Genomic DNA, 144,179 nt, shown 5'->3' with positions numbered 1-144,179 from the left:
TATGAAATATAGTTACAATTTAAAATAACTATTTTAAAATGTAATGTATTCTTCTGATGGCAAAGTTACATTTTTTATTTTAAGTTACAAAGCCATTATTACAATGTTTACTGCCACAAGATCCTTCAGAAATCATTCTAAAATCCTGATTTGGTGCTTAAGAAATATTTATTACACTTAGCGCAATTGAAAATGCTTAATATTTTGGTGGAAATTATGCATTTTTTTCAAGACTTTTTGTAATATTTAGAAGCAAGTGGGTTTTTTTTAGCAAGGATCAGGATACCTTAAATTGGTAAAAATTGAGTCATTTTTGATCAATTTAATGTGTCCTTGCTGAAGAAAAGAGCACACTAAAAAAAGAAAATGTCCCTTATTTTTTGTCAATATGATAATTTGATTAATATTAATGATATTATAGACAGCGCAAGGTCTATAAGATTGCATTTACATGGCAAGGACAAATGCAAATTGACATCGTATGAGCAGGAATATGCATGTGAATATTTGAAAGTAGCTGCCCCTCAGTGAGCCAGTCATAATATTACCAAAAGGCAGCATGTTGTAATGGAGTCTATTAAGTAAAAAAAAAAATCTATTATGCGGTAAAGCCGCAATTTGCATTTTCTTAAATATAATATAAAATGTGCCATTTAATTGGAAATATTCTTTGATTATACTGTCCATGACAAAGCCAAGACCTGAGTCTAGCTGGAGACTTTTACTTTAACCATATAGAAGTACAACATATTTGATGTCCTCCTCACTACAGGCGCCTTCAGATGAAGCGATTTAATTCAACCACTCATCCTACGGTGAACATGAGGGAGGGTAAGGTGAACGTTTCTCGCATCTGAATCAGATGGTTTCGACTCAGTGGATCTCCCTTTAGACTCTGCAGGTCAAGACGTGTTTAGATGTCAAGATCCCTGCAGGCATGTGAAAGGACTTTCCTGAGATGAATGAATGCAAAAGAAAACTGTGCTGAAGAAGAAATCTAATTTCAACCAGTTAATGACCACAATTGTCTTTAAAGTGGCTTTAGTCAATTCAAGAAGCTGAACAAACTGAGACTACTGTTTGGCTTTATGAAATATTAGCATAATGAGATCACAAATCCACTCCACATTCATCACCTCACAGCTTGGGCAGAAGGTACTTTTTAACGAATTGTTGTGTCCCATTACTTATAACACATTAGAAGAATAGGTATAAATAAAATATTTCTTTGTCGTTAGAGCTTTCAGATATGCATGTGTGTGATAATTAAAATCATTCAACATGTCACACTATTGGCTTAATATGTTAAAGTGATGTTCAAATGGGTTTGTTTTTTTAAATCTAACAAGAAAAAATACTTCGAAAAGGAAATGTTTATATTAGGGGTGGAACGGTACATGTATTCGTATTGAACCGAAACGGTACGGGCGTCACGGTTTGGTGCACAAATTTAAACGTAGAATACATGTAATGCGGAACTACTGTTAGATGCGCAAGTTCTTTAGGGACACATAATCTGTACCATCGGCTAGCTCTGAAGGCGCGTCGGCTTTCAAACGTTGGCTTTATTTCAAACGTTGACTTTATACGCGCATCTTCGCTTTGGACTAGCGTCGAACTAGACGCGATAGACGCGAATTTGGCGCTCTATTCGCGTTTGCTGTGACCGCATAATGAACAGGCTGCAATGTCAAGAAATCAATTATTTATAATTCAGACGAGAATAATGTTACATTGTTAATTAGCCTAATAATGTTAATTAAAATTAAGGGAAACAAATATAATGATCTGAAATAGCAAAATAATTTTAAATTAATTCAGGAACAATTACCAAACATATTGCAGGTCTTTTTGTCTTTTTATTCATTTAATTAATAAGCTAATTATATAAAACTATTGTCAGTGCACTACAAATTAACTGGTTATATGCCTTTATTAATAAAACTTATTTAAAAAATACAATCCCTTTTCCCTCCATTGTACCGAACCGTGAGGTCTGAACCGAGGAATGAACCGAACCGTGACTTCTGTGTACCGTTCCACCCCTAGTTTATATATGGGAAATATAAATTTAACAACAATTTGATCCCAAATTAGGAATCCCCTACTGAGTAAGTGTAAAACGTCTATTTAATTGTGTTCATTTTAGTTTGAGACAAATCAAGTTCCAAACTATTTCAATATATCCCAAATTTTTGGTAATAGGGTTGCAAATATCGCAAACTTAAATTGAAGATGAATAGTAAATAAAAGAGGTTATTTAATATTTAGTTTGACCTGACTTTTTTTTTTATATATATATAAGAGTCAAGCATCGCCCTCAGGTATTTATTTGTAACCGATTCGTCAGAAATTTTCCAACGGCTGTTTCCCAAGGTTTTGCAGTTCAATAGACATCCATCAGTCAGTATCGGTGATTGATGCTCTTGTCTCTGCAATCAAGTCCATATGCAGAAGCTTGTTTTTCTGCTGATATCTCGACTTACATAACAGAACCATTACTGACACCCCCAACCAGTCTGTAAAATGGCCAACCATTGCAATCAATTAAGATGTTTAGTGACAAGCCTTCAATTTAGTTCCTTTTCTTTATAATTTTTTAACTTGCATTTTATGAGAAGGTCTAAGTCATCTTGGCAACTTTTAGAAGGGCTAAAGTCTAAGTTGTACAAGCTGTTAAAATGATTCTCCATCTACTTTGGTATGATTCACAATGCTATTCTTCTGTTTACTTGACACGGCTTCACTTCCTGAGGTGCTGACGTGCTGCTCGCTGATAAAGTCATGGTTAACACGCTTTAGACCCTGCGACTTTTCAGCTGGTAGACCGCTCAAAGACCGTCAAACGCATGTAGGTGCAGAAACCTGCTGTAACTGTTTTATCCTGTTTGCTCTACACAGTGAGACCACAGTGAAAATCTTTTTCAAATGAACCTTACAAAGAGGTAAGTTTAGTTTTCATGGACAGCTTCCTTTGTCATGGATATTCTACTATATCAATAGTCTATAAATACAAAGGTTATTGTATCTATATTATATGGATTAAATATATTGTAACATCATTTAATTTTGTTATTTTACCTGATCCTGTAATCTGTAATATCCTACCAATTATGAAATCAAATTTACACTGTTTTAAGGCTATTTTTCTCTTTAACCCTTTGAGCAGAAACACTAGCGAAATGAAACTCTTAAGATTGATCTCAAATGAATTGTTAAGATTAAAGAAAACATCTACAATTTCCCAAAATGTATACAATTATACATTTCTGATATCATTCTTACAAAGTAATTGTTACCAGTTAACAAAAATAACATTATTTGATCATTATACATCAATACCTGATATACATTACTCTTCACACAACTTCACACATACTTTTCAATTTTCCAGTAGCCTATTTTATTGTCAAATAAAAACTCAGTTAGCACGCAATTTCTCTTCTTGTTATGTTTTGACACGTATGGAGGCATATGACTGGAATAAAAACTTTTACTCAATAGTAACTGCCTCTGGGCAAACTAAATTCATGTGTGACATCTTACAAAAAAAATAGGTGGTCTTGTCATGAAGTCCAAATTAACATTAACTGGCAGAACACTATGCAGAACAACATGTTCTATTCTAAAGGGAAACTCCACTTGCAATGTTCAGTGATGGCCACACAAAGATTTTGACATTTTTCATTGCCCTCAGATTATGACTAAACCCACCTCACTATCTGTTTGTTTTTCTTTTCGTTTGGCAGTTCTGTATAAAGGCCAGTAATACATTAAAAGGATCTTCTCAAGACTATTTAACACATCAGGATGAGAACTTCAGATAGACCAGAGTGGTCAATACTTGACTTAAAATGAATCTTACCTTTTGTTTTATCAATTTATTTGTATGAAACTGTAATTAGGGCTTTGTGATTAACCTAATCATAATGAACGCGATTTCTAAACTGCAGAAAGCACAATTTTTTTTCCATCAGCCCCCATAGTGTGCAATCTAAATGCAGTGGCCTAAATCTAACATGAGAACAGAACAGAGCAGACCGTTACCACATGGAAGAAAGCACAGCAACAGGCAAGGTGAATTCAGGGCAGGATAAGGCCATGACCAAAAGAAAAAAAAAAAATAATTCAACATCCATGGTTGGGAATATTTTGGACACAGGAGAGATTCGCTGTGTCAAATATTGCGTACTGTCTGCACAGGTACACTCTATATCAGGGGTGCCCAATCCTGCTCCTGCCGATCGACTGTCCTGCACAGTTCATCTCCAACCCTAATCGAATACACCTGAAGCAACCAATTAAAGTCTTCAGGATCACTTGAAAATTAAAGAGTTTGACTAAGGTTAGAGATGAACTGTGCAGGACAGTCGATCGGCAGGAGCCGGATTGGGCACCCCATATAGTATGAATATTAGTACTGTGAATGAAATTCAGATGGAATACATCACCATACTGTCACTAGGACTGGACCCGAATATCCAAATATTCGTTTGGTGGGTTGGTATTCGATTTGAAAATGGGACATTCGAATATTCGCCTTTTTTTCTTCTTTTTTTTTTCACACCTGAATCCCCTTCGAAACTGTTCTCATTCGCGCTTGAATATATTTTACACTATAGACCATTTCACAAGATGTAAACAACACTGGTCCAGAAGCACTTCCTGTTTCAGTTTTTTTAACACTACATAAAAGCTGGGATAAAATACAACCAACAGAACATTTAAAACTGAATCAAAAAGTTAAACAAACATCTTTAAGATGTTTTCTTTACATGTGAAATAAAGAAAACAGTTACAAACTGAAACAGGAAGTGCTTCTGGACCAGTGTTGTTTACATCTTGTGAAATGGTCTATATAAACTAGTGAAATATAATACTTAACAAATAACTTTGTTATAGCTACTTAATAAATAGGACTTCTACAAGGACTATAAAAAGTGTTCCTGCAACGGGAGTATTCTCTGGACAGAAGTGCATGCCTGAGCTTGTATTTTGGGTTAAGCTGCGTTGTTTTGACATTGTGGAAAATAGAAAAATACAAACAAAATGTATTATCCACTTTACCCATTATTATCAATCTAAACGAATCTACTGCGAAATATAGGAGACTTCGAGATTTTACTGGGATGTCATGTCACAATTTCGTTTTTCTTTACTTAAATTTCGTTTCTCTATATTTAAATTTCATTTTTATTTATTAAAATTTCGTTTTTTTATTTATTTAAATTTCGTTTTTACTTATTTAAATCTACCTTACTTTGTCAGTGTGAAAAATATTATAGGACTATACCTCATTAAAAATATTGCTTAAGTTTAAGTTGCTTAAGACCTGTGTGTGTGCGTTGTTTTATATCACTAGAGCAGTGTCTGTTCTCGGAGCATAATCCCTGCTCGCGTGAGATTTCTTTATTTAAATCTACCCTACATTGCAAGTTATTTGTTAGTGAGAATAATATATTAGACTACCTTAAAAACACTGCTTAAGTTAACAGACCCTTAAGTAAGCACTCTTTCTGTTCTGTACTTTATCAAAAAGTTTAGTCATTCTTAACAAGTTGCGTCTCACCTGTCTATCTATATTGCACTAAATATGTGCACCTTGTAAAATCGTTTGGATGAACAGTTCTCGAAATAATCAAAATGCAAAAGGACAGACATAGGCAATAGAGATTTCGAAGCTTCGAATATTCGATGTTCAATAGTACCGAAGCTTTGAAGCTAAAAAAATGGTATTCGGACCAGCCCTAACTGTCACGTGAGCTAACCATGTCAGTTGTGTCGCTTCACTGACATTCATAAATCCTGTGGCCTCATGAGATCGTAAAGTGTCTGAATGCGCACTTCAGAATCTCAGAGGACGTAGGCCTAGTAGGTCATCCGTGGACATCACTGTTTATTGATTACTATGCATTTAGGACATAGACTACTACTCTTTTGGCGTATTGTTTTTCACCTACTAAAACATTTGATTTCAGACACAGCGATGATGCGTCACAGAGCCAGGTAATTTGACCTGTCAAACTATCATTACGGCAGAAGTAGGGGGGCCATTCACACAGAACTTGTTTTTGTGGTTAAAACATGAGACGCAGGTCCAGAGATGTGTTTTTTGAAACTTATTTTACCTTGAGCATCCCTGAATTCCATGTCATTCACACAACATGCTGCAAACGACGCAAGAGCAACGGTTAAAGACGTCCACCTAGCGTATTTAAATAGAAAAGTAATGGCATATTCCCAACCAGATGAACAAAAATCATCAATACAGGCAATTGTGAACTGCAAAACAAGGAAAATGTTCAAAGGGGCATAAAGAAATAGCCTAACGACACCGTTACATATAATTTATGTAAAGATATGGTCCATGCAAATATTGTCAAAGCTGGTGTCGTGACAAAAAACACTACAAGACAAGTTAAGGAAATATTGTTTCAAACTTGTGATTAAAATAGAAAATCACACTATTTATTAAAAAATCGTGGCAGTATTTTCTGTCCATATCGCACAGCCTTAGCTGTAACTCATATTTGTAAGTGGCTAGTACTGCAATTTAATGGGAATTAAAGGTCTTAATTTTGACATTTTTTAGCAAATTATAAAAATTTACAAAAATTAAAAAGAAAACAAGAAAGAAACATACGGCAAATGTTTTTCTTTATGAGAGAGAAGGATTAGTACTCTTATTTAAAAGGGATTCCCCACTAACACCTCTGAACTGAATATCTTCCAAAGAGTCACTTTTGTCCATACCGCATCAGATTACTAGCATGAAATTGTCCGGATGACATAATCAAACTGTAGCAGAAGAATAGCATACTGTTGTGGTCACTGTTACTTGGAAACATTCAGTTGATGTATTTTTTAGAGACAAGGGGAAATTTTAAGTTACTCTTAGAAATCATCAAATATGTCAAGACAACCACAATTCAACAGCTTTGGGTTAACAGACAGATTGAAAAATGATTTTATAAGAGTAGCCATTACTAAATTCCATGATCGTTTAAATGAATTAAACAGAATGTGATCTGATCGAACTGATGCTGACGGCCAATAAGACTTGATAGAGTGCGTTACATGAAGAGATAACCATTTTTAACCAATATTCACACGTTAAAGCGTAATTAGTGATCCATTTTTAAATGTTACCATGGTTTTCCAAGACAAAGCCCCAAAACAAATATGAAAACTAATATTTTTAAATTAAATATTATTAATGTGCCTTATGTGTTCATAACAGCATACTACGATATAGGTTGTTTATTTATTATTGTTTTTAAGACAATCTTTTGCATTTCAATTCACAAAAATAATCAGCCACGGCCGATCATCAATATAGCTTAACAGTTACTTCAACCCTACGCACTTTTGTTCAGCAAACATACAGTTCGTGATAACTGTGTACAAGTGTTCAGATTTATATCGACAGAACTGCAGTCACAAGAAGAACAAGTTTAACCATTTAACTACTGTACAGCAACAATAATATCAATGTTTAACAAGTTTCTACAATAGAACAAAAAACTAAGGTTCTTTTTTACAACTTCAATTTCGCGCATGTCTGGCTAGGCTTTTTATTTATTATTATTATTATTATTATTATTCAACAAACTATTTTACAGCCGTTCACCATCAAGCAGTCTCTAAAATCATTCCTTATCGACCACAAATAGATTATTACCCATAGTTTCAAGTTGACAGCATTATTATCATCTACAATTTGTCCAATGATTGCAGATTATGTTCATTAGACTCAAATGCCTAACGTTACTCCTTGAATACTATGCTCGACATGTTTACCAGTAAGTTAACCATACACAAACTAATAAAAGAGCGTCTCGCAACAACTTAGAAACATCGCACATGAAATGAAAACACATATAAACAACCCCCAGAGATCAGCCAGGATGTGAAGAGTTACGGCCCTCGTCCTTACCTCGTCAGGCGAAGCTAACGTTACTTCCGTTAAATTTCGATCATTACAGACGTTTGAACACTTCCTCTTGGTATTTTGTTGATGTAAAGCACACGTTATTTAACTCCAAAATGTTCTCCGATGATATAGGATTTATCCCGCGAGGTTAATTTTCAAAACAAACTTCACTTTAAAATGGAACAAACCGTGGTTAAGTCTTCATGATCAACTAACCTTTCCAGTCAAGCCTCGACCACATTCCCGAAAATAGGGTAACGACGAGCCCTGTCACGCGTTGCCTATTGGCTCATACTGCTGTCAATCAAAACCTAACCAATGACATTAACCCCTGGGCGGAGATTAAGCTGGTGGATTTTTTTTTATTTTTTTTTGTTATAGACAGCCTCCGTATACAGTTAAGACCATTTACTATGATACATGCGATTAAACTCACAGTTAGTGTTAATCCTGTGAGTATTGACGTGATGTAAAAATAATTTCAACTAAATAATAATATTATTATTAAACTAATAATAAACTAATATTAAACTAATTAATTTTAAATATTAAATAAAACTTTAGGTAAGCTAAATGTGCCATAGCCTACGATTAAAATACATTTTGCATGTTACGTACCTATTTAAAAGGCCATAATCGATTAATAATGGGCTAAATTAAATGTAATGGTTAGACATTGCTATCGTTATATTTTATCTAGCTAGATATAATAGCACAACACTGAAAGTTTCACAGATGAATAAATAATAAATAATTTAGACAGCAGCAATACAAATGGTCTATTATTAAAAAAAAACATTTAATGTTAATTAAATGATACATTTGTAACCAGTAGATAACAATCTTCAACTTCTTTTATTTATTTATTTTTCTACATTAAGTCCTAATATTTCATCAAGCATGTACGTGCCACTGTTTCCGCATTAAACAATGTCTGTGTTTTTAAAATAGAGATCAGCAACAAACAAAGTCCTCTCTGATTACACGGCTATTCATGAAGGTCTTTAAGACCAAGAGGTTTAAGCCTGCCATGGAGGGGAGGGAGGGACTTCCCGTCCACACCATCAGATGAGTTGCCAGAAACTGTGGGCTGTGCACTGCAGAAAGCACACTGGGAGAATGTGGCTGATCAATAAGTTCTAAAGAGGTTCGGACAGACAATATCAGACTGTGTAGGCTATATTTGATCTTGAAATGTTTTAAATGTAAAATGACTATATGCACCTATTAAATAATATTTTAATTGTCTATATGCAGTATCACCATTTAGCCTACATATAATATGCTGACAGAAAATGCAATTATAAGACAATCATCTTATGCTGTGTTTTAAGATGTGTTGATAATGATACTTAAACACTGAGGGGGAGTGAAGGTCCAGTTGGAAACTCCTATCGTTGGATGAGTCATACACCATAATTGGTAGGTGACGATGAGTCTACGTGCAATACTGCCATAAGCACTCAACTAAAATCTATGCATTGCATTTTTCATAGATCTGAAGAAAAACTTTATGGGGTCAGAAAAAACAAATATTTAGATAACAGATCATATGTAAACATCAGATATGTAAGCATCCAATTGAAAAAGACCCAGAAATTCGTATATTTTTTAGTTGCATTTTCATGCATCACATTAACCGATTACTAACCTTATCAACCTTTGTATCATTACAAAATGAGTAGATGAATTAGTTTAAAGTGTCAGAGAATAGTGCATGGGGCTAAATTACTAACATCATATTGACATTCTGTGATTATATTAAAAGTGATACACTGTAATCGTACTATATATTTTAAAACTTTATGGTTTGCATTGCATTCAAAATGTTATGAACATAATACAGTTTTCAGAAACTAATTCTTAAAAATGGTAAATAAATGTATATACACAATCAAAACACACACAAACTATTCCAAAGTTTCATATCTGTAAGATTTTTTTAATGTTTTAAAATAACTCTCTTATAACAGGGCTGCATATATTTGATACAATATACAGTAAAAATTTAATATTATAATAATGTAATATTGTGACATTATTGCAATTTAAAATAACTGTTTTCTATTTTAATATATTTTATATTAAAGTTAAAATATTTGATGGTGAAAGCTGAATTTTCAGCAATCATTATTCCAGTATTCAGTGTCATATGAATTATTGCTGATTTGCTGCTAAACAATTTGCTGCTAAACAATTTTGATTATCAATGTTGAAAAACGTTTTGTACATTTTTAAAGGATTATTTGATGAACAGCTTTTTAATTAGAAAGAAATAAATATAATGTTGTTCAGCAAGAATCCAATCAATTGATCAAAAGTGACAGTAAAGACATTTATAAGGTTACAAAAGCTAACAATTTTGAGAAAAGGCAGCATTATTTAACTTCTGTTTAATTTTAAACTGTTTCATGCAAGTAAACATCTCTTTTTGTATACAGTTCGCCTTATTCGTATGAATTCCCATTTCTGACAATATTTACACAAGTTTGCATAAGACATAAGGAAGTATATACTTAACTAATTTTGTAACATATAGATTTTGTAATATCTTAATATACAACTAATATGTGCAAGGTTTGATTGCAAATGTTTATTGTAAGAGTACATTTAGATTAAATAGCTATTAAATAATTCATATGTATAGTGTGCATAAAAATATAAATCCTTAACTTTCAACATTTCATTATATCACATTACAGAGGATACATTAATTAATTAATTAATTAATTTTTTTAAATGCAAACAGAAAAGCAAAGTGTTTTAGCAAAAAAGCTTTATTTACTTTATGGTTTCTGATGTCTACAGGAAATACAAGGAAATGTGAATAAAATATTTTAATTTTTTTTCTTATTTCTCAAAGCATCTGTAATATTAAAGTGAATGTCAAAAAGTTTTACTAGGAGGATATACTTTAACAATAGACTGATGACATATGCTACCATAATATGTGCAGAATTTAATATATGAAATTAGAAAGCAATCAGTTTGACACATTTTTTTAAAATGAATACAGGATTGCAATTCTCTTTATTAGATTGTATTGTTTTGTTCATTCTCTTGTCATTTATCTCTTACTCACCTGTTAAAAATAAAAAATAAAACTTTTTATGAGGCCAGATGTCAAGATGGCAGCCATCCTTCAGTTATCACAGTACTGTACCTTTAAGATGGACAGCATCAGCACTGTGATAACTGAACCAGGGCAGCCTGTCACATCAAGCAGATCCAGGGCGGTAGTGCTTCAGGCATCTTCTCATCCACCACGTTCAATCAGGGATAACAAATTTGACTTTGGAAATTCCCGATTTATCTCTGATATTTAGATTTTCGCTGTATTCAAAATATACCAAATGATATATAACATAGGCTAATTAAACCTTCAATTTCCAACTGTATACATTATAGAAATGAGTAGGCTAGATGAAGCAATGTATTATTAAACATAACTTATTATGTGTAGCTATAGCAGAAATTGTAACTTCATGCCATATTTTCACTGGATACACTGCATTAAATGACAACTCCCTATCTGACAGCAAGAGGTTAAATACCTTCCTTTTAATTATTCATACACAGCGCCCCTGTGACGCCAGACTTGTTATGGTAACTCTGACTCCACCTTCTATGCTTTGCTCTAGTATTTGGGGGCTCCTCCCTCAAACTCCGCCCACATCATCCCCGCCCTCCGTGCGAATCTCTTCTTGTAAACAACTCCATCAGCGCGTCGTGTTTGCCATCTCAGGACAGTGGAAACGCCTGCCAAATAATTGAAAAAAAAAATCTGCCTAACATTCCTATAGCGGCTGTTTTGGTGAAAAAGGAAAGAAAAACATTTCAATGGGTTAAAACGGGAGTATTTTCACTGTTATAGTGTGTTGCGACTTCTCATGGGAAAATGTTTGCTGTATGAAACTACAGTTTTAAATAAAAGTAATTCATCCGAGGCATATCTTTTATAAGCTATACATGAATACAGGATGAGTTTGACCAAAAAGCCCGTTAAAACGTCATAAAGTGAGTCTGCAATAATTAAACACAAGTTATCACACGAAAAGGTATTACATGGTCGTGTCATAATAATATCACAACAAGTATCTTACATAGTCTGCGTGTACATAGCTGTTCTACTTGCAATGTCGATTCGTTTTATAGTCTTATATCTTGCGAGTCGTCTTATTTTAGAGTAACTGGTGCGCGCTAACGCCCAACAGCGCGCGCACACACCCCTCTCATGGCAAAAACAAACACCACGTACTTCTAAGGTAAAAAAAAAAAAACATTCATGTAATATAACCATCACAGTTAGACAGATGTATTATTCTACCGACTGCAAAAGTACTTACTTGCATTTTCAACGCTGAACTCCCGTGTTTACGTGAATATTTTTAATGACGCAGCAAGCGCCTTACAGCGAACAACGTGATTGTCGCCATTTTTTGTTGTTATTGAAATCTTCAAGCCATGTGACAATAAAATAACACGCTTCCGGGTGCTGACGCTCAAAGTTCACCACTTTAGTGCAGAATGACTGTTGTCATATAGAAGGTTTGAAAAGTCGACTGATTTTGACAGCTTATTGCATACCCGAAGTGAACTGCGTAATATATCTTATGTTCTGACGCCACCGTAAGGCACCTCGGAAATGTTTGGCAATGTGTTTATTTAGCTGACTCTATTTCAGTGGTTTTCAATATTTTTTAACTTTTTGTATTGACAGAAATATAGTGTCAAGATATTAGGCTATGATTTATGTTATATGATTGAGTTAGAACTGTTATTCAATAAAACAATAATTTATTATACTAAGGTAAGAAATTAAAATATGAAATGTGTCAGTTTACATATTTGCAAAGCCTTGTGTTTTTTTTTTTTAAGGAAAACAAAATATTTGTAAAAAAATATTTATTTTAATAATTACCATCTTCAACTTGCATCCTAACTGACCCTTTGGTTCTCACTGCTCCGTGGCTTAAAAACAATGTGGTAGTGTGTCAATGGCACATGTGCGAAAACTTTAAAGCAAACAATGCTGTGGCATCTGGGGAATATTTTGCACCAACATAGCAGTCAACAAGTGTGCCCTGTCCTAAATCAGACAGGGGGCAATATCACACCACCAGTTATACCCATATGTTGAGTTAGTTGCATGTGGTGAGAACATAAGTTGAGTCCCAAAATGACGTATAGGCTACACTGTGCTCTTACTGCAGATATTCTACTGTGTATGGATATTATAAGCCCCTACTTAAAGTAGCCTAGTTCATCCAAAAATGAAAATTATATCATCATTTAGCCTACTCAAGTTCCAACCCTACATGAGTTTCATTCTTCTGTTGAACATAAAACAATATAATTTAAAGAATGCTGGTAATCAAATTGACTTTTGACTTCCGTAGTAGGAAAAAATTCTATGGAAGTCAATGGCGACCGAAAACTGTTTGATTACCAATAGTCTTTAAATTATCTCTTTCGTATTCGGCAGAAACTAGCCTACGGGTTTGGAACAAGACTGAGACGGTGAGAGTAGGCTTTTTTTAAATAGGCTTCCTTCAAGGAAAACTGTTGCAGTTGGGTGCATAAACTGTACAATTCCCGAATGTTCCACGTCTTTCTGGGTAAATACGTGCATCAACCGGCATTTGAAATGCAGTTTGGCATTTTGAAATTTTTTGGACACACACTAAAACAATGGCTCGTATAGAATAGTGTGTTGTTCTGTAAAGATCCTCTTTCAACATAACACTCATGTGCGCCTCGGATGTCAATCTCTCCAAATAACCATATTAAAGTCGGATTATTTTTCAACGAACTAGTGGCAAGTAAACACGCTCGCAAACAGAAATCGCGTTTGCCTTAAGGTAACCATAGCAACAGTACAGCTGTCGTTCGTTCATTGTCGCTTATAGATTTGCACATCCTATATCACAATAACGTTTTGCTTAATTCGCTGTGTATGTTTCGCACTTTGTTTTAAAGAGATTGTACTGTGCAACTGAATACTCAAACGACCAGGCTCCAATGCGGTGCAGTTTAATATTTTTCAGTGCGACACCGTTCCAGAGGCGTTTTAAAATAGGGCGTTTATGTTTCTCCTCCATTCATTTGCAGAGAGGAGACGCTCGCGTCTACATAAAGAGTAGTAGGCGGTGCGTCAGCGAAGCTAGGACTAACGTTACCAGAGTTTAATGAACATTGTGACAACGGGCTCTGTTTTCACCGTGCAAATAACAGTTTAATAGCACAGTACTCGGGTGGGTAAGTTTGTTTGTTGTTTTTGACCTATAACTTTTTAAGTCGCTCCTTGTTGTGTGATTTTGTGGTTTTATTCGATGTTACAGGTCCCAATCCCTCATTCTGCACTGAAGATATTTAACATAACTGTAATCTCTGAATTGTAAGTAATGCAAAGCGCACTACTCGCAAACGACGTGGAAAAAGTGCATAATGATTTGCATGGTTTCAATGCTGGACTGTTTTTTATTGCATGATACAGGGCAGCTTTGTGAGGATATGTCCAAGTTATTCCGGGCTGTTATCATGGGTCCCCCAGGCTCGGGGAAAGGGACCATCTCGGAGAGGATTGCGCACAATTTCGGCCTTAAACATTTGTCCAGTGGAGACTTTGTTCGAGAAAACATCTCTGCGAAAACTGGTTCGTGATTTGCAAAAAAATACAAACTTTCGATTGTTTTCCTTGAAGCTGTTTATCTATAAAAACCCGTCGATGCTAACAAAATTGCTAGATGCACTGTGAAACAGAAGGGATTTCTTGATCATATAAAGGGGCGTAACCAACTTCTGCGGTTTATACAATATGAATGGCGTTTCAAATGACCGATTCTTCAACATTTGGTCCTGCTAGTTTGGAATGCATGTGATAAGTTAGTACCGTCGTGATTCAGGATGTTTAGAGTTCATGTGAGGTAGCCCATATGCTTCTAGAAGTTGCCATGCTGGCAAGAAGCCACTCCACATTTGTTTTATTTTGCTGTTGCCATGCAAACTTCCTTAAGACTTCAGCTTGCATTCATGCAAGTAGATAAAGACACAATAAGCAACAAATTGTATATTAAACGCAACGTATTCGGTTTCCTCATTATAAATTAGCTTGAATGGACTTCTTACTCATGCTCAGTTAAGTTGTATGGGTGGTAGATCTACGTTTAACATAAAGCTTAGGTTAACCATAAATTAACCTGAATATATATTTGTGCATCAGTGTTTGAAGCCTGAAAAATACACCATAACCTTTAGCTGTGGCATAGTTAGAAATTTGTGCTATGACATTAAGATTTGTATTATTTTTCATATTTTGTTTGTTGTATTCACAACGTAGATACAAATCTATATGAAATCATTGTGCATTGATGTCCCAAGACTCTCATGATGTGACTGCCCAGTCTATTATATGATTAACAATCTAGTTTCTGGTTAAAATCCAATAATTAATAATTGATTTGTCTCCGTTAAAGGTTATTTGTACATTTAAAGTATGAATGTAAGCAGAATTTTGTCGAAAGCATGTCTAAAAATTCTCAGCTGCTTCCATTCTTGGTGAAATATTATAGAAAGACAGTATATTGAAGAAATATAGCCATATAGGTTTGAAGATTGTTTTGAAAGATATGTGTTCAGTTCACTATTTTTTTCTTCTTCTTTTTTTGCAGAAGCTGGTGTTCTAGCCAAGACGTATATAAAAAAAGGATTGCTGGTGCCAGACCATGTCATGACACGTCTTCTTTTGCCTAGATTGGTGGAGATGACCAAATACAGCTGGCTGTTGGATGGTATGGTGGTGAATCCCATTTTAAAGTCACCATAAAATCAACATGGTTGATTCTTATTATTTTTTGCACTGTTAGTTATACATTATTTATCCATGCACATCATTATTTTTTTTAATCCATGTGCTCTAGTAATACTATTAATAATAATAAAATAACTTCCCCTCCCTTTTGCAATGACATCTCTTCTCTGATGATGTGTTTACTGGCACGAGGGCAAGACAACCTGTCACTCACATGAGATCCCAGCAATCGCAAACCATAATGATCCAACCATCCAATCTATTCCTGATGGACCAAATTAAGCTCCACCCTACATTTTTTCTTGTTCAAGATGCTGTTTCACTTGGATGTTTCACAATAGGGAAGAAAAGACTTGCCACTTTTGTTTCTTGGGATTTTAATGTTTATTCCTTTTGCTATATTATTATTATTATTATTATTATATATTTATGACCAAGCTAAATCTCTTTAGAGGAAGCAAAACTTTCATTTCTTCATTCAACAGAAACTCAAAGCAGTCTATTCTTAGTCATTTCAGGAAGTAAGTTAGGAGCCTTTGGTAATATGTTGCCTTATATTGCCTATTTTCATTAAGAATTGATTACTGATTTCTGATATCAAAAAAGTTGAGGTGTAACAGCCGCTAGCTTAGAAAGTCAAAGTCACAAGCTCTTATTATTGGATGATAGGATATCAGACATGTACTGAAACGGTGTGCAGTGTGACCTACAAACATTCTTGCTACATGGATTAAAACTAGTGTTCCTTTATTTCAGGACTGTACAATATTAAAATTCAAACTGCAAAAACTAATCCCAACGAAAGGTTCAAATTAATATAGACTCACGAAAACGTATCTACACTCAGTCACAAGTGATGAAAGCAGATCTCCCCACTGGCAAGGACATAATGAATAAAAATACACAATATGCTGGGTATTGTGTTTTGGTTTTGTTTTTTCATTTTTTTTTTTTTTCATTATAGCATTGCCAGCAGGGAACTCTTGACATTTTTGCATAGTTACAAAACAACACAGTGCAACAAAAGTGTGACTTTTTAAAGAAGTATTTTTTTTTATAACCTTCAAATGGCATCATGCAAGTTTATAATGAAATGAAGAAAATGCTATCAGTCATGTGTGTGTGAACATTTTGGCCTGTATTAAGTGCTAGAAGTCATTTTTATGAACTTACCTTCCAGGTTTCCCTCGAACACTTGCTCAGGCTGAAGCCCTAAACAGTGCATGTGATCTGGATATAGCCATCAACCTCAACATCCCTCTGGAAACACTGAAGGAAAGGCTGCGACATCGCTGGATACATCCAGCCAGTGGGAGAGTGTATAATATGTGCTTCAATCCCCCCCGTGTCCAGGTGAAAATACTAGTCTTTGTCCTTTATTTCAGATTGAGATAGGATATCACAGTGCAGTATACAGTATGTAGGCACATTAAATTAGATAAAAGTTAGGTTATGAAGGAATAATAAAAATGAAAGAAAATCTCTATTTCCCTTTATCATTGTTTCTGCATTGAAACCTCACAGTAAGTCTCCTTGGCTCCATAAGCAGGTTGAGTAACAACACGTTATCCTCCAGTTAAATAGGGTAAATATAGTATTGTCCCATTAAATATGTGCTGCAGTTTTAAGAAAAAACAGATTCAGGTGCATTCTGGGAATTTTTAGGGAGCAAACATTTGTGTACTGGACAAATAGTTTTATTGGTATGAATTAATGCATTTAGGCTGATTGACTGATATTAATATTTTTGAATTGAATAAAAGCAGTTCATTTAGATGTTACAAGTGTGGCTGTGTACTACTGAACTAGGAAGTGCATTGAGACAAGATTTCGCAATATTTTTAAAGTTTTCGTTAGTGTGTTCACACTTCACACTGCGGCTGAATCTTCATTTTCTTCAAATGGAAAACACCAAATGCTTCTGTGAAGTAAAATTTTCCATTTTAAATGACACTACCCCTTTGTACACTCCTGGTGTACAGGGTTTTGTTTTTCAAAAACCTTGTGGAAGAACCTTGAATGATCTATGGTTGATTCTTTTGTCAACTCCAGCCACAGAATTAGCTGGAACCTTTGATTAATTTGCATACCAACTGAGCTTTAGACCTTAAAGGGTTAGTTCACCCAAAAATGAAAATTAAGTCATTAATTACTCACCCCCATGCTGTACCAACCCCGTAAGACCTTCGTTCGTCTTCGGAACACAAATGAAGATATTTTTGATTAAATTTGAGAGCTGTATAACTACCACATTGGCTCCTAAGGGACTGCCTCTTGACGGCCCAGAAAGTCAATGAAGAAAATGTTTAAATATCCCAAGTGACTACCGTGGCTCAACTATATGTTTATCAAGCGACGCGAATACTTTTTGTGCGAAAAAACAAACAAAAATAACAAGTTTATTCGACTATTCCTTTTCTTCCTTGTAGGCCAGAAACGAGATTTCCTTAGATTTCCACGACGCATGCGCGAGAATTGCGATCTGAAGCAGATTTGCAAACTTTGTTTGTTTTTTCGCACAAAAAGTATTCGCGTCGCTTGATAAACATATAGTTGAGCCACGGTAGTCACTTGGGATATTTAAACATTTTCTTCATTGACTTTCTGGGCCGTCAAGAGGCAGTCCCTTAGGAGCCAATGTGGTAGTTATACAGCTCTCAAATTTAATCAAAAATATCTTCATTTGTGTTCCGAAGACGAACGAAGGTCTTACGGGGTTGGTACAGCATGGGGGTGAGTAATTAATGACTTAATTTTCATTTTTGGGTGAACTAACCCTTTAATATTGGAATAGATCAAGAAATATGAGGCTGTTATGGACAGGGTTCACAGGGTCCTTCGCTGCCCATAAACTATATAAATGTTGTTGCTTTTCTAAGATTACTTGCTATCTTCTTAATTTTACTGATCTGGAAGAGCCCTCACCCTCCATATCATGCTCGTTGGATAAAAGATACCCAATATTTTATGAACTTAGAGAAAATTTGAAATTCATTTCACAGGCCTACAATATTTTATTCAAATTTGGCAGCCCTTGCACTTTTTAAAACTCCAGCTTGACCTACACACACATATGTATGCATGTATATTTTTTTATGTTTCTCTATTGTTCTTATTATTGAAATTATTTTGTTTTATTTAGTTAAGTTTTTTTTTTCTTTCACTCAAAACATTTTTCTTTTGTAACTATTTTGTGTTTAAAATGTTTAAATAAATAAAAACAGTTATTTTATTTTACTTTTTTGTTTACTCTTTAAGTAAAATATAGATATTTAATTTAAAGAGGTTTTTTATTTTTTATTTTTCTAGCTGTGTTACACAATCTTTGGTCCCACTTTATATAGGGTATCTTTAATGTACTTCAAAAAAATAGTTTGGTACAAGTACAATATACTTAATGTGTTCTTGTCATATTGCAGAACACTGTCGCTGCTATTGAGTTGGGATAGGGTAGGGACAGTAGTCTACTCTATGGTCTATGGTAGAGACTTTAATGGCTCGTTTCGACTGAGGGGTACGGTACAGCACGGTAAGGTACGGTACGGGTCGGGTCGGGTACACCATGATCAGGCTTGCGTTTCCGCCGTCAACGGTACCTTTACTTGATAGGCGTGGTATGCTGGAAAGAAGCGATCGACGTCATTTTCGCGCGAAGAAAGTGACATAGTAAACAACAATGGATGACAGACAGCAGATCTTGTTCTTGCTTCTCGGCATGTTTGTCACTAGAAACAAGCGCTGCCTGGCATTAGGCGTTTCCAAGAAGCCAACGCAAAGTCCAACTCAGGAGAATGATCCCGAGGACGCGAGTCATTATTTCTGTTAATGGAACAGCGCGTTCTTGAACGCGGCACTCTGCTCGCTCTGCCATTTATAACAAAACTAAATATAAAACAACCCTGCCTCTTTTCGTTTAAATTTAAAAATATTAAACATATTCCAGGCAATATGTAATGCAATGTATTGCATATCGCATTGGTACAAATGTTGCAATAAACAACAGATCTTGATCTGTTGATCTTGTAATAAAATAAAAAAAAATGACAAAACTATCTCTTTTTGTTGAATTTCAGTTTTATACTTTTAGCCATTATAAAAGTATAAGTAAAGGGTACAAAAAGATATACAGTAAAGCTTTAATAACATCAAGAAACAATTCAGTCAGTCAAATCACTGTAAAACCTGATGAGTTAGTTCAACTCAAACTATTTTAAGGAAACCGATTGCCTTAAATCATTTAAGTTTATTAACTCAAACAATTGAAGCATAAGAAAATAATTGATTTGTTTCCAAGTAACTCAATAACTTATTGTCAAGATAACTTGGGTAAACAAAGTTAATAGTACTAATTAGTTACTATAACTTAAATGTATGAAGTACACTGTAAACCTGTATAAGTTGGCAGAACTCAAATCACTTTTAATAGTATAAACTTAGTTAGCTTTAAAAGCTGATCTGCCGACATAGTAATTTAGAATCAGTATGTTATAAGCACTTACTGCATGAGCATAATGAGGGATAATTTGCTCTCAAATCAAGCTGAATGCACCACTCGTCACCATGATGGTAACTACCCGAAAGCCAACATTAACAGAAATTCTTCTAATTTAGCATAACTAAACATTAATCACTACTAAATCTCACACTTAACATTCATTTTACACAAAAAATTATATTGCACTTAATTTTAGCATTTACACTCTCTTTCGAGTGCCATCGGCAAAGCATGCTGGGAAATAGATATCCCAGCCGTTTCAGTTAAACTTAAGTTCGTCTAAATTAAAATGAATAATTTCATAAAACTCAAAACAATGAAACAGTTCAGTTTACATAAAATATATCAGTTCTGTGAACTTGAAAGAAAAAAAGTGCTAAATACTCATAAAAATTAATTTGACTGAACTAATAAGTTGAATTTAAGTTTGTCCTACTCAAACCAATTAATTATTTTGACCGTTAGGGTTTACAGTGAGGCTATACAAATTCAGCGCTCAAAGATATGAAACTTCATGTAGCCTTCTGCCAAAACTATTGGCCAGGGAACGAGTTATAGATTCACGAGACCAAAGATCACCTGTTGGGTTTATACAAGACGATGTTTAACCACTACAGAGACGTCAGAGTCAGCGGCAAACATCAGAACGACTAGCCGAGGAAAGGCTGTTCCAGGCGGGGGACACGAGCGCGAGCGTCCGGTGATCGCTTGGAATGGATCTCAGTCAAATTATCATAAATCTTTAAATAAACCACAGATTTGAGCTTTAAAAAACTACTTTCTCGCCTGAAAAACTCTTAAAACTACATTTCGTGATAAAATAACAGTAGAATTATATTTCAACCGTATGCTTCTAATGCCCTTGTAGCACGCGCGAGTGACGATACTCTGTCCACCAATCACCGTTCTGCAGTGAGTCTAGCTCCACCTTTTAGTACCCTTTCACTGTGCTAGGTACCCCAACGGAAGGGTACCCAAAAAGTGGTACGGTACGGTTCGGCTTTTTGGTACCATTCACAACTTTTGACAGTGGAAACGCAAATAATTGCGTACCGAACCGAACTGTACCGTACCGTACCACTCAGTGGAAACGAGCCATTAGACTGGGCTTAAGGGGTAGGGGAAGGGCCAGCAGTGTAATTATAGATGCAATTACAGAAAAGAATTATGTTAATAATAGTAATAAAAGTGGGACCAGGGGCTCGTTCTTCGTACGTCGCTAACTCAGTTAGCTGGATTTGATTGTTGGCGATTTGCCATGATCTTGGATCGTTTGGTTCTTCGACGCTCATCCTGGACTTGCTGTCATAGCAACAGGTCCGTCAGCTTGAACCTGCTCGCGAGCAGGCTTATTTCATGTAAACAGGATTAGATCGCGGCTGATACGGGAAGTCCTTCAGCGCAGCGCGATAGTGTAGCTTAATTTCTGAGATTTATTTTTGTTTTCTCGTGAAACGATCGTCGAGGGTGTCGTTTAAATACATTATTATTTTGTTGGAAATGCACATTAATGTTCGATTCGATATCGGGCTTCAACAACAGCACAAAATGTTTGCATTGCCCTAAAATTATTTGCGAGTGGCTTCCTTTACACTATTGGAGATGCGGAGAACTTGATAAGCTTTCTGTCGTGCCATTCACAAAGTAGTGCTCTTAGTTTTTTTTTTTTTTTTTTGCCAACTTAGGGTATATTATAATTTTTAATGAAGATAATGCAATCATGATGACCATGCCGATTATGACTTACAGTCCCTCAGGCTTAACTTACGTGATTGGTGCCATACACTGTAGACTGCACACATGTTCCCATCAAGGCCTCAATAAAGGGATTTTGTGAGCAGAAAGGGGGCTTATACAGTGCAGCCAAATTACTATTACAATTTTTAATATTCCAGATTTGGAATATTATATCACTTTTTTTTAAAAGGCATTTGACTGAGTAAAATCTTTTAGATGGTGTGTGACCATGTTCTATATCACAAATCAGTGTGAAAGCAAAATGGCCAGGATCTGTGCATGACTCAAGAATTTTAAGAGATTCACATTTATGAACATTATTTGAACATGGTAAGGAAAATTATAAATATCAAACTCACGGTATTACATACACTTATGCTGAGAACTGCATTTTTCCATTAAACAGGTGATTACAACAGGATCCTGCATGGAGACAGGTGTTTTATGACCCCATTCCCTGACCCAAACCCCAGACCAGTTACAATGCAGCTCTAGGACAAGGGCACACAATGACATGAGCTTTGGCCAACTAAAGGGAAGATTTCAATGTCTAAAAACCCTGAGGGTTGCACCTGACAGGGCCTGTGACATTGCATGTGCCATATTACACAACACTGCCAACATCAGAAAAAGAAAAAAAAATGTTTAATTAAGCCTAAAATAAAAGACAAGACAAATTTGCAAAACTCTGTTTGCTTAGAGTTTTATTTCAATAGTTCTTTGTAAAGAAAATCCAGTTATTCAGTCATCTTTTTAAAAGATATTAAGGTCAGTAATAGTACTCTGTGTGATTTTACTCTGAAGTTTATTTTGAAGCAACTCTATTTCTAGTGCAATTTTTTATTAGTCAAGTTCTGTTTCTCCCCCTGATTTTTGTTTTTTCAAAATACTCTATTTTCTGTTGAAGACTCATATAGGGAACAAATGCAACAAATAACAAGAAAAAGTTGTCTACACTGCCCACCCCTGTATCACTGCTGTGTGCAGACTCTTCTGTAGGCCTTTCTGTACATGTGGACTCCTGTCAGAAATAATAGGCATAGGCACAAGTAGAAATCAATTAAAGCCATCAATTAAATTAAAGTACTTCCTCCAAAGGACAGTCATCTGAGAAGTTTTCTTCACTCTCCAGTGCAATGTGATTGATAACTCATGGCAAAATATTTTTTACATTAACATAAGTTTATCAGTTTTTACTTTCACAAGACAAAGCAATTTATCATTACTCAAGATTTAACAGTTGAAATGACTAAACCAGCCAATTTGGATTATAGGTCTACTTCATATAATGCAGCAACAAATTATTTCACAGTGTACAAAGATAATTTAAATCTCATTTCCCAGTGATGTAGGTGTTGCTGCTACTGGTCCCTGATGTGAGTCTGGAAGAGCTGAACCCAGGGATGCCCTTCACAGGGCAATTCACATTCAACCCAAGGGTCAGCTCTTCTGCCAGGGTCAGGAGCATCATTATTATTTTTTTCTCAGCATTTTTCCTGTTTGCTTTTATAAACAGACAATCATTTATTTAACAGTGCCTTTTTAAAAGAGACTAGTAGGCCTATAAGGCCTAAAATTACCATTAAGTAGAATATTTTTGTACTTCACTTTCACCATGTTTATTATTGTGTGGTGACTCGACATTACAATGAACAAAGTAATTATGAAATTATGAAAATAAAAAAATAAAAATAATAAGTTATTAAAACATCTATGGCCACCATAAACGCATTTAATTTGTCTTCTACTTTTGCCAGCACTCTCTACTGGCTTTTACACACTTTGAGGTGTTCCCTGGCGTTTTAATTAAAGACTGAAATTCGGCATAACCTTGCATTAAAAGCGCTTGCTCTGCTTGGGAGAAAAACTGGGCGTGTTCTTTGGCCATGCTGAACAGCCAATAGCAGCGCTGCTGATCACTGGTTCTGCTATCGATACATGTCCCCTTTTAAACCAACGCGAGAACGCACAGTTATCTCAGATAACTCAATCCAGCGATACTAATCATAAACAACAGGTGTGTTCGAAGAACCCAATTAGCCGGATCATGATTAGCACGATGATATCATCTTAGATGTCTCATTTGATCTCGGATGTTTTAAGCAACGTACGAAGAACGAGCCCCAGATCTTTCTAACAGCCTTGCTAATTTTTGTATGTGTTAACAGGGGTCAGATGACATCACAGGAGAGCCATTGATTCAACAGGAAGATGACAGACCAGAAGCCCTGGTGGCCAGACTAAGACACTACAAAGATGTTGCCAAACCTGTCATCGATTTCTATAAGTACGCTCATAAAACATTCATAGGAATTACCTCACTTTTGGAATGCAATCCAAAACATAACCAGTGTGCTTGTGACTGTACTTCTATGACTCTGAGTCAAATGAATGAATGACTTTTTTACTAACAGCATTGTAATTCTTTGAAGGGCTAAAGGCATCCTGTACACATATTCAGACACAGAGACTGATCAGATCTGGCCGAATATCTGCACACTTCTCAGCACAAGGATCCCCACCATCCAATCAGATGCACGGTGTGCTTCAACTCCCTGAGGAAATCCTCTCCTAATCTCATATCCAAGAGAACAACGTGGCCTCATCTCAGAGGAATTTCTGATTGACCACGTCGATTTCCAAAGATTCCATGCTAATCATTTTTATGATGGCAGCATGTTCGTTCGTGGTATAGTATTATTCTTCATAGTGATGTTTTTGATTATTTCACTTGCTGAAAGAATGTCCTACATTTCTAGAACTTGCTGTCTTCTTTTATAGTGTTATTGTTCCTATTTTTCAATTCAGAGTCCACAGATTTCATGTAGATGAGGTAAATCACATATGAATAATAAGTGAAGGGTAGATGCACATGACTTTGTCTGATTGGATGAGACTGAACTGTTCAAGCATTCCTGTGAGATTCTAACCAGATTCAATTATTTCTGACATGGCTTTACTTTATATCATCTCTGTCTGTGGTGTTTAGCTTTCTCACATATTTCATTGTAGTGTTGTCATGCTATACGTCATAAAGAATGCTTTAATTACGTTTGTTTTACAAGCTTTATAATCCAAAAATGGCACAAATACCTTGGTAAAGTACAATTTCTTAATCTGCTGAAATTGCTATCGAGGACACCAGGCCTTATTATTCGAAATACAGTGATGGAATGTTTAACTGTTAAAAATCAAACCAATGTATTGGTAACACTATAGCAAATGGCTGTATTTAAGTAATGTAATGAAATAATCCTATTTCATTACAAATGTTCATTAAACACTGCCTCCTTTTTGGTAAATTCTGTTCTGCATTGCATTTTTCAGACCCATATCTGTGAGAACTTTCAATAAGAAAGAATCTAGTGATGTTTTATGATTTTATATTTTGTAACTATTTGTAAATTAATAACTGACTGTGTTCAGCCATTACAACGTGCAGATTTACCAGAAACCAAAGATGCAATTACAATTACCAAATTATTCAAATTAGTCCCCAAAACAAAAGATAAGCTGAAGGATCTCAGAGTGTTATGCACACATGACTTTGTGATCAACCTATCTTTATTTGTTTCCGTTTACTTTTATTCTTAATTGCTTCCCATTCTATCTCTTTCATTTCTTGTTTCAGTCCTGTCCTATACAGTACATCACCAGTCAATAAGGGTTGGAGAAAATGCTTAAAATAATTCCACACCATCTTGATGTGCAATACCATATACAAGAATTGACATGTCTGAGCTTTCCTTTTTTTTCCCCCAAAGAAAATAAATGTATTTTCTCAGAAATTTGAAGTCTATACATTTATCTTTCTCACGGAAATCTGTCTTTGACCACCCACAATACACATAAAACTTAATAAACATAAAACTCACAAAACATAATATTCAGTTAACAAACTGACTTAGGTATTTTTTACACATTGATGGTGGCCACACGAAACGAGCCAAACGAACAGTATTTATATCGTTTTTACCTCTTGTAACCACAGCCACGTCCAAGTCATCTGAGGGCGCGTGCGCTTCGGTCTGCGCAAAAACGAACACAAACCGCTCGTTTCGTGTCTTAGGCCATCAATGTGTACTTACATTTACGAGTCATTAAATCATGTTTAATTTAGACTTGTCTGTGCATGCTCTTTGAGGTGGTGACCATAGACCTCCATTAAATGACTGACAGATGAGAACGGTTTGACCTAAAAATATCAAAATTGAAACTACTGTGGTAGCTAAAACATACCAACAGTAAATTTCAAAGTGAACTATCCCTTTAAAGAGAGTGTGAAAGATCATGAAGATTAATTTATTTCAGCCACTGTTCTTTCTGACAAGGACTTTTGTGGGTGAAAAGGAAGACATTTTGATGAATGATTGGAATCAAACAGTTGTTTGGCACCATCGACTTCCATAGTAGAAAAAAATATGGAAGTCAATGGTGCCAAACAACAGTTTGGTTCCAATCGTTCTTCAAAATATCTTCCTTTGTGTTTAGCAGAAGAAAGAAACTCATACAGGTTTGCAACAACTTGAGGGTAAGTAAATGATAACAGAATTTTAGTTTTTGGGTGGAGTATCCCTTTAAGGTGGACAAAAAAAGAAAACTGTTTACTAACAGAAATTATTTCTAGTATCTTATTGAAAACATAGAATTTTAATAATTCAGTCCTTGCCAAACATGTTACTTCCTTTTTTTACTTTAAATGAGAAAAAAAAAATCTTTATAGATTTTTTTTCTTTATAGATCTATAAAGATAAAAAAATCTTTATAGATTTTTTTATAGTATTATTTGTCAACTGTCAATTTTGTTACATACTGTCAACATTGTTAAAGTCCTTGATCCGAGTTTGATGGAAACAGAATTGAACATTTTAAACTTTTTAGCCAAAAACTCCACCTGCTAGCATAAATGCTAAGAGCACATGGCACTAATGAAATAATGATTAATGGAATTTTAAACAACCAACTGTGATCAGTGATAAATTCTATTTTCATTTTGATATTGTGGTAACAATTTTAGTTTTACAAAATAAAGTTGTGAGAACTTTTTAGGATAGACCTAAAACATTTTTTCAGGGAAAGCACACATTCCTTTCAGTGCTTAAGATCCTATCAGTGAGGAAAAGTGGCATCATTTCCTGTATCTTACATAGTTAAAAGCAAAGTATGGTTTGGTGACAGAATTGATGCAAATTTTTTTTCAGTTTGTTCAGTCTCAATTTTAAAGATTATTTTTTATAAGATTAAAAGTTATTGTTAAACAATTGAATGTTGTGGAATTAGGAAAATAACTTTTTTTTTTTTAAATAAGATATGAAGAGTTCAGATGCAAAAGCCTCTAAGTGCCATTTGAAATTTTCTTCTAGAATGATCATTTTTATCAAGCTTGTATATTTAAGTTCAGTGATTTAACTTAAATGGCAATGATAATTACCTATTAATTGTTATTTAAGTGAAATTACTGAACTTAAATATACAAGTTTGATAAAAATCATCATTAAAGAAGAAAATTTCAAATGGCATTTAGAGGCTTTTGCATCTGAACTCTTCATATATATATATATATATATATATATATATATAATAAAATATTTTGATTACACAATGATATATTGGACAACAATTAATCATGATTTTCACCTACCGGTATATAAGATAAGATAAAATATTATATTGTTATGACCTGTAACATTCTGTCATCCATGACAATAAGTGACAAATTCTTAAAATATGTAATTAAAAATATAACCATTTGAAAAAAGCAGATTTAAAATGACTTTGGAGACTAAATAAACCTGTAATTATAGAATCACTCATAGGCTAATACATAGGTCATTGAGAGAGGCATCAGGCAAGGCTGTCCTATTTCTCCTTTTTTGTTTCTGTTGGTTGCAGAGCTTCTTAACCTTTATATAGTGAATTGTTTGAATATCGAGGGCGCATCCAAATTGCAGACCGCTCTATTCGAACCAGTCAACTGGCAGATGATACATGCATTTTCCTGAAGGATAAAAGACAAGTCCCCATTATATTAGAGTCATTAAAAAAAATGTCAAATGCTTCTGGCCTTTTTGTTAATCGGAGAAAAGGTTAGATATCTTGGCATTATAATTAGGCCTAATAAATCTCCACATGAAAGAGTTGAAAATAACTTTACTACGTGTTTACATAAAGCAAAAAAAAAAAAAATTGAATTGCTGGTCTCAGAGAAACCCGTCTATCCATGCATGTGTTCTGCTTTCCAAAGCTGAGGGAATTTCGAGGGTGGTATATCCTGCTCTCTCCTTGTATGTTAACTCTAAAATGTGCACAGATATTGTCAAGTTCATTTGAAAAAACAGGACTGAATATATAAAACGAAAAACGATTATTAGAACTGTTAAGGCAAAAATTCAATAAACAGACATCACTTCGTAAGAGACACTCTGAGTCAAATTAATAAAGGAAAAGGTTTATTATTCTTGCAAGAACAATAAGGCTCAGTCACCAACACAAATTACTGCGAAGTGGAGTGACGCCCAGAACACAGGCCGGGGTGAAGACTAAATAGCCCTCCCCAAGGTTATTTACTGCAAGCCGAGCCTTCTCTGTAAATTTCCATAAAGTTATAGGATTCATGATGCCAGGTTAGATTTACTAACCCCCTCCCAATCTAAGATGACCCCTGACCCGGCCGGTCCTCTGGTGCCTAGCTGCACTCCTGATAAGGGAGAACAAATCACTTCCCCCATCCCATAAGACATTCCTCTGTGGTTACATATAGAAAGTGAACATAATAAGGAAATAATGAGACATAAGATCCAATAATATATGTGAGATTAAAATTTCCACAACAGAACTCTTTCGGAGGGTGGGCTCAACGTTCTTGATTTCAGTACTCTTAACACCATTTTTAAAATTAACTGGATAAAACACTGCTTGGCCCAGTATAACTCTATATGGTTTTATATCCCCAATTTGTTTTTTGAAAAGTGTGGAGGGTTAAAATTTGTATTATCATGTGACTTTAAATGTAGTAAACTTTCCATAAAATTATCTAATTTTCACAAGCAAGCACTAGATGCATTGAAACTTGCCTTTAAACATAATTTCTCCCCATGTTGGAGTTGTTAATATTTTGGATATGAAGTTTAATATTCTTATATCAGAAAGTGTCTTAATCAAGATGTAAGTTGCTACCCTAAAGCAATTCTGAAATGGAAACAATAGCTATGTTCTTCTATCCCCTCTTCTGAGACAATCTGGTCTGCAAGTAATACATTTTTACTGCCAAACAAGGTCAAATAAACTCATTTCAAAATACTATATACAGGTATTATCCCTGTAATCCTTTTCTTAATAAGTTTAAACAAGACTTCTCTCCACTATGTTGTTTTTATAATCTTGACTCTGAAACTCACATACATTTATTTTGTGATTGTAAATATTCTGAAGACTTTTGGAAGCAAGTATCTATGATGTTTTTTTGATACATTTATACAAAATAACCAGAATAGATGAGGCAATGATCATCTTCTTGGATTGTAATATTGGTTCATATATAATTGATAACACTAATAATTCTTCTGGGGAAATTTCATATCCTACATAAAGCCAAAGTAATGTCTACTCAAAAAATAAATAAATAAATAAATAAATAAATAAATAAATAAATAAATAAATAAATAAATAAATAAATAAATAAATAAATAAATAAATAAATAAATAAATAAATAAATAAATAAATAAATAAATAAATAAATAAATAAATAAATAAATAAATAAAATAAAATGCAGGGTTGTTTCTGTAAAGAAAAATTGCTGGGTTGATTGGGGCACTGTAAACACATTATTGGGTTGTTCATGCTGGGTCAAATGGGTTGTAAGGGGGTAATTCCCAAATAAACAGCTGGTAGGGTTATTTTGACCCAGCGACCGGCTTATTCTTTGCGGAACTTTCTGGATTCTTCACTTCTGACTCGCCTCGAGGAGGACTTCACTCGGTGTGGGCAGTGTTTTAAGGTAAGTTAATATGACTGTTTACCAATATTTTTAACATTAATAATTTCACCCTCCTAAAACCCTCCTTTAATTTCTTTTGTAAAGATGTTAAAATATTCCATGACTCTTTGAATTCAATCAAATAAGAAGTGCATAAAAACATCTCAAATTTTGTCTTGTGTTTGATGTAAAATGTCATTATAAGCTTTTATGAAAGTTGAATATATAGGCCTATATATATATATATATATATATATGAAGAGTTCAGATGCAAAAGCCTCTAAGTGCCATTTGAAATTTTCTTGTAGAATGATAATTTTTATCAAGCTTGTATATTTAAGTTCAGTGATTTCACTTAAATGGCAATGATAATTACCTATTAATTGTTGTTTAAGTGAAATTACTGAACTTAAATATACAAGTTTGATAAAAATCATCATTAAAGAAGAAAATTTCAAATGGCATTTAGAGGCTTTTGCGTCTGAACTCTTCATATATATATATATATATATATATATATATATATATATATATATATAGGCTATATATATATATATCGCCATTATTATTATTGTTATTATTATTAGCTTATGCATAGGCCTATAACTACTTCTTACGTATAAGCGACGTCAGGGCAGGGTTGTCCTCTGGGATGGAGTGTGCAAAACGTACGAATCCTACTACGGCGAAGGCCAAGCTTATGAATATTAATTAGATAAGATGACAGGATTCTCCCAGAGCCACGGCTCTGGATTCTCCCAGATCCGTTTCGAGGAAGTTTATCGAGCAACGTCATCATAAAGTAATTAATATTCACGATCTAAGCCTTAGCCATAGTAGCGCACACCATCTGCGGCTACAATTTGGACGCGCCCATCACGGAAGTCCGGAAACGTACAAAACAGATGTCATTGCTGAACGGAATCTCAGTTTGATACCTAAAATTATCATCATCTTACCTAGCATAAAAAAATAGATAAGTCAGACGGCTTATCGCAAAACATCAACAACAACAAAACAAGAAACAACAAAAATCAGTGACAGATTTTGACTCCATTTAAAAAATAAACATTCCACGATTTCCTAAAATATTCACGGTTCAGTGCATATTTTGTACAGTTATTGAACATTTTAAAAATAAAAAACAATAACAGTTTATATTTCCTAATCTCGATCAAATTGACGGTCCTTGTGAATTTGTCTTGTGGTTTGTTGTGATTCGATGATGCTGAAGTAGCTCGTCGTTGCTTCAAGTGTTCGTGCGCTTATTCGAAACGCAGCAGGATTCGCTGGGACATGCGCCAATCTGACCTTTGACAGCTAGCGAATGACAAATGAAAGGTCAGCGTTTCTGAAAGCAGCTGGGGCATCGGAGAATGAGAGACAGTGCATCGAAAGGTAGGAATAAATGCTGTTTAGATAACTGAATGTAGCCTAATTATTATTAGTAGCGCGGTAGTCATACCGCACAGAATACCACACTTCGATTTACGTAGTGAATGAAATGTTATTAATAGCATAAACCGTTGTGGCTGTCGTGATGTCATAATGCACCGAAGGGTTTGATTTTATCCATATCTGCATTGCTAAATAAGTATTACGTTATATATAGTGCCATATGTGGCTTGTTTTGATGTGCTTTTCATCGTGTTAACATCTTTGCAGCATAATATCATCGGGTTTGGGCATTTATATGCTGAAAGGCCTGTTTTAAGAAAGAATAAGCTACATGAGTCACGACAAGCAATGCAGATCAGCTGATCGGACGCGTTTCTAGACTGATGCTGGAGGTGGTGATGGTTTAGTATTCGTTATTGCTTAGGCTATTAATATTATTTATTATGATAAACCGAGATTTCGACAAAAGATGCTCGACGACCATGCTGAAAAATCCAATCTAAGATATTAATATCTGGTGGATGAATTTTAGCTAGTTTAAGATTGTTAGCCGGTGCTAGCCAGTCCTTTAGCTGTTTGAACAGTCCAGAACACAGCTTGACCATCCGAAGATTTATCTTATGATTTATCTTAATCTTATTTTTTATTTGGTTTGTATGTTTTATTTTGTTTTTATAAAAAGTTATATTTTGTTTTTATAAAAAATCTCAATTGAAAATAAATAGTCTGTTAATTTGCCTGTTGTTTCCTTTTTGTCCTTTATATATTTAATTTTCAAATATTTATTTTTTCAATATGTTGTTAGTTTGATCCACTGATAAGCAATCGTTTAATTCCCTCTTCATTCACACTGGAAAATGGAAGTAAATAGCACAAAATCATTTGTCCTCATCTGATCATTTTTTCTCTCTAGAGCTGTTGTGTTTGATTAAAAAAAATATCACAGAAATCTCAATTTGATCAACGGCAAGAAAAAAGTTCTGTACTTTAGTTTTATGGTTTTTCATGTTTCGTCTATGATAAGCACGAGGTCAGTTTTATGATGGTGTAAAAGATGAAGGGAAATCCCTTACATCATCATTCAAGAAGCTGCTAAAGGGTGAGCTCCCTGTTGCCATAGAAGCAATGTTGCACACACAATGTTGCACACAGGTCCTCAAAGTCCTAAATGTTGACCTCACAGACACAGTCTTACCTTTACATTAGAATGTTTCTCGTGTGTGATTATATTATATTATATATTACCTATTATATATTAACAACTGCAAAACCTAGTCAGTTTAACTCTATAAGGTGTCTAAAAGGATTAAAGTAACTTATTTTAAGCAAGCCACTACAATTTAGGCTTTTATTATGTTAAAAATTAATCCAATCCAGTCCCAGCCGTGAATCCAAGTCCACTTCATTATATGCTTTGTTAATAGTTTTATCATATGCGTTGCAGTTTGTGAATATGAAGACTTGTCTATAAAACATATTAAAATAAAAAGAGACAAGAACTTAAAAAGGGAAAGAGTGTTTTTTGTTTGTTTGTTTATTGCCTCCAGGCCAGTCTTGCTTTTTATAAAAGTTTTGAACTACTAGAATTTATTATAGAGTAGTGATATTTTTTGATAAAGACTCTTGTGACATTGTTGATGACTGATAATCAGACATTTACAAGTTAAAGGTCTTGAAAATGATCACAAGATTTGTTAAAAAACAACCTGTGTGGTTGTAACATTAACTCCACAAGCCCTTTAGCTTTTGAGTTGAACAAAATAACTTTTTTACTAGTGTATTTAAATCGCCAGTTACAACAATGCTTCTGTTGTTCGTGTTTTCTCCCAGAAAATTGTATGTGCATGCGCTTGCTTAACAATTTCTCAGCTGCTGATTTTCATTTGATGAAATAATGATATTGACATGCTCTTACCCTTCAAATTGTACTATGGGATTCGAGCAGTACCATCATATATTTCTGTTTGTATAAAAGTTTGTGTCCAATGATGTCCTCCAGCTGACTCAAGATTGCTTTTATCGATCATTTAACTTTTTATAATGGTAAAGGTAAACAAATGAATTGGAGTTGGTGTTAAATGGGTAATTAATGGCAGGCAGCAACTAGAGCCTTTCTCTCAGTGACACTTCCTACATGCTGTGCTCTCAGTCTCACTCTTCTCAAAGGGTTGCCCAGGCTCCAGCTCTCTTATGAGAAAGCATGTAGCCCCAGTGGCTGCCAAGCAAGGGGGCTGCATGAAGGGAAGTAGCTCAATTAAAGATAAATCATCCTTCCTGAGAGGAAGTCTTGGATTGCCACTGGCAAAGCACTCAACGCTATATCAGGGTTACTCATAGACTATATTTTTGTGCACAGAGAAAAAAGCAAAGCCCACCCAAAAACAGCAACATTTGGCACTTCGTACAGCTGATAAAAAATTAGGTTGCAACTAAACAGCCATACAAACTGTACAGTTGGCCTTTACTGGAAAATAGTGATTTAACCTTTTACAGACTAATCATGTATGGAACATCTCACAGCCTTCTTCCATGTTTAGAAATGAATTGTTCTGAAATGGTTATTTGTACATGCAAAGAAAGAAAAAGCTAATTTGAATAAGAACAAGCTTGTGTGTGTTAAAGGTTTTCAGGCAAATTGTGAAAATCAAGGGTAGCTGCAGTTCTGGCAGGTCACGGTAGTCAAGCTCGCATCAGCTGACTCTCAACTGATCCACGTCCACCTATAGGAATACGACGCCTATCACTTTATACATATATAAGCTCCTTCATTATTATCAACAGCTATCGCGTTTCTTAGGAGATAATTACTCTCCTCCATCCCCAGCTCCTCCTGTCACTAGCAACATGACATCATGACTTTTGCGTAAACATATACGCCACCAGAGCCCGTCTAACCTTGTCACTTCCTATTAGCCCCATTGTGTATCATCTTGGTTGCAGTTCCATTAGAATTCCACTGGAGGTGGTCGCGGGCGAGTGCAGGATGAATGGGAGTCTATGGGGCTAAACGGCTAAAAGTGTCTCTTTCACCTCCTTGTCGTTAAATTAACATAGATTTTATTGTTGATTCCGCAAGTTCAATATATATTATAGGCCAAAAGTCGAATGAACGAGTACTTATGTCCTTTTGATTTCTTACAGGTTAGGCCGTTGTTGGCCGGAACACGCTAGCATTCTGCTATTGTGTGACGTCATCACATTTTTGAACGGATTTTTAGAACAGATAAGTGAACTTAAAAATGCAATTTTCAGCTGAGTGTATTATCTTAGCCCTCCCTTTTGAATGCAACTTTCAAATTGCTTGACAAAAAATTACATCCTGAGAAAAGTGGATTTATGGGGGTGAAACCCCATTGACTCCCATTCATTCTGCACTCGACCGCGAGCGCACCCGCATGGACAGAGACGTGTTACTGCAGCCAGTCCAGAACCCGGAAGTAACCAGCCAGTGTCAATTCTCTTCAATTAGACATTCTCTGACGCCACTTTCGAGTCAGGTGGCGTGTTATCTCTACGCATTTTGAGCTATCCGCGTGTATGCGTATATGTCTCTACGCCATTAACGTCCGCGTCATTCCACGTGTCTGTACACGCAGTCAAATCTCCAGTCATAAATGCCTTAAACCCTAGTGACGTTTAAGTTTAGGGATGGGGTTGAGGTAAGTCATATTTTTTTTTTACCTAGGATGGTAAGGGAACAGTCATAAATGCCATTAACCCAAGTGACGGTTAGGTTTAGGGACGGGGTTGAGGTAAGTCATATATTAATATAATGTTAAAGGGTTAGTTCACCCAAAAATGAAAATTAAGTCATTAATTACTCACCCCCATGCTGTTCCAACCCCGTAAGACCTTCGTTCATCTTCGGAACACAAATAAAGATATTTTTGATTGAATCTGAGAGCTAGATCAGTCCTAGATAGACTGCCTAAGGGACTGGCTCTTGACGGCCCATAAAGTCATTAAAGAAAAGGTTTAAATATTCCATGTGCCTACAGCGGCTCAATTATAAGTTTATCAAGTGACGAGACTACTTTTTGTGCGAAAAAAACATAAATAACGACTTTATTCCACTATTCCATTACTTCCTTATGGGCGCATGCGGGAGAACTGAGACGAGGACGTTCTCATTCGTCTACTTCTTGTTACCGGCTGCTCACCGCTTAGGAGTTTTACCGCCCCCTACCGTATAAAATAATGATCCATATATAAGGCGCTCCGGATTATAAGGAACACTGTCGTTTTTTGAGAAGATTAAAGGCTTTTAAGTGCACCTTATAGTGCGGAAAATACGCTAATTAAAAAGCGTATGTACAGCGCGCATCTTCCTCTGCTTGTTAACAGAAAGTTTTGCGCTTCCAGCTATATCAGCACATCATCTTATACGGTAGGGGGCGGTAAAACTCCTAAGCGGTGAGCAGCCGGTAACAAGAAGTAGACGAATGAGAACGTCCTCGTCTCAGTTCTCGCGCATGCGCCCATAAGGAAGTAATGGAATAGTGGAATAAAGTCGTTATTTATGTTTTTTTCGCACAAAAAGTATTCTCGTCGCTTGATAAACTTATAATTGAGCCGCTGTAGGCACATGGAATATTTAAACCTTTTCTTTAATGACTTTATGGGCCGTCAAGAGGCAGTCCCTCAGGCTGTCTATGGAAGAGTGATCCAGCCCTCAGATTCAATCAAAATTATCTTTATATGTGTTCCGAAGATGAACAAAGGTCTTACGGGGTTGGTACAGCATGGGGGTGAGTAATAAATGACTTAATTTTCATTTTTGGGTGAACTAACCCTTTAAGTCAACGGCGTTCATAAACACGCTGAAAGGCGATTATGCGTCTTGATAGCACGCCAAAAATGGAAATATGAATTGGCGTGTCATACACACGCTACTTCATGAGATCAGTCTGCACCTAGTCAGCATTTGGCATTCTGATTCCCCTTGTATCAGAATAAATTCTCAAATTATTTTGTATTTTAAAATCTTGAATTAATGAAATCTGCAATGCATTCATTTTGGTTCTGTTCTGTTACCCAAAGGGGGTCATTGCTGCTCTCCCTGCTCGTATCCATGCTAGGCTCAGAATGAAACCATACTGACAATCCAAGATAATTGTCAATTGTATTTGACGAAGTGGTCCCGACAGAAATATTTTTCCCCAAAAATTGAATGTGCTGATTTTGATGGGAATTCAGCAGATTGTTGTGGATTGGAAGTATGAAAACATGATCAAGTTAACAAATTAATAATAACAAGTTATACTATAGTTAAAGGCACACTATGTAAGATTAAAAAAAAAATATCCAGAAACCACTAGAACAATGTTATATATTTTGTTGATTTGTGTACTTAAATCATGTACTTCTATTATCTCAAATGTTTCTAAGAATGTTTAAATCCAAAGGATTAAGTAGTTTTAACTAGGTCACGGATGTCGCCTTTCAATGACATCTGTCCCACGTTACCCTTGATTTCCATGGAAGCACCAAAGACGCTTTAATATATTATGTGTTTTATTAGACAGCTGAACATTGTCTGAACATTGTCCAAGGAACATATATCTATTTGGATATATTCATTGACAGAAATTGCTTGCATGCTTGTTTTCATGAAATACTATATTTACCATGCCTGATATTGATCTAGCTCACTGCAGTGTGTAACAAATTTATCATAGTAGCTGCATGCTAGGAATGGGTCATTTTTCAAAAATATTGGATTCGAATATTCAGGCTCATAAAAATCGATTATTCGTTTGTTTAAATGACATTTAATGAAAAAGACGATTTTTATTTATTTATTTAAGTTTTCTTTTAGTTGAAAACATTAAACAGTAAGCCTATGTGTAAGTTAAACAAAAAATATAAAAAAAAGGATTAATAAAAGCATGCTCATGCAGTGCAAATGAAAAAAAAAAAAAACGCCTAATAAAGCAGACCAGATATCGTACAGAACGTACACACACTCGAGTGAGCGATTATCGTGTTTATATTTTTTGACGTTTATGTTGAGAAAAACAATAATATCCACAAGCAGAGTACTGCTAGCACTTTATGCTCAAATGAAAAAAGACGCTGCACTGAGAGACATTTCAGAAACACAAAGATATCAATGTTCTAAGTTTCTAATGGCACTTTACATTTTCTCGACAAGATAAACTGTAATGAAGTGCGCGCTCTCCCTGTAATAAGTAACGTTAGACCTATCGCTCCGGAAACTATAACCTGGATCACAAACAGTTGGAAGATGATGACTGTTGAGTAAATGAAGGACTGCTATGCTCATTCTTACATCTTATGACAAAACACCTCAATCGCTTAGGAGATATTCTTGTCTACAGCTGCTCTGGTGTCGAAACACTGGTGGACTATGCACAGCTCACTCAGGGCGGGTATGCTAATACTGCGGTGTCAGTCAACAGTCGTGAGAGGGGCCTGTGCAAATCTACATCACTTTGCCTCAAATCTGAGAAATTGTTCTGAGACAGTGCTTATAAATTATGGGGATTTAAAAAAAAACAAACAAAAAAAAAAACAACAACAACCACTGGGTATATTTCCATCATTATAGGGTGGTTGTGTACACACTCTGACAACACACATTTATGTTCAAACCATGTAAAAGTGAATTTTGCATAAAAGGTGCCCTTTAATACATTACTGGTCCTCCATGAATATGATTTCTGTCTGAGTCCCGTCATATTCCCGACAGGCTGTAGAGGCAAAGACAACAACTCCCATGATTGTGCAAAATCATGGCTTCGCCTTTGTTTTGAATAAACAACCTCTAGGGGCAAAAAATTACATAGTGTGCCTTTAACAATAGTTAATAAACAAACAAGCGAGGTGGGATTTATTGACATTTCTGCAGAACTTTCAGATTCCATGTGACCTGGGCCTGGTTAGAAATACTACAGTATGGGGGAGTCACTTGGATAGGCAAATGGTGTTTGTGTCTTTGAGCCCCTTTATTTGTTTATTTCAGTTTTGATCTGATTTTACTGAAGAAAATGGTATAATTTTGTTTAAATATGAACACTAATTGACTAACAAAGCAGGAAGGAAATACTACAGTATTAAATTAAATATTGTGTCATTTTCATGACTTTAATATAATTATTTTCATGACAATTAAGCACATTTCCCCTCCTTAGTCTTTAATGTGTCTGGATATTTTAAATGTATGTATGCATGTTTTTGTCCTCAATTTCAATACAGTAATATTTAACTCATTTTATAACAATGTTATAATGTAATAATGTTTTTTTTTTTTAATTATTATTAAAATCAGCATAAATTGAAATGCCATTTGAACTATTTCAATGAACTAATGGTCTGTTGAACATGCACAGCCCATCGTAATGTTTGAAAATATTATCAATCAAGTTATAGGTATATTTATTATAAATGTCTTTGACATAATGAGTTATAAAGCAGGCACTGGATGTGGATTGAGGGTGCAGAGTGGGCTGCTGACTGGCTGCATTGATTGGCTGCTGGCTCTGTGTGTGTGCAGCGTAGTAAATGCGGCGCTTGATGACACACCGCCCTCTTCTCTCCTGCAGCTAGCGGCCGTATGTAGCGGGACAGCCTGCTGGAAAGCACATTATTCCCTCCCTCCGAGCTGCCATACAGAACATGTGCATTCCCCTAGTCTCTTGAAATCGTCGTTGTCGTACGTCTATGTGATTCCCAATTGTTCTCATGAGCCTGCTAGGTGGCTACAAGAAAAAGAGCAGTTATGATGGCTACGAATCTTTGCAGCTGGTCGATAGCGGCGGAGACTTGTGCACCGGGGGACGAAGCGGCGGCGGCAGCGGTTTGACGGCAGTGACCCTCGGCAACGTTAAGACAGGCCCCGCGCGGCAGGACGACTACAGCACCATGGACAGCTCAGGTAAGAAAACCGCGTCTACCGTATGGCGATTGCAGGCCAGCCGCTCCTTCGTTTGATAGACGCCAACCTGTTTTGTGTTGTGTTTTTAGTCATGCTGATTTCCTGTAAGAATTCTCGGTGGTAGATTAAATATTAGTTGTCAATATCCGCCGGAAGCATGTGCTTCGTGTCGTCTGTTCATGTGCTGTGTCATGACAATTGATCAAAGCCACAGAGCTGGCGGATAGGAAGCTACATTGAAACTACTTTGATTGTTAGTTGACAGATCAGCAAATTCGAGTTTGTGAACTAGATATATGTGCATAAATGACGTTTGTTGCTACCTCATATAGTGATGTGCCATGCAGTTATGCAATTTTGTTTGGACGTGTATGTAGTTGGGCTTGTTGCATGAAGTTTTATATGGATTATAGGATAGTAATATCTAAAACAGAGTTTGGATGTCTGTATTATAATACTACTGGGATTGCTCCTGATTTACTGCAGTGATCTGGGATGAAAGGTGGCCTTCCAGACTGAGTCATGAGGAAGAGCTAGTGTCAGGTTCTTGTAGTCCCAGCTGGTGTCTGCTTCAGTCTGGTGTTTTTGCACGTGTGTGAGAGAAAACTAAACTATATAGCCTATATGCTCAAATTGTTTTTGTTAAATTTACAGCAAAAAGAGAGAGAGTAGTGCTTATGAAGAAGAAAACACAGTACAAGCATTACATGATGGCACTTTAGGTCATTATTTTACCGTTCCTAACTTTATATGTCATAAAATTACATAATGTCAATGTTAAAATCTGTTAATTTCTGTAAAATAACAACACATTGCATTATGATTTAAACAAGTTAATCAAAAGAAGCCTTTCTAATTAAAATACTGTATAGAAATAGCACCAAATTAACATTTCAGATAATAATTAATTGATTATAATTTACATCAAAGATCTACTCTCACAATATAACTGATAACATTACTGAAGAAACACAACTTTGTAAATAATATCTAAACAAATGTGATGGATTGTGAAGGAAAGCAATTTCCCCACTTCTAATATAAGCTAATTTTAGAAAAAAATGCTGACCTTAATCAAACCTCTGTTCATTTAGTTCCATAATTATTCACTTTGAATTTTATGAGGAAATTTTGGATGTTTTAAATTGCTGCTTGAAAAGACAGTAGCTTTTGTATGAGCCTGTAGGTGATCTATAATTGAAAAGCCAACCGGGTCTTGTAACAAGACACACAAGCACACAATTATACACACAAACACACACAGGGGGCTGTACATCACAGAGTCGCTCTCTGTGACTCAATTCTGCTGAATTAAAGGAGCAAAAGAAAGGAGGATTGTGAGAGGGATAGAGAATAAAAGAGCAAATGTGTTAGAAAACACATTCTTTTATATTACGAATCCACTGATCTGATCTTTGTGGTCAGGACGGCCCCCTCTCTCATGACACATACATACAAGCGCTCTCGGGCTCTTTGTGTGATTAAAAGGAACATTAGTAGGAGTTCAGAGACTCTGTGAGAAGGGCAGCCTTGGACTTTGAAGTCAACTACACTCCTGCATATTTGCTCACTCAGAATAGAGCTCCTCTGTACCTTAATGGCAAGTCTGACAGGAAGCCCACACTCTTGCCGGGACACTACTAAAACAGTGCCAGGCCACCCTGCTTTTCTAGCTACAACAAGAAGTTGGAGTGCAACAAGTTGCACTGTTTACTCGTCAAAAAATATATTGAGTTTTATTTCTTAAAGCGTTTTTTTTTTTTTTTTTGGAGGTCCTTTTTCCTAGTCTGCTACCTATAATTTCACATCTAAGCATGAGGCATAATATAAAAAAAACACTGGTACATACAGAAAACGTGTATATTCTAATCATGTTTCTTATCCTTGTGAGAACTATTTCCACCACAGAATGTTTCATCTCAGCACATTTGAACACTGAACACTACTCACTTGCCACTGCAGCTCTTTAGAATGAAATACATTTATTCTGAGTGCATGTGTGTTCGGCTGCAGGGAAGTGATCTTAAATGAACATAGAAATGTCTGTAAATTACTGTTTGAGTGTCAAGGCAGGATATGGCGATGGGAGAGGGGATTGCAGAGAATACAACTAGAAATGGAAAACAGCAGCAGGAGAATGCAATTAAACACAGGAAAGCTAAAAAAAATACAAATTAAAAGTCCAAGGAACAGAAACTAAAAAACCAAAACCAAATGTTACAATGGGTTACAATTAGGGGTGTAACAATATATCGTGCCACAATATATCGCAATACAAAAATGCAACAATACGTATCGTGGATGTGACAATATGTATCGTGGATAGTTCCCCCAAAATAAAAATTACTGTGTGAGAAAATTTTTTTAAAAAAATTTAAAATTTAAAGGAAACGATTTTTCTCCAGTGCTGTGACGTATTTCCAAGTGAAACGGAATATTGAACAGAGGGCAGGGTTTTACTCTAGCGCTCCTCCTCTCCATCGCTCGCTCATAGCAAACTAACGGTTTGAGGGGAGTGGTTAAGCGTTTCCCCACCCAAACTGTAAAACCTACGTCATCAGAAAAAGAAAACGTTCCAGACCGGAAGTAACTTTTCAGATTTTGATTAAAGATTACCAAGGTAAAACATTTTTTTAATATATTTTTACTTGCACGGATTAATTGTTCACCACAAGACTAGTAATATGCGCTAACAAAGTAAATAGGTTCAATTTTGATTTCACAGAGACGTAAGTTTTCAGAGTTTTAGTGTCAATACTACATTAAACTAGCCTGGATGCCAGCCCGAACTCCGGCCACAACATTTTTTGGTCGGGAAGTTCGGTCTGGACTCGATCCATTGAGGAGTAATTATGATAAGACAAGAAATGTTCGGGCCAATCAAATTGCCAGGGCGGGCTTTATATGATGATGGACAGATGATCGATCTACAAGGACGTAATCATCACGTTATGAAAGAGCGCTTAACTGATTTCCCTCAGAGATGACTGCAGCTGGAGAATTGAGATGTATAGATTCCGCTGTCGTGTCTGTTGTAAAATAAATCGACAGCGCATTCATTTTAATAGACGAACAGAGAACTGCAATGAAGGCATTTGTCGATCGGAAAGATATTTTTGGCGTCCTTCCTACATGATTCGGGAAAAGTGTAACTTTATCAGCTGGCTCTGATGGTCGCTGTTTTTTTGATCCGTAATCATTTTGAAAATCGTGACAAAAACTTAAAAACTCAACTTCTCAGTTTTAAGCATATCGATATTGTGTATATATGTACCCTCTGAGACATGGTACTGTCACAATATAACTCTGTTTCGACTCAGTTGCACCATTTCCCGCCATTAGTTTGTCATCACGGTTTCTAATTTCTAATCACTGTCAGCTGTGTTCTCGTTAATCACTTCGTTTGTCTGTGTATATAAGTCCTGTGTTTTCTTTTCAGTTCACCTTTGTCCGGTCTAGTTTGTGAATGGTTGTGGTTTGCTTGCTCTTCTTCATTTGAATTACCCTGTGGAAATAATTAAATACTATGTGAACTAGAGCCCGACCGATTAAGGATTTTGAAGGCCGATACCGATACAAATATTTGTTGGTTTTAAAATCCAATATTCCGATATATCGGCCGATATTGTTTGTAGGAGCCTAAATTCAGTTATTTGAAAAATAGTTTAATTATGTGTTAAACAGTAATTTGTATGATTTATTTCATGTGGAGAAAATTTAAGTGAATATTTACAGATATTTACAGAGTTAATTGTTTAATTATCCAAAATGTGTGTGGATAATATAGAGTGTATTTTATATTACATTAGTGGATTCACCTATACGCGCTGGGAATACTCTCGCGCGAATTCATGATGACGTTAGTCAGGAGGAAGTATTCGACGGAAACAGTCGGGCATACATAGAGTGGAGCCTCACAGTTTTTTGACCTTTATCTTTATTTCTTTTTAAGTAATCGTTTTATTATTTTGTAATTTTCCTATTCTGATGTTTTTTGTTGATTACCAAGTAAACGAAGATACTCATCCCGAGTTGTTCTGTGGATTTATTGAAGTGGATGTGGAAATGAAGGGAGTGGATAAAGCGTCAAACTAAGGCTGCATTCAGTGGAATCTACATTGTTATTATTTTTTTTTTTCAGAAACGCACAACAAAACAATAACAGATTTCCCTAACATTACTTTTTTTGTAGTTATTTATGAGTTTTAACTAAAATAATATGATAATGCATTTTAATAAGAAACTTGTTTCTTTTATTGTCACAAAAGAACAGACTGATGACAGTGGCATTAGATAGCTATGGGGTTAGCTAGTCTATGACGAGCCATAATTTAGCAATGGATAACGTCATACTGCAAACTGGAAAACATACATTTTCAACATAACAGGCCAAGAAGAGATTTAATTGTTATTCAAGCAATGTATGTCTCGTGTCGTGACCAACTCGATGAGTGTTGCCAACAGGGACGGTGTAGAGTGCCCTCTGGTGGACAAACTATACAATTCCAACACTCATGACATGGTTCAAGCGCGTTTCGTCCGTTTTTATTTTATTTTCGAAATATTCATTTATCGGCCATTATAACTGCCGATACGATAGTTTGGAAAATGCCTAATATCGGGCCGATAATATCGGCCTGCCGATATATCGGTCTGGCTCTAATGTGAACCTTCTTCATCGTCGTCTTTGTGCCTTCATATGCAGCATAATCGTGACAGAAGACTGGACCAGTAAAGTGATATAGATTACGGGGTTTTTTTTGTATTAGTGTTTTTGTTTTGTAGTTTTTTTCCTCTATCACCACCACTCTCCCTCATGCCTTGACCAGGGAAATCGCTCCCTCAAGGCACATGTGGCAGAATTTCTTGACCTTACACATCAATCGAAATTCCCGGAATTTCACCAGCCCCAGTCCCAATCCAGTGCCCAGCCAGGACCCTCCAGACAGGAATCGTATGCAATATCAACTATGATTTTGATTTTGGAGAGGAGGATCCCCTACTCCCTTTAATCCCTCCCAAGCCTGTCTACTCTATTTTGGATGAGATGTTCTGACTCCTTCACATTCCTCCCTTGAATCCAACAGTAACCATCAAGCTTTCGGTTCCACTGGACTACTTTGGACCATCGGCTCCACCTGGTTCAGATATCACCATCATTTCACTACAGACTTGTGGGCCGTTCGCTGCCCTCAGTTCCCTCCACCACTACGGCTTTATTTAGCTCCTCCTTTGCTCAAGCTACGCCTTAGCCCTCAGTTGCTGTTTCCATTTTCGGGGGTCATCACTGCAGCTCCGTTGCAAACTCAGGGACCATCAGCATCACTTTGCTGCTCCTTCGGCTCTCTGTCTGTGCCTAGGGTCCGACCTCCATCAGCTCTGTTACCTTCACTCATCCCCAGGTTGGTGTGGAGACCCTTAACACCTTGGCTTCTCCCTCCAGCAATATTAGCTGTGGCCTGGAGTGCCATCCAGCTGTTCCTGCTCAAGGCCATCCCCTGCTGGATCACACCACCATCTGCATCTCCCTGGACTGCCCTCTGTTTCAAGGAGAGTAATGTCACAATGTCACCCTGTTTGGGCTCAGTTCCACTATGTCCTGCCAATAGTTTGTCTACAGAAATAAAACCAGAAATAGAGGGTAACAGGCTTCATGAGGCAAACAGAGTTAACAGAGTTCGGCTGAATGATTCATTGACTCTATTTTTCTATTTATTTCTTACACTATCACTACAGTATCAGTGTTTAGATTCAAACAGCAGCAGCGCAAAGATTTTAATTTTGAAAACACATTAGTGTGATCGTATCTGCCACGTGTAGACGAGAGACATGACGCATAATTTTTAACAAAGAAATTTTAAGAAACACAGAGAGTTTAACCGGGAGAATGCACACAGAATAATCACATTTACCACACTAAATCACAACGAGTACTGACAGAGGATTGAACAAATTAGGAAGATCTTATACATAGAGAACGCAACTACCCTGCTTAAAAAAACAATAGAAACCATTACAGAAATGGTAATGGTTTCCACTACAAAACCATTACAAACCATCAGCCGTTAACCATTAAAACCATTACAAAATGGTGTCCATTATGTAGTGTGTTTTGGGCCATATTCTATTAGGATGTATTGGTTTGTATTGGTTTCCATTACAAATTTGTATTGGTAATGATATATTTAATGGTTTCCATCACAGTTTGTATTGGTTCTGATTTGTAATGGTTTCCATTACAAACATGTATTGGTCATGATTTGTAAATATTTAATTTCCATTACAAATTTATTGGTCAAGATTTGAAAATATTTAATGGTTCGGACAACCTATGTGTGTGGGTCAGGTTTTGACCTGATCACTCCCGACAAGAGCTGTTAAACCTGAAATCACATGGGACCAACGTTTGACCAATGGCTATGACCAGTTTTTAAAAACTGTATCTAGCCTATTAATCATGTGTAGCCTACATTAAATCATTATTAACAAACCAAAGGAAACACAAAATTTATTGGAGTCCTCCTAATGGTTCATATTGGTGTCCAGTAGATACCAACATGTAACCTATAATTTTCAAAGGTGTTCTATTGGTCCTTAATGAGTCAAAGTCCAAATTACAGCCTTTGCGGTCCAAACTTAACTAATAAGCATAGTGTGGAACATTATATAGAAACTGTGTCTATTCCTCGTTTAGTGAAGCCAAACAATAAATCTAGTGTAGGATCTAGCAAAAATCTTATTGTAATTAAACCAGAAAATCTAAATATCAGTCAACAAAAACAATTTCTAAAGCTAGGTCTCCTAAACATTAGATCGCTCACACCTAAGGCGGTTATTGTAAATGAAATGGTCACAGACAATAACTTCGATGTTCTGTGCCTTACTGAAACCTGGCTTAAACCAAATGAGTATTTCGGTCTAAACGAATCTACTCCGCCAGGATACTGTTATAAACATGAGCCTCGTCTGATCGGTCGTGGCGGCGGTGTTGCAACAATCTATAAAGATATTTTTAATATTACTCAGAAAACAGGTCACAGGTTTAATTCATTTGAAGTACTTGTGCTAAATGTTACGCTCTTAGATGTAAAAAGGAAATCTATATTATCTCTAGCCCTGGCTACTGTATATAGACCTCCAGGGCCATATGCTGAATTCCTAAAAGAGTTCGCAGACTTTCTCTCGGATCTATTGGTAAATGTCGATAAAGCAATAATTGCTGGAGATTTTAACATACACGTAGATAATACAAATGATGCTTTAGGGGCTGCGTTTACAGATTTATTAAACTCCTTTGGGGTCAAACAAAACGTCAGTGGTCCCACTCATCGTCTAAATCATACACTAGATTTAATTATATCATATGGAACCGATCCAACTGATATAGATATTATACCGCAAAGCGATGATGTCACTGATCATTACATGGTGACTTGCATAATACGTACTGATGAAATATGTCATGTTGCGCCACGTTATAGACCAGGCAGAACAATCCTTCCAACCACTATAGATGGATTTTCAAATAGCTTACCTGATCTATCTAAGCTGCTAAGTGAACCCAAACAAACAGATGAATTAGAGGAAATGACTAGCAGTTTAAGCACCATTCTTACTAGTACATTAGATATTGTTGCGCCAATTAGATTAAAAAAGGTTCGAGAGAAAATTAAAGCACCGTGGTACAACAGTGCTACGCATGCTATCAAGAGAGAAACTCGCAACTTAGAGCGTAAATGGAAACAAACTAATTTAGAGGTCTTTAGAATCGCGTGGAAAGACAGTATGTCACGTTATAAAAAGACACTAAAAACAGCCAGGGCTGAGCATCTCCGCAAACTAATCGAAAATAACCAAAATAATCCAAGGTTTTTATTTAACACCGTGGCTAGACTAACAAATAAACAGACATCACCAGAGCAAAATATACCTTTACAGTTTAGTAGTAATGATTTTATGAATTACTTCAATGCGAAAATAGAAAGCATCCGAAACAAAATTATAAATGTACAATCCGCTATGGTGTCTTATGATTCAGCTTCAATTATGGACCCTCTAGAACAACTAAACCGCTTTACAACGATAGGACAGGAGGAGCTAAATAAACTTATCATTGCATCTAAACCAACAACTTGTTTATTAGATCCAATACCCACTAAACTACTGAAAGAACTATTACCTGTAGTGGAAGAGCCTCTCCTCAATATTATTAACTCGTCTTTATCTTTAGGTCATGTCCCAAAAATATACAAGCTGGCTGTAATAAAACCGCTCATTAAGAAACCGCAATTAGATCCAAATAACTTGGCAAATTACAGACCCATTTCAAATCTTCCATTTATGTCCAAAATACTTGAAAAAGTAGTGTCCGCTCAATTGTGCTCTTTTTTGCAAGAAAATGATATCTATGAAAAATTCCAGTCAGGATTCAGACCGCATCATAGTACAGAAACTGCGCTAGTTAAAATTACAAATGATGTACTTTTAGCTTCTGACCAAGGCTGTATCTCAATACTAGTCCTACTTGATCTTAGCGCTGCGTTCGACACTATAGATCATATAATACTCTTGGATCGACTACAAAACTTCACCGGTGTCCAGGGACAGGCATTAAGCTGGTTTAGATCGTACTTATCGGACCGTTCTCATTTTGTCTGTTTAAATGGGAAAAAATCAAAGATAACGTCAGTAGACTATGGAGTACCGCAAGGATCAGTTTTAGGCCCTCTGCTATTCTCAATATATATGCTGCCACTTGGTAATATTATAAGAAAACATGGAATTAATTTCCACTGTTACGCTGACGACACTCAATTATATATTTCATCACGACCAGATGAAAACACTAACTCATCTAAAATGACAGAGTGTCTCAAAGATATAAAATGCTGGATGACGCGTAATTTCCTGCTATTAAATTCAGATAAAACGGAGGTATTACTTATTGGTCCAAAAAACTACTCACAAAACCTCTCACAATACAACTTTAATATAGACGGATGTCCTGTTACTTTATCCACAACAGTAAAAGACCTGGGTGTTATACTAGACCGCAACTTGTCGTTCGAAAATCATATTTCATATGTTACAAGAACAGCCTTTTTCCACCTTAGAAACATTGCTAAGCTACGTAACATGCTATCTATTTCTGATGCAGAAAAATTAGTTCACGCATTCATGACCTCGAGACTAGATTACTGTAATGCTTTATTAGCTGGTTGTCCTGCATCCTCAATAAACAAGCTACAGTTAGTACAAAATGCAGCTGCTAGAGTTCTTACTAGGTCAAGAAAATATGATCATATAACACCGATTTTATCATCTCTACACTGGTTACCTATTAAGTTCCGCATCAACTACAAAATACTACTACTGACCTATAAAGCCCTAAATAGTTTAGCACCTATGTACTTAACGGACCTTCTTTCGCCCTACAATCCACCGCGTTCCTTAAGATCACTAAATTCAAGGCTTCTGGTCATTCCTAGGATATCGAAGTCCAGTAAAGGAGGGAGGGCGTTCTCGCATTTAGCTCCAAAACTCTGGAATGGCCTTCCCGATACGGTCCGAGCCTCTGACTCGCTGACACAGTTCAAAACTAGATTAAAGACGCATCTCTTTAGTCAAGCATTCACATAATGCTTACCTTCTAGTCCTCTGTTATGCCATACGGAACCGTTTGCCACTGAAACTGCTTAACGCACCAGTGGGGCTCGACAGCCTTTTAGACAAACGGGTCGGCGCGTATGGTTGGGTTGCGGAGAGTTCGGGTTACGGAGAGTTTGTGAGTTATAACGGAAATTATTATGAACATCAGCTATGCTAATTATTTCCCATCTGCCTTTCTGCTGTTATCTTGGGACGCTTGTCCCGAGAAAAAATGGCGTTCGTCAGGTCCAGTTTTGTGTCCAGCCTCCCACGGGGATTTCGGATGCCCCAACGCCTGTGATGAGACGACTCAACGCCTGTGATGAGACGACTCAACGCCTGCGATATGTTATGGCGCCGTTTGATTCATAAACAATATTTATATTTAATATTTATATTTAAACAATATGAATGTAAGCCAGAGGAGAACTGGCCCCCGACTGAGCCTGGGTTCTCCCAAGGTTTTTTCTCCATCCAATCTGATGGAGTTTTGGTTCCTTGCCACTGTCGCCTTGCTTTTGGCTTGCTTTGAGCTTGCTCAGTTGGGGTTATTTATTTAGTGTTTAGCAATGTTGTTGATCTGTGTTGTGCTACTTACATGTTATCACTGTGAAGCTGCTTTGATACAATCTGTATTGTGAAAAGCGCTATATAAATAAATGTGACTTGACTTGACTTGACTTAATGGTATCCAATAGAAAACATATGCCACCAATAGAAGAAAGCAAATTACCAATAGAGACTTAGAGACAATAGGACCATCACAGTTCCAATTAAAACCAATACAGAGAAAAAGACAAAACATGCCACCAATAGAAGAAAGCAAATTACCGATCTAGGTACTAGGACCATTACAGTTTCCATTAAAACCAATATATTTCCCTTTATAACCATTTAAACCATTAGGAATTCTGTAATGGTTTCTATTGTTTTTGTCAGCAGGGTAGATACAGCTGGGATTATTAAAGTGTTATCAGATAGTGATTTGAAATAAAGATTGCTTTCTTTTAAGGAATTAAACAGTGGCAGCTCTACTATGTACGAACAGGTTTTATTGTTACGCCAGTAGGCAGCGACAATAAACTTGAGTGTTTCATGGAATTATTCGCTCAAGCAATTAGTTCAAAAACAATGATTCATTCAGGAACAAAGCAAGTAAGTCATTAATTCAAATAAATGATTCAAAGTGTTGTTCTACATTATTTGGAATCTTCATTGGCAAATTAAAAATAGACCCATATTATTTTTGTAGGCCATAGTTGTAGAACCCCAGTGAACATTTGAACTCAGTCATCCTCATGTCTAAATGGGAACAAAAACCAGCTGACCTTCCAACATATAGCAGAAAGTTCGTAGAGGATGCCGTATAGCAAAAAAGGGAGGACCACATACTTGTCCATCAATTGTATGAGTACGCAAACTGGCTAGCTGAGGGACTGTGGGTTGTGTGGCTCTCACAGTGGTAGGATCTGTATGTATTAGAATTCATTAGAATGTGGATGCAGGACATTGTTTGACCACCCAATATTGTATCCTGTCTATACACTAATGAGTATTGCCAGACGTGTGTGTGTGTGTGTGTGTGCATGAGGAGGTGAAATCTGTAGCTGAGTGGGAGTTAGAAATCTGTAGCTCACTTGCACACAGCTTCATACCGTCGTCACCATTATTTATATAGCTCTTTATACAATAAAGATTATTTCAAAGCAGCTTTACAGTGATAACAGGAGAATGATGCATTTCTGCTGTTGTTCAGCTATAGTCAGTTCAGTGTTGATTCAGTTTTGTTATAAATACCATCATGATGATACCATCATCATCTAAAGCACTCTTGGCTCTTAGTATACAGTTGCATTTATTATAGATTAGCCTATTTATGACGACTCCTATATTTTATATAATGGGTTTGTGAAAGTAAAGAGAAGGTGGTTGACCGGCTTTGGTTTTGAGTGTACAGTAACTATATTTACAAGGGACACTAAACCATTAGATAAACACAATCAGCACATGCTTTGATGTTGAGTTTCCTTGGTGATCAGTGCCACTGCAGCATTAGACATCTGCATAATTGATGCTGCATGTTTGATAGAGAATTGTGTTTTCATGGTAGTCTGCATGCTACTCATTGTATAAAAATGTACTGTACTGTATAATGTGTTGTCATGACTAATGTGTATACACTACCATTCAAAAGTGGGGTCATTAAGATTTTTTCTTAAAATAATATTTTTATTCAGCAAGGATGGATTAAATCATTTAGATTTTTATGTTATCACAACAGATTTTTATTTCAGATGAAGTATGTTCTTTTGGACTGTACTCATCAAAGAATCCTGTAAAAAAAAAAAAGTTTCCACAAAAAAATCACAGTTTCCACTAAAATATTAAGCGGCACAACTGTTTTCGACATTTGATAATAATAAATGGCAACTTTTGAATAGTGTATATATTATCAATATACTATCACAAGTCATGACATGTAAAATGCGTGTTTGTGGTGTCCCGTCTGCATGTATGTTGTAAGATATGAAATTCTGCTCATTTGAAGGCCCTCCGTCTCCAGATATGGACGGAAATTATGGAGGGGGACTTCTGGATATGGTCAAAGGAGGTGCTGGAAAGTTCTTCAGCAACATCAAGGACAACCTCAAAGACACCATCAAAGACACCTCTACCAAGGTTATGAACCAGGTGGCCACGTAAGTCCTCATGGTTAATTTGTGTGTAGGTTAGGTTTTGTGTACCCACAAGGAATCACCGGCATTGTCCTCGGAAAACAGTTTGTTAAATATATACCAAATAGTGTTGCTCAGTATAAAAACATTAAAAGTCTAAACACATTTGAGTTTTGTGCATGTTTGCACTGTTATGTATGTGTAAGACTTCAAAGAAAACAGAGCCAAGGTTATCTTTCATTAGAGTGACCTACTTTTGTGTAACGAATGTTACTATTTATAGATCAAAATTTCTCAATCGACTCTGTTTAGATATGTTTGTGTTTGGATTGGCATAAGAATAGAAATGGGCACTCACACAGTGATGGTGTTGGTTTTTTTTTTTTTTTTACAACACAGCATCTGGTCTCTCTGAGAATTGAATTAAGTATTTAAGTGTTTTACCTTATATACCTTCATCATAACCATTATCAGTATCATCAACTGCATAACAGACCTGAGACAGAAAGCTGCTTGTTCAGCAGGAAACCCCTGTTTACTCTTTGTCATGGTTGTGTGTTTTGTGACCCAGCTGGTGTGCAGTTATCCAGAGGATACTCTGGTGATGCATGGGATAGCTGAGCTTCCAGAACTTCTGAACTATTCATGTGCGTTTATCACTCAGCTGAAAGGAAAGCATTCAACACTAATGGGTAGACAAAGTTCTTATGTAATGTAGCATTTTATCCCTGACTGACCCAGAAGCAGATCAGATCCAACTTAGGGTGCTCTTAAGTCAGAGAGCATGATTAAACTCAGTGAAAATTAAATGTAGGTAACCAATAATATTTGTCTAATATTAAATCAAAGGAAAAGGATCCAAGGAGCTAGGACCAAGGAGCAGGACCGGAGTACAGAACGTTTGAATTATTTTTATTTGTACAGCATGACTAATGTTTTGATGCCCATGCGTCTTCTTCAGAGTCAAATGCAGGGGCATCGAAACATTAGTCATTCTGTACTACTAATAATAATTAAGACGTTCTGTGCTCCGGCCCTGCTCCTTGGTCCTAGCTCCTTGGGTCCTTTTCCTTAGATTTCTGTGTCCTGTTCTGTAAGCACCAACTACGCTGAAGTACAAGTTACCCCTTTCTAATATATTAAATCATGATTGGGACATGAAAATGTACTGCTTATAAAACCTGAATGAAAACCTACTTTCATTAAGTAAAAATTAATGAAAGAAAAACAAGTCTCCCTCCAACACTGTGTGCTTTTCTCTTACACACACACTTATATTGATAATAATTAAACAAGCTGCTATTTCCACCACTGTGCAAAGGGTGAATGACACCCACACACACATACAGACCACTGCACAAACACTCACACACAGACACACTGTAACTAGTGTATTTCCTTCACCTCTTGCACAGAGGCTTAGAATAGTAGCTTGTTTACATATGATCCCATTAGAAGGATTTCATGCCACAGCAGATTACACAGGTGATTTAGGTGTTGTGTAATGTGGTCCTATGTCTAGAATACAGTTAGATAATTTAAAAACATGAATATACACTTCTGTTCAAAAGTTTGGGGTTAGTAAGTTTTTTTTTATGCTACAGGTAACTACAGGTTACAAATGTAACCTAGGTTCCCTAAGAAGGGGAATGACATACTGTGTCTGATTATGGGAAACATTAGGGAAACGCCTCCACATGACCGGTGTCTGAAGCATGTGTCTAAACAAGACAATTTTATTGGCTGGTGACAGCCTATGACGCCACTACCAGTGCGACCGTGAGTATAAAAGGGTGTATGAGGAACACATCATCATTCGTCTGTAGGAGACGTGGCAGTCATCACGGAAGCATGGCAATCAGACAGTGTGTCGTGCATTTGTAACCTGAGACATTTTCTTTCGAATGCAACTTGTACTGTGTCTGGCAAGATGCTTTGGGGAACATATACCCACTCCACCATGCTGAGGGGAATGCATGCCCTTTTAGCGTTGATTAAGTACTAAAAAAGCTCTAAAAGCACTAACTCAGAACCAGATTCCCCAAAGGTACGCATCAGCAAGCTGTCAGTGCCTTTGTTTACTGTACATGCACAACTTTTGTTTCAATCGGAGTGAATTTATTCCAATTGATGAATCCGAATGTAGAGTTTACATGAGAGCTAAATAAATTGTTTTGATTGTGGTCGATATGCGCATGCACACTCGCAGTCCTCTCCAGTTTCAGTTTTCAATCCTATCAATTGTTCTCTCGATTGGACTACAAAAGGTATAAACCACCCAAGCCGATCGAAATTTCATTCAGATCGAGCTCAGTCGAATCGATCAAGCTGTTTGAGGGTAATCCGATTACTAATGGATTATTTGGTTGCATGTAAACGTAGCAAGTAACATTATCCCCTTCGGCCACTGCCCAAGCTACATACCTTGTACTAGGAAAGTCCTCACAGGGCCAAGCGGTAGGGCTCGGCCCAAGGCTTGGAATTATTTACTTACTGAAAAATTCCTTTAAGGGAATATGGCCAGGCTTGCAACGAGATGGTCTGTCACTTCAGGGGGATTTAAAAGCATCCCTAGGATCGCCAGGGAGGCTGACCCCTGCCATTCTAGCCTGGTCAGCCTACAACCTGTCTGCCTACACAGAATCTCTAGATTCAGCACTTTCACAAAGGCCTCCAATGAGAGGGTATTTAAACATGCAGTAACCTCTTCACACCAGATTCCAGAGATGAAAGTCCTAGAAAGCAGAGACTCAGCATATCGAGTAACTCTTCTCAGCCCGAAAAGGGGTTCTTCAGGACTTGTAGAGCACTTAAGTAGCTTTGGGGGAGAAGAGTACTCTACAGGATGACCCTCTAGAATTAGAGGAGTACTGACCTACTCACTGACTGTATGCTTATCAAGCAGACCCACTTAAAGCAAGGCACTCTGCATGCTGACCCTCTAAACAAGGGGAGTACCAAGGGAGTACCAAACTTAGCCTACAGATTTATCTCAAGGAGGCTCACAGAGAGCCTAACAACTTAATACCTCAGATTGTCCTAGGGAGGAAAGAACTCTACATGAAGAGTTCAGATGCAAAAGCCTCTAAGTGCCATTTGAAATTTTCTTCTAGAATGATCATTTTTATCAAGCTTGTATATTTAAGTTCAGTGATTTCACTTAAATGGCAATGATAATTACCTATTAATTGTTATTTAAGTGAAATGACTGAAATTAAATATACAAGTTTGATCAAAATCTTCATTAAAGAAGAAAATTTCAAATGGCATTTAGAGGCTTTTGCATCTGAACTCTTCACATAATGATCCTCTAAGTGGGTGGAATACTAATACATACATTACAATACATAGCTAATACAGTAGACTTGACATATTGGGGAGGCTTACCTTACAACCAAGCTCAACCTAAAAGAGGTCACTTGAAAAACGTTGGCTCTGATGGGTGGAGGCCTCAACATGATGACTCTCTAGAACAAGGAGGCTTAACTTCGTACTATACTAGGGACAGCCTTACCAAGGGGGCTCCTAGAGAATCATCCCACTGGACATTGTTATCCAGGTGGAGCTCAGGGATTACAAACCTCTGCAGGAAGACTCTCTAAATGAGAGGAGGTAATACTAACTCACACTAAGGCTGATTAACGAGGAGGCTCACAGGGAGCCATGTCACTCGATATAGCCAATATTAGGAGAACAGGCCTTCAGCAAAGACAGCCAGGCCATTTGAATTCACTATCCCAGTGGTTAGCTCAAGGGAGTGGAGGCTTCAACCGAATGACTCTCAATAGACGAGTGAAAGCATAACAACACTCTGTCTAAAAGCAGCCAATGCTAGTTTAAGAAAGAGCTCTAGATAGTGGAGTCCTCAACTGGATAATTCTCTTGAATGAAAGAAGGCATGACTACACTACTCTAAGGAAGACGTCCTATCAGGGGGCTCAATGAAAGCCGTTCCACTTGTAACATGATCTAGCAGTAGTGCTGAAAAGTGACAAAAAAAACAACTCATAGAATGACTCTCCAGAGTTAGAGGAGGTCTAATCTCTCAATATCCTTAAAATACGTTCATCAAGGGGGCTCACAGAAAGCCTTGCCACTATAAACCGCTAACCTGTAGGGCCCAGAGGAGACAACCTCAGCAGGGTCGATCCACAGTCATGGTGGCTTATAAAAAGTAGCTCTAATGAGCGGGGGCCTCGCCAAGACAATTCTCTAAAATGAGAGGAGGACAGACTAGTTCATTTCAGTGCCTAATCATGCGGAGCACTAGAGAGCAGAGGTCTCAGTTGGAAGCTCTCAACAAAACGAGAGGAGACCTCCCAGATAGCAAACTGACATTGAATCAACGTAGAAACATGACATCGAAACAACGTTGATCTGACATTGTTTTGCTCATCGAATTAACGTTGAACCAACGTCAGACGCGTCATTCTTTCAAAACTAACGGAAAATCAACTTGAAATCAACGCGTTGTTTCAACGTTATGAAAGCAAACCAATTTTCGATTTTCATTTAGCTTTGAAGAATGCCGGGTCTGACGTTGGTTCAATGTTAATTCGATGAGCAAAATCAACGTTGTTTCAATGTCATGAGAGACGTCGTTTCCACGTTGATTCAATGTCAGTTTGCTGTCTGGGCTAGCAACACTCTTTGTCAAGGAGGTTTGCTTAGAGCCAGTCAACCTGACATTTACAGTAACAGTCCATAACAATAAAAATATAGGTTTGTCAAGAAGGTTCGACGAGCGTCATACAACTCGACTAGTTTAATAATAAAAACAGCTTGACACAGAACCGAAAGGGTGAGGGCTGATGTTATTCCCCTCAAAGGGAAGGAGGGTTGGAATTATTTACCCTCATCATCTCTAGAGCACTGTGAGTATCTTGATCGCAGATGTATTTCTGTGGCCACTATTGCCGCTATCGTTGGCTATCACGGTAGCAGTCTGTTTAGTTGACTGGAGAGCAAGATTTGTGGTGTGGCGCAGCTCACCCACCTCATCAGGGTAAAGATGACCCGACACTGGTTTAGGTCCCTCAGCTGATTGGCTTGGTACGCTTGCAGCACCGCCATAGTGTGCACAGCCTGACCTGCTGCTGTGTATGCCCTGCCTTTTAAGTGAGATGTCATTCTAAGATGGCAGGGTCAGAGCCTTCAGTGTTGATGTTTCCCTCGTTTGAGAGATAGCTCATGAGCATGAGTACTGTATGTATCCACGTTCACACATCCCCTTGGCATTGGCATAGTTAGAATGCTGAAATTAATGGATGTGGACTGAATACGGCTTCTTCCATGCTCTCTTGATATGAATACGCCTTCTTCCATGCTCTCATGAAATCCATATGGAGATCGGAAAGAAAGGGATGGTTCACGGGTCTTTGAAATGGCTCATTAGGTCCAGATGGAAATCTCTGTCTAATCTGCCTTGAGGAACTCCCTCCTTCTCGTGTTCCATAACTACTCCTCATATAAGGGGTAGGCAGGCTGAGAAGGCTCCATTATTTCTACCTCTTTGCCTTCATTTGCCATTTCCTGCTTATCCGGCTTGAAGCTGGCAGAGCACTGCCCGCTGGAGAGATACTACATCCTTCTCCAGCAGATTACTCTCATCAGCCACAGAGGAGCGTTAAAGGGCCATACACCTTTCAAACTCCTTAGTAAGCTCCACCTGAGACCCCCACGATCTCAGTTTCCTTCTCACCTCAGCGACAGCAGGTCATGAGCCAGGGGGTACAAGTGCATGTCTTGGTTCCCTTAAGGACTGAGCGTGAGTGCTCTAGCCAAAACAAACACAAAGGTCTTGTGTATCATCTGGTGTCAGATAACAAGGACACACATAAAAAAATTTCCTGAATGCTTTGCAACCGCCAATTTCCAAAGTGATGCAAACACTTACCAACATTCTACAAAACAAATGGCTCCTTAAGATTAAGAAGAGAATGACGTTTTCCTCAGGCGTCCTTTTTTTCCCTTACTAATGATCACACTGGTAGTGACGTCATAGGCGGTTGCCAATGCCGGCCAATACAATTGTCGCGTTTAGACACATGCTTTCAGACTCAAGTCACACTGAGGTATTCCCCATTCGCTTGCCAGACACAGTGCGAGTACCCATTCAAAAGGAAACAGTAATATTGGGAAATATTCAGATAATTTAAGCTGAATAAGGATTGGTAAATTTCCTACCATAAATATATAAATAAAATATTTTTGTGCGTGGATGCAGCAAAATCGTGAACATAAATGGACAATTTTAAAGGTGATTTTCTCAATGTTTCAATTTTTTTGCACCCCTCAGATTCCAGATTTTCAAATAGTTGAATCTCGGCCAATTATTGTCCAATCCTAACAAACCATACATCAATGTAAAGCTTATTTCTTTCAGATGTATAAATCTAAATTTAAGAAAATTGACTCTTATGACTGGTTTTGCATATATTTTTAAATGTATTCCTGTGATGCAAAGCTGAATTTTTAGTATATGTAAGCACGGATGCATTTATTATTAACACAATTCTACTTTTTTAATTGAACGTTTTAAATAAAATTGGTTATAACTTTACCAAATTGTATTGATACATTCTTATTTTACCATTGTATTGATGATACCATTTTTATTAAGGAAATTTGAAAAATTTAATGAAAGCAAAAAAAGGAAAAAAAAAAGTCAAAATTGTTGCTGTCGATATTGAGTTTATATGTGCTCTTGTGTACAATTTAGATATACAAAAGGAGAGTTGGACATTGCTTACATCACCACACGTATTATAGGTGAGTAATGAACAATTATGTGACAGTGAATGTTGACCATGTACGTGTACCATGGTATTTGCATTTACTCCAAGGTATTTTTGTTCCGTTTTTAACTGTGGACATATGTGTCTTTGGTTTTAACTGTTATTATATAATCATTCAGTCAGTTTAAGGTATTTGCTTATTTCTCACTCACATGACTTTGGCCTACACGGACAGAAGGGATGTCCAGAGGAGATATTTGTTTTTAATGACCATACAATTTGGATTATTAAACCATAAAATTTAAAGAAATTAATTTATACATTTTTAAATATTTTAAGAATGAAGCAATAACAAAACACTTAACAATGATTAGGTATGTAAATTATACAATGTCAGAAAAAATTCAAAATACAGCTACAGGTTTTATTTTACTATGCAAAATAGAAAAACAAACAGCTCACATAGAAAAGAAAAGCATAAATCAAAAAACATAGTTATTAATATTTCGTTGGTTATCTCGTGTTTTTGCATGTGTAATTTTTTTTTTTTTTTTAAATTTTGTCCACACAATTTGGCATGTTTCATTGCATTATCACAAATTAAACAATTGACTCCAAGTTCAATTATGAAACGTGCTATTACATTTTTTTTAACAAATGTTTATTATTATTTGAATAACGGGTGAATATGTCAATTTCCCAGGCTGGACATCAATTTTGGCCACTATTGTAAGAGAGTTAGTCTGGTTTAAAAGCATATGAAAGTGTAGGACTGTATATCAGATGCTAATAATATCATGTTTGTGTTTCAGCTATATGCACTAAATGCATTGTCTGTATTGGCCACACTAAACTTCCTGGAAAGAATCGTTATATAATCCTTTCCTAATTGTCCTTTTACTCTGTCAGTGATGTCATATCCTGCTGAGACGGTGGAGATGGGCTACAGGAACCACACAGAGGATATCCGTTCCTTTCTGGACTCAAGGCATGCCGACCACTACACTGTTTTCAACCTGTCACAGAGGAACTACCGAGGGGCCAAGTTCTCCAACAGAGTGAGTGCAATCAGCTGCATTTCCTGAATTACATTCTTTCATTTCACATTCCAGATCACTTTACAAATTAAAGTGCCTGTGGGCTAAGTAGTAAGTAAGTACTTGGAAACATTTCAGTCTTGTCTTCGTTGCAGAAGAAGTCATAACTACTTATTAAAATTTGTACGAAATGATATGCTGATGAGGGAAATTTCAAACATAATTAAATTGCAACATACAAAGACTAAAAATAACTTTTCCGTTGTTAAACATTCCATCTAGATTTCATTTAGAAATAAATTTGCCTTTAGGTCTGAGAAAGTTTCTCTCTCATTGCACGCCAACTGTCAAAATGTGATCACAAACAACATATAATGCTTTCACCTTAAAAGTAAATAAATTTTTTAACATGCATAGGCTCATCTGTATATAATTTCCACATGCATATTTTCATCAAAATATGTGATACTGCAGCACATTTAATAGTACAAGAAACTAGGAAAATATGTTAAATGCAAATGTTGTCTGTTCCAATAACAGAGATCACTGAAAAACATATTTTCCTATTTGTTATTTTCCTCTAAGTCGATGTCCATTAAAAAATGGAAAACATACATAAAACAAGATATATTAAACAGAAGCAAAATTATATAAGATGTTAGTAGCTGTTGAACGACCTGAGATTTTTTGAAGTCGATAGTTATGTGATTAAAATCGAGTTGACTAGTCTCTGATGTTGACATTAATAATAAGAGATGGGAATGCTTTGCAGAATGCTCATAACCCGAGACATTCCCTTTTGAGGGAACCCGCATTATGTCATAGTATTGACACTTTGCTTACAAGTGGCTGTCTGTATGAAAACTGCAACCACAACTAAGACAGGAGCACCTGCAATTTGCAAACCACAGTCCAAGTCCAAATCGTAAAACCTGGCGAAAGTGAGGGGAGAAGACCAGCCTGCCTCATCACATAGATCTTACAGGGACACCCCTGTCAATAAGGCCTTAGAGATATACATTTTTGGTCAAACCGCCCAGCACTAATTTGTGGCCATATTATCTTAGTCACGCAGGATGTTAGGTGAAGCCGCCAATTGACTGCTGTCAAGATGATTTGCATCATTCCTCACTGTTAGCGGATTCCTATTCAGATGTGTGCATAATCAAAGCTTAGAACATGATTTAAAGCAGAATTCAATAGTGGGAATTTTTGTCATTAAAAAGCATGCTCTCTGTTAACCTATTTAGGCCTAAAACGCCTGCTAAAAAAGGCCTGCTTTTCTGAAAACCCCCTCCCCAAACCTTAAGGTTTCCAGAAATATTTGTCAAAATTTGTCAAAGCCTACTAAAATCTTTATTTCTCAGGCTCAATATCAGATAAAAACATGGAATAAAAAGCCAACACTGCTGCCGAGGTCACTACGCACAGATGCGCGACCCGGTCTTAAAAGTAATGTGTGATCCGGTTTTAATGGGTTAAATGTCCTTGGAAGTGTCAAAAAATGGACATGTGAACTCATAGTCATGTAAAATGTTTCTGTGGTAGGTCCCAAATGTCTCATTAAACAGAGAGAAAGATACATGATGATTCTGTTTATCACCCATAGCACTGATTGTTGTTAAAAGTAAATCATCATCATACTGGCCACTTCAATAATATAATGCTACAAGATTAAGGAATGCATTTCCGTTTTTTTGTCAATAAAGGGGTACTTGAGCTTCATTGATGGGGCAATTGGGAACATATACGATTTGGAAAACACTGGTGTAGTGCAAGTTACTTATTCTATGAGACTCATTTCTGTCTAGAAATGATACTAGTGGCTGGAGTGACTCGTATGGCCTTGTTTCATTAAATATTAAACAGTGCTTCTCCTGTGTAATTTAATAATTCCTAAGATAAACTGCATGACTTAACTAGTATTTCTAGCTCATGACTTATTTGCTGTTAGAGTTATAATTATATATATATATATTATATATATATATATATATATATATAATTTTGGGATCACTTGTTACATTCATTGATATTCTTTGACATTCATTGATATTTATACTGAAGGTTTGGCTTAAATATAAATATTATATGTGATTCTGATGTTTCCTTCTTACTCAATTTCCTTGTTGTTGTAAGATTTTTTTTAATGTTATTTTATTTTTTCCCTGATTATCCAAATCTTTATTTATTTGAATATTGTACTCTCTTTTTAATCGTCATCTCTCTAACTACTTCCTCTCATAATTGTCTTGTTTATCTGTAGGTTTCTGAATGCAATTGGTCTTCCAGGCAGGCCCCTAGTCTTCACAACTTATTTGCCGTTTGTAAGAATATGTACAACTGGCTCAAGCAAAACCCCAAGAATGTGTGTGTGATTACCTGTTCGGTAAGGAGGTATTTTAATGTCCATATCTATTGCCTGTTGTGCTTACTAAGCAGTAACTGCCATGGCTGTTAAACCAGATTCATTGTTTAAATTTGAGTTGTGAACATTTCACATTGTGCAGAAAGGCCCAGAGGAAAGAGTTAAGAATTTAATTCCAGCTTTATTCACACAAAAGAAATTCCATGACAGGTCATGAAAAACAGCTTTGCATAAACAAAATTGTACAGTGAAGATTAAAACACATCTGTATTTTCCAAGGCTGACCTAATGCATGTTTGCTCTTTTTAGGATGGCAGAGCTTCTTCGGGCGTGCTGGTTTGTGCCATGTTCTGTTTCTGCCATCTTTTTGCCAACCCGGTGCCAGCCATGCATCTTCTCAGCGCCAAGAGGCCTGGATCAGGCCTGTGGCCCTCCCATAGGAGGTATGATCGCAGCTCTCTGATAGAAACTACTGAGTAGTATAAATACTCAACAATAACTTTACAGTAGATGACGAACTAATAATATTGATATTTATGGCATACATTATCTTTGTCTTGAAATATTTTCATAACGTTCCCATTAAGTTATAAAAATGTTATTTCTGAATATTCTAGGAACATTTAAAACGTCCATTTTTTTAGACGTCGTATTAACGTTCTTGCTTGGTCATAAGAATGTTATTGGAACATTAATAAATAACAATTTTATGTTATACTGGGTTATTCTATTCTACAATATTCACTAATGACAATAAAATAGACCATCCTAAGTTAATTTATATATGTAATCTGAGAGAATTTAATGTTTTACCAGAACATTTGCCCTAGATTAAACAAGGTATGACAGACTTATGTGTGTATGTGTGTATTTATTCAGGTACATAGGTTATGTATGCAGTTTAGTCTCAGAGAAGCCCACCGTACCCCACTCCAAATCGTTAGTCATTAAAGCCGTCACAATGAGTCCTGTTCCTTGCTTCAACAAACAGCGCAGTGGCTGTCGGCCATTTTGTGATGTACTTATTGGTGAGACCAAGATCTTTTCTACAGCTCAGGAGTATGAGAGAATGAGGTAAGCATGTTCTTACATTAATGGCTCATTTAACATTGCTGAAATTACTTGTAATGGGACGTAATATATTGTCCTATCAAATATTTGAATCTTATCGTGACTTATCACAAAATCGTTTCAGATATGATATGCAATTTGTCAAGGGAACTGGGTTGATCAAAATCCACAATTTAAGAATTCAAAAACACAAATTCAAGAGTGTGAATTTAAATTGAATTGGCCACACCCCTAGGGAGATTGAATTAAGGAAAAATAATTTACTGAGTTGAAATTAAATGAAATCCCCATTTGTTGCTTGTATGATGAACAATGTTTATGAAAAATAAAATGTATTATTAAAAAGTACACTAACAACATAAATTTATGTAATCCAATTTTAATTGTACTTACTGAAAATCTACTTTGAATTACTATTTTTGTATCCTGTTTGCCACCTCGAATTTTCTTTATTTTATTTTAAAGCATTTCTGAATTGTGTTTATCATTTATGTAGGACTTAGAAATAATGATATTGTTTGTGTAATGCTGAAGTATAGCTTCATGTATGCTGCTCTCAGGGAACACAGGATTCAAGAGGGCAAAGTGGTCTTTCCTGTGGGAGTGAGTGCCCAAGGAGACGTGGTGATTTCAGTTTTTCACATGCGTTCCCATGCACTTCAGGCCAAGGTATGAGACCAATAACTAACTGTTACCCCTTTTAAATCTAAAGCTGCAGCAGAGAAAAAAACTATAGAATGAGTACAGTACAGTGTATATATAGGCCTACATGTAACAGGGTTCCTACGCACAAAATATGGAATTTGATTTGAACTATTTCCTAGTCTGGATAAGTATGGGGGAAAAAAGGAAACCGAGTATGGAAAAATAATAGTGTTTCCAGACTATTCCACCTGTTCAGTTTTCGGAAATATAAAATTAAGAATTTGTAAAAATGTATCAAATAAGCAGAGTGTCTTCATGGCAAAGGTTTAGTGAATGTTCAGTGATAGTTGAACACGACTAAATGAATTCAAGGTGCACATTTTCATTACACATTTTCACTGTCTTTGCTATAAGCAAATTTCAATAAACGAATTTGCACGTGTCACTCAAACTAGCAAAATATAAAGGATGAAAACAATAATCTAAATCAGACTGCACTTTGCTCCTTGGTGATCATGCAACATCAAACCACATTTACAGTATCAAACTGATCTGTCAGGTGAATACTGTATGTGTAGTTTATAAAGCATTTTAGGTTACTTCTGATCATGTAAGCACATTTTATCAACAAAAAATAAAATAAATTAAAATATTTGATGTATGAACCTTTTATGTTAAATACTGTATGGTCTGAAAATTCTATTGAGAGGTTTGGAAATTTGTGTCTGGACACAAATTTCTGTTCTTGCTCGTTATCAGTGACTGTTAGGTTGCAACATCTTACGCATTTGTCAACGTTTAAATTTTGGGGTGTTTGCAGGTAACGAACACCCAGATATTCCAGATTCAGTTCCATACTGGTTTCATCGCCCCCGGCACAACAGTCTTAAAGTTTATGAAGTAAGTGTTTCTTCACTCTTCTTTCATAAGCATCACACTGTAACGCTGGAAAACCTGAAGCAGTTAATCTAGATTTAAGCAAAATCTAGATTTTAAATTGATTCAATTTCTTGCTCCACATAATGACTGATAAAATGACCAGCAACTCTTTGCCTGTCGCGATTACAGCATGTTAAGACAAAAACTCGGATTTGCATGGAGGAGTTTGCTTTTTGCTTTGTCGTGTTATATACAATTCTATGACATCATTAATTTACTGGCTACATGTCATATTTGTGCTTTTAAAAACCCGTTCTCATCCCAAGGCGTCATATACTGACGCTTTTGACATTTCGTCTACATCCAACGCGCATGGCACCCTTTAGCGTCAATATGAGACACAGATATATATGGGCCAGAGGGCGCCTCCTAGTGGTCTAACCCTAACACTACCCCAGAACTAAACCTACCCATAACCGAACAAAGCTCTATGTGTGTTATATTGACACTAAAGGGTGTCGTGTGCTTTGGATTTAGACGAAATTTCAAAAGCGTCACTAAATGACCCCCTAGGATGAGAATGCGTTGCAGCTGTCACACCGAAGGATGATTTAAGTACACTGGGGGAAAAAAAGTTCAATTGCAATTGAAAAATTATTCAAATCATGAAACCAATCAACAACCGATACATAAAATCAAGTCCTCGCCCTCAATTCTTTTATTTTTCAATAATACGTTACACCTACAGATGTACGTCACATTATGGAAGAAAAGATCTGTCATTTCTTTAAATATAAACTAACTTTAAATAAATGGGGTGACCAGTGACGGCACCCCAGCAAATATGTTTTCCCTTTTACGTCATAGAAATTTAACTCTAAAATCTTTGCCTGTTGCGATTACAGCATGTTAAGACAAAAACTCGGATTTACATGGAGGAGATCGCTTTTTGCTTTGTCGTGTTATATACAATTCTATGACAACATTAATTTATTGGCTACATGGCATATTTGTGCTTTTAAAAACTGATTTGTCCAGCCCGTTCTCATCCCAAGGCGTCATATACTGATGCTTTTGACATTTCGTCTACATCCAACGCGCATGGCACCCTAGAAATTTAACTCTAAAATCTAAAAAATAAATAAAGAAAGAAAGAAATAAATACAAAACTTGCTGATTAACTATTTGTAGCTCTGCTGTGAAGTATCTGTGTGTGTTTGTGCAGGACAGAGCTGGATGCCTGTGATTCTCCAGAGAAATACCCACAGCTGTTTCAGGTGCTGTTAGACATTGAGGTTGAAAGCACTGATAAACAGAAAGATCTCACCCCACCGTGGGAGCAGTTCCCCACCAAAGACCTGAGCCCCAACGTGCTTTTCTCCTGTCATCAGGAACACCAGGATGCACTTGCTGTTGCAGGTAATACACACTAAACCTATATATTACTAGAATGTATAATACTACACAACACAAAAAAGCTAAACAAATGGTTCTTAATATTTTAATGAGCGCATTAAAAGCAGGTTTGGGTAATATTTTATTCACAATATATGTTATAATGAATTTTCTGATGATATAAATGTAAAGCACCATTGTGAATGTCATAATGGTTTTAATGAAATTCTTCTGGCCATTATTTGGCCATGTACCTTGTGACTCAAAACTATGAAGTTAAAAAGGGCAGCGTCTGATGATTGAAAAAGATGCATAAAAAGTTCATAAAAATGTAGATATATTTTGAAAATCATATATATACTGAAGTTTCTTATGCTCTCTCCAAGGCTGCATTTATTTGATCAATAATGCAGTGAAAATAGTAATAATGTGAAAAATTGTTACAGTTTAAAATAACCTTTTTTCTGTTTTATTATTATGTCTTCTTGTGATGGCAAAGTTGAATTTTCAGCAGCTATTACTCTATCTCTGAAGGATCATGTGACTTTGGAGACTAATTTCAATAATCTTATTTGGTGCTCAAGAAACATTTCTTATTATTAACTGTTGAAAACTGTTTTGCTGCTTTTATGGAAACACTGCCACATGTTTTTCAGGATTCTTTCATGAGTAGAAAGTTCAACAGAACAGCATTTTGTCCACCATTTGCATTTACTTATTTTATTAGCTATATCACACAGTGCTAATTTTCTTTATTTTGAAGTAAAGATGCGACTTTCGGTGTCAAGAGATGACTCCACGGTGTCCCTGTGGAGTTTAATCACCATTAAGTGTTCATTAGTTTGTCCCTCAGTGAGCCTTTTAAACAAGTCAACTCATCAGTCTCTCCCTGGCAATCTGTGAGTGTCTGTGCACCATTAAACTAAACACCATCTGTTTAACATACTTTATTTTCTGCTGAAAAGATGAAATGGAGGGCTTGGACTTGGAAGGTAAGATGTAGTGTAGGAGGCTTGTGGGAGTCAACAGTAAATAGTTAATTGATAGATTTGTTCTTGATTATTGAATTTAGACAATTTGATGGGTAGTTGAAAACTAGGTGATTTTAGTGGCTTTGAGAAGTACAATGAAATGTTATGCTTCTCACATAAAACTGGGCTGAGACACACCAAACCGACGTCATAGAAGAACTAGTGCCGATGAAAGCCGACTGTGTTGTCGCCTCGCGCCGGGGCAAAAAAGCTGCACATGAACATACCGAGAGAACTACTGTCGACTGTCAGCTAGTAGGCTATGCGCGTTCTCCGCCTGCATGTAAATGAGTCAACTGTCTATTTCTGCAGATATATTCGTCTATATTCATCATTCAAAAAGGGAAACCGATGATGCAGGCTGCAGATACACAAACTGAACAAAGCAGCGCGTACTTACCGTTTTGAATATCAATCCTGCTAATCACTTTGTATTCCACTCCGCTCATGTTAATATTAAAATAGTCAACCAGGAACATTCAGGTTAGATGACGTAAAATTAGAACAGCCTTCTATCTGTAACGTTTTGACTTCTTTGCTCGCTGTTTTTCTGTTATTCTCGTGCACCGACCCATTCACCAAGCTGAACGGGCAATCAGAGTTTCAGAGAATCAGAACCCTTCCGAAAAACTAAGTCGGCTGAAGCTCAAAAACGGCCCGACGGCTGATCGTCGGCATGGTGTGTCCTGGGGTAAACACACAAATCATATGGGCAAAGTTTTGTTTTTTTGCATCTAACCATTTCTCCGGTCTGTCCCTTAGATCCTGCCCAGGGCCATGGGACTTGCGGAGGCAGAGTGGGTCCAAATGAGGAGAGTGAACCCTCAGATGATGAGATGCTCTCCCTTTCTAGCCAGCAGAGCAACACGAGCAATGAGAAATTAAAAGCGCTTAAGAAGCCGGAGCCCCAGCCAGCGGCGGCCCCTTCTCCAGCAGCTGAGGAAGTAGATCTGCTGGGGCTGGACTGTGACGCAGCTAAGCTTCCTCCATCCTCCCCACAACCTCCGACCACCAGCACCACCACAGACCTGCTGGGGGACCTTTTTGGAGCTCCGCCCACACCACAGCCAGCCAGCGGCCCCACTTCTGCGCAGTCCACCCCGCGGAGATCCGCAACCTCCTCCTCACCCTGTCCATCACCTCGATCTGGTGGCAGTAAGTATGTTTTATGGCGTTTTAAAAAAGACCGTTGAACTGATTTAGCTGAGATGTTTGTCAGGAGTCAGTGAAGTGACGCAGCATCTTGGTTGATAGTGTGGAATTTAAAGGACTAAATTATTCATTTGAATGACATTAATTCAGTAACAATATAAGACATAGTGTTTAAGAGAACGTTCATTTATTTAAAATGGCTGGAACATGGTACATTGCTTTTATAAAATGGCAGAAATGTAGTAAAAACTAATTCAATTAAAAGCTATTTTATTCATATTATTATTTATTCATATTATTACACAATACTACTACTACTACTAATAATACATTATTAAGTTAATAGCAGTCCCCCCCCCCCCTCAAAAAAAAAAAAAAATTTTATTAAGGGAGGATGCATTAAATTGATCAAAAGTGTCAGGAAAGACATTTATAGTGGTTCAAAAGAATTTTATTTTAAATAAATTAAATGTTCTTTTCTATTCATCAAAGAGAGCTATAGTAATGGCTGCTAAAAATTCAGCTTTGCCTGCTCAGGAATAAGAATATATATATATATATATATATATTGTGAAATATTATTAAAATTTAAAATAACGGTTTCTTTCAATATATTAGTTGTAATTTATATATATATATATAAATTACAACTAATATATTGAAAAAAAAAACGTTATTTTAAATTTTAATAATGTTTCACAATATTACTGTTTTTGTTGTATTTTTTTTTATCAAATAAATCTCACTGACCCCAAACTTTTGAATTGTAACATATTTATGTTATTTTTATTTATTTATTAAAATTTGCAATAATTTCTTAACTATACGTTGTTTATGGTTTCAAAGCATCATGACCATTTCTTTCAATAATATACCATTTTACTGATGTAAGGTGTGCATATTTTGCCTATTTTTAAATTTTAAATTTTAAATTTTGCCTTTAACTTGTTGTATCCAATCAGATGTGAGAGTCAGAACTATCTGTCTCTATAAATGTCCATTTCATCCAAAAATACTGAATCCTTTCTTTAATTCTTCAGCTTTTGACCCGTTCGGGTCTGGGCCCGCACCTGCCTCTAAGCCGCAGGACTTCATGGGGGCGTTCCTGGGTCCAGGTAATATGGGGCAGCCAGACCCCTTCCTGCATGCTGCACGATCTCCGTCTCCTACAATGCAGAACATGTGCATGGGTAAGGCATGCGCCTTTGCCTCTGAGAACTGCCAGTGTGTGGGCAACGTCACCATAACAACCAGCCAAGCTCTTTTGTGTTAAGTCCTCATTTCCTTATTTAAAGTGCATGTTTGATGTTTTGGAGAGAGAGGAATTATTATTGGCCCTTGAACTTGAATATTTGTTTTAAGTATAATGTGTGTGGTCGATAGCAGCATGTGCTCAATGAAGGACAATTGAAACCCTGTATTATGTTTCTTGGAATATGCAAAGCAGATTTACACCAATACGAATACAGCCACAAAATTTAACACCGTTTCCAATCAAAACCGCATTACCGTAGCATAAAAAAGCTGATATTTATTTGGAACATCTATGTTACTTATGTAACCCCCGTTCCCTGAAGTTACGTCAAAAGTGACTGATAGAGAGCTGGAAAAAGTAGCACTGTATGATGTCACTTTACTGTTGATTGCTAAATTCTGTTGCTCAGAGCCTTGCGTTTACTCAAAATGAGAGAAATATACTGCATTATAATGTTGAAAATGTTTATTTAATCAAGCATCCATGGAAGATCATATCCCAGAATCCCATCCCATAACTTGTTTTAACTAATCTAAGAGCTTTTCTTAATCAGTTAGTTTAATGCTAAGCTAGCAGGCTAAGCTATTAGGTTGCTTGAAAACATATTTTTAGCTCCAGTATTAATTCACATATTTTCATAATTTAGAATAAAGAAACCAAATATTTTTTGCCTTTTCTAATCAGGAAACAAATTGAGTACCCATATAAATGATAGCTATTGAAATGTCTTTTTTATTGTATTAAATTAGTCATTTTAACAGTGACAGGTATTCGCTGCATTTCACTTCATTACAGTCAGACATCTTTCAAAAACATCAATCTTATTAATCATTTGAATGGTATTAATTTATATTATGTATTATTTAACCTTAATTATTTAACCTGTGTTTGTTTAAGATGTTGTTGTAACTTGTTAACTGTAGGTTGTCATTTTCCTGTAATTAGTCAAAAATAGAAGGTTTACATTCACATTTGTATTTTCCGTATGTCTTTCTAGTATTTTGTATTGTAAATTAATATGTAAGTGATACATGGAGAGCCATCAAGTTAAATATGATCCCTTCACAGGTCGCAGTTCACCTGTGCCACCCGCTACTCCCTCTGTCAACATCCAACAGCCGAACTCTACGGGAGCATGGGAATGGAGCAAACCAGCACCTGAAGGTAAGTTGTTTTTTTAGCACACAAGATGTGCCGTAGGGACATCTGGTGGCCTCTTCTGAAATTACACCTAAATAAACAAAATGACTCACTACTGACTGACCTGCCATCTGGACTGGTTTGATGAGCTCATATAGCTCATAAATGTTAATCTCTTGTGAAACATAATATGACTGACCTTTTTAAATCAGTAGAGCTGGATGCAGCTTGCCTGATCTGGCCAGTAGTTCAGATTTGTATACTGTATATTCATTTGTTTTGGAACAGTGAAAATAGTGTGGGTGCAAGTACACATCTAACCTACTGTAATTTTACATGCACCCTAACCCAATTTTCAAAATATTACAAAAAAGTAGTTTGCCTGGATGCCAGCCCGAACCCCGCCCACAACATTTTTTGTCCGGGAAGTTCGTTCTGGACTCAATCCATTGTGAAGTAATTCTGATCTGTTCAGAAATCGTCGGGCCAATCAAATTGCCAGGGTGGGCTTTATACGATGATGGACAGATGATCTCCATTTGTTAAAATCTGTCAAGTCGCGCTGCAACCGTGTTATAGACCATTTCACAAGATGTAAACAACACTGGTCCAGAAGCACTTCCTGTTTCAGTTTTTTAACACTACATAAAAGCTGGGATAAAATACAACCAACAGAACATTTAAAACTTAATCAAAAAGTTAAACAAACATCTTTAAGATTTTTTCTTTACATGTGAAATAAAGAAAACAGTTACAAACCAGTTTCTGGACCAGTGTTGTTTACAGTACATCTTGTGAAAAGACGGGACGGACAAATGCGAGCAGAATTGTTTGCTTTATTGTCAAGATTTAATCCTAAACGGACCGCTAGTTCGTATATACATTCATCTTTACTATTTCTCTCAAAAATGTTTTTCGTGTTACACGAAAAGCCTGCGTGAGTTCTGTTGACAACTATGCGTCGCTCAACACAAGTCACTGCGTTGCTCTGATTGGTTGTAGGTCTATCCAATTGAGTGCAGTTGTTTTTTCCTGGTTCGGTTAAGACACGCCTCATAATCAAAGCCCTATGGAGCAGTATCAGACTCGGATTTTGACTAGAATATGAGTATGACTAAGTCAGTCTAAAAAACTGTTGTTATTATACTTTACTCACACAAATACATTTTATTTAAAATCAAATATTGTGTTTTGTTTATATATATAAAAATGGAAGTTTATTTACCTAGCTTAAACTAGTTTAAAATGTTAGCAAAATTTACAACTAAATGTTTCTTGAAACCAGATAATTTAAATAATCCTTTCAGTGAAGAACACTAAATTATAAATTCTGATGTGTCATAGCAGGTAAAGGTTTTGGGATGGGAAGTAAGTCCGCCAGCACTAGTCCAACCAGCTCAGTTCATGGTACTCCCACCCACCAGGCCAAACCCAACACTCTGGACCCTTTTGCAGATCTAGGTAACCTAGGAGCCAGTCTGGGAGGAGGTACATGTAATAAAGTTATTTTGAATGAACCCTCTATGTTAATAAATTCATCATGGATTAAATTTCTAAATCTGTGTTCGTTCCAAGGTGGTTCGGGATTCTCCAGCAAACCCACCACACCTACTGGTACAGGAGGAGCATTTCCGCCCATGGGTTCCCCTCAGCGTCCTGCTCCCTCTCCTCAGCACACTGCCTCTGGAGGCTGGCATCCCAGCACAGGCTTCCCTTCATGGCAGCCTGGAGGTGGAGCTCAATGGCAGCCGCCAGCCCAGGGTGCACAACACCAGACCCCACCTAAAGCACCAGGACCCTCTATGCCCCACACTTCACCACAGAACAGACCCAACTACAACGTCAGCTTCTCCAGCATGGGTGGAGCATCGCCAGGAGCCACTGGACCAAAAGCACAGCCTAACATGGGTGAGTAACTGGACACAAACTGCCTTGTGATTCGTCATAGAATCTGCTCCAGTAGTTGTGCTTCATGCGGATGTGTTCCTTGTAAAATTATAATATTTCAAGCATGCATCATTATTATTGTCACGACTATTCACTCAGTATATATGCCTGTGGTTTAGTTCTCATTTGTTGGTTCTCTTTAAGGCTTATGTTCAGTTTGGTGTAGTTTTCTTTTTGTTAATAAAGTCTGTTCACTTTTATCTTCGTCTTTGTACGCCACATTCAGCCAAAGAGACAATTACAAGCCAATAATTTGATTTATGGTATAGACCATTTCACAAGATGTAAACAACACTGGTCCAGAAGCACTTCCTGTTTCAGTTTGTAACTGTTTTCTTTATTTCACATGTAAAGAAAACATCTTAAAGATGTTTGTTTAACTTTTTGATTCAGTTTTAAATGTTCTGTTGGTTGTATTTTATCCCAGCTTTTATGTAGTGTTAAAAAAATGAAACAGGAAGTGCTTCTTGACCAGTGTTGTTTACATCTTGTGAAATGGTCTATAGCCAATAACCGATAAATGGCTGATATTATAGTTCTGTACTGTTTTGAAAAAGGTGAAATAAAACACTAAAAACTACAACCAGTTGTTTTAAATACTACAAATGAACTGAAATGCATCACAACATAATACATACATAATGTACAGTATGAAAAATCTGTAGTTTTTGCGATTGGCTAAATGTTTAATTTAACAGTGAAATTTTATTTTTACTAAATTAAAAACTTTATGTGAGTTTTTGATGGTGACAAAGGTAATCTAAAACATAGAGAGGAAATAAGCTTGTACAAATAAATATCTAATGATACAGATGAATTAAAAATCTCTAATATTGCAGAATGGCCGATATGGTACAGATATTGTGCATCTCTAAATATTTACTTTAAGTCTTTCTGTTTCTTCCAGGAACCAGACCAAAGGTTTCTGCTGCTAACTTTGATGACCTACTCTCTGGCCAGGGCTTTGCTGGCTCAAAGGATAAGAAAGGGCCAAAAACAATAGCAGAAATGAGAAAAGAGGAGATGGCAAAAGAAATGGACCCAGAGAGACTCAAGGTAAAAAATAAAACACACACACACACAGTGATACATCAGTCATTGTCAAATATGTTTGCCGTTTAGTTTGTGAAAATGATCAGCAGACTGAACATTGTCCCTTACATACTCCTATTTTGTAAATAAAAAGACTTTCAAATCTGAATCAGAATATCATTTTGTAATATAATGGTGCTATACATGGATTTCTTAGCAACTTCATCACTGCTTGCGCACGCAACCGGGACGCAGAAAAAAGACAGTTTTCTGTGGTTTCGTATAGTAGGCTAGTACCATAGTGGTGGTGTCTGTAATGTACACAAGCGTAACATAACTTATATAAAAGCAAATTCGGGCTGTCCAGTAGATGCTGCACTGCTAACATTGGCTCTTACATTACTAGCCTAACATATTCATACATATAACACAGTACACTGCAACATTAAAGACAAACAGATCCAACTAAAATCACGTTTTATTGAGTCAGCAGTTGTATACAAACAATACAAACAATAAGGAAAGCTTCGATACTTAAGTTTGTTGCAGTAGTGGACCAGCTCACCAGTCTGGTTTTCTGCCTCTGGTTTGCACACACACACACACACACACACACACTGTAATGTTTGTAAACAGCAAACCTGTGTATTTGTGTCAGATTCTGGAGTGGATTGAGGGGAAGGAGAGGAACATCAGAGCGTTACTGTCCACCATGCATACGGTGCTTTGGGAGGGGGAGAACCGCTGGAAACCTGTAGGCATGGCTGACCTTGTTACACCAGAGCAGGTGAAGAAGGTCTACCGTAAAGCTGTACTGGTAGTACACCCTGACAAGGTAAGAGATTAGTATGAAATCTTAAAAGCACAGCAGTAGCATTCAAAAGTTTGGGGTTCTTTTTAAATGTTTTAGAAAGTCTATTTTGCTTATCAAGGCTGCATTTGGGTTATTACAGTTTAAAGATGCTGTATGTATTTTTTAGCGGCCTCTATCGGTGATGTTTCAGATTGCAACCATTTTTTACAAGAGCGAGCACTCATGGTACACGGCCACACTGAGACTTTACACACACCAGAAAAAACATCACACAACATGCTGGAAACTCATGTAAACTCCCACTGCAACGTTACAATAAGCTTAATGCTCCATGCACAGGCATGTACTGGCCATCGGGACTACCGGGAGAATCCCGGTGGGCCGCGGTCTGGTTGGGCCGGCGGCCCGGCGCGTTATGTATTTTGTTTTTAAATCATTATTAATTGTAAATGTATTCTATCGTAAGTGTATTGTTATATTGTCCAATTCCGGGCTTATGTGTCTCTCTCATGAAGCTGACGCGAGCTGCGAGACTGACAGGTCTGACTGTCTTACATTGGCCAATCGGAATCAAGTTCTAGACTTGAAAAACGGCCGCTTTTCAACAACTGCAGTGATGTGATGTGATGATGTGCAACGGTAAATACAACGTTACATTTTAAAGTATAACATCTCTAAATGTAAAGGGCGGCCGAGAAGTTGAGAGAGAAAAAACGACAAGACAACGACAACTTGAGGCAGATGCCACCAAATGTGTTAAAATAAATGAATTATTTGCTGGACTTTAGTGAAGATGTCAGCAGGGCGCGCCTGACTGCTGAGGTGAGACATTTAGAATGATAGGCTACACGTAGCCTTCTGCATTGTTTTGTTTGTCTATAAGCTGATGTAATTGACATTTAAAATTCTCAGCTCTCAGGTTCTGTCCATTTTATTACGAAATTCAGACAATACCGTTTTGCCGCTAGAAAATATGACATGACAGATAGCTTTAGCGCCTCAGTTCAAGTAAACCGATCATCTGTTACTTTTTATTTAAAGATAAGATACAGTAACTTATCAAACGGTATATGCCTCATAAATAATATTAATCAATCAGTGCTTTTCAACCATGGAAAGAGATTAATAAAACAGCAAGAGAACAACTATGTCACAGAACGTTACATTTACCTCAGGAAAGCCAATTAATGACCATAGCACATAGTTGACTTGAAAAATAGCTATAGAAAGGAGTATTTTGCATACTTGCAGACCTTTCAAATAGCTATAGAAAGGAGTATTTTGCATATAAATATGCACATACATATTTTTTTTTCAATTTGTATCCTTGAAAGTGCCTGTCAGAAGCCTTATACCTACTATCTGTGTCATAAATGTGAACAAAAGACAAAGAGAAATAACTCACTGCTCTTGACTAACAGCTTTAACAAGGATATATATATATATATACTATACACTGTATAAATGATATGAAGAATCTTCAAACTGGAGAAGGACTGCCATCGATCACCAGATCTGCTATTACTGGCTCTTATAATAAAAGTAAAAAGAAAAACCGTATGTAACTACTATATAAAATATATTTTTTTTTTTATAGTTCACTTTGAAATTAATTTTTGATATGTTTTAGCTTACCTCAAGGGCATCCAAGATATAGGTGTCTTTGTTTCCACAGTATTTTCAATTTTGACATTTTTCAGTCAAAACGTTGTTGTCTATCAGTCATACACTGGAGGCTAAGGGGGTGTACCAAAAAGCATGCACAGAGAAGTCAAAATTAAACATGATTTAATGACTCGTAAATGCAAGTTCATATTTATGGCCTAAGACACGAAACGAGTGGTTTTTGTGAGAAAACGAACAGTATTTATATCGTTTTTACCTCGTGTAATCACAGTGACGTCCAAGTGATCTGAATCAGTTGTGCAATGTCCAACTGAACCGAACTGAATCAGTTCAATGTTACGCCGGAAGTGATCGCTCGTGAAGGGAGAGATTTCGGAAGTTTTACCTTTTACTAAACATATTTAGATATACCGAAATCGTCTTCCATTTCGGTTTCCCGTATATCTATGTTTAGTGAAAGGTAAAACTTCCGAAATCTCTGTATAAACAAAGAGTGACGTCAGCACGCAAGCGATCACTTCCGGCGCATGCGCAGACCGAAGCGCCCGTGCCGTCAGATCATCTTGTCATGGCTATGATTACAAGCGGTAAAAACGATATAAATACTGTTCGTTTTCTCACACAAACCGCTCGTTTCGTGTCTTAGGCCATCAATGTGTACTTACATTTGCGAGTCATTAAATCATGTTTAATTTTGACTTCTCTGTGCATGCTCTTTGGTGGACCCCCTTAGCCTCCAGTGTATGACTGATAGACAACAACGGTTTGAGTGAAAAATGTCAAAATTGAAAATACTGTGGAAACAAAGACACCTACATCTTGGATGCCCTTGAGGTAAACTAAAACATATCAAAAATGAATTTCAAAGTGAACTATCCCTTTAAGGCAAATGAATGCAGCCTTATTAATGCACACCATTTACGCGTGGCTGGGAGCAGGTGTAGATTGCTTGCGTACCAACTAACATTTGGAAAATACAAACATTTTAATGAATCCGGAAATTTACGCCAGAACCACTTTACACACGATTTACACACAAATTCGTTCTGCTCGTGTTTCATGAATCAGACCCAATGTGTGTATGTTTCCTCTCTCTTTTCCTATCTGCAGGCTACTGGACAACCCTACGAACAATATGCCAAGATGATTTTTATGGAACTAAATGATGCCTGGTCAGAATTTGACAGCCAAGGACAGAAAGCACTGTACTAAGACTTACTGTATATGTTCAAAACCAGTCAGCAGTTCCTGCCCAGATTAGACGCCCTGCAACCCAAAAGTCCTTGAAAGTCTCCTTTGTTATCTCTCCCACCTCCAGGACCCTGCTTCATAGAGACGTCAGAGCTTATCTACAGTATGTAGTTGTGTGTATCTCTCTATCGTTCATGCACTAGGCCAACATAACTGCTGTATGAGAAGACTGCTGTTGGGAAAAAGTAGCATTCAGCATTGTTAAAAAGAAACAACAACTCTTATTTGTGTCTATCCCTGGACTTGCCTACATAACAAAGTTCAGACTTTGTCATTACACAGCTGTGAAATATGAACATAATCAGTCAACCAGGTCATCATAGAATGTTGGGGAAAATGTATTCAGGAGTCTTCGGGTGAGTTTATGATTTATTAAAGAGGTTTAGTGCTGAGGAATCAGATGAAAAAATATGTCAGAATTCTGCAATACAAGCCACACACTGTCTCGGCTTGCAAAACTATTTTAAAAAGTTTGATCCAAATCCTTCATAGAGAGTTATTTAGTAAAGTTTTGCATGCTACAGCAGTATGCAGGACCTTTTCTATTTCTTCCATTACATTGACTATCCTACTATGTGTGAGGGGTGTTTATTTATTTATTGGCTTTGCAAGACTATGAAATGTGTGAAAATAAAAGTGGGTCTCGATAAAGTGAGCGAAGACTGGTTTCCCGGACAGTCAGGGGCTAGATGTTTAGAAAGGTATGCTCAAATGAAAAAACACTCAGACAAAAAACTGCAAAAATTGAAAGATCTTGTGTGGTAAAACATGAAGCTAAGAGACGCTGTGCTGGGAGGCAAAAGCACAATAAATATGAGAGACTTTACAGGAAATGGGAGGTTTTCTCAAACTTGATCTGTGAAATGCAGTAGATTTAACTAGCAGTTTATTCTTATGTTGTTTTCTACTGAATATTGATCTGTCTGTATATGTTGCACTATAATAACATACTGTTTACAACATACATATGTCCAAGGAAAATCTTTATTCATGTAGTTATTCCATAGAAAAAATATGTACCTCCAAGTACATGGCTTGTTTCGAGCTATATCTGTACATTGACCATTAAGGGTGTCTTTAACACAATTTATGTTAACCTGATATCTTTAACTGGTTAATAGTGCCCTAAAGAACAAGTCATACTTAGTACTTTTTGTCTTAGTACTAAATGTATTAAAATCCGCTCTAAGTTTCTAATGGATTAATGCTTGATAATGAAACAAAGCCTTTTGACTGAGAAATGTGAGTGTTCAAATCCCATTTTTTTTTATTTTTTTATCATAGGTGTCTTTTAAACCAACTGAACATATCATGTGGACCATTACTATTTTGACATATGAAATCATAAATGCCATTAAGCAACATAAGTGGATACATCTTTAAAATCCAGCTTTTAGCATATCTCGGTATCCTCATAATGTACTGCATGTTTGACTGTAAGTGGCAAGTGGTCCAGAAGAAGTTTCTAGAGTGTACAGCCACTAATCTGCCCTTTCTCTTCTCAGTATATTTGCACTTGAATGGCATTAGGTAAATCCAGAACACACTTACGTAACTTGCAGTACTTGCTGTACATCTCGTTCATGCTTTGCCTTCCTCTTTTCGCTATCATGCTGTGATGTACTGAAACTTTACCGGTTATTTGAAGCAGTCTTCTCTTACATTTTGCCATCAGTTACCCTCCTCTTGACACAGTCTGGCACTAAAGACTTGAATGCACACAATGGACAAAGACAACAAATTAGCAGGAATTGAATAAAGATGGAACTTTCCCACCACCCTATGTGGACTGAGCCGTTTATCTTCAATCTTAGGATATAATGTTCGGAAGCTAACCTCTGTATACAATAGTGAATGTGTGGTGTTCAATAATGCTGTTTCTCTGTAAGGAAGTGATATGGTTTGGATGCAGCTCTGTGTTTGTTTGCTGTATCAGTATTATTGTGACATGCATTTGTTTTCTGTGTCTTTTTTCTGTTTTTATTTTCTCCATATGGAGCTGTACATATGATAATGTGCATTGCACAAATAAATGGGAAAAAATAAGGTTAGTGTGATTTTTTTGAAAGGTAAAAGCTTGTTGTTAAAAGTACAGGGGAATTAAAGTGATAGTTCATCCAAATGTGAAAGTTCTGTCTTCATTTACTCACCCCCATGTCACTCAAAAACTGAGTTTGTCAAAACATATTTTTTTTTTTACTATGATAATCAATATGTTCCAATGTAGTTTGGTTACTAAGCTTCAGAATATCTTCTTTTGTGTTGTGAAGAAAGAAATGCATACAGGTTTGGAAGAACATGAGTGAGAATTTTCATTTTTGGGTGAACTATACCTTTAAGATTGCATAAGCATCATCATTCTAATGGGATCCGGAAAAAGTTTAACTTCAATTTATGCTTTTCATGCAAATACAATGACTAACTTTCAAAAGTCATGAACATATAAAAAGTGGTATGTCTTCACTCTTAAAAAACAGCAAGGCGTGAATCATATTACAAAATGGCTAAAAGTTTATAGTGCACAACATTAGCAGTAAAGAATGCAATGAAAGGACTGACTAATCCCACACTGAGTCATCATCCCCTTTCTTTGGCTGATTCATTCGGGTTGTCCCGCCCACATCTTTGGCATGTGAGGGTTTTTAATTACCACAATTTGTTGGGATGAAGGTAAGAATGTAACAAAAAAAGGAAAAGGATAAAGTTTGATGCTAATTATTGCTGAGGGATCTGCTATAAAGCACACTGGCTTTTACAAAGAAAGGGAGTAAAGATGTAATATTTGCTTGACACTATTGACTTTGTTCTTTAACGCAGATTGCTCTCTGCCCTATTAACCCATGGCAGCCTGACCTTTGACCCCTGAGAATCCCCTCAGCTTTGATTAGATATAGTGCCCACAAGATGGCAGCAAAACTGTGTTTATCTTCTATTTCCCAGAATCTTTAACTCTCCTTGCTGCATCTTCATGTATAAATTAAACTAAATAAAATGCATAAAAAAAGATTAATAATAATAATGTTTAGCCAATAAAATGTAATTTAGTTATGTGATATGACATCCCCTTTCACTAATAAAAATTGCATTTACCTTGTGCTTCGCAATTTTGGGCAAAAAGGAAGTGATGGAAATATTAGCACATGTTTGGTCACATGGCACCATGGTGAGTTTATTTTAGAATAGAATAGAATAATAGTACATCTTAATGTGCTATTTAGAGTTTTTACCTTTTCATGCATATTTTATAATAATAATAATAAATAAATAAAAACTCAAAGACCGAAAAATCTATGCCTCATGCATAAAATATAATCTTTGGGATACACATTTACTGTGATTTGGAACTTGAGAAATAAAAAAAATAAAATAAAAAAGTTTTTAATATTATTTTAAACTATGACATTGTTTTATAACTTTCCAGACTTTCAAGTTTTAACCAATTTTCCAAAAAATAGTTCATAAGTTATAATTGTAACGGTCACCAGGTGGAGTGCCCTTGAGAGTCACCAGAGGGCACTCCACACCAGATGTTCATGTTTCCCTCACAACTACATTTCCCAGAACTCACTGCCCGGACTCATCATCACTGATCACATTCACCTGTACCTCATTCACTGATTGCATTCACCTGTGTCTCATCCTGTTAGTGTGTCTATATATACCTTGCGTCACGTTCAGTGTTTGCGAAGTCTTGTTTAAGTGTTACACTGCATTTCTGAGCGGTTTTCCGTGTTTGGTTTTTGACTTTGGATTGTTTTTTGGATTTTGATTATTGCTGCCTGCCCTGACCTCTGCCTGTTTCCTGGATTCCCACTGTGTTTCCTCCATTGTCCTGTCTGCTAATTCTTGACCCTGCCTGTACGACTAATCTTAAATAAAGCTGCATTTGGATCTTCATCTACAAGCCTCAGAGCAGTTCGTAACAATAATGATGGCCTCCTACAAAAGTTCAAAGATCAGATGTTGAAAATGAATTTTATAATTATTTTAATTTTAATATATATATATATATATATTTTACAAATATAGATCATAACGACGAATGGCCCGGGTCATTATGTAAAAGCAGCACTGCAGTTTTTTTATACCTTAACTGAATAGCTTCAGAGTTATTCCAATGGTTATATGACTATTTTCAGGTTGAATATTGGGCGTCTCGTCCCCCCTGTTGCCTGTCAGCGGAAAAACACTTGCAACTTTAAGCCGGCGGGCCGCCAGCTGCAGCATCAGGAAGTGTCGCGTAATATCAGTTCTCGCAATGTAATGAATTGGTTTACGGCAAGAAAGATCTGCTAAAATGAGCATCAAACAGTAATAACCCGGCGCCGTATACATGTGGTGTTCAAGGTGCATACAATACGGACTGCCGACAGTTCAACAGGGTGCAGCTCTTAAAGGGGCCACACCTCATTTCCACTCTTTACAGCTTACATCATACTGAACAGGTACCGGTATACAGGGGAGGGGATCAGGCTGTGAGTGCAGAGACATCTCTGCGAGAGTGCTACTGTATTTACGACAGTACAAGTACTCCACAGCGACTCTAGGGGTCACAGTTTGACAAAAACGGAAATCCTGCATAGTGTGGCTTAAAAAAGTGGACTGGGCTCATTCTTCCACTGAGTGTCCACAACAAAAAAAGCTCTTGTTTGAGTACTGGTCCTTCTAACAAGACAATTCTGAGCCATCCTCATAAGTGAATGTAATGGAGTGAAATTCTGCTCTATCAAGAACATTTCATTTTCTCCAATTTATTCTTTATAGAACCTGCCCTCTGGTCTTCTCAGTACTTGAGGCACATTGATGGAATCTACGTAATTTAAGGTATTACCAATCCTTATCCCTATAACCCAGAGCAAATGTGTTTCCTTATTGACTTCTGTAACATTTTGCCAGATGTTTTGATACTTTTCTAAAATTTTGCTTGCAAATGCATACATCATACCTTTAAAAGTAAAGTTCACCCAAAAATGTTAAATCTTGTACTTACCCTCCAGTTTAAAACTTCTATGCATCATCAAACTCTAATTTTATGTTTCCTCCTAAAATAAAAGGTGCAAATAATAGCAGAGATGTTTTGCTTTTATTGGCTGCTTTTCCAGTTCTAAGCAATCCTCTATGTGGGGTGTATCAGGTCATTTGATTCCCTATTAACCATTAATGTGAACAAAACATAACAGTGTTTGTACAGTTTCTAAAGTAACCAAAATGGCAGTTTCATCACCATGCACCTGCACTGTAACTCTCCTGCGCAATCAACATGACGTGTACTTGACATGCATGGATATTCATGTAAAGGAGACGTGCGTAGACAGGAGTATGTTTTTGTAGTTGTCTGCGTCCTCCTTCACATACAAATCTCAGTTGGCATTGCAGCTCCATTTACGTCAGTGGGCAGCGAGGATGAAGTTTTAACAAGGCCAGCGACGAGTCAGGCCAGAAAACTTTATGAGTGACAATAAAATAAAACATGCATAACACAAAATGGAAAAATGATTTTGTGGTCCAAGAGAAACATGAATACAGCACAAAAGCTGTCAGGAGGGACCTTCGTTTTGACAGTAGCTTAAATAAATATTGTGAATGTTTGTGCAGATTAACATTCAGTTTGGTCTCTTTCTCTCATTCCTGCTGCTGCTCCCCAGGAATAAGTGAAAGTAATGCCCTAATTTTGGGCCAAGCCCCAAGGTTCAATTATAGCAGTCACATTAAGGAGTAGTTCACTTTAAAATTTAAATTAGCCCATGATTTACTCACCCTAAAGCCATCCTAGGTGTATATGACTCTTTCAGATAAATACAATCTGAGTTATATTAATAAACACCCTGACGCTCAAGCTTTATAATAGCAGTGGATTGTAACCAGCAAAAAAAAAAGCTCAAGAAAAATATTACACTTTTTTCAGCCAGCCGCCATTTTGATTCCAGAACTAGGCTGTGAGGGGAAACAGGAAATATCAACAACCGGACATGGCCATGTGGACTAGCTATCAAACATTTCTTCCTCCTCTTACAATCAACCTAGTGGAGTCGTGGGTGGACAAAGACTCAGAAATACTTAGGTCCATCCTCCTAAAGGGATACAGCAATTGGATTGATATTCACAATGTTGAAGGTAAAATCTACTTTTTTTGGCTTTCTTGTGCGGTTAGCTTAGCGAGGTGACAGTGAAATGACAGTAAAATTATGCTGAACGTATGTTAATTGTATATGTGATGACAATATTAGCCAATTCAAAAACAGTTAAGTGTAGTATTTGATATATGTGATACCTGTGGTTTACTGTGAAGAGAAATGAAGCAGGCTGTATTGAAATAAGTAAGTTAGTGGAATGTTTGGTACACACTATTGTGTTCTTTGTAATCTATATGAATAGGATATATTAGCACTTAGTTGTTGTTTTAAAATATCATGTAACTAGCAATCTATTATTGTGGTACAGTACAACTTGCTAACAACATAGAAATTAACATTTAGCCAACAGGCTAATAATGCAGAACTAATATATACAATGCAGCAATTTTTCCTGAAAATTAGGCCCAATATCGCGTCTATTTTTCCTGTGGAAATATGAAGCTCAATCTGAATAACACATCCCGGTACACAGCAGTATGCCATAAACGCTCTATCCCTCACAGCCTTGTTCTGGAATCAAAATGGCGGCTGGCCAAACACAGTCTACTTGCATAATGCGCAACTTCGGAAGTATGTGCATCTGCATCATGGCGTAGTGTAAATATCAGCAAAAGTCATATATATTTGTTTGTTTCTCTAGTTATTTTACTTTGTAAAGTTTTAAAGATTAATATTTTTCTTACACAAACTCATCGTTTTGCTTCAGAAGGCCTTTATTAACCCCCTGGAGTTGTGTGGAGCACTTTTATGATGGATGGATGCAATTCTTTGAGCTTCAATCTGATGGTTGCAATCCACTGCCATTATAAAACTCGGAAGCGTCCAGTAGGAGGGTGTTTATTAATATAACTCCGATTGTATTCGTCTGAAAGAAGAAAGTCATATACACCCATGACTTGAGGGTGAGACTGATTTCAGTATTAAAGTGAACTCTCCTTTAAAGCAGAGCTGACTGATGGAAATGGAGGCCAAGAGTCCATTAATGCTTGAGTAGAAAGTTTAAAAATTATACTGTTAAATAAATGTATTGTTTAGAATTCACACAATATTGTCCATTTACCTGATGTAGCTGCCTGTTTGAAATGAGTGCTTTCCCAATTAATTGTTGTGATGTCATGAATCAACATACTGTAACTTCCTGTTCTGTCTCCTCCTTTTCCCTTTAGTATCGAATTGGAGAGGTATAGGTTTCTTTTGACTTTCTGATAATCTTATCTAATATTTATTGTAATTATCGCCTTTATGTCTATATTTTCACTCCTAAGTTATTTTACTTACCTGTGTGATTATGTGTCATTTTACCCTTTTTGAGTTATATGTCTTCTGCTAAATGTACACATGCATGAAGTGTACGTCATATTAATTTTACAGAACATTAGGGTGATTCATTCAATAGAGGCTGCTTATTTGTGTTTTGTATCAGGTATGTTTTCTCTGTTGCATTATTTCCTTGTCTATCATCCGTTATTTCCTTGTCTATTGTCTATCCTTGTAATTTTTCATAACTCAATTTGTTTCATGCTCCTTTTCGCCCTTTTGCATTGTACCAAATAATAGAGAAAACAAAGGTGATTCACTCTAAATAGGCTGCTTATTTTTGTTTTGAATCAGGGAGAGAAGGAATAAAAGATCCAGAGAAACTGCTGCCCCATCTAATTCCACAAAGCTTCTGTACACAAGAATCAAGTGTTTTATAACCAATCAAGTGTCGCCGGTCACATATCACTTTTAGCATCGTGAGCCAGTGGTTACACTTGACTTTAAATCACATCAATGGTTTGGTCTAATTATATACTTCAATTCATATGAAATGAAAGTATAATTATTGAAATGAATACATACTTCATAAAATTATATTTATTTTTATACTATGAAATATTATTGGCAACGTGAAGGAACTGGGAATATTGTGTCTAAAGGCAAGTAACTAAATATTAGCTTTGTGTTAATTTGTTTAACTTAAAAGCAGTATATAACATTCACAAACATTCTGTTTTCACAAGCGTAAGGCCGTGCTTACCATGTGATTAACATCATGGCTGAATCTAAAATTTGGGAATCTGTATTATGAATGGCAGAAAGAGTGACTTACTTTAAATTTAAGTAATAGCTGCTCAAAACAGAAGAGCTTATAAAAATATAAGATTAAAGAGAGATAGGTCTGATAGATATGCACCCTGGGTTCGCATAAAGGAAGGAGCTTTAAAGAGTACATGCAATGCATACAGTAAACGATATTTTCAAAGTCCTGAGAACAGACATGATTAAGAGTGAATTATTTATGATCCAGAGTTTTGGTTTTGAATCCTAACTACCATCCACACAGAACTGTTGGTTCATTATTTATGTGAAATAACATGACGACATTTACCCAAACACAGTCTCCTTCGAGTCAGGCAGGCTTCACAAATGTAATTGATCAGTTCCTTGAAGTGTGATTTCAGTTGTTGATCTCTGCACCTCCTTTAGAAGTTAGCATTGCCACTCTGACATTTCCTGAAGATGTGTTTTATCTAACCCAGCATAATGGTACATTTTTATTCATCTCACAATTTTCATAATGAGAAAATATTCCTCCAAGCTTACCGGAGGACAGGATCTCAACTTCTCTACTGGAAACCCAAGGGCAGAGGTTACATCAGATCAGCCCAGTATTGTTTTACATGTGGAAAAGAATAAAGTCAAGCACTAGAACTATTAAAATGCACATCATAACTCAGAAGAAGTAGTATACCTCTTCTTCACTTGTTCACACTGAGACACCAGATAATTAGTTTAGTCAATATCTAGTTTTATTTTGTGGTTAAATGCTTCTTTGATTGTTTAATATGAACTTTTAAAAACACATTTTAACCAATGAATATATAAGGAAATACATAATATGATTTTTGATGCTGCAATTGATCATAATTTTTAATCACCTTTAAGTTTTTGCAATTCAGTTAAATAGATCTGCTATGTGACAATTTTATGTATAAAAGTGTAATAGAATGATGATTAGTTATGTCTGCGTGTATGACGTAACAGATGATGTGTATGGAAGAGACAGTTGATGGAAGTCAAGTGTGTGTGTATCGCACAGTGTGTATGGCACTGGAACGGTTGTTAACGAGTTCACCGAAAGATTCATTAAAAGTTCAAAGAACAGAATCAAGACACAAAACAATGTAAAAAAAGTCTTAGTTAAAGGATAATTCCGGTATTTAACACCTTGAGTCTATTTTGTAGTTTGTTTTGAATGAAATATAGTAGTGGACTTAGAAATTTTGGCAATGGGTCCTGTCTCGACTTTTTGACTTTTTTAGAATCGCCTGTGACAGCTTTAGACTGGCTGTCTATGGGCATGCACAAACATGTCCATAAAACAACCCTTAACGTTCATTTTCAAAACTGTGCAACTCACCGAGTGGTTGGTGGTTGGCTCTTGCGGACGCGTCGAGTATAAACAAGGCTTGACGCTTTTCCTTTAGCATCAGATAGATGACGCCGTAGGATCGCCGTAGGAAGCGTCGAATATTGAAGCATGGTCAAAAGGTGACGCCTTGGGGTGAGAATGTGTTGAATATGTTCAATTCTTTGAGTTCCCTCCACCGTTCAAAAGCCTTCCCGAGTATTATTAGTTTCTTTGACGAAAAACGACGGTATTCCCTCGCCCTAATCCTCCTTCTCTTCTTGGGGATTGCCTCTTCCATGTTAAATCTATCTGGTCCGTTGATATCTGCTGGCTTATTCTTCAACAAACAACACCCGCCCCTGTCAGTGATTGGTTAACACTGTTTATTTTGATTTTGAGTGGTGGTTGTTCCCTTTTGTTTTTGTGTGCAGATCTCAGAGCCTAGGCTGCCTACAGAGACGCGTTTTTTGACAGCATGAAATAAGATTAGATGAATGTGATAATTTTTGTTTGGGCCTGAAATCACTGATACAACCTTTAAGGCACAAATATTTAGGTTTTTTTCACCACAAGAGGGCGCAGTTTCCAACAACAACAAAGGCGTAGACACGTGATGAGCTAAATGATGGGATCCTGTCAAGCTGATGGATCTAATAATGTTTATGGATGAGTGCAAACATTTATGTTTTTTAACATTGCAGTGGTATGAAGCAGGACGCGATTGCTAAAGTGACAGATAGCCTATCACATGCGAGTCCCATGGATATAAAGCACATTATTTCACACAGTTTATATGAATGATATTAAACGCTCATTTGAATGTGTTCCAAGAAACCTAAAAATAGGCAATTATTCGTCCTCTTTTACTGTCAATCAGGATATGCATTGCAGCTGCTGCTGGGGAAACTACAGCTATAACAGACAAACTAATAAATAGTTTGGAGGAGGTTTATGGGAAATGTTTAATCTTAACCAGAATAACAGGTGTAGGGATTTCACACAGTAGCTTTGATGGAGCCATTTATTTCGTCTGTCAAGAATAGAAAGCTTTAAAATTTAAGATGAGCGGATAGCTGTGAACAGCTGTGAACTGAAATGCTGTCAGATATTGCAAAAGAGATTGTTGGGATTTTTTTTATGTAGGCCTAGGTAATGCATATTGGTCATAATGTTAACCACTTCAATGTTTACCACCTCCATCTATAAAACAATTACATGGCAATTAGGAGTTAAGGGAATCAACAGCCCATTCTCATGGTCAAAGGTGACGCCTTGGGGTGAGAATGTGTTGGAATCAAGGAATCAAAGGAATCAATCTTGACTATGTGCAAACAAATAGCATTTTAGTTTAATAATGAGATTTTCCAACAGGAGCTTTGTATATTGGATCCATGTCTTGCTGATGTAAAGGGAACACGCTGGCACATAATTGGAAAACATTCTGAATATGCAAATACATATGTATTTTTAGTGAGCAATCCATTACTTGTTAAAACCAAGTGTTTGTTGCCTGGCAAATTCAGAACTAGTCTTTGGCCAAATCGCACACACGCACATATGCGCACGCACACATAGTTGATTGGTGTGTATTTCTGGCACTCCCTCTCAAAATAGCTTTATGTTTGCCTGGAGACCCACGTGAAAGTAGAAATGGGGGTCTAAAAATTCACTGGAAGAAAACTTAGCTCTCTTACTGTTCACTAACATTCACTGATGTTTTCTCACTTTTCAAGAGCACAGGCTGCAGACAAACAAAACAGGTGAGTTTCTCAACTTTCTCAAGTTTGTTCTTGAGTTTGCAAGTGTAACTAGATCAGTAGCTGTATAACTGCTGAATTTGTTAAAGGTATATCTTTGAAGCATAAGTAAATAGTCAGCTGGTGAATTATATTTTGAGTTATTATTATATAGGGTAGCTGTGATACCAGATGAAAAATTAATTTGAGGATTACATGTGATTTAGTTATGGCTTACTGATGCAACATGTGGACATGGCTGTTCTATCTACTGTATCTATTCCTTGATCCCTTAGCAACTTTTCCAAATTGATTCAAACCGAAACCTAGGTTCATGTTATGTCATATATTTGCTTAGATCTTGCACAATGAGAGCTGAGGATTGTTTTGTTGTCCTATAAGGACAGAAAGAGAGCCCTTAGGCTCAGCTTCTGATCTTGTTGATTAAGCAACCAGATGGGGTCACCAACAGCAGCATCCCAAAAACATCCGTACAGTATCTTCAGTTAATGTTCAAAAAACCTTTTCAAAAAATCCATTTAATGTTTGATGGTGAATTATACTTCCAGGTATTCTTAAACTATAATAACATAATGACTAAAAGCTATCTATAATCAGAATAGTAACCATATTGTGCAGGTACCAAAACTATGTGTATGAAATCTCCATCAAACTATTTTAAATTGTTTGCTAAATTGTAGATCTCATTCAAAGTGTTTTGTGCAACCTAGCTGTTTCCGACAAATTTACTCGTTTTATATCAATACGAAAATGCCACCTTGTAGTCGTAACATGGTTACGTTTTGGCATGAGATCAGGTTTAATGCTATAGGGAGCCGGTGAAAACTTGAACAGCACAAGGTTCATTCTTAAGGCGAAAGAGTTTTCGGGATTCATATTTTGGTAAGCTTTTTCAGTATGTTGCAAGAGAATGGCTCATATGATTATCTTCACTGCATTAACACTAATGACCAGCACAAAAGCTGCGGACATGGTGAACGGCTGTTAGTGCGGGATGCAGGATTGGTTTGTTGATGGGTCATCCAACGATTGTTCAGCAGTTCCAGGAATATGCCTGCTGTCTTATTCTAATGATCAATTAGCATTAGTGAATCAGTGTGGTGTGCTCTCGTTCCATTTAAGTTATAGTATAATCCAGTATGTGGCTATTTATGTGCCATTTAGGGCCAAGCTATCAGGTCTGTTGGGTGGCAGGAGCTTGTGCCAAGACCCCTACGGAACTCTGATCAGTCTAATGTTGATACTTGCAAAGAATTATTTTGTTGCTCTGCTGTCACTGGTAATAACACTGGTGTGTTTATAATGTTGATTAATCAATGTGTCAATCATTAATGTGATGCCATATTATATTATATTATATTATATTATATTATATTATATTATATTATATTATATTATATTATATTATATCATATTATATCTCTTATATGGTCAAATGAAAGTTTACCACAGAGGCTCCTTGCATGTACAAGTAGAAGGCTCTGTAAACTCATTGTGTGAGTTGTCACACACACACACACACACACACACACACACACACACACACACACACACACACACACACACACACACACACACACACACACACACGCACGCACACACACACACACGCACGCACGCACGCACGCACGCACACACACACACACACCATCATTTATTTAGTTTGGCTCTATAATCTGAGTGGGTTCATTCAGAAAAATGGAGAAGTTCTGCTTGTGAATGAGTCTAATAGGTTTCACATTCCCCAAACTGCTGGATGAATGGTGTTCATATAAGACTCTGAATGTAGATGGCATTATACAGTTCCCACATGCATTCCCTCATCACAGTTAATGAAAGATTATGTGGGTGAGTCAAACACCGTAATGTAGCTTTTATGGCCTATGCATGAATACATAACTTGCAATGTTTTCTTTTTCATGTGCTATGTAAAGACATTAGAAGTTTGTGACAAAAAACAAAACAAAACAATGGAATGGAATGAAAATTGAAGGTTGAGCATGCAGACTCATTGTCTATTGAATGATACAGCAGGAACCAATCAGCTGTGCTCTAAAGCGTTTGAGTTAAGGACCTATTTGCCTGCGCCATCTAGAGTTTTATTACAGAACTTTGTATTTATGCCAGAACAAGAGAAAAGTGCTGTTTTGACAGTTATAAACTGTAACCTTTAACTAAATCATTATGACAGATCGGCCAAACTTTGTTTTTGATGTGTTCTCAAACTATGTCAGTATTAAGAAGGTAGGGCTTCTGTTTTCTGTTTTGAGAAAAGGCTCTGGTTAAACACATCTGGGAAACTTTGTATGAAGGACATGATGTACATTACTGCTCAGTTTTATGCCAGCAAGATGTCAGTTATAAAATCGACATGTTTTTTTGTAATCAGGCCACCCTGATGACACCAGACTCTTAGTGTTGCAGTAGATTATTTAGAAGACAGGAAACCCTTAGTTATCATGTAACCCTTGTGTGAAGCTCATTGTTTATCTTGGCTTCTTAAAATATAAACTGAACTTTTTTCATACCACAAATAAATAAATAAATAAATAAAATAAAAAGGTTTTGAACTTTGTTATGTGGGCAAAATGAGCAGTGTGAGACGTTGTTGAGATCACTTCTGAAACAGAGGGGGGAAAAACTAGTAAAAAAAAAATAGCTAATGACCACTTAATGTGGTAACTGTGATGTTTTAGTTTTAGTTTTATGTCAGTATTTTTGATTACTTTCCTGTTCTGACGTTCCTTGGCTGTGGGCAAAGAAGCTGCGGTGAATCAAACCTGTTTGTTCTTGAGTCCTTGTCCTCAGTCTTTATTACTTCAGTACATCTGAATGTCTCAGAGACAACACAATGAAGCAGAATGACGCATTATGTGTGGTATCATGAGTATTGATGGTAGCTGGGGGAACAGAGGTGGAGATGGAAATTTGTAAGGCTAGTGGGTTTGTGCTAAGGTCAAATGGGGACATCGCTCTTCCTGGAGACGCAGCTGATTAGGCATGTTTTAAGTTCACATATAAAGTTCTCACAGGGCAAAATGTTCTGTTTTAAATATACAATTTATTAATTTAAATGATTTAATAAAATATTTTGTATATTAAATGTTGCTATTCATTTCACTGAAATGTGACAAATTGTATAATGGGAGCCATATAAGGGAATCTTTTTTTTCACTGTGCAAAAGCTTTTTTTTGTTGCCAAATCTTAAGATATGTGCCTATAGAGAAATGTAATTTAAGATATAAATCTACACAAGTCAAGTGTGACAACTATCCCCAGGTTCATACAGAGCATGTTATTTGTCATATAAACATGCGATTTCACTTTATTTGGATATATAAACACTTTATTTCACATTCAGTTGACTATAAATTGCATTGCACCTACATCTACTAATTATTGGCTTACACAATTAAATGCAAAACATACTGTGAAAGTTTCATTTGAAGTCATTGAACTTGCAGATCAGCACAAAGTCATAACAAAAACTTAAGAGAAAGAATCCAGAGCTCAAATGTTTTGTGTAAACCCATGACTCTAGATTACAACTGAACTTTTTAACAAAGTATCCTTAACCTATTATGACGTAAACTGTGTGATTAACCTTTAGGCTAGAGGTAATTTCCTTTCCCTGAGAAGACCGCATTATTTATTCTGTCTCCCATGGTACTTAAACCAAATCTAGTTATTGATCTGTTGACATGCATTTTGTTTTCCTATATCTGCAGGCAGAAAAAAAAGTCTGGTTTCAATTTTATAGAACAGCCATGATGAAGGCTTAAACCAACATAGAAGATTTCAGAAAAGAAAACCGTGGCAGCAGATAGCTGCATTTTGTTCAAATAAAATGCAAATCAGAGATGGTGTAAATGTGCCGTCCTGAACATTTATGGCAAAAGGTGCAATCTTTATAGAAAAGAGGTGTGTTTGCACTGAAAGTCACGACGTCACAGTGGTATCCCAGTATATTTCTCTCATGATTAAACTGGATTGCATATTTTTTAGACACATTTTTTAGATATATTTCACAGTTTTTTGCTGAAATAGTGGCACAATTGTTTAATGAAATCTCCCCACAGTAATTTAGCATCTCAACGTGACTAGTCAGAATCCTCACACCGATATTCATTCATACTGAACCCTTCGAACAACATGGCATGGGCTCAACAACAATAAGGTGGGAAAATATAGACCTTTCACAGACAGAAAAAGGACCTCTATGATTTCAGGAGAAAATAAATAATTGCCCATGATTTCCACCTTTGCAGACATTAATGGAAGAAGTCATCGCTTATTACGTAGTTACCTGTGTTTTGGCAGAAGTTGTTTTTTCAATGTGGCCTATGGTACACCAATTGCAATGGTAGACCCCCTAGAGAAACTCAGTGATAAGTGCCTTGCTCGAGGACATAATAAGATGGTAAAAGTGCTACTAACAGGTTTTGCATTAGCAGTCTGGATCATTTAAACTTATGCTAGCAGCACCACTTCTCTGTAATTTACATAATTGGCTTTATGCACAGCTTCACCACTTCCTGAACTTCAGCCAGCTCCTTGTTCCCTGTCTGCCATTATTTGACGAACTGATTAATCCAGGCGTGTCTGACCTCAGTAGTCACAACAACAATAATCAGGCACACCTGAATTAATCAAGTTTGGGATAATGGCAGACAGTTTTGGACTGTCATTTTAAATGATAAAACAAACCAATATATGGTTCAAAATTAAGGCAAAAATTATTTGAACACATTTTAGTTGTCAAGTAGCAATCCAGCCATACTACATCCACTATTGTCATGTGACCTACATCTTTCGTTGCTTCCTTGCCATTTGTGTCTCCTCTCCCTTTTAACAGTCTTCCAGCCTGTTACTATTTCTCTAACAGCCTGCAATTTCATTCCTCACAAATAGGGGGCGATCTAATGATGCTGGGTTTTAGATAGTTAGTTAACCAGTAAAAGAAAAGAGTATGGCTACCTCTCAGGTATGCCAACATGGCTTGCTGGCTGTGTTTTGGAAAAGTCCTTGTTGGGAAATGTTTGGTTTCATGCCCAACTATAAGTAAGTCAAGATTGTGTGGACTACCGTGGCTTAAATGCCTGGATGCCATCTGGATGCAACCCCATACCTCAAATTCAGGATATTCTGGAATCAGTACATGGAGTGAAAGCAGTGTTTATTACTCTTGACCTAAAGTCTGGCTATTGGAAAATGGAAATGGAATCAGAGAGTATACAGAAGACAGACGTCTGTTACATCTGCAGGTCTATTTGAATTTCTGCGGTTTCCCTTTGGCCTCAAAAATGCTGCTGCTTCATTCCAGAGGCTGATGGAGCATGTTTTCGGGACCTGAAAGGAAAATGTTGTCTTGTGTACACTGATGATGTTGTAGTTTACTCAGAAAATGAAGAAAAGTTCTTACAACATCTCAGTCAAGTGGTTAGCTGTCTCTATAATGCAGGTCTCACTCTGAATCTTTTTTCAGAGATCCCTTTCTTTCTTAGGCCATCTCATATCTGGAAAAGGAGTCAAGACTGATCCGTCCAAGGTGTCTGCAGTATGTGAGTTTCCTCTGTTCCTCAATCTCTCAAGGACGTACAACATTGTTTTGGACTGTCATGGTATCATCGATTTAGACCCAAATTGTCAGGGAAGGATGCTCCGCCATATGCCCTAAAACAAAAGAAAGCCGTATTGTCCTAGACGGATTATTGTTAAAAGTTTTTGTTACCATCAAGCGGGACCTAACCAATACACTGGTGTTAGTTCCACTTTTACAAGCTTTTAACAAGCTATTCAAAGTACAGACAGATGCTAGTGTGGCTGCCTTATTTACTAAATGGTTTAAAATTCATGTTAATGTTTATGACCCTCCCTAAAATCATATTTATAACACTTGTTAAAAGAAGCACTTGCAGTTATAGCCTGATGGGTGTTACAGTCTGACTCTTTTTTTCCCAGTGTTCGTCGGTTCTTGTAAATGTTTTGGTGTTGTTGCAAATGATCCTGCCAGTCTTCCAATCTGTATCATTCTGTGAGAGTTTTCTGAAGTAAACTTTATGAAATTGGAGCTTTTGACTTTTCCTTTTTTCACCCGCACCATACCTGTGACAGAGGGATGTCTAGTGAATGCACACTTGAGAGTCTCTCAGCATACAGTAAGTATATCATCTGTACTGCCTACATGTTTTATAAATACTGAAAATTTAGGCATCAAATACTAATCATTTCACATCATTACTTTTCAACTTTATTTTTTCCTATAATATATATATATATATATATATATATTAGGGGTGTAAATATTAGTTTTTGTAGTTATCACTTGATATTTTGTTGTTGTTTTTTTGCTTTTTTTGCTTCATTTTTAAGTATGGCTTCAGTGTCCAATTTCAGAAATAATTGAAGACCAATTGCACAGAATCTTAAACTAGCTGTGTGTGTGTGGGTTGATTTGTGGTGATCAGGCAGATGCTGCTGTATGAGTCAGCTCATTAGAGGGGGTTAATTGAAATGGTGACTTAGGGCTCAAATATGTGTCAGTTTGTTTGGGACCAACAGCTTTGTGCTCATAATTAAACATCTAAATCTGTCACTGACCTTTACAAGGCTTGTAGATCATGCACTGCATTGACAAGAAAGTGAGCTTAAGTTCAAAGGGTTTAAATTGGTTTCAAAGATAATGTGTCCTGTTTTGGAGAAAATGTATATATGTACGTATATAGCCAACACTAAAAATAGAACATTTATAGCATTAAAAACTAGATGTACAGTATAATTTCTCAGATTGGTTTCATTATCATTAGTAGGCTATATTCCACATATCCTACTGTTAGCAATTGAAGAGTTCAGATGCAAAAGCCTCTAAATGCCATTTGAAATTTCCTTCTTTAATGATGATTTTTATCAAACTTGTATATTTAAGTTCAGTAATTTCACTTAAATAACAATTAATAGGTAATTATCATTGCCATTTAAGTGAAATCACTGAACTTAAATATACAAGTTTGATAAAAATCATCATTAAAGAAGAAAATTTCAAATGGCATTTAGAGGCTTTTGCATCTGAACTCTTCAATTTGTCTTCCTCTTCAGTCTTGATCTTGTGATCTACAATAACACCACACATTTTACTGTTACTGTTTCCATCAGAAGACTGTGTCAATGTAATATTGCTCACATTTTGTTCATCATAGTTGATGATTTTAACCTCATTACGGTATGCTTCTCATTAGTTACCCACATACATCTTACAGTCAGTCCTCCTGACATCTGATTGTGAATGTTGCCTGGTCATTGTGTGCCAAAGGAAAGATTGTCGAATTGTAAATCTCCCTTTGTCTTCAGCATGGCCCTTACCCATTACTTTATTTCTTCCCTAGAAAGGAACAAATCTCTGTCAGAGCCTATTGTGTTTAAAATGGTTTGGCTTTAACGTCCAACTATATGTCTGAGCGACACATGTGCTACACCTCTGTAAAAGAGGAAATAGATAGTACTACACGGTAACAATGTAGCTTCAGTCAAGTCCAATTTTGTAATATACACGTTCTGTACACAGGGTGAATGAGGCATTAGCAATCGCTAACATTCTCCAATCACAAACTGGTACTTAAACCTTCGGCAAAAAGAAAGTTAAACAAAGATATTGTAATAAAGGTGCATTTCCCCAAAATGTCAAATGCATTTTAAACACAGATTGTCTTTTTATCCTATTAATCTACCTAGCCTCTTTTACAGAAAAAAATCAATGATTACTGATCTACAGACCATAAGTGTATTTTAAATTTCTCCAGTTTTATAAAGAAATAACCAAATAATAATCGTATCATAACCAAATAATCATTTAAAGCATTTTAACTTTGCAGTTTTAACTTTCCCCTTTTTATATACCATTTTAAGTATCTTTTAACACCATTTTAAGTATCTTTGAACTTATATCAACCCTTTTTATTGACCATTATTACATTATTTTTATCATCCTTACATATGCACCTCTGTTTTGGAGTAAAGGAGCATTTGACCCCCTTTATTTCCAAAACTAGTGTGTGAGCAAACATCTGAATGTTATATGCTGCACATGCAAGTTCTCTTAGGATCATGACGTGAGTGTGTGAGGTTGATGTACATGTCCTCTTGAGATCATGACAGAGTGAGTGCATGAGGTTATCCCTCTGATTGTGAGAGATCCACATCCTATTCCTTACTAAAGGAATTTGACATCATACACATCTTAACTATAGGAATCTGAGCAGTACATCCTCAGTCTTTTATCTAAATCATTTCTTCAGTCACACATTTAGTGCTTTGATAGGATAGAATCAATATATATTTATGAGCTACACAAAAGGCATAATTACATCATAATTTCTCAGACTCTTGGCATTTCAAATGCTATTTGTAATTGTTTAGGGAAAAATGCACGTTTTGCAGATTCTCAATTTGATGCGCACTTCAGAACGTGGAAGTAGTAGGTCATTCATACTTTTCGCAGTCTGATTTTTAAAAATACTACTCTTTAATGTACTACTTTTCACCAATACAAGTGAAGTGTACATTCAGGTGCAGGGCTTGAGTTGGTTAAAAATAATCTGAAAAAAAAAATGCTTAGAAAGGTGTTTCTGAAAAAGGTTTAGCAGGAGTTTTTAATAAAAAAAGTATTCATTTTGCAGTTACCACTTGATTTGAACTGCTTTTGCCTCATATTGAGTGCTTTGATATGACAGATGCTATATATATACACAAGGACATAATCACATTATTCTTTCCCAGACTCTTGGCAGTTCTAGAACTTAGAAATTAGAAGAACTTAGACTTAGAAGTTATGTTTCTAGGAAAAAAAATGTCAGATTATCCATTGAATGCACACATATCTCAACGGAAGTATATAGGTCATTGTACTGTTTTATAAATATTGCTAATTCAGACCTACTTTTCACAGTTTGGTATGCATTATTCACACAAGACTTAATATGGCTAAAAATATTTGTGAAACTGGGTCAGAAAATGAGTTCAGAGATTTTTATTTTATTTTAGTTACTTCTTGGTTTAATAACTGATTCTGCCACTTTTTCAGTGCTTTGATTTGACATATGTAATATGTGCTACAACGAACATAAACACATAATACTTTCCGTAACCATTTCAAAAACTTAAACGTTTGTAATTTCTAGGAAAAAAACGTAATATGGTTCTTTAATTGGAGTATATATTTTTTAATGCTTTTACATAATAACAATCAGTGCAACAGTTGTAGTGCAGCCATAATGCAGTATTAGAGGCCATGTCGTGACTCATTTGAAATATCTCCCTTGGTGATGCGCCCAAGCTCTAATGATTTAACCACAACTCATGCTATGCATGACTAGTCTCATTTTTCTAGGCCAGACCTGAGCAGAAGGAGAGCGTCAGCCCCCCTGCAGTCAAAGAACACCTACACTACACTGAGATTCATACAAACTATTTGCAGCCCACATGCAAACATTTACCCATACAAACGCATCTGTTCTGCTGTCACCATTTACTGCGGAAACACCTGTAAACTTGGAGAGCCTGCGGGGAGAACAACATGAATCCTTTGAATGTTTTAAAACGAACAAGCATCTTACTGCATCTAATCTCTGAACTGAGTCAATTAACTAGTCGAACCAACTCTTTTTGACATGTTAGATTCATAACAAACTGAAGGAATGTGCAGAAGCTTATTGTTAGAGCATATGAAGTGAACTGGGGATTTGACTGATGCATGAGGCAAAAATAACTGACGACTTCACTGTATGACAGTTTTATCAACCAATATGAAACATGAGAGATAATAGTTTTAATACTTGTTTAAGTGTATGTGTTGCATCCACCTAGTCTCCATCCAAAGGCACTGCCTCGACTCCTTTATCTCACCATGAACTACATTTCCCATAGCTCATTGCCTGGACTTGGTTTGATTACTTCCACCTGTGTGTGTTGTAGATCGGGGGTGCGTTCCCCGAAAGCAACGTTAGCCAACTATGGTCGCAAGTTCTGTCAGAGTTCAATGGAAATTGCGACCAACATGCGACCATGGTTGGCTAACGATGCTTTCGGGAAATGCACCCCTGGTTGTTTCTCAAACGGAAGGCTGCATCCTATAAGGCTGCATGTCTCGGCTGCCACGTCATCAAATGTTGCTAAAGCCTTCATTTTGCGACCTTCATTCTGCCTGTTTTAAAGGATGAATCGGATGTATTTTTTGTGGCCCTATATTACCCTCAATTCTTTGCAGTTTGCACATATTCCAATTCACAAAAATCAATACTGAGAACGAGTCCGTACTGAGTTTGTATTTGTTTATTATAAAATGTAAGACAAAAATAATGTTTTTGGACATGAAAGTATAGATGTTATCTTTGGTTTTGCTGTAAATGAATCACTAATACTAATTCACTATATTTCAAGTTAATATGAATATTTGTAATAGTATTATTTCTTAATAGTATAATTTAATTTAATAATTTAATTATAATTTAATTTAAAACTAAATTAAGTTTTATTTTTTTCGTGACTATGTGAGGACGGGAACATGTGTGACGTAGCCAAGCGCTCTTACTAGACCATCTCATTTAACGTTTAATTGCTTAGGATTCTACAAGCCTCAGAAGGACTGAACTATATATATGGACGCGTCTCATTAGGATGCAGCCTTCTGTTTAAGAAACACCCTTCCACTCATACCTTTGAAGTCTTGTTGATTTTGCAAATGCATTTCTGAGTTTGGTTTCCTGTTCTTTGGTTTTGATCTTCTGCCTGTTACCTGGATTGCCTTGTTTGCCTTATTACCTGTTTCTTGGACTTTGCAAATAGATTAATCTGATTACTGTGTGTTTTTTAACCTATTACCTGTTCTTGGCTATATGGATTACCTTGAAATAAAGCTACGGTTGGATCTTTCACCAAGTCGCAGATAAGTTTGGTAACAGAATGCATCATATATAGGCCTATATATATATATAGGCCTCATGGGCTATATGAATTAGATTTACAGCTGTGGAAAATAAAGGTGTAGTGTGTACAACTGGCCAACCATATTTAATATTATATTTGAAGAGTTCAGATGCAAAAGCCTCTAAGTGGCATTTGAAATTTTCTTCTAGAATGATCATTTTTAAGCTCAGTGATTTCACTTAAATGGCAATGATAATTACCTATTAATTGTTATTTAAGTGAAATTACTGCACTTAAATATACAAGTTTGATAAAAATCATCATTAAAGAAGGAAATTTCAAATGGCGTTTAGAGGCTTTTGCATCTGAACTCTTCATTTATTATTATACTGTAAAAAATAGGGTACAATGTGATTAATGTGTATGAATAATATTTATAAATAATTATGATGATTAAAGTGTGTTTTGCCTGTATTTTGAAATAAGCATTGCATTAGGTTGTGTTTTAAGAGTTAATGGAAATTTCCATAAAATTACTAGATAATGTCCTGGCACAAAATTACCAGTATTTACACACACACACACACACACACACATATATATATATATATATATATATATATATATATATATTTGAATTTTATATATATATATATATATATATATATATATATATATATATATATATATATGCATGTTTGTTATGGATAGGCTATATAATGGATTTTAAGGTTTTTATTTTAAGGTTTTGATGGTCACCATCCAAATTGCCCCCTGCTGACTGTCTCCATCCTGCTGTGAACATCTAGAGATGGTGTTCTTGGTCCATGTCACGATGAGAGGGGCCACATAGTGCATGTCATGCATTTAAATGTTTATTGTGAGCACTGGGCTAGCAGCATTATGTGTATGGGCCTGGAAAAAGCCGATAAAAATTGATAAACATTTAAGCCTCTGAGCATCATATGCTGCTTTGGTGTTGGTATCTGCATTCACATAGGCTAGTGACATAAATGTGTGCGAGTATTTTTTGTTACCGAAAATCGCTTGTGGGTTCAACATCATCCAAGGTCTAATAGATGTCACAGCAGAGATGAATAAACGCCTTTATGTTGTTATAATATTTAGGTTTAATAATAAATGATGAAATATATTTTCTTATGAACGGCTATAATAAGTGATTGGTCGAAAAATAAGTTAATATATTGTAATAAGTGAAAATGGATTAAGTATTATGTAAATGTGTTCCAGACTGAAAATCAAATGGGAAGTAATTTTTTTTTTCCAGAGTTTGGCAAATCAGAGAAGCACATCACGTGAGTGCTTCCTCGTGCTCATTTTAGATGATGACAGCATGTTGAGATCATGCGGATGACGTTGTGCTGCTATACTGCCAGTGATACAGTCATACAGTAAGACGTTCGTTTTAACCAATTATTACTCTGTTAAAAACAGTTACTATAGTGTATTATAATTTAAAAAATACCACATTACTGATTGAAGTGTGATAAATTTCAACTTTACCTTCAACTATATTTTCTGTTCTTATGTCGGAAGCGTTTAGGAATTAAAAATAAAGAAATTAATTATTATAATGGAGGGGCTATATATGTTTTGAATACCTCTATTTACTCTATTCCAGTGAAATTCATATTCGGGTAGGCTTACTGCTTCCCATGCTTAGTAAGCCTATCCGAATATGAATTTCACTGGAATAGAATAAATAGAGGTATTCATATATTTCCTTAAGGAAGGTGTGTACATAAAAATGTTGCAGACTTTCTTTTCCTTGCCAAAAATGAAACAATGAAGATGGTTATGGTGTGACGCAAATATGCTCCGTAGATGTTGCCCCTCCCTCCGCCGGGAAACTCACAGACTGAGCAGCACAGCGGCAGTGTTCGAGACGAGTTCAGGATGCCGAGCTCTGGAAACATTCAGAAAGTAACACGCCTCTCCTATTCAGCATAACCGACTACAGACATTCTTTATTACAGGGGGGGAGAGTTTACCTCTGGATCTGAAGCTCATTTTTGTGTGGAGTAGGACACGGAAGACTTTAATAAGATAGTTGGATCAAATCTGCAGTTGTGCGTTTCAGGTGAGACATTCTTCACATATTTCACACTTGAGTTCAAGCGGATGATAACGGCATCCGGCAGCAGTTAACGGCAAAACTGATCGATCACTCCTAAGTCACTTCATCTGCCTTGTCATCTTTTAATCATAAAACCACGATGACGTTTTCATTAATTTCCTATTTGTTTGGTCACCTTTTATAATTCAGTAACCTTCTGGGCGTTTATCCAAACATACTCTACATGTTCCTCCAGTGACCAGTGTAATGTTTTTATATAGCCTAGTAACGTTAGCCTACACAGACAAGATTCATGTTGTTTATTTTCTTAGCAGTTAACGTTAAATATATCAGAGGCAGTAGCTTACACTTTTCTTGGGGTTTCCTCCTCCATCTGTGTCGGGAGAACCTCGGTGTCTTTGTGCCCATGATGTCAATCAAAAATCCAATTCGTGAACGAATTGATAGTAAATAAATCGGTCTGAGCAGTTTGTGAGTCATTAACTCACTGAACGGATTAATTGAACTGGGAATCATCTCTTTCAGACATGTCCGATTCATTATGAGCTGAGTTCCATCATGTCTGAACTGAGTATTTAACTGATGGTGCGAAAGTTATGTTTATTTGTAGGCTATCACCAATTTAAAAAAAAAAATGTTAATTCATTATTACAAGCATTATACACATTATATTTAGATGCTTTGTTTGTTTTTATAAAATGGTATAGAAATTACAGCCTAAATATACAACCTCTCCAAAAAAACAGTCAAAAAATAAACCTTTAGAGACAGCTATTGTGAGCTACAAGGTTGTTAGTAGGCCTAAATTCTTATTTTTTTTTTTGTGGAATATTGCTATTTGCAGTGTTTATTATAAAATATGTGTCTGTCCACAAGTCATAATCTTAATAACTTCCCCTCCCTCTTGAAGCCACCTCTAGTGATGTGTTTTTCGGTGTGAGGGTAGGACAACCTGAGATCACACAGGAATAGCAAACCACAATGATCCAACAACCCAGTTAATTCCTGACAGACAAAATAAAGTCTGGGCCTACATAAGGTGCTGAGGAGCCTTACTGAACCACTGAAACCACTGAAAAAGCCTTTTCATTTGCCAAAAATATAATTAAAAAAGAAAAAATTGTCATTGCAAACAAGCAATTCAAGCCCAGGTGAGAAAATGTAATGCACAATTAACTTACAGTAACACATTCCATTGCATAAAAAGTAACTTATACTCAATTAGTTACTTTTTTAAGGAGTAATGCAATATTGTAACATTACTTGTAAAAGTACATTTCCCCTTTACTGCTGATTTTCATTTTTTTTTTTTTTGCTTCAAATCAAAGTTTGTAACCAACTTGTAGCTCATTTGTTTGGTTCATGGCTTTAACTCTTTCATGAAGACTTTTTTAAAAAATCCCCATTGAAAAATTACTTCTGGAACCAAGGCCGCTAAAGAAGAAGCCTTTTTTTTTTTTTTTTTTACTGGTTCTTTGAAAGGAACCATTCGAAAGAATCAATGTGTATGTTTCGGACTTTTCAGACAGTTCAGAAAATCAGAAAAGGAGTGTATGGATTCCAATTTCTTATCAACTTTGATGGGTCGATCAGTTTCTGATCCTCTAATTAAAAGGCATTGTAATTAATCTGTTTGGTCTGAAAGGTTGTATGTTAAAACCCCTTAACAGCTTTAATTATCACTATTGTGTCACCTGAAGTTGGTCATTTGGGGGTAAACATCTATTGGTTTGATCTGTTTGCCCAGTTCTACAGCATTTCATTTGATAAACACCTGTGGGTGCAATGGAAGGCACAATTCCAGAACATGTGGACTCTGTTTTGAGTGGCTTCACTACATCATTTTCCCTCATTGCAATAATCAAACCATTTCTGATTTGTTTGTTTCTTTCAGCTTCAATACATTAGTTTCTTTCTCATATCTCTAGCTTTAAATATGCAACTTCGCAGCATAACGTAAGCATAAAAGCGAGCAGCTGGATATAAACTTATACAAATAAATGGTAGCAATTGTGACATTCAACATTTTTTTTTATCATATTTATAATATGAAACATGTACGGTAGTGTATTGTATAGCATTCCGTTTTATTGTCCGTTTTACATCCGCATTTGAAGTGTCGGAGCGGGACAAATAGCGTGCATGTATAGGGCTGGTTATCGATTCCGATGTCCTGTTTCGATTCCGATTCGCAATATTTCCATTATCCATGCTCTTGTGCTTCAGTGCTTAAATTGGCAAGGCTTGAAAATGTGTGCAAAGGATAAACTTTCGTGTCCATGCAGCACTGGTCCGGTCTGGACACTGACAGTGTTCTTCAACTGTCCAGAACGTCTTTCAAGCTGAAAGGCAATCTTGCATCCACTATGTTCAGCACTGAATGAATCTCAGGGTCCCTGCTGTAATAAGAATAATAAGATTAACGTCAATCAGATAATATGTTTAATGTTTGCGGGAATACATATAGAAAAAATATCGTTTCATGGCTTGAGAATTGATATCGAATCGACCACCTAAAAAAAAAAAAAAGATATCGGATTGACCACATTTAAAAAAAACGATTAATCCATTTTTTTTTTTTTGCCCGGCCCTAGTGTCAAAACAAACTCCATGAGGCTTCAGTAATAGTTTTTATTTCGCCTATGGAGGCCACTCTTGTACAGTATAAAGACAGCAGCCCCATCTCAACCGCTTTAGCAAGGGACACAGCCCAGAAAAACTATCGATATGTATTTTTGGAATGGCAAAAGCGATCAATCGGTCAACCTCTACCCTCCTGTTACCCTCATATCTGATGACATTTTTTACAAAGGTTTGTCTCAGTTAATTTATAGTCTTTGTTGACTACTTAAGTAACCTTTTAAGTTGACATCCGCCCAGCACCCCCCTCCCCACCCCACCTAACCCCTGATACATCCAGAATACCCATTGCATGACTATGGACAAATTTACAAATCAACATAAAATCTTACTGATTGACTTAAAATTGGAAAAGTATAAATATATTCGTTTTTTTTATTTGTTTTATTACATTTCTAAGCATAGATTTTGTAATCTATAACATTTGGAAAGAAAAACTATTTACGTTATCAAGGATAGTAACACAAGTTATGTTTGGGGTCAATCTCGCAAAAATGATGTTTTCCCCTCCCCCATGGCACAGGAAACATCAAAGTTTTTGCAAAAATGATGTTTTCCCACCCCATGGCACAGGAAAGAATTATTAGTTCTCATGAGAATTATGTCACATGTCATGTGAACTACTAGTGGTTCTCACAATACTACATATATGGTTATGTTTGGTTAGAGCCCTAAAACAGAGGTTTTTTTGAATATGATATTGAATATGTAAAATTACAATGAACATTATAAATTCAAATTATAACATGTTATAGGGACCTCAATAAAACAACCAAAACAAATGTGTGTGAAATTTTAATATTTTTTTTTCTGTTTTATGATACAACTAAAAGAGCCTGGGGTCAAATTGACCCCAAGGAACACCGATGCTACAAAATGTAGGACTTTTGAAAAAATGTTAGCAGGTTAATTTTATCTTTACAGAGTTGTCCCCATTAAATTAGGAAAAGTCATTAAATCTGAAGCAAAAAATAAATAAATAAGTAAATAAAATGATGTATTTACAGACGTTAAACCTTGAATGGGGTCAAATTGACCCCAAGGGTAATAGGAGGGTTAAGATGCTCCAGCATTTGACTATTTGAAATTTGTTTAGGTGAGCATTTGGTTTTATGTTGTTGACACAAAATTGAACATCATCAAAGTTGTTTTGATATTTGATAGGGAATTTTATATGAATATATATTATGTTATCACAAGAGCCTTCACTTGGCTTGTCTCCCTCCATATTCATGTCTGATTTGTTTTTATGTCAGATTACCTTATGTCAAGTTTGGTTCAGCAGCTGGCTCTAACAGATGGTGTGGAAAACATTGCATTATGGGGTCTGTAGTGTTATATTAGCTGAATGAAAATCAGGTAACGAAACATTGGTATTGACATTTTTTATACATTGGCTTTGTTCACTTGTGTACTGGCCGCCGGAACTTCATTGCATAATTGTGGCAAAACAGGTTTCTGATTTCACAATATTCCTTTTAATAAAATGCCAGGAAATGCTTAAACATGGGCGTTGACATGTTTGCGCAGGGATTTAATCTAAACAGTATTTCGCTTTGTTAATTTATCTTATTCAGGAAAACAGGATTCAGGGAAGCATGTCGTGCTCGTCATTGATTTGAACAAGAAAGGTGACTTGCCTAATCAGAGAGAGTCAAAATGCCATCAAATATGGTTAGAGTAGAGTAATTCATTCTGAAACTGGTGTCATATTACTGCCTGATACGTGAAATGCGTGGCAAAAACTTTTTGCCTGCTCTGTTTTCCACCAAGTGACTCAGGAATGAAGTCTGTGTCCCTTAAGAGAGTCAAACTATGCCTACGCTTTTCTTCTTCAGTGTTTTCATGTTAATTGAATTTGTCTGTCTAAGAATTTTCCCACACAGAGGTTCTTGTCGTCACCATTCCTCTCTTATTCTCTCTCATTGCAGGCTCCATCACTCCACCAAGAAGAGAAATGAAGCTCACGATTAAGTGAAATGATGCAAGTATCTCTAATTAGATTTTATAAGGCCTTTGATCATAGCATTGAGGCATATGACTATTAATTGACATTGATTACTCATTTCCTAATGGTTAACGAATTCTTAATGAGAGGGAATTTGCATTTCTGTAATTTGGTTGAGTTGTTTTGTTTTGGAGTATGTAAAACTAGCCATGTGATATCACACACATTTCATGCAAAGAGTTTGATGACACATTCTTTTAATTGTCTTTCTTATCATTTTCCAAAGTAGCTTATGGGGAGAGGCGTGCTAATTGCTTTTAATAAATCTCATAGACTAGAGCTGAACTGTACTGTATATTGGCACCAAATTTTGTGAATGTTTAATATTGTGGTGTATAAATGTGCATGTTAATTTAACTTTGTCCTCAACCACAGGTAAACAAAACAATAGCAGTTCCAGCTACCGGCAACTGGCGTAACGCACACACTAAATTTAGGTATAGTGAGGTACAGTTTAACTGAACTCCTTCAACTTGCTGATCCCAATATGGTGGTTAGACCAGAGTTAAAAGCAATGTTGGGCAGAATGCGGCTCTTGAGGACTGCGGCTCGGAGGTGCAGGTCATACTGGCTGAGGGGAAAGCGGAAGCGGTGTGCACGGAGACAGAAGAGGGGCAAGCGGGCGGGCTTGCTAGCTAAGCTAAAGGCTAGCAACAGACCGGCTCTTCCAACACTGTTTCTGGCTAACGTTCGCTCGTTAGACAACAAGATGGATCTAATGCGACTAAGACTGAGCAGTTTCACGGAAATGCGGAACTGTGGTGCAATGCTCCTGACGGAAACATGGCTCAATAACAAGATGCCGGATTCAGCTTACCAGATTGATGGGCTACTTCTCTTCCGAGCTGACCGCAACCATCTGTCAGGTAAATCTCGAGGAGGGGGGCTATGCGTTTACATAAACAAAGGCTGGTGTACAAACTGTAGTCAGGTGAACAGCCACTGTTCGGAAGCTGTGGAATATCTATCACTAAAATGCCGGCCGTTTCATCTGCCCCGGGAGTTTACGGTTGTGTACATTGTAGCTGTTTACATTCCCCCGAGTGCTAATGTTAGCATAGCACTCAAGGAGCTTCATGACCACATCCGTGAGCTCCAGAATAAGCATCCGGAGGCTTTTTTCATTGTAGCAGGGGACTTTAACCAGGCCAAACTAAAGGATGTTCTGCCACGTTTCCATCAGCATGTCACCTTAGCAACAAGGGGAAACAATACACTTGACCAGGTGTACACCAACAGACGGGAGGCATACAGAGCGGTGCCTCGCCCCAACCTTGGTTTCTCTGACCACATCTCCATCCTGCTGGTTCCTACTCATCATCCCGTAATTAAAAATAACAAGCCCACAGAGAGGACCATCACTGTGTGGCCAAATGGGGCTGTCTCCATGTTACAGGACTGTTTCGAGCGTACCGCCTGGCAGGTATTTAGGGAAGCAGCAACAGGTAGGAATGGGGTGGATCTGGAGGAATATGCATCATCCGTTTGTGGATACATTAGCAAATGTGTCAACGATGTCACTACCACCAAGAAAATAACCATGTATCCAAATCAGAAACCCTGGTTAAACGGAGCAGTGCGATCTCTTTTAAAAGCACGGGACTCTGCTTTTAGGTCGGGGGACAAAGTGGCACTGAGAGCAGCAAGGAGGGAATTAGTGGATGGCATCAGGAACGCTAAAGCTACTTATGCCCTACGGATACAGGATCATTTTCACACCAACGACCCCAGGAGCATGTGGAGGGGCATTAAGAGCATCACAGGATATAAAGGCAAGGACGCAGAATGTCCTCTGGACCCATCCCTGCCTGATGAACTAAATGCCTTTTATGCTCGTTTTGACTTATCCAACTCCTCCAAAAGTACCAAGCTTACAATACCTCCAGGTGAAACATCTATCAGTGTGTCTGCTGAGGAAGTGAGGACGATGCTGCGGCGGATTAACCCACGCAAAGCAGCGGGGCCAGATAACATCCCTGGCCGGGTTCTGAAAGAATGTGCTCAGGAGCTTACTGGGGTGCTAACAGACATTTTTAACCTATCACTATCCCTTGCTACAGTGCCTGTTTGTCTTAAGACATCCATTATTGTACCAGTGCCCAAAAAAACAGTGGTTGAAAGCATGAATGATTATCGTCCTGTGGCCCTCACCCCACTGATCATGAAATGCTTCGAGCGACTGGTTCTGACCCATATAAAAGACACTGTTAACATCACTGTGGACCCCCATCAGTATGCCTATAGAAGGAACCGGTCTGTGTCTGACGCTGTGTCAACTGTCGTCCACTCTGCTCTTACCCACTTGGAGAACAGGGACTCTTATGTCAGGCTGCTTTTCCTAGACTTTACATCTGCCTTTAACACCATCATCCCACAGTCATTAATCAACAAACTGGTACTGCTGGGACTTAGACCATCTCTGTGCAATTGGGTCCTGGACTTTTTGACAAACAGGCCACAGTCGGTTAAGATCCACGGCACCTTATCTTCCACCCTTATACTTAACACAGGCTCCCCACAAGGATGCGTCCTGAGTCCTTTGTTGTATACGCTTCTTACATATGATTGCTCTGCAACACGTCTGAGCAATCACATTGTGAAGTTTGCAGATGACACGGCGGTGATTGGACTAATATCCAACAATGACGAGTCAGCGTATAGGCAGGAGGTGGAGGAACTCGTGGTCTGGTGTAGAGAAAATAATCTCCGCATCAACGTGGGAAAGACTAAAGAGATGGTTGTGGACTTTAGGAAGAGAGGTCAAATCCTACCTCCCCCCCTCTATATTGAGGGAGTAGCTGTAGAGACGGTGACCAACTTTAAATATCTGGGCCTGTACATTTCCAATGACCTCACATGGCACACCAACACAGCCAGCATTATTAAGAAAGCTCATCAACGGTTGTACTATTTAAGGAGGTTAAAGCAGGCCGGTCTCAACCCTGCTATTCTGACCTGTTTTTACCGGTGTGTGGTGGAGAGCACACTGTCATTTTCCATCACGGCCTGGTATGGAAACTGCTCTGCAGCCGACAAGAAGGCGCTGCAGCGAGTAGTTAAGTCTGCTAGGAGAATAACAACAAACGACAGCCTTCCTTCCCTAGATGAGATCTATGTCAACAGGTGCAGAGGAAGGGCATCGGACATTATGAAGGACTCCACTCACCCAGCGCATAAACTGTTTACCATCCTCCCCTCTGGCAGAAGGCTGCGTAGCCTTAGAGCAAGAACCACAAGACTGAAGTGCAGCTTCTTTCCAGAGGCAGTGAGGCTTATGAACTCCTTGGTTTAGGTTCCTCTTGCCCTCTGCTTGCCTATAGCTGCTACTGCACATGACACTTTATGATGATTATAGTCAGATGGGTTATAGTCTTGATTGTTTTTTATGGTTAGGATATTTTAATGTAATATATATAGTCCATTTTATACGTTCTATTGGGGTTAATCTGAGAATTGAATTGTTATTTATTCTGTATTACGCTGCCGGACCTGGGAAACGAATTTCGTTCCTTCATGTCTAACATGTTTGAATGACAATAAAGTAAACTAACTAACTAACAATATATCAATAATTTAATTACACTGTTTAATGTAATCTTTTGCAAAAATTTTCCATCTTTACATTATAATGTTAATTTAAAATGATTGATTTTGTGTTTTATTTTAGACAAAAAAGTATCAGTGTATGAAAGTATCAATCGCCATAACATTAAAATAATTATCGCCTTATCGGTGTCAGTAAGAACTGTTATAATGGTGCATCCCTAATAAACTTCCATTGAAGGTGGTACCCGAGTCATCAATAGCGACAATTTAAAATAATCAAGCAGTGTTGTCAACTAAAACTAACACTACACTATTTTTCATTAATTTGAAATAAAGATGGAATTAGATTTTAAAAAAAAAACTATTTTGAGAAACTTCAACTCAAAAATTAAAAATGTTTCTTTAGCAAATGATTGTAATGTTTAAGTACTAAAATTACTAAACCTAAATAAATATAAATGAAAAACTACAGTAAATAGAAATATTAAGAAAAATGACAAAAGCAAATAATAAAATGACTAAAACTTAAATTGAAATGAAATGAAAATATGAAAATAAAAGCTAATTCAAAACATGAATAAAAACTATATATAAACAAAACTAAAATAAAACTGCAAAGCAATAACCTACTGTAACATTGTGATACTTACGTTTCAATTAGTACTACTCACGTTTTAATTATAAAATGTTTAAATCTTTGTAATTTTGTTTGGAAGCCTTGTAATAAAACAACAACAGAAATCAGTTGAATTGGGCAGTTTTGGACTTTGATGTATAGTGAGTAAACTAAACACTGTCACACTATTTGAGCTTAAATGAACACTCCACCGTTTTTTGTTTTAGTTTGGCAGTGCCACCGCTAGCTTAGCTTAGCATAATGAATGGAATCCTTTGTTGCCAGCTAGCATGTTGTGAGTAGAAGTGATTAAAAAATCCCTTACCCCCTTCCCCTCCCCAAAAAAGCCCCTTCCCCCCTTCCCCGCCCCTTCTTGTGGCTTGTGTATTCACAATTAGTACAAATAACAATGCAGATAAAGACTAGGTGATTTCCTAGGGCAGAGATATCACACAACACCTGAAATCCCCCAACTTCCATCAACATACCGGCGTAAATAGTAGCTGGCTATTTTTCCTACAGAAGACATAGGCCTAGTGAATGGCTATAAACATGGCAGTTCATAGAAAGATGAAAAGGGTGACTTCTCAGACAGTCAAGATCCAAAACCATACCTCCATGAACCAGAGTTTTCAGAACAGGAGCTGCGTTCTTTGGAAATACAGTATAACGACAGGAGGGAGATGGTTGCGATCGCTCAACAACCTGAGGATGTGAGGATATGTGAGGCAACTTTTTGCTATGCAGGCAAATACCATGTTTGCTGTAACTTCTCAAACTCAACACAATCCAAAAGTGAAGATACTCGGCGCAGGTCACCCCAATATGATGACGGAAGTTGGGGGATTTCAGTTGTTGAGTAATATCTTTGCGCCCAAGTAGCAGGGCTTCGCCTCACCCCAATATAGTCCCAAGTCAATATTTGCCTAGGAAATCACTTAGTCTTAATCTGCATTGCTATTTGTACTCGTTGTGAATATACAGGCCACAAGAAGTAATTAGTCTTTTTTTATTTTTATTTTTTTTGACAAATGATTCCATTCATTGCGCTACGCTAAGCTAGCGACGGCGCTGCCAAACTAAAACAATGCATGCACATAGACAAAAATGAGTTTGCCCACCCATCTAAATATAGGAAATATGGTGAATAAGCCCTATTTAAAAAAAAACAAAAAAAAAAAAACAGTGGAGTGTTCCTTTAAAGCTTTGACCATTCCAGCATGGAAGAAGATAGTGAGTCATATCCTTACTGAACCATTTTACAGATGTTCTCTCTTTCCCACAGGTTTATGTTTATCACGCTTACGATTCTAGCGAATTTCATTACCGTTTCACAAGGTGAGTCGTTGATGCATTTACTGTAACTACTTTGCAAAAATTATACTTCCTGTTTTCATTCAAATTCTCTGTGTTATCCTGACCCGCTATCTAAGGTCCTCACATTGTTTTCCATTTCCCATTTGCTGTGGAGGCAAAGACCTACAAAACATGCTGGACACCCACCAGCTGTCAACAGTCCCTCTGTCCTTCTCAGAGATGCATTAGTGTGGGTTATGCTTGAGCGCACAGAGTGCAGGAGGCTGATGAATGGACGAAGAGATAGGAAAAAGCAGAGAGATAGTGAGAGAGAGAGATATAGATTGAAAGTAAGGGCTGGAGGAGGGTGGTGATTACACCCACATCATGAATCAGACTATAAACCTTTAACGGCCCCCCAGGGGTGTCACGTATAGACAGATGCACAGAGGAGAAAGGGCCACAGGCCTTCAAAAACAGTAGTGCAACTGGTAGCAAGGTAAAGTGTATTGTCATTTAATTTTGTCGTTTTCTGCCAAATGAATGAACGTAAATGGATAGTGGATATCATTATGCACGATATATCAGTGCCATATTGATTATCAGATGATGTTGGAATTTTATTTGTTAAAAATATAACATTATGCCACCTGAAGGGCACAACAAGGCTTACCTCAATTGCCAGCACCTTAGAGAAGTTACCCACCTCTACTGTAAAGTTGGAAACTGCAACAATGCCAAAAGTATAAATCTGATTGTTGAAAACATATTTAAATTTTACTACTCCCACAAATCCAAAAAATTAACATGTGAGAGCGTGTTATTGGGTATATGTAATTTTATAGCCAGATAGGACGGCGCTACTGCAGCACGCATTACCGCAGATTAGTAGCTGAGCATCTATTCATCAAGCCAACGAGCAAACTGTCACTAATCAATGTGAAAGTCAGTCGCAGAAGTACAGTAACACACAATCATCATCATTAAAAGTAAAGATCTTACCAGTACTGGTGCCGCTCTCTCTTATTGCGATCTTTGGCTTTGATTTTAGCTGATGACCAATAAAATGCAGCTCAGGGCCTATCTGTTTGCTTTCAGTGACGTGCACTAAAAAAAACATTTATGTGACCAGGTGTAAATGGAACCGTTTTGATAAATCAGCTATACGTATTAAGTGGCCAGGTGTAAACAGCCCATTTGTTAGTCATGTGACTGAAAACTGAATAACACAGTAACTCAACTGATGGCATTATTTGGGCCTGGGATATCGGTCTTACCGACCAATGACAGATGGGGGAGTGATCGGGAAACTTGTTTGAGAATAGTCATTATTTTTGTAGTTCCGTCTGGTGCAGAGAGTTAACACACTACATTTAATATATTAATCATGCTCTTTATTAAGACAAAAAGCTTAAAGATGTTACGATTTTCTTAAAACAAGTGTATACACACACTCAGGTAAAAAAGACTGTCATTGTCTGGAAATATATGATAGCTCACCTATGTTGCAGTTCTACACAAGTTGTGTCGTCCTTGAGCAGCTTTCAGATGAATGTTCAATTCTGAGCACCTCTAAGAATTGAATCTGTCTATAGATAAGATATTTTTTTCTTATAAATGGCATAGGTCTGCCGTTTGTTTATTTTTCCCCACTGCTTGATTGTTCTTTTTGAACAGTATTGACTCACGTTGAGATCCTTGTGTTTCAGGTCTTGCTTTGAGTCCTTCAGATGGCAGGGGTGGTGTTTATGAAGACCAGAAGTGGACATCTCTGCTTTGTTGTGAGCTGCCCTTTGTTCAGACAATTGACAGTGGTCTTTCAGAACATCCTGTAGAACCATGTCAGCTGTTAAATGCTACAAAACCGGAATCCTCTAGTAAATCACTCACCCTTTCTGGTAAATTCATCATTTCTGATATTATAGTCATTGTTTTTATTCATTTATAGCTATATTAACCCACTGGGGTTTTGATAATTTTTTTTTTCTTTCACATAGCTGCAACAAAGACTTAAAATTCTCTGTCCTTAATGGTTATAATCTTATCAAAAATGTTATAACCACGCATAAACAATATTCTCTTAAAAATACAAACATTTACATACATGTTGACCATATATTATGGTAGCCCCGTCTGTGCTATATAGAGTGAATTTACACCTTTGCTATTAACATGTTTATAAATAACTGAAAAAGCACGGATGTCAGTGCATGTAAAAACATCCCAAGGACCCCAAATAACCCTTGGTCCCCAGGGGGTTAACACTGGCATTTTAGGAATAAAGAAAAATTACATAAAAGTACAGTTTTTTTTGCCCATGTTTGCAAAAATGTTGGAGTAGCATTATTTATTGATAGTCACAGCATTGTCGATCATCTGAGTAAGCTGATAATATGTAATTGTTTTTTTATTGGTAAAATGTAATGTCTTTTCATTGGCGAAGAGCTATAAAATTCAATTGATTTTTGTTTCACAATTAAATGTCTTTATCAGCGTTCTGTCAGCATATGTAGTATGCATTTGTTTGTTTACGTTTTGAAGTCAGTACCAGAGAAATGTTCAATATATTGAATTTCCTTTAAATGTTTTCTTGCTCTGTCAGGAAAGATAATTTTTTTTTTTATAAAAAGTTGATTTTAGATAGTTATCAGCATTTTGTTCTACATACACTAACGTTCAAACATCTGGAGTGATTCGTTTTTTTTTTAATAAATAATTTTTTTGTTCAACGAGAATGCATTAAATTGGTCAAAACTGACAGTAAAGACTTTCAGAGTACATTGTTACAAAAAATTCTATTAAATGCGATTCTTTTGAACTTTCTTTCTTTAAAGAATCCTGAAAAAAAGTATCATGTTTTTTTCCTTCTAAAATATTAAGCAGCACAGCTGTTTTCTTAGATAATAATAAGAAATGTTTCTTGAGCACCAAATCAGCATGTTAGAATGATTTACTGTTTTTATTGTATTTTTCATCAAATAGATGTAGCCTGAGTGAGCAAGTGACTTTGAAATCTAAAATCTTACAACTCAAATCTTGAATAGTTGTGTTCAAAATAAATGATAGACAATATGTGAGTTAGTCTTGCCATTTTCATTTCTCAAAAATCTGTTTAGTTTATTTGCATGAGATGACCTTGTCCATTAAGTAAAGAAGTCTTAGCTACAGCTATGAACCAGAGAGACCCCTCCAGACAAGTAGATGGGTTCCAATACACATGCTAATCAATTCTCATGACTGTCTCTTCTGTGCAGTAGGCCTCAGGACAAAGTCTACAAATAAATTTATATTTAAATGGAAATGATTTAGGGTTTACAATCCTATTAAAAGGTGAATGAGCTTTTCTAAAATAGAGAATAAAAGAATATTCTTAAAATAGAAAATGAATCAATACAAATACTCAGATGTATGTAGATGCTTATTTTTCATAAAAAAAAACTTCACAACATTTTAAAGCATTCATAAAACTCAGTTTAAAGAGAAAAATAATCCCCAGGTACTTTTACTGGACTCAAAAGTATAAGACTCTTAACTAGACTATAAAAATGTATATTTATTCATTTGATGTTCCAATGCACCGTGTTTATATCTTTCATGTTATTTGCACACCATTTAATGAGCCTGTGTTCTGACATGAATAATTTGCAGATGTTCTTTTTAGAGGCTTCTAATTGCGATAGGCTGTGAATCCTGTGATGAAAGAAGCTAACAAGGGAATGCAATCTCTTTTCAGGAAACTGTTTGGACATCCTGTGCTGGCTTGAAGGTGAACGGACAAATCTGATTTGTAATGCAAAGAGCCACAGAGCAGCAGCCGCTGCCAGTCTGTTAACTGTTAGTCCTCAACAATTAGTGTGAGTCCTCTGTTTTCATTCTGCTCTCCACATACTGATTGATTGAATGGCTGCTGGGGCATTGCTGCTCCCACAAATTAAGCGTGTATGTGGGGAGATTATGCAGATGATGTATAATGCATCTCAAGACTATACTCTTTATGGTCAACTTTCATATTCATTAATTCATATTATTTATTTTTACCCTGTATAGATAATCTGACTTATTACTGATTATTTCCCCTGTAAAAAATATTATCCCAAACGTAGGACACCTACTGTATGATGAAGCGACTGTTATTTATGTTGTCTAAGAGTTCCTAGGAGTTTATTGTAGTGTTGTGGGTACAAAATAAGCATTAATGATTGTTTACCTTTTTTGTTTTTCATTTTAGTCTACAGATGGATATACTTTCAGACAAAAACCATCCTGCTCAGTGTGCGGGGGAAGATACTGCCACGTGCTCAGTTTCTCTTCATGGCAATGATGCAACTGTCTCGTTGACCCTCAGTATATCTGTGAATGGGACTACTGCACTGTCACCGAAGATGCAAATCAGCACATATCATCTAAGTAAGAATTTCATTTTGATTTTAAGTTATTTTAAGATTTTATTTTAAAGTATCATCCATCCATCCATACATACATACAAACTTCATCCATCCATCGATCCATCCATACTACATCCATCCATATTTCCTTCTTTCCTATGCATGTTTACTTTGGAAGCTGTAAAGTTACTAGTACTGCTGAGTTTCCTTTTGGCAAAATGCACTGCAGATTCAGGTTTTTCATATTTCTACATGTAGGTCTTAAATATGGTCTCATATCACTAACCTTTATTGGGGACAACTGCTAAATTCCTTTTATTTTATTTGATAACTCAAGTAGAAATGGGCAAACATTTCAATTACAGTTTATTATTATTGTAAGTGATGATTATTTATTTACTAACCAAAGTAAAATGTTATGGTAATCTGACATAAGTGATCATATAGTCAATCGTTATTTTTTTTTTTTTTTAGTTGTGGAAATATTTTCGGAAGTAAAATTAATCTTTACAGTCATTTGTAAATGCATGATTCTAGCCTAATTGTTACTTTAAAACATATGTTAAAATCATAGAGACCAATGCCAGGCCAACAGGTGTTGTTTTAGGGTTTGTTTGTTCTTCGGGCCGAAGAATACACATCTCTCTCAAGTGGTTTTCCAGGCAGTCCAAATGGAATTTCCTAATGCCGTGGTTAAATGACTTAGAAGTCCAAACCTTTAATCAATCTCTTCGATTTCTTTTGATTGAATAAATTAAAATGTATTCTTTTTTTTTTTTATTTCAAGACATTAAATAATTAAAGTATTAAAAGCGAATTTGCACTTGAACAAATATTGTCCTTTTGTCAAATATTCTCATAAGACCAGTAATATCCTAAATGAAGTTAAACAGTTGTGAGAAAATGAGAAGTGTATCATGATCTGTGTCATGTGCAGCAGTGGCAGATCTTAAAGTGACAGCAGCCTAATAAACCTTTTGCTCTCTGTTATCAATGTCAATCAAAGAACAAAGAAAATTCCAGCTTTAATAAGGATTCATCTATAATTAATTTATAATTTATGCAGTTGACACTGAAGTGTTACAACTCTGATGTTTTTAATCGTGATTATTTACAGAAAAAATGTGTATACATATATGAAAAATATATATACATATATGAACGGCTATATATAGACTGTAGTCTGTTCTTAGAACTTGCTTTAAAGGTTCACATTATATACAATATAATACTTTTTTAAGTATTTAACAACAGAATGTGCACAGTCCACTTTATGACACTGTTTTTCATATTTAACACTGCAAAGCTGTCTGCTTTAAAGCATTCTATTGTATAAAGTGCTATATAAATAAACATAATGTGACTTGACTGGAGTATCGAATTGCATAGCTAGTGGAAACATATTCATATTGCTATGATCAGATGCTTTCTTAACTACTTTTTTCTCACAGCTGTTATTTTTGTTGCATGTTTATTTTTTCATTGAGAGGAAAGCGTGCAGCACATATTTACATATTCATTTAACCGCTTCTCTCAGCAGCGCGGATGACGTCGGGATGTTATTTGAGCTCTTATTCAGTGTGTTTCCTGATATTGCAAACAACATGACTTTTGTCAATCTCCTTAGTGCCTTTATTAGCCAAAAATGAGCCAAAATGAGTCCCCACTTTAGCTCTGTATTCTGCGGTGGGAGCTGGTATAATTATTTTGTCTTCCGTTGGTGGCAACTATTTAGCTGAGTTTGCTAATGCTAACATTAGCAGTGCATCCTTGTGGTTCTCCCTGTTACAGTTTATGTTCAGATATAACAACAATGGCATCTAGGGGTCGAGGATCCACTGCCACGTATCTTGAAAATAAACAAATATATATATATATCAATACAGATTTTTAGGAATCGCCAAAAATAATTCCGCAATATACATATATGTATCAATATTATCTTATACCCCTTAGCCAAAAATCTTGACCAGCAGCTGTCAAATTCCAGAAAGTGAAATAAAATAAACAAAACTATAAAAAACATAACTTCCACTGAAATTTAAGTTGTTATTCACCGAAGGTCTTGCTTGACTGACATGGTAAACATTTAATTTTCCTTGTATGGCTTTTCCTTGTATGGATTGTACAAAATAACAGTGTTCCATAGAGCAAAGAAAGTACCAACATAAAGGCGAGTAAATTATGACAGAATTGTCTTTTATTTAGCCTAATTTCCCTTTGAAGTAAAAGGAATTGAAATATACATAATGTGTCTTTGTTAATCAATCTTGTTGTATCTGTACAATAATAATACATTATGTCCAAAGTTAATTTTTTTTTGGGTGAGCGTTTCTTTAAAGTTCAATATCAAGAGAAGAAGTTGTCCTAACAATTTCACTTTCTTTCTTTTCTTTGAAGTACTTTGGACGTGTGCTGGAAAGAAGTAAATGAGAAAAATCATTAAATGAATAAAAAGTCCAATTAATGTAAGCCTATTTGTATTAAATGCAACAGCAGAAGCCATTTACTTTATAATATGTTAGTGTCAGTGAGGCAGTGTTTTTAGAAGATAATGCCTGTTAATAAAGACTGCCTCAACTGATTGCTATTAATGGTATTGCCATTATTCAAATAAAGAAAATTGCTTAACCCCCCTCCCATTTTTTTTTAACAAAGCGGTGGCTGCTGCCTGCTGAGGCCATAATGTTCTAGACCGACTTAAATGCTGTATGCAGAACAAAATAATATTTTAATTTGATTATGAACCACTACATGTATGTTTTTAGCAATACTAGCTAAAGGAAAACCATGGATTTGTTCTCAGTTTTGCTCTCATACTCTCTTAAAGAAATTCAGAAGTGCACCCAAAAAAGAACATTTGCTACTAAAAATCATCTACTGGATGGCCTGAGGTTTAAGTAAATTAACAGCAAATTTTCATTTTTGGGTGAAGTACTCCCTAAATGTTGATCACATACTTTTGATGTCTCTTAAAGGGATAGTTCACTTTGAAATTAATTTTTGATATGTTTTAGCTTACCTCAAGGGCATCCAAGATGTAGGTGTCTTTGTTTCCACAGTATTTTCCATTTTGACATTTTTCGGTCAAACCGGTGTTGTCTGTCAGTCATATAATGCAGGGCATGGGGGTCCGCCTCAAAGAGCACGCAGAGAGAAGTGTATGACTGACAGACAACACCGGTTTGACCGAAAAATGTCAAAATGGAAAATACTGTGGAAACAAAGACACCTACATCTTGGATGCCCTTGAGGTAAGCTAAAACATATCAAAAATTAATTTCAAAGTGAACTATCCCTTTAATAATTCACATTCGGCCAGGCTTTTGTAGAATGAATGAATTTTAATTTCATATGGAATTGGTTTTGCTGAAGATGATGCCAGTCTTTGAAAAATGGGGATTCCCCTTCAAAACTGTGGATGTGTAACTGGTGATTTTTGCCTAATTAACACCCTCCACCACTTTTTTCCTCATAATGCAATGTGTGGATTCCCCACCCTCAGACAACGGTTGAAGACACTCTCAAAAACAAAATCTCATAAGGATGATTAAAAATCATGAGACGGCGTTCTATCTTTTGGATGTCTGGACATAGAACGGTTTTTGGCCTCATAGGCTTTACTAGTTGTTGTTTTGAAAAAACACGAAGTTAATTATTCATCAGTATTACTTATTTTTAATGGACATGATGGTTGATCACGATCACCCATAACAACTGAAAAAATAAAATGAGATTTATATATAAAACAATTTAATATATTGTGAATGTCTGCCTTTCACAGGAAGACCAGACCCACCTTTCAATCTGCATTACAATGTGACAAAAGGAGGCGAAGTCATTTTCAGATGGAGTGGCACACAACCTGACAGTGATGCCTTAAACTATGAGATCCGATACTCTACCAATTCCTCGATTCAGCAGTGGGAGGTAATTGGACTCAGTTGTTGGTCTAATAAATATACTGTAATGGCATTACAAAGTAATGTTTATGAGAACTATATAAAATATATATTACACACAACGCATAAATAAAACGTTAGTTTTATTTTTTTATTTTTTTAACTAAAATCATTAATTCATGTAATATGGCAAAGCAATTTGACCTTCACAGTATGAGTGGATCTATATGACCTGTGGCTCTTTTAGGTGGTGAAGGTCAGAGGCTTTACATGGGTGCCTCTGAATGAGCTCAGTTCTGGGATCAGATACATAGTCCAAGTGCGCTGCCAAAACTACTTAAACTACTGGAGTGAATGGAGCCAACCTTTCTATATCACATTAGATGGTAAGGATCTGTAGTACAGAAGAACTCTACATACTACTTTCCTTCATGCTGTATGTTTATACATTCGAGTAATGAATTCATTTAGGTTTGTTATCAAAGACCCCTTCCCTTTTAATGACTCACCAGGTATAGGCAATCAGTAAATGTATGCAAATACTGACATTTGTGAAAGAGTACTTCAAATTGCTGCCTGATATTCTCAACAACAGAGTGCACAGGTTGAGACATTTACCCTCACATTAGTGGGTTTTAGTGTACGTCATGCAAAAGTGCTTTTGCTGTTCCAGTTATATGTTTCTTTCAGAGAGATCCTTTGTCTTCTCTAAGCCTCCATGTTAAGAGTTAAATGTTTGATAATTACATTCATATCTACTCTTTGCTACTCTGAATCTGAATAGTACTTTCGCTTGTTGCTATGCACACACATTATCTCTTTGATTTGTTCCCTAAAAGATGCATCTAATTCACTGTCAATTTTCAGAATTAATTACCATGGTGAACAATGTTCAATGTTTTATAAAAGCATTAGCATGCCGTTTTCTTGGCAAAATGATGTCAGGCATTGCATTTGCCAAGGTATAGGTCATTTGCATACTTAAAGCAGATGTACACTAGGGTTTGTGCACTATTGAAATGTACATATTTTAATCATGAAAACTCTCGCAGTGGTAATCGAACATGGCAATGTTAATGTATTTGCTAATAGACACACTGCTGTGAGCATGGAAGATAAGCTGCTGCATGAATAGACATACAAAACCACAGATCTAGGCAGGTAGAGGTGTGGGAGGTGGAAGGTTTCAGTGGAACTGTTATAGGACTAGCCTACAGCAAACACTGAACCTGACTATTTAAATGTTAAGCAAGCAATGTCATTGGCTGCAGCAGGATAAGCAGAGGCCAATCAAATTGTGTCATGAGGTATGATGTGATTGTAGATCACATTTAAAGGATCTATCAGCTTGCACCTCTAGAATTTCATGACTGAACTGGATATATAAACCAAATTTAATGTCAAAATGGTGTTAACAAGGTTGAATGTGTGTATGTCCCCAGTTTAAAATAGTTACAATAGACTTTTATTCATTCACTTGTCGGCAACTGGTTGCGTAAGAGTTTTAAGGAACATAAAATGCATCTCAACTCCTGTGAGTTTTTGTAAAAGGTCAGAATATGGCTTAATCGTGTGCACACACACCTATACAAACAAGCACACCATACCGTAGAATGACTCAGTATTGTGAAATAAGCTTTTTTTTTGTAACCTGAATGAAGCAACTTAGAGATTAACTGTTAAGATATGAAGAGTTCAGATGCAAAAGCCTCTAAATGCCATTTGAAATTTTCTTCTAAAATGATCAATTTTATCAAACTTGTATATTTAAGTTCAGTAATTTCACTTAAATGGAAATTAATAGGTAATCTTCATTGCCATTTAAGTGAAATTACTGAACTTAAATATACAATCTTGATAAAAATTATCATTTTAGAAGAAAATTTCAAATGGCACTTAGAGGCTTTTGCATCTGAACTCTTCATATATACACTCCCCCCTGGTAGAATAGTAGCCACATTCTGACACTAATCAGTTGGGTGTTTTTTTCTGTCTTATCTTGCTTTTAAAATACCCACACCACATCAGTGCCCATAAATAATATTAGATTAGTTATAACAATTTAATGCAGTATCCAGTCATAGGTACTACTGCCAACTAATGCTGCACTCAGAGCTGTCTGCATATTAGATAATGTTTCAACCGTTTCAGCTTGATTTAACCTCATGATACAGTCATGAAAGACTGGATTCTGTCTCTGTTTTCTTCCTTGGATATGTTTTTTTTTCTCTGATATGTCAGTTTTATATTTGCAAAATCCATGCTGTGCAAGTTACCATGGCAACTAAGCTTCAGGTTGTTGACTAGCATTACAATAAAACAGCTTTCTCATTTTTGCAAGGGACCAAGATAGGAAGGGGGGAAAATAAGAATCAATACAAGGCTGAATGTCGTAACACCTGTCAGGAACATGTCCAGGTTATTTTTCCATCTTAAAATCAAAATAAACTTTTAGTAACACTTCAATGAAGCCTGTATTTATAATGCGTTATGAGGGAATTCTTGATGTATTATAATACATGCATAATGCCATACAAACAACCGTATAATATGACAGTTGTACAACAGTTACAATTCATTTTAATAATTACCTTTAGAGCACAATGCATCATAACACCAGATGAGGCCTGCATTTATAATGTACCATAAGAGTGAAAATTAAACCAGACATGTTTTTTTTTTTACTTATATGCCACATTTTTTCTTAAGTTTGTTTATTTATTTGTATGTGTAATGCTCAAAACACTCACTCTCTGCTTTTTTCACACATTTTCTATTCCTCATAGTCAGTTACAACCCTGCTGAAGTCTTCACGACGCCCGGTTCAGAGGTAACGGTTCATGCCGTCTTCCACAACCGCAGCTGGAATGCGAGTAAAGCTGTGTGGATGCTAAATGGGCAACAGAAGATTCCAGAAAGCCAGTACAGGGTGATCAACGATCAGGTTAGCGCAGTAACTATAAGGTTAGATGAACCCGGGTTTGATGTTCTGATGTGCTGCCAACCGTGGGGAGAGAGGTTCAAATGCAGCATCGCCTATTCCAAAATATACACAGAAGGTGGGCTATGAATTATGGAGGACATCTTTAACCAGACAGTTAATCCAATTTTGCTTGTTTGAAAAGCTAGATCAATTAAAATTGGTTTTTTTTCTTCAGGGAGGTTTAATGCGGATATTACCTGCGAGAGCAAGAACTCAATGGTGGACACCATGAGGTGTGAGTGGAATAAAAGTGTTTGGGCACAGGTCAGACTTCTTTACAGGTATGAACACATTTATTAGCTCATCCGTTTTCTATTCCCGTCAGATTGTTTGCTTCACAGATGCTAAAGACCTTACATTTTTTGTTATAGACAATATACCTCAATATGTGAAACCATAGCAAAAACGCAGGGCAGTGAAGAAACTGAAGAAAACATGTCTTTGGTAAAGGAGTGCCCATCTGGAGCAGGGGACCACAGAGAATGCACTTTAAGTGACCTTAGCTTGTTCTTTTGCTACAAAATCTGGTTGGAAGTGGAAGGAGGGCGTGGCAAAGTGAGATCACTTCCTGTCTATGTTTTACCCATTGACTATGGTGAGTTCCAAAGATTTCCAGCTGCATTCTGATCCAATCTCCAAAGTTATAAGTATTCTGTTGGCTTTCAATTACAGAATTGCTGTCTGACAAATGAAACTGGAATGATTCATTATTAGTTTTAATTAAATATAAATGTATTTTGAAATCACTGTAACAGTGTTTGGAGTCGGTAAGTCTCTTATGAGAGCAAGAACTCAATGGTGGACACCATGAGGTGTGAGTGGAATAACCAGGCTGAAATTATTTGAACAAAAATACAGTAGAACAGTAATTTTCTAAATTATTATTGCAGTTTAAAATACCTGTTTTCTGTTTTAAACATTTTTACAGTGAAATTTATTCATGTTATGGCAAAGCTAAATTGTAAGCATCTTTATTCAAGTCAGAAATCATTTTAATATGCTGATTTGGTGATTCTGTAACATTACTTCTTACACAGTTGAAAATGGTTGTGCTGCTTAAAGGAGTAGTTCACTTTAAAAAAAAAAAAAAACTTTTGCTGATAATTTATTCACCCCATGTCATCCAAGATGTGATTCTTTCTTCAGTCGAAAAGAAATTAAGGTTTTGATGAAAACATTCCAGGATTTTCTCCATATAATGCACTTAACTGGTAACTAAACGGTTTAAGGTCCAAAAGACAGTTTCAGTGGAATAAATGAGCGATCGTTTCGCTTGTTTAAAGCCCTTCCAACAGTTTGCATTTTGCACTGAAACTGTCTTTTGGACCTTGAACCGTTTGGTGCCCAATAAAGTAGATTATATGGAGAAAAATCCTGGAATGTTTTCATCAAAAACCTTAATTTCTTTTCGACTGAAGAAAGAAAGACATGGACCTCTTGAATGACATGGGGGTGAGTAAATTATCAGCAAGAGTTTTTTTAAAAGTGAACCACTCCTTTAATGCTTTTGTGCTTTGCTGTCACTTTTAATTCATTAAAGGCATCCTATTCTTGCCACTCTATTCGCGCTTCAAACTGAGATGAATAACAATTTCCCTCTGTGTTTTTCAAAGTGAAACCATCTCCTCCCTCGGTCTTTGAAGCGATCACTTTGCCAAACAAAACCTTGAGCGTAAAGTGGAAACCTCCCCATTTACCTGCATACGACATGCAGTATGAGCTGCGCTGGGTGCATTTGCGTGGGATGGCAAATGTGCAATGGGAGGTAGGAAGATGTTTTTGGAAGTTGGAGTCTCAGGTGGACAATGAAACCAGACAGCTGAAGAAAATATATTTTAGCAAATGATTCATGCATAGTGCTTCATCATCACAGGGGGAAGGCAATGAAGTACTGTGGTCTGATCTGTTTATCTGTAATTGAGATGTTTCGTTTTGAAATGATGAGCTAAATTAATAAATCAAAGTTAAACGTTCCTCTTCTGATACCCACTAAATTTTTAGAACATTATTTTCAAATTAGCCTTTTTAGATTTCAAAAGGAAGATTATGATATTCTGTACTCAGGGATAATGTCTTCAATTTACTGTGGTATTTACAGGTCATCAGTTCTCTATTGGAACCACAGTCAGAGATTCCGCTTGAAGAGTCCTGTGTTCAGTTTAAAGTAGAAGTTCGCTGTAAAAGACTGAATGGCTCTGGATACTGGAGTGACTGGAGCAGGAGTCACACTTCGATTGTTTACAACAGGAAAGGTAAAGTTATCTATATAGTTCTGCTACTATTATTTATGTTACACAGAAGCAGTGTTGTAGCACTCGAGACTCGGACTCGTCTCGGGACCATATTTTAATGGTCTTGGTCTTGTCATGGACTCGTGTCCATTTGGACTCGGAATTGACTCGTACTCGGACATTTTTTTTTTAGGACTCTGAATTATTCCTGAGTCCACTCGAGTTCAATTAAAAATATTTTTCATGATTATTAATGTATGTTAATAAAATATTTCTTTAAATTGATTGACACGCCCAGTGATTGGTGATTTTCTAGATTTTCAACTGCGCATGACAAATTGTAATAAAATTACTTTTAACACCACCTACTATGTGGCCTTTTTACCCTAAACTGATCATATTTTTTAAACTCTAAGTAAATTCAGTAAAAAAAAAAAAAAAAGGATTTCTCTAAGTAAATAAAAGTAAATTAGGTAATCAACCCTCACTGGTCTCGGTCTCGGACTCAGACTCGACTCTCTATGGACTCGGTCTTGACTCGGACTCGACTCTCTCTGGTCTCGGTGTCGACTCGGACTCGAGTGAGGTGGTCTCGACTACAACACTGCACAAAAGCCTTAATTTTCTCCTAATCTCAACATAGCAACCGGTATTAATTGCTCACCATTTCTCTGCTCATTTCCAAACCATTTATCAAAACATCATTCTATAACCATGCAGACATCCTTTGTCTTTTGTCTGTTGTAGTCAATGTGTGCTTTTTTTCTGTGAGATGCATTTTTTCTTTTTTTGCATAGTAAAATAATACCTTTAGTTGTAGTTTGCCTTTTTTGCCAAATATTTTTTAGATAAATAATAATTTATTTTTTTGTTCTTCCCTCATATTTAATATATTTTAAAAATATGAAACATTTTCCTTGTATTTCCATGGTTTAATCGAACTTGTAGGGTCATTAAAAACAAATATGCCCTCGGACATCGCTTTTGGCCACTACAGTATAACAAAAAAAAAAAAACGACAACATCATAAAAGAAGACCAAACTGGAACTGGTGAAAAGAATGTGCAGCTGAAGTCTGCTAGCTCCAAGATTTAAAAAGAAAACAATTAAAAAGATAAATCAGAAGAAATCATTCTTTCATTTTGGCCTTGGTAGCCCATGTGATTCTTAACTTATTCTGAACACACCTGCTTTATAATAGCCATTTGTATGTACATGAGTCATGAGTACTTTTGTAATTTGTGATGTTGTATAAGTGATGTTTACAAGGATGTATTCAGAGGGCTGATGACAATTTAGAATTGTATTTTATTGTTTTATTTAGTTGTCAGAAACCCTGAATAAAAATGGAAATTGCACCACACATTAACCACCTAAACTGCAACTGCTGAGGTGAAGATCAATGTTCTTACAACACCTTTTGTCAGCTCTTCACAGAACCTTTCTAAAATGCTTTTTTTTCAGGAGAAACTATTGGTAGCAGAATGTCGTCAGCCTTTTAGGGTATAATTGCAATCATTCTTGTCTGGTACAGTAAGTATGGGGAAGTTTTAGGAATTTGCCACACCTTCTTTTTTAGATACATGAATACTTAACTGGAGGTTTGTAGTCAGAAGGTATGCCAGTGACCGATAATAGAGAAATATTTCATATGATAAGCTTTCTAGTAAAATAACAAAAAATGTAGCAGTCATAGCCTTGATGACAGTGCTCCGACATTTAGTATAGTGAGAGCTGTTGTGAAGTTTTTTCTTCTAAACTGTAGAAAACTCAGAAGCGAAGACCAAGAGACTCGGTTGTATCTTTTTAAGCAGGATTCTTTATTGCTGTTGCATGGCTGTAGTCTGCTTCGTCCAAAAATCTTAGCCAAGTCTGCCTAAGGCACTATACATTGTAGGTGATAAACCTTTCAAGGGGGAGGGGTTACATAGAGGTGGAAACAAAGCATGTGGCTCAGAACAGGAAGGAGCAGGACTTCTCGTACTGAGACAAGAACTCCAAGACAAATGGTGACACAGAGATCAGGACAGTCAGGAATATCCTGCTGGGAACCCCTAGCGTTTGCAGAGATTTCCTGATCTCATCATTTACTGTATGCTCAATATAAAATACTATTGTATTGGAATCTAAATGAAACATTTAAACAAATTTTTATCCTACATACGTGGCTCATTGTTCTCTCCTATTCAATTATTTCCTGTCTTTCTGGGCTTGTCCCTTCCAAATACTGTAAAGGCAAAAAGTCCAAGAAATAACTTGCTTACTGAATGAAAAAAGCTTACTTTTTTAATGCTAATTTTGTAAATTTGTTTAATACTTTTTTGAAGGTTAATTTTATTTTGTTATGCTTATATTAATATTTATTTTATAATGTGTAACATTCAAGAACAATCCAACTACATGAAGGAACCAACAGTTTTTTTTTTGTGACCATTTCTCATTTCCATTTTTTCCCACTGGTTTATAATCAAAAAAATTATTTGAAATTAGATTTTTAAGTTATGCATATGTACTCTACAGTCAAAAAGTTTGGAATCAGTATGATTTAAAAAAAAAATGTTTTTATAGTTTTTTTTTCTTCAGGTTACAGATTTCTATTTAAAATACTGTTCGTTGAATTATAAAAATATGTATCCCGATTTCCATACAAATTTTTAGCAGCACAACTATTTTCAACATTAATATTTGAATGATTTTCTGAAGTAACACTTGGCATTGAAGACTGGAGTAATGTTTGAAAAATTCAGCTTTGTTATCACAGGAATTAATTATACTATTATATTTTTATTATTTATTTATATTACATATGTGATGTATTATATTTGATATATATGAAATGTAGTATAATGTTATTATATTAAATTGTTGTATATTTACCATATTCCTGTTTTTAGTGTATTTTTGGTCAAATGAATGCATCTTTGATGGGCAAAAAAAACATCCTTTGATCCCAACTTATACCATTTCCCTTTAATTCATCCATAGTTTCCCCATCACCTCTTTCTTTTCTCAGTAATAAAAAGAGCAAAAGACCAAAAATTAGACATGGTCTATTGAAAAGAACACACTCTATTTCAACTATAATATACCTTTTTGAACATTAGATATAGTGTCCTGGAAATAATCATAATAACTGTATAACCTTGTCATTTCAGCACCAGAAATGGGACCAGACTTCTGGCGTGTTCTACAAGAGGATCCTGTTAGGAATGTCACAAATGTCACACTGATCTTTAAGGTTGGTAAAGATTTACGTGATTAACTTTCTTTAGAAGCCAAATGATTGTGACATAAAAAAAAAGTCTGCTGTTTTTGAGCCTGAATGTTTTTGTTTTGTTTTTTGTCAATTTTAGCAGCCTGTCCTTGCAGGAGATCCATATAGTTGTGTGGAGGATCTCGTGATTGAACACCAGGCCTCAGGTGGAGCCGTGTGGTCTAAAGAAACAACCTTGGCTCAGTTTCACTCGTTCCAGTGGAGGAAGGAAGTGAACACAGTCACTGTAATGTCTCGCAACGCTTTGGGCATCTCTACACGGAATAGAAACATGACGCTGTTACATCAACCCAAACGTGAGCTGACATGCTTCACACCCTTCCACACAAAATTCTTTCATATTCAGTCTAATGCATTTCCAATGTTTGATGCGTAAGGAGTTTTTTTGCTTTCAAACTAAACATGTGTCTATGTATGTGCCTAAAGATTGTGTTTTAATTCATCCGGCCCTAAATTTTCGAAGTAACTGTTTTGATAGAAGCTTAATGTTGTTTTGTTGTAAAAAATTGTTATTGGGGAAGAATATTTGGATTAGTTATTACATATACTGTGCATTCACCTAAAGGAATATTAGGACTGTTCAATTTCTGTGGGGTGGGGTGGGGGGGGGGGGGGGGGGGGTTCTTGGCACACTTCAGGCTCCTTAGTGCCAATTGGGCATCGTTTAAATGCTACGCCCTACCTGAGCATTGTTTCTGACCATGTCCATCCCTTTATGGCCACCATGTACCCATCCACTGATGGCTACTTCCAGCAGGATAATGCACCATGTCACAAAGCTCGAATCATTTCAAATTGGTTTCTTGAACATGACAGTGAGTTCACTGTACTAAAATGGCCCCCACAGTCACCAGATCTCAACCTAATAGAGCATCTTTGGGATGTGGTGGAACGGGAGCTTCATGCCATATTCCTGTCCATCAACTGCAAGATGCTATCCTATCAATATGGGACATTTCTAAAGAATTCTTTCAGCACCTTGTTGAATCAATGCCACGTAGAATTCTGAAAGCGAAAGGGGGTCAAACACAGTATTAGTATGGTGTTCCTAATAATCCTTTAGGTGAGTGGATAAAATGAGAGATAATAGGATTCTCTGATATTTTGTTCCTGCTTGTTATTATTATGTTCCCGCACATAGAAATACAAAAATGTTCCCTATTATTTGAATGAATAAAGTCCTTCTTTCCTTTTTTAGGACGATGTGTACGTTCGTTCAGCGCAGTTGCAAATGCGAGCTGTGTGCATCTCTCCTGGAGCCTGTTACCTGATCAGCCGGTGCCTCAGTCATTTGTCATTGAATGGTTAGACCTGAACAAAGACCCTAAACAGGACGGATCTCTAACTGAGAGGCTACAGTGGGTCAGAGTTCAGTCCGCATCGAGGGATCTCTCTCTTTGCCGTATGTTATTTTTGTTGACATTTTCAGGGTTCCCATGCTTCTTGAAAGTACAAATTTTAGACACATGAATGTCGAGTACTGGAAATTATATGAAAACAAACATAGGTCCTTGAAAGTGCTTGTATTAAAGGTGCTATATGTATTTTTTAGTGGCCTCTATCGGTGATGTTTCAGATTGGAACCAATTTTTACAAGAGCACTCGTGCTCTTGCGCGTTCTCGAACACAAGAACGTATATGTATACATTTACATTTAGTCATTTAGCAGACGCTTTTATCCAAAGCGACTTACATCTGAGGACTAAATCAAACAAGTCATCGTGAAGAGGCAATATAACAACACAAGAAGTGCTCAAAATACAGTGTTCAAACATCACTCAGAGTAGCATAAACCAGGCAAGTAAGGATTTAAAGGGTTAGTTCACCCAAAAATGAAAATTCTGTCAGTATTTACTCACCCTCATGTTGTTCCAATCCTCTATGTGTTTTTTTGTTCTGCTGTACACAAAGGAAGATATTTGGAAGAATGTTTTAATCAAACAGATCTCATTCCCAATTGACTACCATAGTATGTATTTTTTCCTACTATGGTAGTCAATGGGGAATGAGATCTGTTTGATTGCCTCTTGATCTTCCTGATGTTGTGCATTGCAAAAATGCATGATCGATCTGTCTTTGTAATGTGGTCTGAGAAGGTAAGCTGGTCATCGAAGATCACTCCAAGATTTCTGACCAACCTTTTTGGGGTGATTGAGGAAGAATCTAGCTGGACAGTGAAGTCGTGCTGTAGAGACGGATAGGCAGGGAGGACGAGAAGCTCAGTCTTAGCCAGGTTGAACTGCAGGTGATGTTCCTTCATCCATGCCGTGATGTCAGCCAGACAGATTGAGATTCGTGCAGCTACTGTGGGATCATCTGGTTGAAATGAGAGGTAGATCTGGGTGTCATCAGCATAGGAATGGTCAGAGAAACCATGTGCCTGTATGATGAGTCCCAGTGATGTGGTGTAAATGGAGAAGAGGAGCGGTCCAAGCACTGAACCCTGGGGAACCCTGGCATGCATTTCTATTTTATTTCCCTGGGGAAATGCATGCATGTTTATTTCCCTGTGGAAATGCATGCATGTTACAATAATAGGCTACTTTAGAGGGACAAACATGGAGGCAGCCCTGCATGATGAACCAGTGAGAAGCGTGGAGCTAGGGATAGTTCATCAAAAAATGAAAATTTACTCACCCTCAAGTTGTTACAAACATTAATGTTTTTCTTTCTTCTGTTGAACACAAAAGAAGATATTTTGAAGAATGTTGGTAATCAAACAGTTGACAGTCACCATTGACATTGAATTCCAAAATACAATGTAATTGAATGTCTACCATCAACTGTCCGGTTACCAACATTCTTTAAAATATCTTTTGTGTTTAACAGAAGCAATAAGTTGAAATGTTTTCAATAATGATTCATAAAAAAAGGAAAACAAACCAGTGTGAGATAAATGTTAAAAGCAGGAATTAGAAAGCTGCAAACGTCATCTCTCGGTCAAACTCGCTCTCTCTCTGTCTCGTCATTGATTTTTTAAAAAGGTCATATGACCTTTAAATTTGATTTTAATTGTCAATATATGCCTTAACATTACTGCAGTAATGATAGACACAGGTGCAGTCAGTTTTTGATACTGCTCAGATTGGTAGTAACAAATCCACCTTTATTGTCTTTATTGTGCTTGATATAAAATAAAAGGTGCTGTAAAAAGTGCTTGAAAGTCCTCGAATCTGGTATTCATGTAAGAGTAAACTCTGTATTATAACATACCATTCTTTTTATTTCTACAGATTTTCATATTAAAACATGACACACACAAATAAAAAAAGAGTTTATTCTTAGCAGTATAAATTATCTTTGACAGAATAATTTGTTTTTGTACAGGTCGTTTTTATGGCTCAGAGAAGTTCACATTGTATCCAGTGTTTGTGGATGGTGAGGGGGAGCCGGTTCGATACACAGGTGAGTTTTTATAGCAGTGACAAACAATGCATTGACGTCATCATTTGATCAATTAAACAACTGAAGCTATTTTCTTTTACACACATTTGGTGTTTGGTAAGTGGTCCCTGGTTGACAAAGATTATAGTATTATCTAAAATATTAATTTATTGACTGACAACTGTGTTCACGTTATACAAATAGCTGTCTGAAAAAACAAACAACAATGTTCATCTATATGAAAATCACATTGATTTGATTGTAAGTTGTTTTTCGTTTTGTCTTCCAGCGACTAGGGGCAACCCTGCAGCGTACATACTGCTATTGATCATTGCGTTCCTGTCAGTGGTGCTGTTTGTCACACTCATGATGTCACAAAACCAGTAAGACCTACTAACTATACTGTATACTACCATAGGTTTTGTCTGCGACCCCTAGAGTATCAAGTGAGATACTGCAGGGGTCTGACAAATATATCTGATATACTGAGTTTGTGAAACGATTAAAATAATTCATATAATTAATTTAATTAATTTAATTAGTTATAGAAAAATAACGTAAATAAAATTATTTAACATGTTAAACGCACACGCCCCACCCCAGAACTATGTAGGTCATCTTTCATACAGTTGATTGGTGATAAAAATAAGAGGGAGGGCAAAAACTCACTGCCTTATTTAGCCTATATAATTCAGTTAGAATGCTCCTAAAATTCAAGATATCACGGCAAAAATACCCCTGTATGAGTTTTTGTCTTACAGTATATTTATATAATATGATATAGTTAACCAATGTCACATGAGTAACAAGTACAATATTACAAGTGTTGTTTTTGTGCCAAACGAGGGCAAATGTGATATTGATTTTATACAAATGTCCAATAAATAAGAAGTTACAGTAATGTTTTAGTCACAATATTGTCTGTTTTTTCTCAATGAAACCCCAAATCAGAAAAAGTTGGGACATTTTGTAAAATGCGATTAAATCAAGAATCTGTTATTTGTTCATTCTTTTTAACCTTTTTTTTAAACTGATAGAAGTACCAAGAAACGTTGTCCAATGTTTTCACTGACCAACATAATTGTATTTTGTAAATATGAACAAATTTTGATTTTGATGACTGCAACATGAGACATGTTTACCACTGTGTCACATCACCTTTCCTTTTAATTAAACTGTTTAATCATTTGGGAGTTGAGGATACTAATTGTTGGAGTTTTGCTAGTGAAGTGTTTGCCCAATTTTGTGTGATACAAGACAGCCGCTCAACAGTCTGTGGTCATCATTGCCTGATTCTCCTTTTCATGATGGGTCAGACATTTTCCATAAGAGACATATCTGGTCTGCAGTAAACAGGCAGGCACATCCCTTCTGGTGCAGAGTGTCTAGAAAACACTCAGTTGTAACTCGTGCAGAATGAGGCCTGTCATTGTCTTGCTTCCCAGGAAAGATGTCATCTTGATGGCAGTTTATGTCTCTGTAAAATCCAAATATATGCCTCCATGTCAGTGGTACCTTGGCATACATGCTTTGAAATCTTGCTTTGAGAAATGACTCATCTTTGCTTAAAAAGACTTAGAAGCACTTTTACACCCAAACATGATACCATCAACTATTACCAATTCACCTGCTCATTGTGGACTGTTTCAAAATAGTTGTATAATCTAATTTGGATAATCTTTTCACTTTTATTTTGTGTCTGTCCCCCAACTCTTTTGGGGTGTGTTGCAGCCATCAAAATCAAAATTTGTTTATATTTACAATATACAATTATGTTGGTCAGTGAAAACATTGGAAAAGGTTTTTTTGTACCTTTGTCAGATAATAAAAGGTTAAATAGAATGAACAAATCACAGATTTTTGATTGTATTGCATTTTACAAAATGTCCCAACCTTTTCTGATTTGGGGTTGTATTACCTGTAAAGCCAGAGCAGAACTGTTGTGCGTCTCCGAGAAACACAGCGTGTTTCCTTTCTGAATGAATCTGTGTTTTTGAGCTAAATCAATCTGGTGAACCAATGACTCAATGACCCATTTATGAAGAGAGACATTTACTTTACTAGAAATAGTTCACTTAAAAATTAAAATTCTGTCATCATTTACTCACCCTCGATTGAGTAACTGTATGAGTTTCTTTCTTCTGTGGAACACAAAAGAATATTTTGAAGAATGTCGGTAACCAGAGTTGATGGACCCCATTGACTTCCATTGTAGGAAAAAATATATAAAAAAATACTGAAAAGAACATTTTATTTCTAAAATTTGATGTTTTTCTAATTTAACACAACAATGATTTTAAATTACCTTTTAGAGGTCATTTCTCAGCCAAATTTGATTTTTGATTAATTTGCATAATTAAACTATTTATTTGCATTATGTTTTTTATCTAATTAATTACATGATGTGCCAATTAATTAATTTAAAAAAATGTAATCATTAAATCAAAATATATTAACTTATATTAACTTTTATAACTTGTTTATATAACTTTTTAATATATTAAATATTAAAAAGCTTAAAGGTTATATAAATCTTTCAAATAAGTCAAATCAGGTTATAAATACTTTTATAAAGATTACAAACACAGTTTATATACCTAGGTTACCTGTATTCTAGCAGAACACATTCAAAAGATTTAATGTGTTTGTTGGAAGCTACAGTGTATATTGATTAAGACAAGTTTGAATTAAAACGAGGCATTGTAAGCTGACTTGTGTGGGATTTTGTTTGGTTGTATTGAATGTCAGATTTACAATACATAACTGGGTTTACAGAGTGAACAAGGAATGTAATGTACATAAATTGCTATTGTGCTCATTCTTAGCAATGGTGTAGTTTGCTTGAGGGTAAATATTTCACAGATACCAAAGTCACTGATACAACAATCATATTGCTGCTCATCTGTTTAGACTTGTTTCCCAAAGGAGACTATCGTGACCATGTGTAGTCATATGACTACCTACCACAAAAAGGGGCATGCCTATTAACCCTGTTTAACCCCGAGTGGCAGAAATACTTATTTTCTAGATTAGAGTATATTTTCTGCATATACTGTATACACACATTCATTTACAGTTTAAAAACATTTTCGGCCTATAACATTTTTAAATGTTTTCAGAAGAAGGCTACATTTGTTTGATCAAAAATTTGGTAATATAATAATCCTATAATCCATCATCTTGCAGGATGAGAAAACTCATGTGGAAGGATGTTCCAAATCCCAACAACTGCTCCTGGGCCAAAGGAATGGACTTCAGGCAGGTCAGTGGGCCACCAACTGTCACATAAATTAGCATCCAGTGACAGAAGATTAGACCATTTGGACCAGGTTGAAATTTCTATTAAAAGGAGACTCCACTGTTTTTTCATATTAAACTATGTTATTCCCATTAACTAAGACGAGTTGACCTCTCTCGTCTCAGTGCGTGCACTTAATCGCTCTGGCGCGCGACACATTTTGATAATACTTAGCTTAGCCCAGTTCATTCAGAATCCAAGCAGAGAAGCGAGCAAACACCTCCATGTTTTCCCTATTTAAATACAGTTACACGAGTAGTGTTACTCGACCAAGAATGGCGACAAAATAAAATTTGCACTTTAGATCCGTATAAATTCTAAAAAAATTACATCCCTGGTGTCTTTGTTTAAATTATTACGCTGCAGTTAAAGCTAATTTTAACACATTCAAAATTAGGGATGTAACGATTCACTCAACTCACGATGCGATACGATTCACTATCCCGGTTTCACGATACGATTTTCTCACGATTTTTAAAACAAATGAGATTTAAGACAAATTATAAATGAAAAAGTTCTCTAACAAAATGCTGCACATTTCTTTTTCATTTTGAAATATATTTGTCAAATAATAAAACTACATTGAAAAAACAAAAAATTCCCTTCAAGGTTGTTTCAACTCAATTGGTCAAGAGGCTGGACACTGGTACCTTCGCACACGAAGTAAAAGACTGTAAAATTAGTACCACATACCACACAGGCCTTTTACATTGTAATAATGGAAAGATTTTAATTTTTAACTAAAAAGAGTAAAAAAAAACAGAACACATTTAGCAAAATATGCCATAACCATCAACAAATTATTTAAAAAATAAATAAATCCATGTACACATTTAGAGAGAGATGTAAAATAAATACGACACATGGTTGCCATGGAAACACTGACGCACATTGTGATCTCCGTAGCTCTCACACTTGTCATATTAATGACTTTTACGTGAAAACGGAGGTGATGTGCTTCTCATGGTGGTGATTAGTATTAGTCTAGTATTAGTATTAGTATTAGTGAGTCAACATCTACGCTTGCCGTCGCCGCCATGTGTTTGACAGCGCTTGCACACAGTCTATGGCACACACTGACGCGGCGTGAGCGGAGCAAACCAAGCGTTTTCAATTCATTATTATGAGTACTCACACAAGCTCAAGTTCCTTAGGAATGAAGTGAAAACACTCGCTACGTTCGCGCCAGTGTGCTCGCTGCTATTGTGCCTGTAAAGCGAGGTTCACAACTTCACAGTAGGCTATTCAGTAAACGCCCCTGCCCTGCTGTTTAAAACGTGTATCGCGATTCGTTTAACATTTCAACCGACTTGAATCGTCACACATTTTTATCGATTTTCAACCGGTTGCGAATGAATCCTTACATCCCTATTCAAAATACACAAGTTATCACATTTCCACAACACTTCTGTTTCTTGCTCCTTGCAGATTGACACCATGGAGAACTTGTTCCCTCACTCAGAAGGTCTCACTGCCTGTCCGCTGCTGCTGGTCTCTGAGACCATCTGTGAGGTGGAAATTGAGAAATCTCCTCCTCTCATTCTTGAACATGAAAAAGAAAATGAAGTACTCATTTATAACTCTGGAAAACAGGAAACTACAGACTCCTCTGAACCTTTATCACTGGAGGCATCCACTGCCGCTGTTACCCCAGAAACATCAGGCCAGTCCTCAGTGACATACTCGACCGTTCTCCTCTCCGATAAGCCTGCTCTCCTTCGAAAGCAGCAGGAGAGTCTGTGCAGCTCCAGCGACGAAGGCAACTTCTCTGCCAACAACTCAGACATTTCTGGCTCCTTCCCTGGAGGTCTCTGGGACATGTGCTCGGACAGCACCAATCCTCGCCATTCCAGCTCCTACAACTCCGTGGAAGAGTTCTCGGAAACATCGGAACAAGATTATGAATCATCGGAAAGCACTGGTGTAGCCAAAGACCTCTACTACCTCAAGATGAATGAGGAGGAGAAGCAGGAAGGAGAAGAGGATATCGAGGAAGCACAGGATAGGAATGAGATAGTTATGAGGGTGGACGTCAGGCCTCTTCTAGAAGGCAAAAAATCCACAGCCGTTGATTCCAATAATGTATCTCATAGCATTCCACTTTATCTGCCTCAGTTTCGAACCGACTGCATTAATCCACCCTGAAATAATGAGAACAGCACCACCTGCTTGTAATGTGGGATAATTGTATTCCTCACTGGATGAAAGTCCATAAAATGCCTCAGTGGTTTTCCTACAGGGCTGCAGGTTTTTTTTTTAAGCTCCAGGCTGAACAATTTGAGGGAAAAAAAATTGACTTTGATTTTGTGATTTATACAGTATGATTATAAAATACAGCATTACTATAAAATTATAAATATTATTATAATTTTTTATTAAGATTATTAGTATTATTAAAAGAAAAATACTAAGCAAAATATAAATATTACTATTGTAATATTTCACTGTAAAATAAAAATAATTTAAGAAAACATTTAATAATAATATTTTTATTTTACATTATAACAGTAATATTACATTACTAAAATGAATGGCTGTCTCAATTTCTTCATTTTCACAAATTAAACCATCAACTACTTGTAAAACTACACAGCCCTTAAAGTTTATCTTTTGTTGACAACAGCCAGCTTCTCGTTACAACTTTGGGAAGATGCTTTTACGCAAGTTTTTACGCAATGCATAATTAAGCAGATACAGAGAAAACGCATAGATGAGTTTGTGTGGAGCAGCCTTTACTGAAAGACACTGAAAACACCAGATCATGAGCTGTGTGTGTGTAAAAGGACACAGTGTGGCGATTCACTCTGAAACATGCAGCGCATAGATTTATTTAATTCAATTGCTGACTTTGAAATATGAAAATTGCACTAAGCCATATTGCGATTTTGGTTTTATTTCCATTAATCGCGCAGTCCTACTTTCTACCCTCAACCTGTATCCAACAATATCTACCTTCCATTCCATGTCCTGATTTCGTCTATCTTGAGTAAAACAACCAAAACATTGTCACATTTCACCTCCTACCAACACGTTTCAACCTCTTACCTACTGAGTGTTTTAGTTGACTCTTTTATGATCGGTTTGACTCAACTTTAATATAATAGACATTTGAAGGTTTACAGCCAGATTTCCCAAGCTCTGCTGATAAGAGCATCCAAGCACAGTCTAAACTCTGAATGTCTCTGATGGGTTGATGATCAGCCTGTCATTGCAGGAACTTGCTGCTTTCCACCTTCATCAACATGGAACATTTCATAAGTGTTTGAAGGCTGAAGTAAAATCTTATAAAGACCACACTGACTGGAATGAAGTGCTATAGCAGAAAGAAACTGAAGAAAGGACTTTATGTACTTTCTCAGTGTGGTGGTCACAGTCACAGTCACGCTTTAGTGGCTGTGTGTGCTTCATCAAGTCCAGCTTATAAGACTCATTAAGACGTTTCCATCTAAATATCAGCTTTGTGAAGAAATAGCGTCTCATGTTTGCTTTTTCATTGGGCTTATTCATTCAATATGAATGTATATTTTGTCAGTGAGGTCTGTGTTCTTTGGAAACTCAAATATTTTGAGTCTACAAAATGTCCTCTATTTTCAGTGTATGGTCATTTTTGATGAAATGACGGTTGAATGTAACTCAGTGAATAAAATTGGTTAAATACGTCAATCAGTAAGAATGTGTGTACAGTACACATGTATTTCTTGTCTATTTTTCTGGTCAGAATAAACTATTTATTGCAGTTATGGGCTAATGTTATTTGTTTACTTATGTTTAATTAGTTACAGCATTTTTACAAAATGTAAGAAATAATGCTTTTATCCATATATCTGTTTACATAAGCTATGCCTGCTGCCTTTAACATTGAATGTGTTTGCTTTGAGAAAGCCATTAAATAAAATGATTTATTTCAGGACATTTAATTTCATTTCATTTCCTGGAGTAACCACTAGGTGTTGTTTGTGTATTACAAGTGTTCTTAACTTACCCAGCAAACATGCCAGTGCGGGCCCACTGTGGGTAAGTGTGGGTTTTCTGTGGGACAGTGTGGGCAAGGGCAAACCCTTTGGGGCCCCATGTGGGCTTGCTGAGGGCAAGCCCACAGTGGGCTTTCCCACAGAAACCCCTCAAGGGCCCCCAGTGGGTTAGCCCATGTGGGGCCCATAGCAGTTTTGCCCATTTGGGCCCCCATGAGGGTTTACTGTGGGCAACCCACTGTGGGTTTGCCCACAGAAAACCCACAAGGGCCCCCAGTGGGTTAGCCCATGCGGGGCCCATAGCAGATTTGTCCATTTGGGCCCCCATGAGGGTTTACTGTGGGCAACCCACTGTGGGTTTGCCCACAGAAAACCCACAAGGGCCCCCAGTGGGTTAGCCCATGCGGGGCCCATAGCAGATTTGTCCATTTGGGCCCCCATGAGGGTTTACTGTGGGCAACCCACTGTGGGTTTGCCCACAGAAAACCCACAAGGGCCCCCAGTGGGTTAGCCCATGCGGGGCCCATAGCAGATTTGTCCATTTGGGCCCCCATGAGGGTTTACTGTGGGCAACCCACTGTGGGTTTGCCCACAGAAAACCCACAAGGGCCCCCAGTGGGTTAGCCCATGCGGGGCCCATAGCAGATTTGTCCATTTGCGCCCCCATGAGGGTTTTCTGTGGGCAACCCACTGTGGGTTTGCCCACAGAAAACCCACACAGGCCCCCAGTGGGTTAGCCCATACGGGGCCCATAGCTGTTTTTCACTATGGGGCCCCCATGAGGGTTTACTGTGGGCAACCCACTGTGGGTTTGCCCACAGAAAACCCACATGGGGCCCCAGGCAGTTAGCCCATGCAAAGTTAAGTTGTTTAACAGTCAAAAGTTTTAACATTAGAAGGTTTAATATTAGAAGCTTAATCAAACTATTTAACGATCCTGTGAAATGTCAGTCCATAATTAACTAAAACTGCATATAATGGATTATGAGCATGTGCATTTAAAAACAAATTTTTGACTTATAAAAAATTATAAAAAAATATAGATGTAACTATATATTGTAATGCGGTAGGTCTTAATGAGTCTTTATAAATATATTTATAGAATTGTAATATTGCTCATAAATAAGTAGAAATGGTGCTATAATTCATTATAAGTATGGACTGCACAGAAAGTGTTACCACATTTATTAAATAAAATTAACTTATTTGTCACAATAAAAACAATACAATGGTTTACATATATGTTTTGGTATTCATCAGTGATGGATATTTATCATAATATTATATTATTTATACTATTGATATATAACATATATTATTGATACTAATAAATAGGCCTACATCACTGATGTAACGACTGAGCCCAATCAGACACAAACGAAACTGCGACGTCACTGGACGTAATTTCATTACCAACTTTCATTTATATAAAGCATTTTAGTGCTTTCATATTCTAATGAAAAAAATAATATTACATTGGTCATATAACTACATAATGATTTTTAAATTCATGATATAAAATGAATGATATTTTAAATTGTTACATGTTATAATTCTAGATGTTTAAATGCTGCGTGCCTTTTGAATTGATATGATTTCAACGCGCGTGCGCGTGCGCGTGCCAGTCGCATTCAAAGTTGTCCGATTCAAAGACAGGAGCGCACGCGAGCAGATGGGAACCATGGAAACGAGGAAACCTCTTCAACTGACAAACAGCAAAAAATAGCGTCTCTCTGTTTTTCCACTGCTTTCAGGTAAGTTTAGTTAACAAAATCACACAAATAATGCATACAAACGTTCCTGACACCTTTCTTACGTATAATTGATACGCTTCTGTTGAATATTTTACTTTGTAGAAAAGGTTTTGAGTCTTCGAAAAAGTCCGTTAGCATCTCAACTGTTTTCAGAATAGGTAACGTTAAACGTTAAGTTAAGTTAACGTTAGCTCTTGTTTTACATAAGTTTGGGGTTTTAACCACATCTTTGTGTTGATAACAGTTTTTGATAGTTTTGTTTTGTTGGTAATTTGTCAATGGGTTATTGGAAATTAGCTAATTGCTAGCTAGCCTGAAAGAATTCACACTGTAACGTACTGTTGATCAGTGACGTCACTTACAAAGATTGATAATAAAAGTGATTTCAGAAGGGACAGAAAAAAACCTCCACAACAAAGGAGGAATTATTGTTTCATGATAATAATTTCATATGCATTTCTTGCACAATATATTACGTTAAGATTTTATATATATTCTTTTTCTCTTTTCTGCATTGCATCTCTAGCTTGATTCCTTGTAATAAACCCTTTCTATTGCAAATCCTATGTAACATTGTTGGCTCTGTGACACATTGCATGTTATTTTCTAGTCTAGAAAATCATCATGATGTCCTGCTACAGCCCTGTCCCAAGACAACCTCCACGGCTATGAACTCGACTAGTAAGCAAAACTTCAATCATACTGTTCAAAAGTTTGGGGACTGTAGGATTTATGCTTTTTAATGAAGTCTCACACTCATTAACCCCAGTTTTTTTTTCAGTGATATTGTCCTTGAGAAGCCTGTAGGCTAAATAATAGCTGGCAAAATAATATAATGTTATAATGGTCATACGTTATAATAATTAATTTAACTATTATGATAACAGGATATCATGGTCATTGGTATTCTCTAGGTGTGTTTTTAATTATGTTGGCCAATGAGACACCATACTGTCCAGCGCTAAGGTATTTATTTATTTTCATGTATTTTTGTTTAATGATAAATACTAAAGTTCTTTTAACTTTTAAATGCTGAATTCAGGGGGTCAACAACTTTAGGCACGCAAGTTATTTTTCACAGATATCTGGCCAGTTTACTCATGGCTCATATTCTTAGCCTTTAAATGTTTGAATTTAAATCCACAATGCAATATCAGGGGGTAAAGATATCATTAGAGTTTCTAAAGTTACTATGCTCTTGTTACCAGATGAGATATCATTTGACCCTGTGATTCTTCAGGACCAGATCTTGATGCCATCCACACCCAGTACATGACAAAGGTGAGTTTCACAATAGCTGCCACTACCACAAACCAAGAGACCGAACACAACAGGCCTTCATCCATATGAACTCACCCATACGTTGGGTTAGTAACCAAAACCCGGTATTAAACATTAAACGGGCCCTGGGGCCAAATTAAAGGACAACTCCGGTCAATTTTAACATTGAGCTAATTTTTTTTTGTACATTTGGAGTGCTGTCAGTACAGACAAAAATCGGTGTTGCCTACACTGTGTTATCATCTTTTTAAAATTCGCACCCTGCTGACTTCAATGGGGCATGGTCTAAACCTGCTTTTAGCCTCTTAACATCCTTGATTTGTCATTACGAGTGTACAGCCATGTGAGTGGTGTTATTAAGAGTGACCACGGTCAATCTGACTGCAGTAGATATGAAAGATATTAATAAAAATGATGTTAATTCAGCCAGCGCACATACCTCTATTTGCTTCCTGTTTTCTGTCGATGCCCACAGTAGTCGATTGTCGATCTCACACGCGAGTTCATTTATATCGTCTCAAACCTACCACTGTGTGGTGTTCTGAGAATATCAGCTCAAATGGATAGTTCATCCAAATCAGATGTTGAACACACAGAGGTTTGAGATGATATTCACTTATGATCGCGCGCGTGAACTCGACAATCGACTACTGTGGGCTTCGCCCGAAAACAGGAAGCAAATAGAGGTATGTGCGCTGGCTGAATTAACATCATTTTTATTAATATCTTTCATATCTATTAACCGTGGTCACTCTTAATAACACCACTCACATAGCTGTGCACTTGTAATGACAAATCATTACGAGTACAAAAAAATAATTACAAGCTTTTTTTAAGGAACACCGCAGTATCGATAAGCCCAGGTGTTATCAGTTCTGTCTTGCAAATTCTGTAAGGATTAGGAGGGGTATTTTAAACAGTCTTCATACAACATGTTTTTCAGGCTGGTGGTTGTTTGTAATTTTAAATTTAAATTTTAATAAGTAGGGAGAAAATAAAAACCTTTATTAAACATTTATTAAACGCATGTTAATGTTTTCTAAATGATTAGTTAATCATTAACTAAACAATTGTAAATTATTTATAACTGAATCTACAAAACATACAATAATTAACATCACTTATAAACATTTATGAAACGCATAATCATGTTTCATAAAAAATAAGTTAATCATTTACTAATCACTTGTAAATGACTTGTAACAGAATTAACAAAACATACATAAAATGTTAGTATATCAATTGCTAATCATTTATGAATGTTGTGTAAAAGCTTAGTTCATCATTAACCAACCAAAATGACTTACAACTAAATGTTATTATAAACCGCAGCTCTCTCATTGACCTATTCAGTCATTCTCTTAGTTGAGCATTTATAAATAGCACCTGGAACAATCAGAAGACGTTTCCTCATTCAAAGTGCAGGTTGAAAACTTTCTTAGGTTGAAATGGCTCAACAGTACAACCCTTATTTTGTTTTTAACATTTGTATTTCAATTGATCCTTTCTCACTTAGATGCTGTGACAAAAAGCAGTCAAGCCACTGCATGTGATGTGGAAGCCTCTATGAAGACATGGCTCCGTAATCCCTGGGACAGAGATGGGAACGGCAAGGAAGGGCCAGAACTGCAGAAATACCTACTGTTGCCCCTGAGGGGATTGATTTTTAATTTCCAATCCCCTGTTTTCTGTGGTTATTGCTGTTTTAAAATGTATTATCATTAATTATAATTATTATTAAATATAAATAAATTATTTGGGGAAAAAAACATGACCCTCGATTTATTGCTGCTAACAAGTGCAATTGTACTGCATATAGTAATATGGGTGTACCTACTCTGTGTGCTCAAACTTTGCAACTGCACCCACAGTGTGCCCACATCCAGCCTGCTATAATTTGTGTGGGTCAGCCCAAAGTCAGCCCACACTTTGGGCTGGCCCACGGTAAGTAGAGTGGGCCCCGATTGGAGCCAGTTGTGGGCCCACAGCAAAGCCTTATAGGGGCCCATTTGGGGCCATTGCAGGCAGCCCACTGTGGGCCCACAACTGGCCCCAATGGGGGCCCACTCTACTTACCGTGGGCCTGCCCATAGTCAGCCCACACTTTTGGGCTGTCCCACTGGGGCCCCACCTGGGTCCCGAAGTGTGGGGCCCACACGTGCCCCGCATTTCACGCCGGTCTCTGGGCCCACAGTGGGCTGCCCACAATGGCCCCACATGGGCCCCTATAAGGGTTTGTCGTGGGCCCACAACTGGCCCCAATGGGGTCCACTCTACTTACTGTGGGCCTGCCCACAGTCAGCCCACACTTGTGGGCTGTCCCACTGGGGCCCCACCTGGGTCCCGAAGTGTGGGGCCC

General features: G+C 36.5%; 4 protein-coding genes and 1 long non-coding RNA gene across 14 annotated transcripts in view; 4 read left to right on the top strand and 1 right to left on the bottom strand.

The window, feature by feature from the left end:
• The window catches only part of jak1 (Janus kinase 1), a 40,949-nt gene extending 32,778 nt beyond the window's left edge, over positions 1–8,171 (bottom strand). Inside the window, exon 1 of the mRNA XM_039691628.2 lies at positions 7,937–8,171. The gene's annotated coding sequence lies outside the window, so the exon portion shown is untranslated. The remainder of the gene's footprint in view (positions 1–7,936) is intronic.
• Positions 8,172–13,871: 5,700 nt separating this feature from the next.
• On the top strand, positions 13,872–25,763 carry ak4 (adenylate kinase 4). 2 transcript variants are annotated; one of them, XM_039691627.2, is made up of 7 exons: positions 13,872–14,191; positions 14,275–14,330; positions 14,430–14,588; positions 15,604–15,723; positions 16,924–17,096; positions 24,144–24,262; positions 24,408–25,763. In XM_039691627.2, the coding sequence occupies exons 3-7, from the start codon at positions 14,447–14,449 to the stop codon at positions 24,532–24,534; spliced, it is 681 nt and encodes a 226-aa protein (XP_039547561.1). In that variant the 5' UTR covers positions 13,872–14,191; positions 14,275–14,330; positions 14,430–14,446; the 3' UTR covers positions 24,535–25,763. The 2 variants fall into 2 exon arrangements, with proteins under 2 accessions (XP_039547561.1, XP_039547560.1); XM_039691626.2 differs by having other exon boundaries at positions 13,879–14,187.
• A 5,106-nt stretch (positions 25,764–30,869) lies between these two features.
• Positions 30,870–78,996, top strand: dnajc6 (DnaJ heat shock protein family (Hsp40) member C6). Of its 7 annotated transcripts, XM_039691602.2 has the most exons (19): positions 30,870–31,350; positions 39,115–39,247; positions 51,444–51,594; positions 58,292–58,341; positions 59,217–59,365; positions 61,611–61,733; positions 62,022–62,155; positions 62,592–62,786; positions 63,344–63,452; positions 64,249–64,328; positions 65,533–65,726; positions 67,496–67,888; positions 68,926–69,075; positions 70,209–70,304; positions 71,625–71,768; positions 71,856–72,188; positions 73,135–73,283; positions 73,918–74,094; positions 76,810–78,996. In XM_039691602.2, exons 2-19 carry the CDS (start codon positions 39,235–39,237, stop codon positions 76,909–76,911), a joined length of 2,742 nt encoding a protein of 913 aa, XP_039547536.2. In that variant the 5' UTR covers positions 30,870–31,350; positions 39,115–39,234; the 3' UTR covers positions 76,912–78,996. The 7 variants fall into 7 exon arrangements, with proteins under 7 accessions (XP_039547536.2, XP_039547532.2, XP_088990328.1 ...); XM_039691598.2 differs by lacking the exon at positions 30,870–31,350 and having other exon boundaries at positions 38,802–39,247; positions 71,628–71,768; XM_089134202.1 differs by lacking the exon at positions 30,870–31,350 and having other exon boundaries at positions 38,804–39,247; positions 68,926–69,000; positions 71,628–71,768.
• Positions 78,997–101,019: 22,023 nt separating this feature from the next.
• Positions 101,020–138,551, top strand: lepr (leptin receptor). 3 transcript variants are annotated; one of them, XM_039691382.2, is made up of 20 exons: positions 101,020–101,254; positions 105,823–105,875; positions 111,347–111,399; positions 113,067–113,255; positions 115,091–115,211; positions 115,586–115,764; positions 119,527–119,672; positions 119,892–120,030; positions 122,431–122,703; positions 122,803–122,908; positions 122,999–123,222; positions 124,241–124,392; positions 124,726–124,879; positions 128,014–128,096; positions 128,212–128,428; positions 129,331–129,534; positions 131,460–131,537; positions 131,806–131,899; positions 134,703–134,778; positions 136,243–138,551. In XM_039691382.2, exons 2-20 carry the CDS (start codon positions 105,871–105,873, stop codon positions 136,957–136,959), a joined length of 3,210 nt encoding a protein of 1,069 aa, XP_039547316.2. In that variant the 5' UTR covers positions 101,020–101,254; positions 105,823–105,870; the 3' UTR covers positions 136,960–138,551. The 3 variants fall into 3 exon arrangements, with proteins under 3 accessions (XP_039547316.2, XP_039547317.2, XP_088990327.1); XM_039691383.2 differs by lacking the exons at positions 101,020–101,254; positions 105,823–105,875 and having other exon boundaries at positions 111,312–111,399; positions 128,215–128,428; XM_089134201.1 differs by lacking the exons at positions 101,020–101,254; positions 105,823–105,875 and having other exon boundaries at positions 111,312–111,399.
• Positions 138,552–139,858: 1,307 nt separating this feature from the next.
• LOC120486136 (uncharacterized) lies at positions 139,859–143,643 on the top strand. The gene is made up of 4 exons (XR_016169615.1): positions 139,859–140,539; positions 141,150–141,220; positions 141,748–141,820; positions 143,337–143,643. It is a non-coding gene; the product is annotated as an uncharacterized LOC120486136 (long non-coding RNA).
• The last annotated feature ends 536 nt before the right edge of the window (positions 143,644–144,179 follow it).

The sequence above is a fragment of the Pimephales promelas genome, chromosome 8 (assembly GCF_988280905.1).
Source record: "Pimephales promelas chromosome 8, fPimPro1.hap1.1, whole genome shotgun sequence".
Lineage (NCBI taxonomy): Eukaryota > Metazoa > Chordata > Actinopteri > Cypriniformes > Leuciscidae > Pimephales > Pimephales promelas.
Note: the sequence above shows the minus strand (reverse complement) of the source record. Positions and strands in the feature narration are given on the sequence as shown.

Bases quoted from the DNA above. Each gene is read 5' to 3' on its own strand.
- ak4 (XM_039691627.2), top strand. From the start codon at position 14,447: ATGTCCAAGTTATTCCGGGCTGTTATCATGGGTCCCCCAGGCTCGGGG. The intron at 14,589-15,603 runs GTTCGTGATTTG...CTTTTTTTGCAG, and splicing joins AAACATCTCTGCGAAAACTG to AAGCTGGTGTTCTAGCCAAG. The intron at 17,097-24,143 runs GTGAAAATACTA...ATGTGTTAACAG, and splicing joins TCAATCCCCCCCGTGTCCAG to GGGTCAGATGACATCACAGG.
- dnajc6 (XM_039691597.2), top strand. From the start codon at position 39,055: ATGAGCCTGCTAGGTGGCTACAAGAAAAAGAGCAGTTATGATGGCTAC. The intron at 63,453-64,248 runs GTATGAGACCAA...GGGTGTTTGCAG, and splicing joins CCCATGCACTTCAGGCCAAG to GTAACGAACACCCAGATATT. The intron at 73,284-73,917 runs GTAAAAAATAAA...TATTTGTGTCAG, and splicing joins TGGACCCAGAGAGACTCAAG to ATTCTGGAGTGGATTGAGGG.
- lepr (XM_089134201.1), top strand. From the start codon at position 111,327: ATGTTCTCTCTTTCCCACAGGTTTATGTTTATCACGCTTACGATTCTA. The intron at 122,704-122,802 runs GTGGGCTATGAA...TTTTTTCTTCAG, and splicing joins TTCCAAAATATACACAGAAG to GGAGGTTTAATGCGGATATT. The intron at 124,880-128,013 runs GTAAAGTTATCT...TTGTCATTTCAG, and splicing joins GATTGTTTACAACAGGAAAG to CACCAGAAATGGGACCAGAC.